Genomic DNA, 110,766 nt, shown 5'->3' with positions numbered 1-110,766 from the left:
CATGGGACTGGATGGGGTTACCAAAGGTAGTAGTAGAGGAGAGGAGAGGAGAGGGGAAGGAGCCAATAAAGAAGACAGAAAGAAAAGAGGACAGCAGGGGATCACAGAGTCAAGAGAGAAAACATTTCAAGAGGAGGAAATAATCAGCTTTTCCTGAAAGGTCAAAGAAATTAAGAACAAAGAAGTGGCCTCTGGATTTAGCAACATGGAGGTCATTGGTGACTTTGACAGTAGGAGTCTCTGTGGATAGTAGGGACCGAAGCCCAATTTGAGTGCATTGAGGAGGGGACATGGAGACAACAAATCTCATGTAAAGTTGAAGGAAAGTAGAGAAATTAGTTAGTAGCTGAAAGGAGACATAGGGGTTAAGGGAGATGCTAATAGTATGTACACAGCGATGACCCAGTAGAGAAGTATTGACTATGCGGGTGTGGGGGTGAAGACTGCAGGAACAACCCTGAGGAGAGAGGGGCCAGGACCCAGAGCACAGGTGGAGAGACTGCATTTTGAGAGGGACAGAGGTTCTGGGTTTACAGAAACCAGAAGGAAGGCAGCAGGTACAAGGAGGTATGTGGAGTTGGTGGAAAGAAGATGCAGGATTTTCCCTTTGTGTGACTGTGGTTGAGTCACTTATATTGCCGAGATACGTTGGAGAAACTAAACAGGTCTGCTCCAACCATGATGAATGTGCTTCTTTGAACACAGTCAGTCCGCTAATCACACCTGCCTTAACATCTGCTTTATTCAGTAAGGGTCCTAGTGGGGGAGGTGCAGCGTTCAACCTAGAACTAATTATAATAATAGCTCCTAACTATTCAACACTATACATCAGGTCCTATATGGAGGCTTTCCAGAAATTCACCCTCACTGTCCCCACACCCTGCGATGCAGGCTTTAGTAACATTCACATGAGAGAGATTAAGAAACCGAGGTGGGGGGCGCCGGGGTGCCTCAGTCAGTTAAGCATCTGCCTTCAGCTCAGGTCTTGATCTCAGGGTTGTGGGATGGAGCCCCAGGTAGGCTCCCTGCTCAGCGGGGAGTCTGCTTCTCCCTCTGCCCCTCCCCTGCTTGTGCTCTCTCTCTCTCTCTCTGTCAAATAAATAAATAAAATCTTAAAAAAAAAAAAAATGAAACCGAGGGGAAGGAGGTGGTCAAGCAACTTTTCTAAAATGATGCAGTGAGAATTTAACCCCTGAAGTGTGACCCTGAACCCCTACTTTTGACCATTGTGTTGTTCTATTGCCCCTGCATAGGAAGGGGTGAAAGGGCTCAGCTAGGATGGTCGGGGGTTGCTCAGGTTAAATACCTTCTAGCCTTCTCCTCAGAGAGAGATGACAGTAATTGCTCACTTATTCCTAAAAACTGCTGAGGGAAGCAGGAGAGCTGAGTTTTCTGTAGCAGGCTCCGAGATTAATGTTCCAGACTCCTTGACAAAGGCCACGTGGAGGCAGAGGGATTGAACACACTCATTTAAATCCATAATCCAACACTATCATCTGTGCGCCTGGGACATCTGCTGCCAGTTACCAGTGTATTAGATAAATCCTCAAATGATCGTGGTCTTAGGTTTCTTCAGATGTTTGCTGGGAAACAATCTTTGCCCGGTTTTGCAATCCTCTATAAAATAAGGTCAGTTTCGTATGAATACACACTGGGCAGCAGGGCCTCATCCGTACCTTCCAGCTTGCATAAAATTCAGGATTTTTCCATGCAGAGCAGTACGATTTCTGTTTTCTTTTTCTTAATTTTCTAAAATAATAAGTAAGTTGGTGGAAAGAGCCCAGGTCCAAGAGTAGGGAGACAGGCCCCTATCATCTGTCTCACTTCATAGCTGGGTGACCTTGGAGAGTTTCCCAAGTTGTCAGTGAGGGCTTTGGCTATCAGGGGGTTACAGTATAGAATGGGTGGAACTCCGTGGAAAATTGATACACTTGTATTTCAGTATAATCGAATTCCTTTGTGGTCTTGTGTCTTTTATTGTATGGGTTCATGGACATTTTTGCCAAACTGTTAAAGGGATCCACGGCACAAAAAGGTAGGAACTAGCCAGAGGATCTCCGGGGTTCCTGTTTAATTTGACCTTAAGTTCCATTAACATACCTTCCCGAAACTAATTTTCTTTTAACAAAGTCCAACAGCGTGGAAGAGTAAAGAGCAGTTCCTCAATGCTGGTCAGAGGGGTCAATAAATAGGAGGTGATAGAGCCTCCCATTTGGGCTGGGGGCCCGACCTGCAGACAGAGAAACCCAGGCTCTTGGCTCTCACATGCTGTCATCATCCGAGTAGAGAGGGGCGGCACCAGTCACATGCCCAGATGTGCATCTGGGGACCACCCTGAGAGGCAGGAGCGGCCTGCAGACTGAGGTGTCTCGGGAACCAGGTGCTGCCTCGAGAGAGAAAGGAGAGAGGGAAGAATGGCAGCAGGAGAAGAAACATGACCTGACCAGGCCTTCTACCTCCCGTGCTCTTTCCACTCCTATAACACAGTTTCTCATAATAAAGTGTGATGCTAGAATAGATCCTGGGTAAAAGAGGCATCGCTGACTAATAAGCCACCTATTAGATATTGGCCACTTACTATGCTGGGCGCTCTGCATACATTATCTCCTTTAAGCCAAGAGCAACCACGTAAGGTAGATATAATTATAGCCACGTCACGGAGAAGAGAACAGACTCCCAGAAATTAAACATCTTGCCCAATATGGTGCAGCGAGTGGCTGAACTGGGATTCACACCCATTTCCACATTCACCTTCCAGTGAATGGGAGCTCTTAGTCAGCTCTTGGCTCAAGGTAGTCCCTTTCCCTCTCAGACTGGGATACGCCCCAGTTTGAAGAATAGGACTTCTGTGTCTTCTTCCAAGCCTCCAAGAAGATGGCCAAGCTGGATTTATTGATTTACTATTTACTTTGTCAAAAGCAGTGTTGTACTGTGTCTGGAGTTTTGTGTTTGATCAAAAGCCTTCTTTTGAGTTTTCAGAAACTAATATTTACCAGTAGGTCCTTACCAGAGCCATGAGAAGAGTATTACTGGATTTGAGAACCACGGCACTGTCCTTTAAGAATGGCAAATGGTTTTTCATGGGCTCTATCTCCTGGAGGGGGCTGTACAGCGAGTCTGTTACAGACTCGGGGACATATCCGTGCGTCCCTTGACCTTGTGTGCTTTGCATCGGGTCTAAGAACCAGTGTCTTAAAAGTATTGGCAGAGTGAGCTGTTAGATTATAGTACACTCTGGGCTTTTCTTTTCCAAAGGTCTTGTGTTAGTGACTCTTCCTTAACCCACTGGTCCCTAACCCCGAGGTATACCTGGGGTGCTTTTGACAAGACTGATTCCTGGGCGTCCCCTCCAAAGAGTCACACTTAAATCTGTGTGAGGGTCTGGGCATCAGTAATTGTTAAAAGCCCTGCCAGTGATTTCAGTGTACAACAAAGGTAAGAACCACTGAGCCATGGTCTTATTGGCCTTGAGCCATCCTGTTGGTGCTCCCTACCTAGAAAGCCTGGCCAACATGTGCTTATCTTCCAGGAAGTCTTCTCTGAAACCCGGCGGGGCTCTGTGGCCCTCCTCTGTGCTCCCAGGACTGCTTGCACCAGCTCGCTGTCACACCTCTCATGGCATCCCAGTCTTCAGTTTGCCTACCTTCCATACAAGGCTGTAGGTGGGAGAGATGGGGCTTCATGTCTTCGGAGCCCCAGCTTCCAGCACAGTGCCTGGCACAAGGTGGAAGCTTGACACATGCTTGTTGAATAAATGAAGGGACGAACACGTTTGTGGGGGGAAAGAATAAAAAATGTGGTTAGACTCGGGTCTAGTTCTCCAAGGGCCTGGAAGACGTCCCAGGGGAGCTCAGTATGAGTGTGTTTGGGGAGGTCTGAGGCTGAATATGCACCTGACGGTCGGAAATAATTGTGTTCTTTTGAAGAAGGTGTCCTGCATGTTGTCGTAACGTAGACCACAGTGAGTACCACAATCCCAGGGGTTGCAGTCCCAGCTACCTACTGTGCCCCCATCACTCGGCCCAGCCGTCTGCTCAGCTCATGAGTCAGGCTGCCTCTTTGTCCCTCCCAGAGACGTTGGTTCTGTCTCAGAGGAACAAAGGGAACATTCTGGCTGTGAGACAATGACTTTCAGGGTTTTCCTGGTGCAGCTCTGGAGAGAAGACACTTACTTCTATCTGCTCTGCGGGGACCAGGAGAGGCAGGGTCATATCCATGGCCTTCAGTCATGAGATTCAGATTCAGATTCAGACAGCAGCCTCCTTGGGGTGGGTACTCTGAGGTTTCCAGGTGGGAGAGTCCTACCGTTAGTGGAAACGGAGAGGGACGAGGAGGAGGAGGAAAGCGGCTTCTCTTAGGAACCTACCCGATGGTTCTAGGACACCATTGTGGGGACTCTGCGTTAACTCTACTCCTTGCAGCAACCCGTGAAGTAGGTACCATCTTTGAACCACTCTTCTTCAACACCCACATATCTTCAGGCACCTCATTCTCTCCAGCCAGCCTCCTAAACTTATGTCTCATTCCTTCTCTCCCCAGTGGCAATGCCTTAGCGCAGGCCACCATCTAATTTGCCATGAGAAGGCGCAGGTGTCCCTAAGCTCACACCTTACGTCCAAACCTTAGGGAGAGCTGTGTTTGGAGCTGGGTCTTGATTAAAGGGATTTCTCTGTTGAGTCAGTAATTCTGAGACTCAAGTGGCCCATCTAAAGAAAGACTCCGGGCCTGAAGGAGGTTCCCACCTCACAACCCTAAGTGATGAACACATACACTTTGCCTTTTTCTCTATAATTTAGCCGGAGATGATCTCCTGTTGTCATAGTAACTACTCCAGGTTGAGAATTTCACTTCCTGGAGACTCACCCTAACACTCAAAAGAACCCCACTGATGGCCTAAAGATTTAAGCACCACCCTAACTCACCCCTCGCCCCTTTTTTCCCCCACTAACCAGGGCCCGGAGCTGTGGAATTTTCCAGAGGCTGGTGCCTCCATTTGAGGGAAAGCGACTGGATTTCCTGGGACCCTCCCACTTCAGGAGGATCATTGGAAAAGATGTCATGGCCTGCTTAGGGAAGAATTACCATTTCTGGGGCAAGGATGTGCTTGGGTAAGGCTGACTTCAACTGAGGTCCTGAGGAACGGGGTTTGAAACCGGGCAGAAGGAAAAGTAAAAAAAAAACCAAAAAAAACAACCAAAAAACAAAAAACCAAACAATGGTACAAAGGAAGCACTGTCCCCATGAGCAGATGGAGTGGCGGGGTCAGCCCAGCCCAGGTCGCTGTACCAGGCCTCCCACGGCATCCGTTTGGGCTGGGAGGAAGCACATCTCTGGTCCAGGAGATAAACGGCTACGTTAAGACATCCTGTGGAACAGAGGGATACACACAAGACTTTAGACTTGAAAACCAGATATGTGGAGGGTACTTTTCACTTCTACATTAGGAATCCTGCAGTGTAGACTGCCAAATAGAATAATTCAAGTGGCAAAGTGAACATTCCAACTTGAAATATATGGCTTCACTGCCACCCAATCTGATTAACTAACCAGATAACCAGATCACTACCAAATCTTCAGACTTCAGCAGGATCTATGGACAAAGTGTGGGTTTGAATATCAGGAGGCTGCCTTTGGACCTGCAGCTGCTTCTCACGGGTGTGGTCTTATGTGCACCTGAACAGTTTAAGGACCCTTCTTTGCCCCAGGGACCTGGAGCTAAATGGGGTTAGGGATGAATCATGCTGCAGATGGTCACCAGGTGGACAGAAGAGGGAAGGGAAAATTCATGTGACTGAATATGGCCACTGTGTTACTAGACCCTACTCTTGGGCTTGAGGGAGTTTGTAGACTTCTTTCAATGATGCTATATACAACTAAGGTTTATTCTAGTTTGTCTTATTTCCATTTTGGTATCTTGACCAGCCATTATTATTTATACCCAGGGACTGAACCTGTGAGAATCTCCATAACAGCTCAGTTACAGAATCCTCTTTTTTTAAAGTTTTAATTTTAATTCTAATTAGTTAACATACAGTGTTATATTAGTTTCAGGTGTACTATATAGTGATTCAACAATTCCATACATCACTCGGTGCTCATCACAAGTGTCCTCCTTAATCCCCATCACCTAGTTCACCCATCCCACCCACCCCCTCCCCTCTGGTAACCCGAATCAGTTTGTTCTCTATAGTTAAGCGTCTGTTTCTTGGTTTTCCCCCCTCTCTTTTTCCCCTTTGCTTGTTTGTTTCTTTTTTTATTTTTAAAAATATTTTATTTATTAGAGAGAGAGCATGAGCTGCGGGGAGGGGCAGAGGGAGAGGGACAAGTGGACTCCCTGCTGAGTGTGGAGCATGATGAGTGCTCGATCCCGAGACCCCAGATCATGACCTGAGCTGAAGTGAGATGTAACCAACTGATGGGGCGCCTGGGTGGCTCAGATGGTTAAGCGTCTGCCTTCAGTTCAGATGTTTAACCAACTGAGCCATCCAGGAACCCCTCTTTTTTTTTTTTTTTTAAGATTTTTATTTATTTATTTGAGAAAGAGAGAAAGAGAGAGAGAGCATAACCAGGACGGGCAGAGGAAGAGGAAGAGAATCTCAAGCAGACTCCACACTGAGTGCAGAGCCCCACATGGGACTCCATCTCACGACCCTGAGATCATGACCTGAGCTGGAACCCAGAGTCAGTCACTTAACCAACTGTGCCACCCAGGCACCCCTGTTTTGTTTCTTAAATTCCACATAGAAGTGAAATCACAGTATTTGTCTTTCTCTGACTGACTTATTTGGCTCAGCATTAAATTCTCTAGCTCCATCCACGTCGTTGCAAATGGCAAGATTTCATTCTTTTTTATGGCTGAATAATATTCCATTGTATATATATACCATATCTCCTTTATCCACTCATCAGTTGATGGATACTTGGGCTGCTTCTGTGTCTTGGCTAATAACACTGCTATAAACATAGGCGTGCATGTATCCCTTTGAATTAGTGTTTTTGTATCCTTTGGGTAAAAATCCAGTAGTGTGATTGTTGGATCTTAAGGTAGTTCTAGTTTTAACTTTTTGAGGAACCTCCATACTATTTTCCATAGTGAATGCACCAGTTTGCGTTCCCACCAATAGTGCAAGAGGTTCCTTTTGCTCCACATCCTTGCCAACACCTGTTGTTTCTTGTGTAAAGAATCCTTTTCATGTTAGGGCTTCTAGAAAGAGCACAGGTCTGTGAATCAAGATAGGAGGGTTCTAAGCCCAGCTTTGTCATGAACTTGCAGCTGACCTTGGCAAGGCACTTTTTATACCTAGATCAAGGGTTTCATCCTCTTGCTTGTTACTTTAACATTCTATGACTGTGATTTGGTCATGGGAAGAAGACAGGACCCCCGGTAGGTTAGGGAAATCAGAAAGTGAAGTTAGGGAGGGTCATATTAGCTTGGGAACCATTAAAAATCCTTGGATCCCTACATAACCTGCCTGCATCTCTAAATTTTGAAGTCCACTGGCTGCTTCCTACCCCCCAAACCATCAGCTCTCAACAGGGCCCGTGGGGCCCCTTGGAAGCACCAAGAATCACTGGGTCCCCATTTCTTTTCTATATGCAGTCACCATGGGGGAGAAAAGCCAGAGAGACAGGCTAGGGGGTGAGGAAGGAGGGCATTTGGAGAGAACAGGACGATGCTTCTATTTTGAAATCGTTTGCTGCAGACCCTCCAGCCCCAACAACAGGATAGGATCAGAGTCATGGGTAAATAGGATCTGCTCTTCTTTTCAGATGAAATTGTTTATCTGAAGAGGAAATGCAAAACACTGGTTCTGTTTTTCTGCACTATGTTATTCTGATGGGAGCAATACCAGCTGTGCAACCCAGAGTGTGATTATTAAACCTATCTTATGGCCACAAAGGAACTCTGTAAGGAAGCCAGGAGGCACAGACTCCCCAAGGCAGGATTTGGAGATTTTACAGATTCCAAACAGTTTTCCTGATGAACTGTAGTAACCCACCACAAGACAGAAGATGGAGTCAAACTCCAAGTGCATCTTGTCTTCATAGAGTTTGTTTTGACAACAGAAGAATTTCATCTCTGTGTCATTCTCATGGTCTTACCCCCATGAGCTTGTTCAGCACTCAATCTAGTGGACATCTGGTGAATATTAAATTCTGTCTCTCCAGCACAAAATAACTGGTCAAGAATGGATGGGAACATTCCATGATTCCATAGGTTAGTTTATTTGCAGGATCCAAGTTGTCTGGTTGGTTCTTCTCCCAAATTGCAGAACTGATTATTTGAGAGGAAGGATTTATTAGAGACACATGATTAAGGGTTGTGGCTGAGGGCTTGGGCCCTTGGACTCCTGGAGAAAGGCAGCTTTTTAATGGTGAGCCTCTAGCAGTCAGATCAGAACCAGCCTGGGAATTTTAGTGAGAGCCCTGAGCCAATCTAAGAAGGTAGAGAGAAGTGCCTGGATGATTTTCGCCAAGCTTTTTATTGGGTGGTGGGGGGAAAGGTCATTCTCTCGTCTACTGCAAACCAAACCTGGAATTCAGGCACATACATACAATGGTTCCACGATTTTCCCCTTACACGAGGGCTGGACCTTCCCTGTCCACATGCTTCTCAGGCAGCAAGGGTCCCTTTCCTGACTCTCCCTCTGTCTCTGCCCCTTGTGCCCTTCCCAAGGTGCTCATTTTCAACTTTTGCCTGGAGACAAATGATGGAAGAGGGCAGTGAGCTTAGCCCCACACTAGTCTTCACCCCTGAGGAGGACCTTCAACCTTGTTCAACCGAAGCAGCTGCACTCAATGATAAAATCAGGAAGAAACCTGAGAAAAGAGAAGCAGAGAAAGACCAGGACTGTAACTTGGGAAACAGAAGTGCCTCTTATTGGTTCACCTCCACCAAGAATTAGGGCAGGAGGAAATGTATAAAACTTAGCTCTCCAAGGTCTAGAATGATCTTAATCTTCCGTATCCACTTTACTGAGGCCACCTCTAGTACTTTGTTTAGGGAGATTTGGGTAAAGAAACTTTGATCTACTGTCATGGATTTTAACCAGCCATGAAAATAGGGCGGAATTATAAAGCTTGGTCCTCAAATATGCCCCAAATATTCATTTCTGTTTTTATTCTTTTACTTTGTACTGCTTATTAGATCCAGGACACAGTGACAATTGCATTTTTCATGCCCTCATATCTTGACATCTTTAATTCTTAGCCATGCAGATACCACACATAATAAATAGGAAGTTAACTCCTTTTGTTTTAATTTCTTGTTGCATTTTTTGCACACAAATAGAGCGTATAAAGCATAAAGATCAAAGAAAATCCAATTCAGGTTGATAACCAACAACATTTGGCAGATGATGAACTTCCCCAGGGTGCTATGCCTAGAGGAAGTACAGGTACCATATTGTTGATATACAATAGGTATCCCACCCATGATATTGTATAACTTACAAGTAGCATCTACCTCAAGTTGCTCATGTTGAGTTGTAAGATGCTGCTACATATATATATGTATAAATATATGCAAATATAATAATTTTTTTTAAGTAAGCTCCATGCCCAGCATAGAGCCCAACGTGGGGCTTGAACTCATGACCCTGAGATCAAGACCTGAGCTGAGATCAAGAGTCAGACGCTTAACCAACTGAGCTACCCAGGCGCCCCAAGATACTGTTAATATTTATTTTAAAAACATACAAAAAATAGTTCTCTTTTTCATTGCCCCACGCACCCTTAGTTAGAGTACTTTAAAGCAATTTTGTAACTATTTTTCATGTGTGTGATTAGAGGAGTAATTCATGTTCAGTGCAAGACATGTGGAAAACACCACAAAGAAGAAAAGCATGTAGAGGAGCGAGTAATCCCAGCAGTCAGACAAAACCCTGGTTAACACTCAGTCTCTCTGACATACAGAAATAGAGTCACAGAGGTAGAGAGGCAGACATCTCTCTCTCTCTCTTTTATTTATTTATTTATTTATTTGAGAGAGAGAGAATGAGAGAGAGCACATGAGAGGGGGAGGGTCAGAGGGAGAAGCAGACTCCCCAATGAGCAGGGAGCCCGATGCAGGACTCGATCCCGGGACTCCAGGATCATGACCTGAGCCGAAGGCAGTCGCTCAACCAACTGAGCCACCCAGGCGCCCCGAGAGGCAGACATCTCTTAAAACAAAGCTTAGATCTCATGGAGGAGTAGGGAGACAAAAGCCGAGAGAGGCGGTGGCATCAGAATTCATGCAAGACCTTCTTGAGAGGAGTGGAATGCTTGAGCTAGCTAAACCCCCCCAGGGGGCTGGCCTTCCCGATTCCCTCAGGGTGCAGCCTGGCTCTAACTGACGGCGCTGTTCGTGGGGTACCTGTGCCTGTCCGTGGCACGCAGCCCGGCAAGGCCCCTGGAGGACCTACCCTGCTGTGTCACACCCCACACAGACCTTGAGGAAGGCTGTGAAGAAAATGCTTCTAACTTTTCCTCTCTCTTCGCTTCCCCCTTAGCCAGGATTCTTGGCTTGCAGGAGCCAGGCTTCTTTGTAATTGACTTACTACTTATGATATTTGCCCTGCTGTCACGACAATGGTTTTATATTTTGTTCCCCTTGGATACGTTGTGAGAGAAGGAAATACGCTTTTCCCTCTATTCCACTTTATGCTCCTTTATGCTAAATGTATAAAATGGCTCCCCATGCATTTCCCACACCCTGCAGCATAGAAAAGTCTTCATTTGGTTGTGTCTTCTAATGACTCCACACAGGTTTCTTCGACTTTGGGCCAGATCCATTCACTATTCATCACACAAATTTTTTTTTTTTTAAGATTTTATTTATTTATTTGAGAGAGAGAGAATGAGAGAGAGCACATGAGAGGGGGGAGGGTTGGGAGGGAGAAGCAGGCCCACCCGCTGAGCAGGGAGCCCGATGCGGGGCTCGATCCCAGCTCCCTGGGATCATGACCTGAGCCAAAGGCAGTCGCTCAACCAACTGAGCCACCCAGGCGCCCTCATCACACAAATTTTATTAAGCATGTACCCAGGCCAGGCGCCCCTCCAGGCGTTGGGAATATAGCAATGAATGGAACACAAAAATCCCATCCTTCATGGGGCTCTCATTCTGGTGAGACCAGGTGGCCAAACGCCTCTTGCTGTCATGCAAGTTCATTCACTCAGGCAATACATAGTGGATGCTGACTTAGCATTGTGTCCACTTGGCTGGGCTGAATCACATTTCCTCTCCTGGTATGATTTTGGTTAGGGTAGAGCACAAGAGGGATTCTTACGTGAGATTTGGAGGGTGAAAATGAAGCAGCGGCCATTTTGTAGCTCACACACACCTTGTCGTTTATCTAGTGGCCTGCCTCATTGGCATGAAGCCGTGACGGGGCACGCAAGCGCCCACCCTCCCCTGGATCCTCCCTCAGCTTCTCTGTTTCCTGGGCCAGCTATGGACAGTTTCCTCCAGGATGACAGCCACCTTTATATGACTCATCAGCCCTATCATCTCCTTTGCACTCTGCTCCGTTCTCCAAAGATGGCGTTGCTTACCCTCTGCTCTGCTGCGCCCTGCCTTTCACTTTTAATTAGCTAAGGAAACCATGCGATATCACTTATTGTAAACTTTCTTTCTTTCCTTCCTCCCTCCCTCCTTCCCTTCTTTCCTTTCTTCCTCCCTCCCTCCCTTCTTTCCTTTCTTCCTTCCTCCATCCAACAAATATTTTAATGAGATTCTCTCTTCTAGTTGCTGGTGCTATAGTGAAGAGCAGAACAGAGGTGGTCTCTGCTTCCATAAAGCTTTACAGCCCAACAGGGGAGGACAGACCAAAAAATCAAATAAACAAATGAAACTGGGGGAAAAAAATGAGTGGGCTGTGTAAATAGAAAAAAATGGGCCAATCAGGCTCCCTGCTCGGCGGGGAGCCTGCTTCTCCCTCTCCCACTCCCCCCTGCTTGTGTTCCCTCTCTCGCTGTGTCTTTCTCTGTCAAATAAATAAATAAAATCTTAAAAAAAAAAAAAAAGGGCCAGGGTGGACAAGAGAGTAGGACCTATTCCAGACAAAACAGATGGGAAAGGCCTTTATATCCAAATGCGTTTTTAAATATTAGAAAGTCAAAAGGACATGGACCTATTGAGAAAGCAGTTTTTGTTAGAAGTTCTCATGCATTTGAAAAATACTCCATAGAGGTTAAATTTCTTAAGAGGAAAGAGGAGTAGAGATGGAAAGCTAGCAGCCTGAGAGACCCCTGTTCAAGAGGAAAGACACAATCATAAAAGATTCCGTGGGAGCACGGGAGTTGTTGAGTTTTATCTTTTTCTTTCCTTTTGTTCTGATGTTGAAAGGGGGGAAGGCAAGTCTTTCATTCTAACAGACACTATTGAGAATGATTTATTGAGATTGAGCCCGAGTTGTGCCATCAAAAACCTTACTTAAGATAGGAGTCAGGTGAAGGGTTGGGATAAAGGTGGACCCTGAGAGCAGGCAGGACGTGCTTGGGACAAACCACTGGTGGGGGTGTGTGCGCGCACCCTTCTCCCTACAGAGAACACCTGCCAAGTGAAGTGCTGTGCGCCCAGCAGGAGGACGGGTACTCATGGATGGCTTTACGCAAAAGCTTTCCACCTGTTCAAAGGCAGCTTTTAAAGCTTGGGTCCTGAAGTGTGGACTCAGAACACAGAGGCCCCAGCAGGGAACCGGTGGGTCTTCTTCTAATGCTTCTCAGGATGGTTCCAGGTCTAGTTACTGGTTTGGGATCCAGAGGAACCATGTTCCTTCTGTTTGGAATTCTACAGATTAGATGAAGAGCTCCAGCTAAAACCTAGGAGACAAGCCAATGTGGTGAGGAGCAGAGTAAAGCCTCTTTCTTGTCAAACAAGGATATTGCTGTCAAAACAAGGATGAACACTGTGTTTTGGAAATTCCAAGTTCTTCTTACTGTATTGCTCTCAGGGCAATTTCAGTAAATAAAATCCCATTGTTATTCATCGGCTTCTCCAGGTTTGTTTTAAACTGCTTTAGCTTGGTGCTGGCATGCTGATAGGTTATGAAGGAAATGCAAGAAGAGAAATCCAAAGTAAAATTTTTATTTGGAAGTTAGTAACTTACCCTGGAATCTGACATTCTCTTCACGGTCAGAATGTCCAGAGATTCTGCGTCTCATCTACCCCTCAGGAGACTAAGCACCAAACATTTTATAGATTCACAAAGACAAAGGTTTTTACAAACATGGACCCATGCAAAGCTCACTTGTCACTGTTAAAAACAATAGAGTTCCTCAGGCTTATAGTCTGGCCCTAATTAACAAAGACATAAATATCATGGTCTCCAGTGTGACCTTGTCACAATTCACTCACCTTGACTACTAATGGCCTTCATCTGACATAAAGCAAATTACCTGTCATGGAACAGGTGAACAAAATCATAAAAATTCAAGCAAAAGGGGGGGGGAATGATGCACATATAAAGGTTTAACCCAAGGTCACCCCATCTAAAGCACCAAGCCAGAAAAAATGTCAGGATCTTTCTGCCCATGAGGCACTACTGGGTGGAAAACACACTAAGCATTGTCAGTCAAGTCTGCCCAACTGTTGCCTTCCCACAGTGCCCACAGAGAAAGGACAGCCTGAGATCCTACCTCCCACACGAGGAGCGCCATGCCCTGGCTTCCAACTCGGCCTCAGAGGCCAGGGCCTAGAACAGCCTAGATTCACTATTCTAGACAGTAGCAAGAGCTCAAAGAAGTTCAGGTCAAAACTCAGTGTTTATTGCACAAAGCACTTTGTTATCAAAAGCCTTTGCCTGGAGCCTTGGAGAGGATTGCAAAGGAATGCTTTCTTCTCTCAGCTTATTTCTTAGGAAATTACCTCCAGACCTGCCAAAGTCACAAAGAACCGCAGGATTTCACTGGTGCCTTCATACATGGAACTTTTGGACATCCCTCATGATTTTTTGCACTCTTATTTCCTGGGGAGAAAACAGAAAATCTGGGAGAGAGGAACTGCCTGCCTCTGGTCTCTTGGCAGCCCTGATAGAAAGACTCCAAGGGGCAGCTGCAGGAACAAGGCTCAGACTGTGAGCAGATCCATAACTTAGTGCTTACATCTTACTTCACAGTGGATGGCCCCTCTGTCAGGTGCTTTGCCTTCATCCTTGTTTTGTTACCACATTTCCTTCTTTTCTGCCTTCCTTCCATTTATCCATCCATAAATCCATTCACCATCCACCCATCCATCTACTTATCCATCCATCCATCCATCCATCCATCCTTCTACCCATTCATCCAAAACTGATAACTTACATACCAGGCTCTGTGTTAGAAACGGATTCTAAAGATGAGCAAGAAGAGTTCCTGCCCCCAACCTTGTGGGAGAGGCAGACACACACGTAAATAACTCTAACACGGTGCAGAGGTTGAGTTGTGCATAAAACCAAGGGACTGTGTTCAAAGGAGAAGCATCCCCTCCAGCTGTTACCTCCTGTGGTGGACCTTCTCTTAAAATGGCCCCTATGATCCCGCCTCCTGGTGTTCACATCCTTGTGTGATCCCCTCCTGAGCATGGGTGGGACCTGTGACTTGCTTCTAATCAGTAGAAAATGGCAAAGGAGATAGGATGTGGGTGATTCCATGTATGTGATCACATTACTATGTTACATAAAATTGTAGCGTCCATCTTGCTAGAGTCTCCATCTCCCTGACTGGCTTTGAGGAAGCAAGTGGCCATGTTGGGGAACCACATATGGCAAGGAACTGCAGGTGGGCTCCAGGTGCTGAGGGTAGCCCCTAGCCAACAGCCAGCAGGAAACTGAAGCCCTCAGTCACACAGCCACAGGAACTGAACTCTGCTAACAATCGGGGAGCTTAGAAGCAGCCCTTTCCCCAGGAAAGCCACCTTGAGCCACTCAGATTGCAGCTTTGTGAGCCCCTAAACAGAAGACCCAGTTAGGCTGTGCCTGGACGCCTGACCCACAGAAACTGTGAGATAAGACAGGTGTGTTGTTTCAAACCCCTAAGTTTGTGCTAATTTGTTATCAACCTTAGAGGACTATTACAGCCCCTGAGGAGCAGCCATCAGAAACATAAAGTTCTGGGAAGGGGCCGTATGCCTCCAACCCCCATGCTCATTCATTCATTCACTCATTCATTCAACAAATATTTATTGAGCGCTTAATAGTCACATAGCACTGTTCTAGATACATCAGTAAACAAAAGAAAATTCCTGCTCTCATGAAGCTTATATTCTTAGTCAAGGAATATAGACATGAAATTAGTAAGTTAATTATATAGTATGTTCCTCAATAATGAGTACTATAGAAAAAGATAGATGAGGGGGCTGTGAATGTCAGGAAGGTAGGTTGAAATGTTTCAGGGCAGACCTCACTGATCAAGTAACACTTGAGTAAAGGTTGAAAGAGGTGAGGAAATACCGCACAAGAAACTCTGGGCATCCTCCCTGTGAACAGCTTCAAGCATGGAGTCTAGGTCTGACCCTGCTCTGGGAGATGATGGGGGGGGGGGGTCATAGCTGCTCTTTTCTTTTCTTTTTTTTTTTTTTTAAAGATTTTATTTAGTTATTTGACAGAGAGAGACACAGTGAGAGAGGGAACACAAGCAGGGGGAGTGGGAGAGGGAGAAGCAGGCTTCCTGCTGAGCAGGGAGCCCGATGTGGGACTCGATCCCGGGACCTGGGATCATGACCTGAGCCGAAGGCAGACGCTTAACGACTGAGCCACCCAGGCGCCCCCATAGCTGCTCTTTTCAACCTCATTCCCCACTTCTACCTCTCCACTGTTTGAGTCCGCCTGCATCATCACCTCTCGACCCTCTATGTTCCCCAAACCCACTTCCCATCTCAATGGTCACCCCCCCTAGGCTCCCCCCACCCCGCAGAATGTCAGCCTCTCTTCTGCCTTCCGTCTGGCTTTATGATTTTATCGTGAGCTTTCCACTTCCCGCAGGTATTACAGCTTTGTTGCCTCTGTCTCTTGCAGACTGTGGGCTCCTAGAACACAGGGACCTTCACCGATTATCACTGAATTTCCAGACTGGCATGCTCTAGATGGTATCTGTTGAAAAAAGATTTAGTTAGGTGTCACTCCTCTGTGTGTTGTTTTTTCCTCTCTTTTTCCATCTATCCCTTACCTGACTCCCTTACTATCTGTTTTTCTCTGCACATCTCTCTCTGCATCTCTAGGTGCTTTTTTCTGTTTCTTAGTCTGTTTCTGTTTCTCACACACACAGACACATGTGCACAGAAACTTGCACAATCATATATAGCAGTTTCTTTTGAGCATCTTGTCTTCCGTGACAAGAGGGGGGACAGGTGCAAGGAAATGAGGGAGGGGGTGGGGTGGGCTTGGGGTAGGGGAGGAACCTTTACTTTAAAGGACAAATCTAAAGTGTACAGCTGGCTCTTCTTAAACATTAGATTAAAATAACCACATTATTACCACACATCCATCAATGGAGAACACTTACGCCTCTACTGTCATATAGCCCAGGGTTTCTCAATGGGGTCATTACTGGTATTTTGGATCCGATAACTCTATTGTGGGAGAATGTCTTGTGTATTGTAGGAGGTTTAGCAGCATCTCTGGCCTCTAACCACCAATAGTAGCCCCCCATCGTGACAATCAAAAGATCTCTAGACATTGCCAAATGTCCGTCAGGGGCAAAATCTCCACTGCCTTCACTGAGAACTGCTAATATAACCCTTTTGTCCCAGGATCTGAAGGTACTCATGCGCAATTTCTCAGGCAGCCTCCTAAGCATATAATTTCTACAGGGTGGAACAAAGAATACAGTGTCTGGGTTCAAGACGACCTCAGCCCGTTCTCATCCTTCCCTAAGTCTTTGGTCAGCCCTATTGGATCTAACGCGGGTCTTGCGGGGTCTCTGGTAGCTTACGGGGCACCTTTGTGCTACCTCTTCCAGGAAGTCCTAGCTCTAAGTTAGGACACACAGCTTGGATTTTGGACCTTTGGATTCACCAGCTCTACTGGGCCTTCATGTGCGGTGTGCAAACAGCACAATTGTACACTGTGGTCCCGGACACAACCCTCCCTTCTGCTACCAGACAATGGGGCAGCTGCCAGTGAGCTGTCCTTCTTCTTCTTTTTTTTTTTTTTCCAAAGACTTCATTTATTCATTTGAGAGAGAGAGAGAGCATGAGAGAGGGGAGGTCAGAGGGAGAAGCAGACTCCCCGCCGAGCAGGGAGCCCGATGCGGGACTCGATCCCGGGACTCCGGGATCATGACCTGAGCCAAAGGCAGTCGCCCAACCGACTGAGCCACCCAGGTGCCCAAGCTGTTCTTCTTCTTCTTCTTCTTTTTTTTTTTTTAAGATTTTATTTATTTATTTGAGACAGAGAGAATGAGAGAGAGAGAGCACATGAGAGGGGGGAGGGTCAGAGGGAGAAGCAGGCTCCCTGCTGAGCAGGGAGCCTGATGCGGGACTCGATCCAGGGACTCCAGAATCATGACCTGAGCCGAAAGCAGTCGCTTAACCAACTGAGCCACCCAGGTGCCCGAGCTGTTCTTCTAAAACCATGACAACCCCATTTTCCTCTGACATATCCATAGCTGAGGTGATGAGCATCAGCGGGGGTGAGGCGTGGAGGGGAACATGTTTTGCTTCTAGAAGCATCAGACTGTCCCTTGCTAAATGTCATTCATCTAGTAGCAAAATCTGGTCACCTGTGCAGATCAGGCCCGACTAGAAGGAGACTATAGCGTGAAGATCCCGCTAGAACTCAGGACACCCCCAGAATGGAAATGCAGTTGACCCAGAGAAACAGATGACCCACACTTGCAAAAACAGTTTCTGGCACTGTGCCACTAGAGTCCAGGGACTCGCAAAGGGAAATCTGACTACACACCTGACCTTAGAAGAATCCACCCCTAGAGGATTCGTGGAGCTCGATCCTGATCCTGCCAAACTGGGCCAGTCGGCCTGTAGCGCTGGGAACACAGGCATCTTAGTATGAAACCCAAAATGTTGTTTAGAAATGGTAACGTAGTTAAAGGAAGTTTATATCATTTTGTATTTGGTTTGTTACTCGGAGAGGATTTGTTTCGAGCCAGCTTCTTGTATGGCATAGGCCAGACTCTGCTCACAGAATCGCTCACATGTTCAAGACTCCGCCTGGGGATCTAAAACAGCAAATTCATGCAGCCGCATCCATCTTTCCCTGAGAGGGGAAGACAGAGTGGTGACTTTTAAGCGTTACTAGTAAGCAGCAAATACCAGGAGAAAGGAATGGTTTCCCTTCTTGAGTCCAGAGCCCCAGTATGGTGATTAAAACGTCTTGCTGTTGAATTACTTATACAATTAAACAGAAAACACAATGGTAGCAAAAGTCTTGCTGATGGAAGCTTTGGTCTGAAATGTAGGCACCTGCATGTTTATAATACCGCTCACTGTGTAAGCCAATGACTGGAGGAAATAATTAGTTAGCCTCTGATTACATCTGATTGTCAGCTGTGATGACAATAAACAAGGCAGAAAGACCACATGATACTTGTGGGAAGCTCTGAAAAGGGCTTGGGAAACATTTTCAATTGAGCATACACCAGAAGGGGGAAAAAAATCAGCTGAGAGTCCCACAGATAAAAGGCACACTTACTTAAACCAGTCATCAAAGCAATACAAATTAAAATAACAAAGAGGTATCTCTTTACACCTATTAGATTGGCAGATGTTACAAAGCTGACTAACTGCCAAGTGTGGTGGGGACTATGGGTCATAGGAAAACTCCTGAACTGTTGGGGGCTGGGGGTACTCAGGTAGCCATTCTAGAGAGGAGCAAGATTGAGTAGCTACCTATGAGGATTAAATGGAATAATATATGTACAACATTTAGCATAGCACCTGGCATGTAGCCAGTGATTAATAGAGATTAATACTTCTATTATCAGTATTCTATTAATACTTCCATTATTATTATTCTCAGAAATGGCTGGTCCAGATTGTTCCCTTTAGTGGTATAAGGGAAGGTTGGGGGAGATGCCCCTAGTAGGAGGGGGGGGTCTTTTTGTCCCCCCCAGGCAAATGCCAAATGACAGGCACATCTGTCACTGCCCTCCTCAAAGCATCTCTCCATTCCCTCAGTAGAGTGGCCTGATCAATCTGAGAACTAAGGAAGAACAGAGAGACATGCAGGGGAGCCCCTTGCCTCTGAAATGGGGACCCTGATACTGGCAGGTGGGATGATACTCATGTCCTTCCTACTGGTGGGGAAGAGAAACTCACTGCCCGTGACAATATTCTCTTTGAAAGGTACATGGCAAGGGGCGCCTGGGCGGCTCAGTCTGCCTTCAGCTCAGGTCATGATCCCAGGGCCCTGAGATTGAGCCCCGACTGGGGCTCCCTGCTCAGTGGGGAGCCTGCTTCTCCCTCTGCTGTTCCCCCTGCTTGTGCTCTCTCTCTCTCTCTCTCATTCAAATAAATAAATAAAATCTTTTTTTAAAAAAGGTACATGGCAAAAGATAAAGATTTCTGAGAAGGGGAAAAATGATTAAGTTAGTACTTGTCACAGGCCACCCACAGAGAGACGCAGGTCCTATTTCGAGCACGAAAGGGGTAGAATCAGGAGAGAGACGTACATTTTTCTCCCAGCAACTGCACCAAGTCTAATAAGTATCCTTTATAGGCTTAATTGCCATAAAACCTTCAACTTGATAAATGTGTTTTAAAAATAATAACTGGCCAGACTGAGAGTTTTGAAAAGGAGCACCAAACAGGTTGTAACTCTATGTCAAATGGTTCAAGGAGACTGAAGTTGGCCTGAGAAAAGGATCCTGTTCTCAGGGAAGACAGTTGTAAGGAGACAGGGTTTGGTTATCATGCTGATACAATGTATGTGGTCACTTATCTGAGTTAACCACTTAACCATCAATGTTCCTCTCATCTTAACAGATCTTAACAGAAAAAAAAAAAAAAAAAGAAAAATTCAATCAATTTTAACAGAAAGCAGAAGAAAGGAAGAAAAAAGGCACCCTAGATTCTCTCCCTTCCAAATTCAACTCCTTTTCTGGGTTTCCCAAATATAGTCTTACTCAGTTGAGCTTACAGCATATAGATATATTTTTAGTTTTTGCTTACTTAGCACTGATTAATGTTCTCTATTGGGAGGTGTTATATTGAATAATGTTTAAATTTAGTAATGTAAGAGTAGAAATACTTCAGGAATTAAAGTACAGACAGCAATTTCTTTCCAAGTCCTTTTGCCCTTGCCCATAAGAAGCTGGGGTCGCCAAGGTCAACTTTTTAACACCTTTTTTCCAGGTGTAGTCCAGGGATAGGGGCCATTGGGGGGTTATGCTGATTCTGCTGTAGAACTGAGTTTGAGAGGTGAAGCCTGCTGAGGCCTTCTCGGGAACTGCCGAGCGGGTGTGATGAACAGATGAATGAATGAGTGCTAAAGGGGCCTGAGGAAGCAGGTTTGCGGGCGTTGGGGTGGAGGGTGGAGGAGAGAGAAAGACAGGAAAAGACAAAGACCAGTGTGGTCAGGCCCAGCCTGGTCTGGCTTCAGAGTCTGAACCTCTGATGTGCTGGCAACTGGGAGGGAACCCCAAACACATTGGCACCTCGACAGTGTTGCCACTTTGGGAGTACAGGGAGGACGCTGGCTGATGGGGCTTCGCACGCGGTTTTGCTGGCAGGCGCGTGAATAGTGGCTGGAGAAAAGTCTGGGAGGGAGAGGACGCTGAGCGTGTCTAAGCTAGCTGGGGGACTCCCAGAAATAAGTGGGGTGGTGGAGGGAGACGCTGGGTGCGGTGGGCTGAGGTCCTGAGTCAGGTGGCTATGGGGTGACGGAACATTAAAATGTGACTTTTATGATAATATTCTTTGTGGCCACAGGCTGGGGTTTGGGGACACCTTGGCAATAGAAGGAATCTTCCTTTTTATCCACTAGCAAGAAAAAGATATAAAAAACCTCGGGAATATTTGTCTCATTCCCTCATATTTTAAAGAAGATCTTCAAGGTCAAGAGGAGTGGATATAGGAGCCTGTTCTCAGGGCTTAGCTTCCTTCCTTCCTTTCTGGCACAAACCAGCTTCTCAAGGGTAGTGAAATACATTGAGGAAGGCACTCTCTGGGGAAAAAATTGTTGGTTCTTGAGAGAGAAACAGAGAAGAAATATGATCACAACATATGCTCTTGGAAGACACGGAGCACTGCTTGTGTAAAGTCCTTTCTCCAGGAGTTAATTAATAAAAAAAAAATTAAACAGATGCCTTTAAATGGTTATTGTGTTTCAAAATGTTGACTTGTTCTATCTGAGGGTCCTCCCTACGTTCCAGAAAAACAATTTCTCCCAAGAGAAGTAGCTGAGGCTTAATTCAAGTCAGTGGTGAAGTGAAGAAGTTGGTTGGATTTGCTGAGTACTCATGGAAACCCCTTTGTAGGCCTAGCGTCTGGTTTTGTGGGGGGAAATCGGTCTCGATGAATCGCCATGGTCCCCGTCGCCAAGAAGCTCATACTCGAGCTGCAGAGAGAGCCAGTGCTCAGCTGGGTGAGTAAATTCAGCATTTCCATTAGACACTTGGGTTCTGCCATTACCTGGGTCTGCGCTGTATGCACAGCAGCCCCTGAGGATGCCTGGTTTGGACAGCTGCTGAAGGAAGACCTCCAGTCATGTAAGAGTTGGACGGCAAATGGCACTATTCCTTGCAACGGGAGGAGGAGGGCTGACAGCGTATTATATTTATGGGCCTGCCAGGCTACCTTGGGCTTTATGTGGCACCATCTCCTATCTGTTTTCCAGCTGAAGACACAAATAGCTGCGCTTCCCTTCAGGCACATGGAGCCCTACGGTGTGTAACCAGCTCTGGCTAAGCTCGGCCATTTTGTCTGGATGAAGAAAAGCTTGGAGGGTGGGTGTGGGTCGAACAGTTCAGGATGGTGATGTGGGGACATCCTGAACTCACCTCCTCCCATGGACACAGTGAATTTACAGCTACATATGGAACAATTTCCTCTTAAAAAAACCCCAAAGGCTGGCTGAGTGGTCACTATACATCGGCAAATGAGGCTTGGCAGGTCACCAGCCCCAGGGCAGTACACACTGAAGTAGGTAGGAAGGCTGGAACACAATCTCACCATAAACCCCACTGCTGGCACCTGACTCACAGTCGGGAGGGAACTCAAAACCCAGAGCTTCTCCACGAGCAGCAGAGGGATTGAACCCCATATCAGGTACCCTAAATTTTAAGACCTGCACCTGAGAGATGGGATCTAATTTTGAAAAGCAGCCGGGCTCAGGTCCTGACACCCACAAGACCGTATCCCTCTGAGAAATGGGTCCCGAAGGGCTCGCACCCTCGGACTCACCCACCGCAGGCCCAGCTCAGAGGCAGTAGATCGATGGTGCCCAGACTTAAGGTAAAGATGCCTACCTGCTTATATGAAAGAATCGGCCTGAGAGGCGAGCATCTCAGAGCCTGCTTGGACACTCTCCAGGGCCAGCGATGGGTGGGCGCCATCCTTGTGTTCTTCCTCCACCACACACCAAAGCACCAATATCTCCTGGAAGGGACATTTTCTTTTCTTTTCTTTTTTTTTTTTTTTACATGTGTCTGGTGTCCCGATTTTTACAGCTGCTGCCCAGGGGACACCTCTTGATTGTCTGGCCCTCTAAGCTAAGGGAGCTTACATTCCTGGTCTCATGAGACTATAACATTCAGAGTCACCAAAAAGGGAGATTATACCCTTGTCTTATGCTCTGATTTTTGTAGTTGCTGGCAGGAGACACCTCTGCATGGCCTGGGTCTCATGGCCAGTGGGGCTTAGTTAACGGGTGCTACATGACTCTATATATCTACATAGTTTTAAAAGCCGGTTTTTATATTTCCTGATTTTTAGGTTTGCTTCCCCCATTTTTATGGATGCTGCCCAGGGGATGGCCCTTGATTTCCTGGCTCTGGTGGCCAGGGGACTTCCATTCCTGGGTTGCATAGGACTGTAACAATCAGAGAGACAGTTGGTAGGCTACCATCCCCAGGACCCTGCACACACCCAGTCTTTCTGTGAAAGAGCCTCTTTGCCTGACCTGGAGCTTTGGCCTGAGGGATAGGCTTCAGATTTGATACATATTTTTTTTTTTTAATATTTTTATTTATTTATTTGACAGAGAAAGAGATAGCGAGAGAGGGAACACAAGCAGGGGGAGTGGGAGAGGGAGAAGCAGGCTTCCCGCGGAGCAGGAAGCCCGATGCGGGACTCGATCCCAGGACCCCGGGATCATGACCTGAGCCGAAGGCAGACGCTTAACCGACTGAGCCACCCAGGCGCCCCTGGGTTTGATACATATTTAGTGGCCTACAGAGCTGCTCTCAAGGAATACGGGCTGTAGATGCCAGCTTGGTACTCTCCCTCAGCCTTGCTGCAGCTCGCTGCCATCTCCCAGACAAGAGCTTAAACACTTGCCTGGAGCCCCGATCTTTGTGACTGCCTTCCGGTGGATGCTCCCAGATTACCTGGCTCTGGTGGCAGCAGGGCTTCTGCTTGTGGTCCCCCAGGACTCTGTATGTTTGCACACTTTCAAGAGTTGCTGCCTGAGGGTCTAGTTTCAATCAGCTTGAAGCTAGGTGCTGAGATCCTCCCCTTTGGGACACTGACCGGTCTTGGCAGATACTTAACTACGGGAGCTATTTAAAAACATAATAGGGTGCTGAGATGAGCACACAGGTTTGAGAGACAACCAAGAGCTAGGGCAGGTTTAAGCTACAAGATTCATCTCCTACACGAACTGGTTTACATAAATTGGTCTGAACTGACTGATTACTAGCAATGAAATTGAATCAGTAATAAAAAAAAAAAAATCTCCCAACAAACAAAAGTTCAGGACCAGATAGCTTCACTGGTGAATTCTACCAAACATTCGAAGAATTAATACTAATCCTTCTCAAATTCTTCTAGAAAATATAAGAGGAGGGAACTCTGCCAAACTCATCTTATGAGGCCAACATTACCCGTATTACAAACCAGACAAGGATGCCAATATCCCTGATGAACATTTATGCAAAAATCATCAAAATATTAGCAATCCAAATTCAACAATATATTAAAAGGATCATATACCATGATCAAGTGGGATTTATTCCAGGAATGTAAGGCAGGTTCAAATCAAATCAATCAATGTGATACACCACATTAACAAAATGAAGGATAAAAATCATATGATCATCTCAATAGATGCAGAAAAAGCATTTGACAAAATTCATCCCTTTATCATAAAAATTCTCAACAAAATGGGTATAGAGGGAGTGTATCTCAAAATAATAAGGGCCATATATGACAAGCCCACAGCTAACATCATACTCAACAGTGAAAAACTAAAAGTTTTTGCTCTAAGATCAGGAACAAGACAAGGATGCCACTTTTATTCAACATATTACTGAAAGTCCTACCAGAAAAATAAATGAAAGGTATCTAAATTGGAAAGGAAGAAATAAAATTCTCACTATTTGCAGATGACATGATATTATGTATAGAAGACCCTAAAGATTCGACCAAAAAAACTTAGAATAAATTAATTCAGTAATGTTGCAGGATATAAAATCAATATGTAAAAATCTATTGCATTTCTATATATTAACAATGAACTATCAGAAAGAAAACAACTCCATTTACAATTGCATCAAGAAGAGTAAAGTACGTAGGAATAAATTTAACCAAAAAGGTGAAAGACCCGTACTCTGAAAACTATAAGACATAAGGAAAGAAATTAAAGAAGACACAAATAAATGGGAAGATATTCCATGCTCATGGATTGAAAGGATTAATATTGATAAAATGTCCACACTACCCAAAGCAATCTACAGATTTAGGGCAATCCCTATTGAATTCCAGTAGCACTTTGTCACAGATATAGAACAAACAATCCTAAAATTTTTATAGAACCACAAAGACCCTGAACAGCCAGAGCAATCTTGAGAAAGAAGAACAAAGCTGGAAACATCACAACTCCCTGATTTCAAGCTCTTTTACAAAGTTACTATAATACAGTATGGTACTGGCATAAAAACAGACACATAAAACAGTGTAACAGAATAGAGAGCCCAGAAATAACCCCTTGTATATATACACAGTCAATTAATTATGACCAAGGAGCTAAGAATATACAATTTGGAAAGGACAGTCTCTTCAATAAATGATGTTGGGAAAACTGGACTGCTACATGCCAAAGAATGAAACTGGTCCACTATACACAAAAATTAACTTAAAAAGAATGAAAGACTTAAACATAAGACCCAAAGCCACAAAACTCCTAGTAGAAAACACAAGCAGTAAGCTCTTTGACATAAGAGTTGGTGATGATTTTTTAAAAATCTGACACCAAAAACACCAAAAGCAAAAATAAACAATGGGACTATATCAAACTAAAGAGCATCTGCACAGCAAAGGAAACCATTAACAAAATGAAAAGGCAACTTACTGAGCGGGAGAAAATAGGCAAATCATATAACCAATAAAGGGTTAATGTCCAAAATATATAAAGAACTCATACAACTCAGTAGTAAACAAACAAACAAAAAGCAATTGATTAAAAACTGGGCAGAGGATCTGAAGAGACATCCCCCTCCCAAGGTAGAGTATTTTAGTTATTAGCAGTTACCAAATAAGCTGAAGGTGAATTTCTTCCAAGGAGCTGCTCATAATTTGCTTTGTTGAGGGCGCCTGGGTGGTTCAGTCAGTTAAGCATCTGCCTTCAGCTCAGGTCATGATCCCAGGGTCCTGGGACTGAGTCCTGCATCGGGCTCCCTGCTCAGTGGGGAGTCTCCTTCTCCCTCTCCCTTTGCCGCTCCCCCTGCTCGTGCTCTCTCTCTCTAATAAATAAATAATCTTTAAAAAATCTGCTTTGTTGAGAGGAGGCGAGGAGCTGTTTTACTGTTCCTCTATAAGATATTGCATGTGTTTTTATCCTTGAAAGGGGTTTCTGAGGTTGCTATCCCTATCAGCAAGGGGTCGCTCCTGGGGTGCTCCTCCCAGTAGGACACCTGTGAAACCTTTACTCTCTCAGTGGAAGCTCTTCCATTCTCAAATGCTGCACACTTGTCCTTGCCTGGATGATGCTGGTGGTGCTTGCTGTTTTGCTCCACATCTTCAGTTACTATTTTTACCTGAAACCAGTAAGACTTCCTGTGGCCCACTGTTTTCAGGTTGTAAGTGGTGGAATGAATCTGGAGCTTTCCACCGCTCTCCAGATCCCAGGCCAGAGGGGCTGACCTCCTGAGTCTGGGTGCAGTCAGGGCTTCATGATTGTCAAAATCACTCCGCAGCTGGTTCTAATGTCTGAAGAGACATTTTTCAAAGAAGACATCCAGATGGCCAACAGACACATGAAAAGATGCTCAAGATCACGAATCATCAGGGAAATCAAATCAAAACCACAGTGAGATATCACCTCAGGCCTGTCAGAATGGCTGAAATCAAAACCACAAGAAACAACAAGTGTTGGCGAGGATGTGGAGAAAGGGGAACCCTCTTACACTGTTGGTGGGAATACAAGCTGGTGCAGCCACTCTGGAAAACAGTATGGAGGTTCCTCAAAAAATTACAAATAGAACTACCCCATGATCCAGCAATTCCATTTCTGGGTATTTATCCAAAGAACACAAAAACACTAAAGTCTGGAAAATATATGTACCCCATGTCCTTTGTAGTGTTACTTACAATAACCAAGGTATGGAAACAACCTAAGTTTCCACTGATGGATACATGGATAAAGAAATTGTGGTATATGTATATTCAATGGACTATTATTCAGCCATAAAAAAGAGTGAAATCTTGCCACTTGAGACAACACAGATGGGTCTCAAGAGCATTATGCTAAGTTAAATAACTCAGAGAAAGACAAATACTGTATGATCTGTCTTATATGTGGACTCTAAAAAAGTAAATCAAGCTCACAGATACAGAGAACAGTTTGGTGGTTGTCAGAGGTGGGGGACTAGAGGGGTGTGAAAATGGGTGAAGGGGAGTCACAAAGAAAAAAAAGTTAAAAAAATAATAAAAATAGAAAATAGAAGGTATAATTGAGTCACATTCTTTGAATCTATGGTTACATATAGATGTAAATATTCGAAAAATATCCTATACAGATAACAACCCAGGCTCATATCTGGGTGTTACATATGGAATTAATTAAACTACATTAACTACATTTAGGTTACTTTTTTTTTTTTTTTTAGATTTTATTTATTTGACAGAGAGAGATACAGCGAGAGAGGGAACACAAGCAGCGGGAGTGGGAGAGGGAGAAGCAGGCTTCCCGCCGAGCAGGGAGCCCGATGCGGGGCTGGATCCCAGGACCCTGGGATCATGACCCGAGCCGAAGGCAGACGCTTAATGACTGAGCCACCCAGGCGCCCCATACTTTTTAAATTAAAAAATAGACATTCCATTATGGAAAACGTTTACTATTATTGACACACCGATGCGTATCCATCACAGATATCCATTATTAAGCAATATCCATGATGGATACACATTTTTTCTGAAGGTGGTGATATGCATCTTGGCTTTGGGGATACATTTTTAATATGCTTTAAAAAATACAAGAATCAGCTAGAATACTATTGTCCTTGTTTTAAGTAAAGAAAAGTTCATTATTCCTTCAGGATGTATACTTTGACCATGAAATTGAAGTCTAAAATCAAGTCAAAGGGCAATGTTGAGTTAGAAAAAAAGTCCTGAAAATAAAACAATCCATGTGTTGAAAGAAAGAAAGAGAGAAAGAACTTGGGTTGATGGAGGCAAGCGGTTGATCTGTTCACCCTCTGCAGACCAAGCCAGGGCGCTCATGGATGTGGGTTGGTTTGGCTCTGCCCCAGTGACTCAGGGGCTGCTTGTGGGGCTTAGCGGTGATGCTTGCTTCTGTTTGTTTTTTAGCTTTGAGTCCTTGCCTGGTTTGGAACTTTCCAGCCCCGGCAGTTTTCTCCTCAGCACCGTGTCTTTTGCTGAGGACGGTAAGTCGCTCTCCTGTGAGAAGGGGCGGCCAGGCCTCGGGAAGGAGCCAGCCGGGGGTCTAGCTCCATCTCTTCGTTAATTCAGCAAGGCATGTCATCTCCTGAAAGCTCAGTGTTTCCATCTGTATGCAGAGTAAGCCCTCTGGCTTCCAGCTGAAAATGGGTCGTGACCAGAAAACTAAGGACTGTCGTCGAATGGCCTTTGGGAAGCTACCGCTGTCACGCAGAAAACCGGGCCTCCGGGAAAACCCTTGGAAGAGGAGAGCACGAGGAGAGGGAATCACAGGCGAGCCCGGCTAGGGGCCTTCCCGTGAGCCCGGGCCCAGCGTGGCTCGTACAGGATGCCCGAGCCTCCCTTTCAGGGTGTCCGGAGCCGCAGAGAGTAACAGGCCCGCTGACACCGGCCGTGGACACCTGTGTGTGCCCGGCACCCTACAGTTTGCACACATTAGCTGCTGTGCTCTGCAGACTGCCCCGGCCTTTGTTGCTCCCGGGAGTCTCATCTCTTGCAGAAAGTTTTTCTCCCCGATCTGATGAGTCCCGGCCCTGCCCCTGGGCAGTCCCTCGGATCCCCACAGAGCACAGCCGGCCCTGCCCCTGGGCAGTCCCTCGGATCCCCACAGAGCACAGCATTCTCTCCACAAGGGAACGGACTGGACGAGGGGAAAGACTGGGCAGATGGGCCAACCCCAGAGCTTGCTGGATCTCCGAGGAGGGCCTTCCCACCTGGGGCGAGGGCCTGCCGCCACCGGCCGCACCTCGGCCCAGGGCTAGTCGGCCCGCCTCCCAGAGAGAGCAGTTTAAGCCGGAGCCGGAGCTAGTCCATGCCCGGCGCCCCGTCTGATGTTGGGGAAGAGTGACCTCTAGTGGTAGTTCTTGGACGAGACGCCGCGGCTTCCCGCCGCCTGGGTGAGCCCCCCATCGGTCGGGGGAGTCAGGGGCGGAGCTTGAGTGCGGCTGAGAGAGGCGGGGAGGGCGGGCACTGTGGACTCCTGAGCTCCAGGAAGCTGGATCCTGCACAGCTGGTTTGTCCGGCCTGCTCTTGGGCATGAGCACATCTATCTCTGCTTCTCTTGTAACACCCAAGACTCTGGGTGTGGAGCAGCCCACAGAGGCAACAAGCTCCCCAGCCTCTGTGACTAAAGAAGGGGAAGGTGGGAAGGGCATCAGGTAGTGTGTCTGGGTATGAACGAGGGCACCTGGTTGTCTGTTGAGAGCACCAACCCGCAAGTGGTCTCCATCTGTGCCTCCGTGGACCCGCAATGCCCAGTCCTGTCTTCAGCAGGGGTGAGTGGAGAGGGGGCAGCTTCTCAATGTGTGAGCAGGCCAATGTTGGGGGGGCAAGCTCTGCAACACAGCAGGACTGCCTGGTGACTTTGGCTTTTCCATCCCACCATCTCCGTCAACACCACCCCATTCTTTGAGATGGACAGTTTTTTCCAATCTTCAGCAAAGAGCTACACAGTTCAGATTAAAGCCTCCCTTCCCTTCTAAACAGATTGCCTTGCCTAAGCCCCCTCTTCTAAGGACCTTAGGAGCTACCACCTGCCACAGGACATATTTCCATGTGCCTAGGAGGCAGAGGCTTCAGGAAATGACTTGGTATAAGCATGCTTGAAGGGAGAAGCTTCTCAGCACTACACCCTCCCCCTCCTCAGTCTGAAATACATTCAGAGCCTTTTTTTTCCTTGCTGTTGTTTCCTATGAATGATAATCTGTCTTCACACTGTGACTTTACTGAGTTTAATGAGACCCAAAACTCCTGCAACTACAAGGTCAAATTGAGTGCTCTCTGTGTATAATTTTTACCCATTCTATTTCTAATCATAAGTAGGGTAACCACGTCTCCCAGTTTGCCTGGGACTGTCCTGGTTTTCATCTGCCTCCCTGGCGTAATCATTAACATTGTTCCCTTTTACTCTGGAAAGGGTCCCATTGAGATGGTAAATTACACTGTCACCCTAATCACAGGTCATCTCTGTAAGAAAACATGAAGGCATGAGGATACAGAGGATGTGAGAGATAAGGTTACCCTGAATTTGAGATTTAAATTGGTTATTACAATCTTGGCATAATTAGCTCTCAGCTTCTTGGCAGCTGGAAAAAAAGAAAAACATAAAGGGCTGTGAAGTTGATTCTATCTTGTAAAACGATGCGTATTGTGTCTTCTGAAGGGACATGTTTATCAGGCACTAAACTTGAGGAGGAATTTTAAACATAAATTATTATACAAGGGACACTGAGTAACATAAGGGACCATGTCTTCCGTGGTAGTTTTCATGAAGTTTCTATGTGGCTATGTTTTATATGGGTCCTCAAAGTGACTGTGGCTTTCCAATTCTCTTTGTGAAAAAGGGGAGGGAATAAAAATGATTTCACAGGGATTAACGAAGATACTATGTGTGCCTGTGCCAGGGAGACTATAAAAATCAAAACTTTTATCATTTGCACTCTTACTGTCTTGTCCACAATCCTTTTATTGACGGGGAAGCCAAGGCCCAGAGAGGGAGGAAGAGACGTAGCTAGTTAGTGGCAACACTGGGGTTAAGACTCCTGTTTAACTCTAAATGCTACCAAAACTTCCAAACTTCTGTTTGCCAAGATGTTATTGAGATTCTGTCAGGCCACCTGCGGGGGGCGCTATGGGGGGTGGTGGAGGAGAATCAGAAAGGCATTCCAGGCCTTGGACCATGGAGGTAGTGGCCCAAAACCAGAGGCTAGAAATGGTGTTTTAAGTCACCACCATAAAAAGATGTTACTGGCGCCCGGGTGGCTCAGTCGGTTAAGCATCTGCCTTCTGCTCAGGTCATGATCTCAGGGTCCTGGGATCGAGTCCCGCATCGGGCTCCCTGCTCAGTGCAGAGCCTGCTTCTCCTTCTCCCTCTGCCATTCCCTCTGCTTGTGCTCTTCTATCTCTCTGTCAAATAAATAAATAAAATCTTAAAAAAAAAAAAAAAGATGTTACGAACATGATTTTCTTTTAGTATCTGGTGGTGTTCGTCTGAACTACTTCTGCCTAAAAAGAACCAGACATCTGTTTTTTGTCGGTTAAGAAGAGCCTGTTCTCTTTCTGGCCTCCGGTGACACAGCCCTTGGGGGAGGGGGAGCTGGTGTCAGTGGTGGAGTTTTCCAGCATTAGAGTGCAACCTTCTTTTCAGCTTCCCTTCTCCAGGTCAGTGGGTCTCAAAGCGTGGTCTCAGACCAGCAGCCTCAGCGTCACCCAGAGATGTGTTAGGAATGCAGATCCTCAGGCCCTGCCCCAGACCCGCCAAATCAGGAAAGGGCTGATTCTGGTGCACGTGAAGGTGTGAGGACCATTGCTCCAGACTGTTCTTAAGGCCCCGGTGGCCTCAAAGAGCCAAGAGAAGCAGACCCACAGCGGGCCCTCCCCCTTATCCTTCCTCCCACCCCCTCGGTGGGCTGTCCTTTCCAAACTCCCAACAACCATTGCCTTTTCAGGCGTGACCATCGCTGGGGGACTTACTCAAAAGGGAAGAAGTAGCATGGCCTTTGCGTGCTGGCTTACCTAGCCAGTACCACCCCCGGACAGTAAAATCTACCTTTTCCAGCACTTCATGTACACCCGATTCAAGAGCCCTACAATCCAATGGCCCAAATGAGTTCTGTTTTCAAGAAAAAAACCATTTATCTCTTCAGCCTCTGAAGTCTATGGCTCATTTTCAGTTGAAATAAACTAAAAAGGATCCCATCAATTTTTTTTAAGGTAATCAGTTCTCCAAGAAGTAAAAGCCATAGCAATCCCAGAATGCAGAACTCTGTAGAAACTGCTATTCCTTTCTACAAAGAGCTTTCACATTTCCAAATGGGTCTCCATAGAAATAGTTTATCTAAATAATGCAATATATGTTAAGAAAAAAAAAAAAGAAGAAGAAGAAGAAGGTAGTGGGAGGGGAAGAATGAAGCGGGGGAAATAGGAGGGGTAGACGAACCATGAGAGACGATGGACTCTGAAAAACAAACAGGGTTTTAGAGGGGAGGGGGGTGGGAGGATGGGTTAGCCTGGTGGTGGGTATTGAGGAGGGCACATTCTGCATGGAGCACTGGGTGTTGTGCACAAACAATGAATCATGGAACACTTCATCTAAAACTAATGTTGTAATGTATGGGGATTCACATAAGAATAAAAAAAAAAAAAAGAAATAGTTTATCTGCACCTGAAAGAAGACTGATACGCTTTTCAAAGCACAATAAGCCTAACGGTTTCAGCTGCTCAGCCGGCCCTTGCCCCAGACCAGTGTTGTGGGTGCAGGCTTATCAGTGGGGAAAGAGCCCTCAACCCTCCCTGCTGAGGGCTTTTCTTGACCGAGATGTAAACTAAGAAGGAAATGAGAATTTTGCCTGCATGGTCCTCAAATTGCCCTTTTCTGTCTTTCTTTCCAGTGAAACTTTCTGGACTATGCAAGGCACTCTCCCCCAAGCATTATTTTGTAGGCAACGTGCTGGCAGGAGGGTGGGAATTTATTCTACTCAGCATGGCAAAGGGGAAGCTGGGGTTTAGGAGGCCTGGGCTGAATTCCTATACAGGTGGGTAGGAAAGCAGGCCCTGAGAGCTGGCTTCCACTCCCGGACGTGACCCGTCAGCACAACCCACCTGAGCTCTGGAGCAAGCTGCCCTGGCCAATTACGAGGGGGGAAAGACTTAAAAATGAGGAGAAAAGTAATAGCTGGAGACAAAGAGAATCAAGAACAGAAGTATCTTTCCTCTAACATAGGGTTCTTAGCCTTGAGCTGCGCGTTTGAATTTGGGGAGCATCTATTTATTTTTTGTTGTGGTTTGTTTAAGTTTTTTTTTGTTGTCATTTTGTTTTTTGTTTTTTTAAGTAGGTGCCACAGCGTGGAGCCCAACACAGGGCTTAAACTCACTACCCTGAGATCAAGACCTGAGCTGAGGTCAACCAACTGAGCCACCCAGGCGCCCCTCACCTGAGGGGCTTTTAAAATGTCTAAGGACCAGGACTTCTGCTAGACCAATTAAATCAGAATCTCTGGGAGTGGTACCCGACATCAGCGTTTTTTTTTTTTTAAAGCTCCCTGGGCCTTTCCAGGGTGCAGCCAGGATTGAGAACCATCTTTCCAGCATTCACTTGCTCCAGCAACTGTCATTTTCCTGCCTTCTTTCAACAGTGCCATGCACCATTTCAAGGCATGGCCCCTTCTCATTCGTCTTAGCTTATATTTTCTTTGTTCTTCTGGCCTTGAGGACCATGACGTAGAATCAGGAACACCTTACACTAAGTGAAAATTTAATCTGAACTTCTTTTGCTCAAGATCCCCGATTTCCCTTTGGATCTTGTATCTTTATCAAACACTGAGTTGGAGTCCCAGAAGAAATAATTGGTTTTATTATTCAAAAATGAGATACAAAGCCAGACCTATCATTTGACTTTGAACTTCCTGGTCACTTCTGGTTGAGTATGATGAACAAATGAGCCTCTCCATAAGGAGACTGCTTCCTGACAGTAGTCAAAGAAAAGTGGAGTCTCAAGAATAGGATAGAGTCAATGTTTTACTGGACAAATGTGGTGACCCCTTTCAAAAGTATGCCATCAGGCCCTCTTCCAAACAGTCATTTTAAAGTTTGCCAACTTAAGACCCCAAGATCTTTCTTTCCCCTGCAGGGCATGGTGAGTTCTTGTCTCCTTTACAAGGCCCCTCCTCTCCTACTGAATACAAAGCCATTCTTGGGAGAGGTCTTGGGTTCCACAGATGTACAGCCAAGCCTGTGATTTTGAAGTCTCAAGGAACTTGGGTGTGATGGTCACCAGCTTTTGCCTAATGAGCACTCCCCTCCTGCTTTCTTGCCATGCAGTTCTTCCAACCACTAAAGCCTCTTTAAAATTCTGAAACAGGTTCCCCTACTCCCTCCTCACTCCCCAGTTCATCATACTCTTGGCAGGATCTGGGGCATCAATGGCCATGACAACAACAGAAATACACAATAGGTTGTGAACCAAGCCAGCCTATGGGACAGTCTGGCCCTTCTTCACTCCCCTCTGCTGCCTGGGCGTGCCTCAGCTAAGCATTATGCCCAACTTGTTTTCAGTGAAAAAAAAAAAAAAATGCTGTGTCATTTCAGGGACGGACTATATTTTGAACCTGCTAAATGTCTATTTAGGCTTTATGTTACCCTTCCTAACCTTTTACCTGTTTCCATAAAGGCTGGGTATTCCCTTTTCAGCCCTAGGCTAGAAGGACTTACTCTGGGTACTCCCCAGTCCAAAGGCCGGGAAGAAAGCCTCTCTTCTCAGAGCAGGTCAAATCAAGATCCCTGCCTTAGCCCAGTTTCCCCTGAAAATGGAGCCTGAGGCAAAGTTTTCAGGGGGAGGGTGGAGAGATGGGTTTCGGGAAAGTAAGAGTGAGGGGAAAAAGCAAGGAGGGAGATAAAGGGAATACCAGGCAGCTCATTACCAAACTGGCCATGGCGTCGTCAACAAGGCTGGTTGCTCAGGCAACAGGTACTTGATCCTGGGGCTGTGAGAGAAGTCTGGCTAAGCAAGAGCTGACTTGGGGGTACCTTCTCAGGATGATGGATTTCAGACCCTGGCAAGGACCCCAGGGGTTGAGGCAAACTCTTGGGTGGTCCCTAGAAGCCTGGAGAAAGCAACAGCCAGTGCCGAGTGCTGAAGTGGAAAGGCCTGGGTTTGCCTTGGCAGATGGCTATGAAGGGGTAAGAAGGCTGAGGAAGTGGGGTACGCTGGAATCAATCTATAGTCGGAGGCCAGAAGATCCACCAGGGGGGTAGGTTCCCCGGGGGTCCCGTTGGAGCAAGAGGGTGGAGAGAAATATACTTTTGATCTTATTTGACTAGTAATCTTTACTTTCTAAATTTTCTAGAAGCTCTCAGTAGTGAAGCAAGCAAGTCATCAAGAGTTCTCATTTGGTGAGTTTTCATGGAGGCATATTGCAGATTCTGCCAGGGGGTGGACCAAGTTCAGGGAGGTGAGTGTTCCAAATCCAAAGGAATGAAGGCCAGGGACAGTCAACTCTTTGCAAAGGAGGTGTGATATGGCCCGGGGGAGGGGACAGCCACCGTCTGAGCAGCATTCCCTGTGTGTCAGGCACTGTGCCAGGCATCGGGGGATACAGAAACGAATCCAGTCTGGTTCCTGAGGTCCAGAAGCTCCCAGACCAATAATCAAGAACTAGCCATGGAGGACCTCATGACTGGGTAGAGATCATCAACTTGGGCCTCTCTCTGAATTGTAGATGTTGATATTTACTCACTGCTGGGAAGGGTTGACTTTGAGTTGTTTTTCTACTAAACGAAAAATCCTCTGATCTACTGCCCACATTGGTGAGCCTAGGCCAGGTCAGGGCCAGAGCTCCCGCCTGAGCCTGAGGGGCCCTGGGCCAGCTGTGTGGGAACCAGCAGTTAGAGGGGCCAATGACCCACTGTGCTCACTGGCAGCCCGCTAGGGAAATCCATGAAGGAAACACTTCAGTGGGTATTTTCTCCTGGGTTTCCTGCCATCTTGGAAATGAAGAAGGAGAAATAACTGGCTGCAAATGGCTGAACAGAATTCCACTAGACTGAAAAGGAGACTCTCGGACTCGTGATTGTGTCACCCCGTGCCTAGCGCACTGCCCACACCTGGTAGGTTCTCAGTCGCTGTCCCTGATTGAGACTAGGCTGTTATTGGATGCACCTGAAAAGTTCTAGTCAATGCTTTTTTGGTTATTGTTTTAATTATGAAAGTATTGACTGCTATGACAACAAATTCAGACAGAGGTGTAAAGTAAAAACTGCCCCTATCAATCCGTGCTCTTACTTACCAGAGGTAATAACTTCATAGTTTCTTGTAATTCCTTCTAGAAAGATTTTTAGCAAATATAAGGAGAATACACACACACACACACACACGCACGCACGCACACAGTTGGTCATACTACACATCAGATCCCTAATTTGCTTTTCTCACTTAAAAATAGATAGTGAAGCTCTTTTCACACCAGCCTATCCTATTCAGTGGCTGCAAAATACATTTCAGTGCATGAATATACCATAATTTAGTTACCCATTTACCATGTGGTTGATATATTGTTTGCAGCTTTGTGATTTTATAGTGTTATAGTGAACATAATAATGCGCACACCACTGGACACTTCTACACGTAAGTCCAGATGACACATTTCTAGAACTGGAACTGCCGGGTTGAATTCTGGAAGATACTACCAAATTGCTCTCTCCTCGCCCCAGATTTATTTGTAACAACTAGTGTATGAACCTGCCTATTTCCCTTCATTTACTACCTCCCTGGGATGAGGGCCAGGGGGGTTCCTGCCATGGGTCTAAGCTGTAGGAAGTTCTATTTTGGCTCTCTTCTGGCTGTGCCCTTCCTATAGGGCATGTGTCCTATGAGGTCAAGGAGATATGCCCACCTAGAGCCTGCACCCCTACCCATATTAACCATGTTCTGTGTTTCTGAGACCCCAGAATTTCCTTCTTGAAGAGCCCTAAGCCCTTCTAGGGTCTGCATAGGCTCTTTCCAGATCCATCTTCCAGATTGTGTACTGCTGGTCCACTCATCCCAGACGCTAAGGTGGCCAAGGGGTAACCATATATGGAGTGTAGAGGGGCTTGGATGTGTGGGCTGGGGGGTACACATATAGGTCTAAGGCCTCATGTGGAGGATGGGGCTGGGGTGGGAAAAGGAGGGGCAGGTGATAGACTAGGGGCTGAGAGCTGTATCTGGGGCAGAAGCCTAAGTCTGAGGAGTATGACAACTCTAAACTTGAACCTGGCCTTTCAGATTGTGATTGAGATATATTTATTAAGGGAAGAGAAAGGAATGTATTTTATTAAAGAGTTTGCTTGGTTTATAATCTTAAGTATTTATGTGATATGTGGGTGTGCATTTTTTTTTATGTGCATTTTTTTAATTCTTATGTTAATCCCCATACATTACATCATTAGTTCTAGATGAAGTGTTCCATGATTCATTGTTTGTGCACAACACCCAGTGCTCCATGCAGAACATGACCTCCTCAATACCCATCACCAGGCTAACCCATCCTCCCACCCCCTTCCCCTCTAGAACCCTCAGTTTGTTTTTCAGAGTCCATCGTCTCTCATGGTTCGTCTACCCCTCCGATTTCCCCCCCTTCATTTTTCCCCTCCTGCTACCTTCTTCTTCTTCTTCTTTTTTTTTTCTTTTCTTAACATATATTGCATTATTTGTTTCAGAGGTACAAATTTGAGATTCAACAGTCTTGCACAATTCACAGTGCTTACCAGAGCACATACCCTCCCCAGTGTCTATCACCCAGTCACCCCATCCCTCCCACCCCCCCCACTCCAGCAACCCTCAGTTTGTTTCCTGCGATTAAGAATTCCTCATCAGTGAGGTCATATGATACATGTCTTTCTCTGATTGACTTATTTTGCTCAGCATGATACCCTCCAGTTCCATCTACGTCGTTGCAAATGGCAAGATCTCATTCCTTTGGATGGCTGCATAATATTCCATTGTGTATATATACCACATCTTCTTTATCCATTCATCTGTTGATGGACATCTTGGCTCTTTCCACAGTTTGGCTATTGTGGACATTGCTGCTATAAACATCGGGGTGCATGTACCCTTTCGGATCCCTACTTTTGTATCTTTGGGGTAAATAGTGGATGTGCATTTGTATTGTGCCTTTAACCCTGCAAACATTGATGGTGGGTCATTACCAAGTTTTTAATCTCTGACAATCTGTTGGCAAAAAACGATACATGGGACTGGGCATGTCTTTAACATTAGTTGAACACATTTACAAGTTTCTTAACTATTTACTTATTTGCTGTGCACTACTTTTTTATATCCTTTGTTCCTTTGCTTCTTTCTTTACTTCTTTCTTCCTTTCTTCCTGTCTATCTTTCTTAATTTTATTATTTGTAAATATTCTCTTGTGTAGTAAGCTAATTAGCCCCTTGCTGTATGTGCTGCATGTGTGTTCTCCCTTCTTTTTGTCATTTTCATCTTTTTAAAAGATTTTATTTATTTATTTGACAGAGAGAGGGAACAAGCAAGGGGAGTGGCAGGCAGAGGTGAGGGAGAAGCAGGCTCCCCACTGAGCAGGGAGCCCGATTCGGGGCTTGATCCCAGGATCCTGGGATCGTGACCTCAGCCGAAGGCAGACGCTTAACCGACTGAGCCACCCAGGTGCCCCTTTGTCATTCATCTTTTGATTTTGTTTAGTTTGGTTTTTTTTTTTTGCCAGTGTGTAAACATTTTCTTCTTTCATATTTATCTATCATTTTCCTTCTTTTTTAAGTTTTCTTTTCTCCCTCTTTTTAATGGCTGTTGTTTACATGCTATTTATATGTTTTTCTTTTTTTTTATTTTATTTATATGTTTTTCTAAAAGCTGTCTTACTCTAAAACATTTTTTTGGGCCACAAAACACTTTAGTTACAAAGTGTACCTACTGACTACTATGGGGCAGGTCCTGTCACCATGGAAACCACTGCGGGGAGGGTTAGAGAAAAGTGGTGCCCACCCAAAGGGCCAAGCTCCCCCTCCTAGCCACCCTTCCACCCCAGGACAAAGTTCCCATTAGCGCCTGAGACTGCGAGTTAGGCTTAGAGCCCACGAAGGAGGGCAGGCCTCGTGGGGACCGAGGTGCTGGTGGGGGCCGGCTGCGCTGCAGGCACCCAGGAAATGGGCAATGCTGGGAATGGGCAGGAGGAGGGAGACCCAGTACCCAGCAGGGAGAGCTGGGGGAGTACAAGCCAGAGAGGGGGCAGCAGAGGGTCAGGGCCCTGGGCACTCCAGGACTCTGCAGCTCTGAAGATCAGGGCAAAGGGGTCAGGTCATATCTTGACATCCTGCAATGGTGTCCACTGTGCTGGTAGCTGCTTTTGCCAGCCACGTTGCACCTTGGCGGGGTGGGGGGGTGGCTCTCCTACATCAGAGAGAAGCTCTTGCTCAGCCTCGTGTAGCTCCTCAGTAGCTGCGGCTATCCACGGGGAGTAGGTGGTGGTGAACCTGGTCCACCTGCTTTGGATTTTGGACATCCATTACCACAGCCACCACCATCCCGACCCAGGTGATGAGGAAGAAAGCCCCAACACATAATCTGCCGCAGAGTCACTATGGGCCAGGTGGGGGGGGGGGGCACTGGGCACCGTGGTGCTCCTCTTGACATTGGCAGCCGGAGGGCACCACGAAATGGTGCCGTGGGGGCCACCTCCACTGGGTTCCCTCCCGCTGCTGCAGCCCCAGCGGGAACACCCTTGGTTGGCTTCCAGGCCTGAGATTTTTTTTTTTTTTTTTTTTTTTTTTGGTACCTACCTATGCCTTTTTCCCCCAGAACATTTTGGACATATATTGCCTCCTCAGCCAGTGAAAGATCAGCTTCAGAGGCAGAACAGAAAAAAAAATATTTGAAGAAACAAGGGCCAACATTTTTCCAAATTTGATAAAGACTATAAACTCACAGACTCAAGAAGCTCAGTAAATCCCAAGCATAAGAAACATGAAGAAAACTACACTGAGGAACATTGTAATCCAGTTACTCAAAATCAATGATAAACAGAACACCTTAAAAGCAGCCAAAGGAATTATGTATAAAGAAGCAAAGATAAAGAGGACAGCAGATTTCCTATTGGAAAAAAAAATGCAGGCAAGAAAGCAGTGTGGAGGGGCGCCTGGGTGGCTCAGTCGTTAAGCGTCTGCCTTCGGCTCAGGTCATGGTCCTAGGGTCCTGGGATCAAGCCCCGCATCGGGCTCCCTGCTCAGCAGGAAGCCTGCTTCTCCCTCTGACCCTCCCCCTGCTTGTGTTCCCTCTTTCGCTGTGTCTCTCTCTGCCAAATAAATAAATGAAATCTTAAAAAAAAAAAAAAGAAAGAAAGAAAGCAGTATGGAGCATCTTTATAGTACTGCATGAAAACAAAGTCAAACCCACTAACTAGAATTCCGTAACTCGCACAAGTATCTGTCATAAATAAAGGTGAAATAAAGGCTTTTTTTTTCCAGACATACAAAAAAGGAAGGAATTCATCACCAGCAGACCTGCACTACAGCAAAAGTTAAAGAAGTCCCTTAGGCAGAAGGTCAGTGACACCAGATGAAAATATGGAACTACACAGAGAAGGAAGAGCAACTGTGTGGGTAAATACATAACACATTTTTTCTTATTATCTAAATCTCTATTCTTTTAAAGATGTATTTATTAGAGAGAGAGAAAGAGAGAGAGAGCACGCGCATGCACGTGAGAGAAAGGGAGGGAGAAACCCAAGCCGACTCCACACTGGGCGCAAAGCCTGACCCGGGGCTCGATCCCACGACCCAAGACCCTGACACGGAAACCACGACCTGAGCAGAAACCAAGAGTCCAACGCCCAACCAATTGTGCCACCTAGGCACCCCTATCTAAATCTCTTTAAAGGACAGTGGACTGAACAGAAATAGGAACAATGTAGTGTAGGCCTTATAGTGCATGTAAAAGTAAAATGTAAACCACAGCCACAGAAAAGTGAGGAGGAGAGAGATTAACCCGCGGTGTGGTCCCTCTTGTACGTGTGTTACGTCGTTGGCAGGTGAACGGTGCTAAGTCAAAGACACATACTTTAAACTTGCAGGCAGCCTCTTCTTGGCCTTTCAGGTTCTTTCTGGTAAACTAGGCACATTAGTTTAATGATAATCTATTTTTACTTGAACGAAAGGAAAGTCCTTTTGTAAACTGATAAACAAAATGTCGTGTTAGCCGTTTTCCCACCAACTTGCACTTCTTTGCAGTGACGGACAGCGTCCTGTGACAGGTGATTTGCACTGTAATGGAAAGCAGTGTTTACTCATTTTGTCTCAAGCTTCCTTCTTTTTCTCTCTTCATCTCTCTTGTTTTGTCTGTCTCCTTTTCCCACACAGGGGATTCCAGAATCCCAGCGCTTCCAGTAGGTGAAGTGTTGGTCCAGGGCTGGAAAGAATGTGGAGGCAAGAACAGCCCACAAGTGCTGGGTGAGGGAGGAAGGTCCCGGGGGCCAGACCAGGTGAGCTGCTGACCGTGGCTGAAGGCAGCCAGCCAGACACACCAGGCTGAAGGCTTCACGGTGGTTTGGTTTTCACTCTGCTGAGCTCCGGATCCACATGGCTCTATGCCTCCTGCTCTTGCAGAGATCACCACTGAGTTCCACGGGATGTTAAAAGCAGTGATCAGTTCTCAGTCCTCAGATTTGACCTATCAGCGGCCTTTGAAGTGCTTGGTCACTTCAACCTCTTTGACATACTTTGTTCACCTGGCTTCCAGGGGATCGCTCTTTCTGGGCTCTTCTCCTGCCTCCTGCCTGTTCCTTCTCTGTCTCATTTGCCAGTTCCCCCTTCCCTCCCTGACTCTTAAGTTGCAGAGGGCCTCAGGGTTCAAATCTAGGGCCACTTCTTTTCTCTACATATCACCTCCCTTCATGTCTAATCCAGGTTCTAGAAGTTATTAGGTCCAGCCCAGATCTCTTCCAGACTGGATTGCAGATTCCATCTCTCCCTCTGGGTGTGTAAGCATCTCAAAATTAACATGTTCAAAATCGAACTCTAACCTTCCACTTAAAATCTGCTCTCAAAACACCTCCCCCCACCCCTGGTCTCGATTAATGGAGCTACATGACAATCTCTCGGTCTCTCTCGCCCTTCCATCTGATCTGGTAGCAAATCCTGGGGACTTTATCTTCAAAGCATGTTCAGGATCAGCCACTTCTCACACCTCTGCTACTAGAGGTGCCAGTCTGAGCCACCATAATCTCTCTCCTAAATTATTCTAACTGGCTCCTAATTGATCTCTGCCTCCATCTTTGACCTACTTCAAAATATTGTCTATTCTCAAAATAGCACTCAGAGAAATTGTTTCAGAATCGAAGTCTATCATGTTACTCCTCAAAACCCTCCAGTGGGTTCCATCCCAACCAGTAAAGCCCAGATCCCGGTAATCTGGCCCCAGCTCCCTCAGACCACACTGCTCTTCTCTCATTGGCTCTGCTCCAGCTACCAGGGCCTCTTTGTGCATGCCTAGTCACTGCGCATGCTCATGCCTCCTTTCGCACCTGCCATTCTGGGTGGGTGCGTGGATGCTGGTCCCCGAGCAAGGCAGAGTTATTACTGTGCTAATGGAGCATAAGCTTCAGACCCTTCATTTACATGGGTCTTTCTAAGTTCTTACATCTAATTTTATATTGATAATTTTATATTCTTTTTTTTTAAAGAGGGTCTCCAAATGGTTTAAAGATCAGGTCCCACAAATCTTAGATCTGCTCCTGTTCTCCAGATATCTGCATGGTGCGCACTCCACCTCCTTCAAGTCTTTGTTAAAATATCACCTTCAGAGGTGCCTGACTGTCTCAGTCAGTAGAACATGCGACTCTTGATCTTGGGGTTGTGAGTTCAAGCCCCACCTTGGGTCCAGACCTTGCTTAAAAAATAAAAACTCTTCACAAAATATCACTTTTAGCATAAAACTATTTTATTTATTTTATTTTATATATTTCTTTGAGAGAGAGCATGAGCAGAGAGAGAGGCAGAGGGACAAGCAGAATCCCCACAGAGTGGGGAGCCAGAGGGGGCTCAATCCCAGGACCCTGAAACCATGACCTGAGCTGAAGTCAGACGCTTAACCAATTGAGCCCACCCAGGCACCCCCAGCATAAAACAATTTTAAATTGTACCACCATCCCTTTATTTCTGGCAACTTCCTATCTTCTTTTCCTACTTTATGTATATCTGAAGCACTTATCACCATTGGCAATACTAATATTTATCTTATTTTCTCCGTCCCTCACTAGATTTTAGCTCCACAAGAGCAGGGATTTTGATATCTTGTCTAGGTATAAGCAAATAGTAAGTGCTCAATAAATTTTTGTTGACTGGAGGAACTTCTACTTTTGCAGTGAAGGAGTGGAATAAGATAATTTGTATTTCTAGACTCCAAAAGAAAGGCAGCAGGACCCTGGGAGGAGGACAGAGATAGAAGGAATGGAAAAGACAGGTGGCTCTGTGTTCACCAAGGGCCCAACGCCTATGACACGCTGACAGCCCTCCTATGCTGGTGTTTGGTCTGGAAGTGCGGGGCCAATAAAATATGGATGTCCTGTATGGGGCAGATGACCAGAAGCAGGAACAGGGATGAGGGCCCACTTCTGCTCTATCATTTCTTTTTTTTTCTTTTTTTTAAAAAGATTTTATTTATTTATTTGACAGAGAGAGACATAGTGAGAGCAGGATCACAAGCAGGCGGAGAGGGAGAGGGAGAAACAGGCTTCCCGCAGAGCAGGGAGCCCGATGCGGGGCTTGATCCCAGGACCCTGGGATCATGACCTGAGCCGAAGGCAGACGCTTAACGACTGAGCCACCCAGGCGCCCCATCTGCTCTATCATTTCTAAGGCACCTCCCTGTGGAAGGATGCTTCAGTTCTGAGCAGTATGCTTGAAGTCCTCCTTCTGCTTCAGAGACTTCTTCCATGAAAAGAAACCCTGTTCCCAGTAATGCTCGAGGAACCTTTCTAGCCCTAGGGGGCCACTGAACACCTAAAAAGAATGGAGGTAGAATGGAAGCAAAGTTAAGAGATAGAGGGTCAGCATTGGATTTTTTTTTTTAAAGATTTTATTTATTTATTTGAGAGAGAGAGAGAATGAGAGAGAGCACATGAGAGGGGGGAGGGTCAGAGGGAGAAGCAGACTCCCTGCTGAGCAGGGAGCCCGATGCGGGACTCGATCCCGGGACTCCAGGATCATGACCTGAGCCGAAGGCAGTCGCTTAACCAACTGAGCCACCCAGGCACCCAAGGGTCAGCATTGGATTTAAAGGGTAGGTAAGATTCCCTTCCAACAGGGCAGTCCAGGACAGGTCAGAGTAAACTTGGAGATGGTCAAGATTCATGATTCTGGACAAATGCCACGCACATGCAGGAGTTCTCCAGGCTCAGCAGTAAGTGGTACAAGCTGTGTGGTTCAGGGGCCAGGAGGCTTGGTGGTAGCAGGAAGCACAGGTGCGTCTTGCAGACGGAGCTCCTAAGGCCTAAATCTCCTGCCAGTTGTGCCTGCCACCAAGGACCTATTATCAGCCGACTTTGATCTTTGACAGGGTCACTGCCTTTCCAGGGCTATCATTTGGCCTGGATCTAAGACTTGTGTCCAGCTGGGAGTATCCAAAGGACTTGAGAGAGAGAGCAGTAGTCAGGAAAGCAAGTTTCTAAACACCCTCTAAGGACTGAGTTTGCTACTGATTGAAATGCCACTGAGCATTTGGGAGCAAAATGATGCATTTTTTTATATGGTTGTTTTATTAAGGAAATAAATCTCTACAACTTTGTGGTTGTGAACAAATTTCTTCAGCCCTAGATTTGAGAGGCATCTTCCAAAGCCTTATTTTAATTAATTTAAGCCCATTAGATTGAATTTCTGAGTGTTTCTGGCCTAAACTATGTTGTCACACTCAGATTAATTTCTCCTAGATGAGAAGCAAGGCAATTATGATTGTACACATGTGAGTCACTCATCACTGGCAAAGGCTATTGATATTTGAAAGAGTATTATTTACCTAACACGGTCAGTGATACACTGCTGAATGATAATATTTAATTAGACCATTAACTCAACATACAGCCTAATTCTTTCTCAACTAAATGGAGAGCTCCGCCTCTAGGCAGTTTGGTTCATTGCAGTTTCTCACAAGTGCTGGTACCTATGTTGGTGAGGGGTGCTGGGCTCTTTTCTGGCTCTCCACCATGTCTTCTGCTTGTATGCCTTGGATCACAAAGGCAGTGAAGTTCATGGAGGAGTCAGGAAGGCATCATACTGGATAAAAATAATGGAACATCAGGACTCTAAGCAATCCTCAGTATTACCCAAGCCTGCCTTGTCATTCTATGTACACAGAGATGGATGTTCAGACAGGGGAGTTTTTTTGGGGTTTTTGTTGTTGTTCGTTTGAGAGAGACAGAGAGACATAGCACACATACAGGGGGGAGGATCAGAGGGAGAGGGAGAAGCAGACTCCCTGTTGAGCAGGCTGCCCGTGGGATCATGACGTGCGTGAGCTGAAGGCAGGAGCTTAACCAACCGACTGAGCCACCCAGGTGCCCCAGGCAAGGTTTTTTTTTTAAGTTTTAAATTTTAATTCCAGTATAGTTAACATACAGTGTTATATTAGTTTCAGGTGTACAATAGAGTGATTCAACAATTCTATACATTACTCAGTGCTCATCATGATAAGTGTACTCTTTAACCCCTATCACCTGTTTTACCCATCCCCCACCCACTTCCCCTCTGGTAACCATCAGTTCGCTCTCTGTAAAGAGTCTGTTTCTTGTTTTCTCTCTCTCTCTTTCCTTTGTTCATTTGTTTTGTTTCTTAAATTCCACATATGAGTGAAATCATATGGTATTTGTCTTTCTCTGACTTATTTTACTTAGCATTATACCCTCTAAGTCCATCCATCTCATTGCAAATGGCAAGATTTCATTGTTTTTATGGCTGAGAATATTTCATTCATATATATATATATATACCACATCTTCTTTATCCATTCATCTACTGATGAACACTTGGGCTGCTTCCATAATTTGGCTATTGTAAATAATGCTGCAATAAACATAGAGGTGCACATAGCTCTCTCAATTAGTGTTTTTTTTTGTGTGTGGGGGGGTAAATACCCAATGATACAATTACTGGATAGTAGGGTAATTCTACTTTTAACCTTTTGAGGAAACTCCAAACTTTTCTAGAGTGGCTGCACCAGTTCGCATTCCCACCAATGGTGCACGAGGGTTCATTTTTCTCCACATCCTCACCAACACTTGTTGTTTCTTGACTTTGTTTTTAGCCATTCTGACAGGTGTGAGGTAATATCTCACTGTGGTTTTGATTTGCATATCCCTGATGATGAGTGATGATGAGCATCTTTTCATGTGTCTGTTGGCCATCTGGATGTCTTCTTTGGAGAAATGTCTGTTCATGTCTTCTGCCCATTTATTAATTGGATTATTTGGTTTTTGGGTGTTGAGTTGTATCTGTTCTTTATGTATTTTGGATACTAACTATTGGATATGTCATTTGCAAATATCTTCTCCCATTCTGTAGGTTGCCTTTTAGTTGTTTTTTTTTTTAATTGTTTCCTTTGCTGTGCAGAAGATTTTTAGGTTGTTGTAGTCCTAATAGTTTATTTTTGCTTTTATTTCCTTTGCCTCAGGAGACATATCTAGAAAAAATGTTGCTACAGCCGATATCAGAGAAATTACTGCCTATGCTCTCTTCTAGGATTTTTATGGTTTCAGGTCTCACATTTAGGTCTTTAATCCATTTAAAAAAAAGATTTTATTTATTTATTTGAGAAAGAGAGAAAAAGAGGGAAAGAAGGAGAGTGCGAGCAGGGGGAGGAGCAGAGCCAGAGGAATAAGCAGACTCCATGCTAAGCATGGAGCCAAACACGGGCCTCCATCTCAAGACCCTGAGATCATGACCTGAGCCAAAATCAAGAGTCGGACGCTTAACTGACTGAGCCACCCAGGCGCCCCTTTAATCCATTTTGAGTTTATTTTTGTGTATGGTGTATGATATGTATGGTGTAAGAAAGTGGTCCAGTTTCATTCCTTTGCATGTAGCTGTCCAGTTTTCCTAACACCATTTGTTGAAGAGACCGTCTTTTTCCTACTGCATATTCTTGCCTCTTTTGTCAAAGATCAATTAACCATATAATTATGGGTTTGTATCTGGGCTTTCTCTCCTGTTCCATTGATCTATGTGTCTATTTTTTTTTCCTGTATCATACTGTTTTGATTACTACAGCTTTGTAATATAACTTAAAATCTGGGATTGTTATACTTCTAGTTTCGTTTTTGTTTTTTTTCAAGATTGCTTTGTCTGTTTGGGGTCTTTTGTGGTTCCATACAAATTCTAGGATTATTTGTTCTAGTTCTGTGAAAAATGCTGTTGATATTTTGCTAGGGATTGCATTAAATCTGTAGATTGCTTTGGGTAGTATGGACATTTTAACAGTATTTGTTCTTCCAATCCATGAGCTTGGAATATCTTTCCATTGGTTTGTGTTGTCTTTGATTTCTTTAATCAGTGTTTTATAGTTTTCAGAGTACTGGTCTTTTGCGTCCTTGGTTAAGTTATTCCTAGGTATTTTATTATTTTTGGTGTAATTGTAAATGGGATCACTTTATTAATTTCTTTCTGTTGCTTCCTTATTAGTGTATAGAAATGCAATGGATTTCTGTACATTGATTTTGTATGTCACAACCTTACTGAATTCATTTATCAGTTCTAGTAGTTTGTGTGTGTGTGTGTGTGTGTAGTCTTTAGGATTTTCTGTATATAGCATTATATCATCTGTACGCAGTGAAAGTTTTACTTCCTTCTTCCCAATTTGAATGCCTTTTATTCCTTTTTCTTATCTGATTGCTGTGGCTAGGACTTCCAGTACTATGTTGAATAAAAGTGGTGAGGTGAACATCCTTGTCTTGTTCCCAGGGAGGAGAGGTTTTAAGGTCACAAGGCAAGATAGTGGCAGAAACTGGATGCTGGTTTTTTGATTCTTGAGAAGTATTCAGAACGCTGAACTGCTAATTTATAATTAGACTCTAGAAAAAGAGTTCTTTCTAGCTTTGTCATTTTGATGCAGGCTGCTCTTAAAAATCCTGTCTCTCAGAGCACTTTAAGAACACGGAAAACCAGAACAGGAGTGGGCACCGCCATTTTTCAGGACTTCCCTTTGGCACTCTCCCCTCAGGACAAAGGTGAAGTGGTAAATAAAAGCAAAACGCTTGTGTTTTGTTCCGCCAAACCTTAGGAAACAAACACTAGAGAGAACTCAGAAGATGAAGTAAATATGGACACAGATGTGAGTGGCTGTCCCACACTGTTATCACAGGGTTCCTGGGTGACTCCATTGCTATCACAGGAATCAGGTTGCCTGATATCTCATGAGAGAAGTTCCTTTCACTTTGTTCTCTGCCTCTGGCTAAGACTGTGTAAATATTGGAACCGGTTTCAGGACAACTCTGCCCTCTTGGCCCCCAGTGGAATTAGGGGAAAAGTCTGTACTCCTGCCTGGGTGGAAAGGGAAAGGGGAGTAGCCTTGGGCATACCTACGAAGGGAACCCTGGAGGCAGGAGCCGGGGCTGTGGGCAGCAGCTGCACTCCAGAGTGTTGGGGTTCTCCCTTTGATTACCTTGGAAAGTCTTACTGGAGGTTTTAATGCTGAAGCAAGCAAGGGTGAATGTGCCTACTTAATGTTGTTATTCCTTCATTTATTTATTTAATAAATATCTATAGAGTGCCTTTTATGTGTCCAGAACTGCTTATAATATCCCCTCATATTCCTTCCAATTGGCTTAGCCCCTTCAACTAAGTCCAGCTTGCCTGTTCCAGCATATGATAAGCATCCCCATGTACTGCAGTGTGCCGCCGTGTGCATTGACCACATCTCTAGGGTTGCTTCTCTCTCTCCCTTTCTCCTACTTCCCCTTCCTCCTTTGGGGACCGTGCCTTGCCCATGCTCCACCTCCACTTTTGGTTCCATATCTTAGTTCCTTGGATCCTGGAGGCTTTCATCTGTTGTTTGTTTTTTAACCTACTGTACATCAGTATTAGTCTAGAAGGTATGTTCCATAAGGGTAGGAATTTGCTGTATCCAGTGACTACATCAGGGGCTAGCATTCCACATAGTAGGGGCTCAATAAATATTTATAGAATAAATCAATGAATATTGGGCAATTTTAAAAAGTGCATAGGGCAGCACCACTGCTCTCAGACATCTTCTTAATTTAAAATTAATACACCAGGATTAGGAGCTTCATTTCCTCCCCTTGAGCATGAGCTAGACTTAGTGACTTATCTCCAAAGAATGAATATGGAAATGGAAAAATAGGAACTTTACTGGGTAGGAATCTGGCAGACATTTCCTTAGCCAAGTGTCAAGGTTAATGTCATCTGTGTTATGTTGATAATATATATCCTTGATATGATATGATGAGGAAGGCACTTCAACTCTGTGGTATTCTCCCCCCAAGACCAAATCCCGGTAACCATGAGAAAAACATCAAACAATTGAGAAGTAGTCGACAGAATACCTGACGCACTCTTTCAAACTATCAAGATCCTGAAAAAATCAAAGCAAGACTGAGAAGCTATCATAAATTAAAAGAAAGTAGGAGACATGACATCTAAATGTGATGTGGTATTTTAGATTAGATCCCAGGATGGAAAAAGGACATTAGTGAAAAAAACTAGTGAAATCCAAATAAAGCCTGGAGTTCAGTTAATAGTGATGTGTCAATATTAGTTTCTCAGTTTTGACAAATATATTATGTTTATATAAAATGTTCACATTAGGGGAAATCAGGTGAAGAGTATATGGGATTTTTTCTGTACATCTAAAATTATTCAAAATAAAAAGTTTATTAAGGAATAAAAGAAGCAGTATATTCTCTCTCTTTTTTTTAGATTTTATTTATTTATTTGACAGAGAGAAACAGCGAGAGAGGGAACACAAGCAGGGGGAGTAGGAGAGGGAGAAGCAGGCTTCCTGCTGAGCAGGGAGCCCAATGCGGGGCTCGATCCCAGGACCCTGAGACCATGACCTGAGCCGAAGGCAGACACTTAATGACTGAGCCACCCAGGCGCCCCTATTCTTTTTTTTTTTTTTTTAAGATTTTATTTATTTGTTTGTCAGAGAGAGAGCAAGAGCACAAGCAGGGGGAGCAGCAGGGAGAGGGAGAAGCAGGCTCCCTGCTGAGCAAGGAGCCCAATGCAGGACTCGATCCCAGGACTCCAGGATCATGACCTGAGCCAAAGGCAGACGCCCAACTGACTGAGCCACCCAGGTGTCCCCAAACTCCATGATTATTCTAATAGCTATGATGTTAACTATCCTGAATAGTCTGGATTAGTAATTATAGGGCCTGCAGTAAGAGCAGTTTTGACTCCTTTTATTTATACTTCATTTCCTTTTCTTGCTTTCCAGCCTTGCCATTGAGTGTCTGGGTGTAGTGTGTCTCTTTGGCACTCCTTAGGGGCATGACACTAGGCCTCTGACTTCCTGCTGCAAGTCCTTCAACCATGGGTGAAGTTCTATTACTACTGTGTGCGTGAGTGGGACCCATCCCTTGAACCAGCTTCTACTTATCAGAACACTCTCCCTGCAAGCATGGCTCTCATCCTTCTCTCTTGTGGCTGCCGCAGCCTCACATCATGCAAGAAAATGAGCAGCCATTTGAGGAAACACCTCTAAGGATGACCTGCTGTGCCCTGAATGCCAGCAAACATCTCACTTCCCTGCACACTGCCAGTTCTGCCTTTGCTTCCAGCTCGCTCGGGACTGGAAGACTGGGCTGCTCAGTCTGGTGGTCTTTTGCGTCCAGCTTACCCCGTTGCCCTTTGTGCTTCTCTTCATGTCCCATGCTCTTTGACTCCACTCTCATTGACCCACTAGGATGCCAACTTGTGTTTCCATCCTCTGCCTCCCCATACCCGAGCCAGTGATGGGAGAGAGGAATGAGAATACTGGGCAGTTGCACTGGAGGCCGGCTGCAGAACCTGGTGAAATGGGAGGGATGAAGAAGTAAGGAGAGGTTCCAGAAACTCTTGGTCTGCCTGAAGTAGTTTTCCACTATGAGGAAACATTGTGCTAGAATAACCCAGAGATACCCCGGCTGGCCAGGATCCCCTAAAAAAGGACAGGTTGCTGGTGGTTGTATAACCTTGAGAACACACCTATTATCACCCACTGAATCTGCCAGGAGTCAAGGGGACACTGCAAACACCATGGAATTCAAACTCCCCAGCTCCCCACCCCAACCCCACCTGAGCCCAGCTACTCCTCAGCCTCATCTCTTTAGACTCTCTTCATTTCTATCAGCTCTTCCTTCCAGTCTGGCCACTGGTTTGGCCCACAACTAATCTGGATTCATCAAACTGTCAATATCATGAAAGACCCTGTCCCCAAAAAGAAAAGGCAGGGGACTGTTCTAGATTAAGAGAAACTAAAGAGACATGATAAGTAAACACAAGTCATTATCCTCAGTTGGAATCTTGACCGAAAGAAAAGAAAACTACAAAACTACAAAAGGACATTATTGGGACCACTGAAAAAAATTTGAGTATAGATGAACCGGATCCTACTACTGTTAACAGTGTTAAATTTCTTGAATGTGACAATATAGTATCATGGTTGTATAGGAGAATTGCCTTATTGCCTTGTTCCTTTGAAATAGATTCTGAAATATCTGGGAGTGGTGTGTCGTAATGTCTATCTGCAACAGACTTTCAAATGACTCAGCAAAGTGTCTAAGTGTAAGTGTATGTATGTGTGTTTAGGGAAGGCAAACATGACCAACTGTTAACAATTGGGACTTTAGATTATGGCTGTATGGGTGTTCATTATACTCTTCATCTTTTCTGTAAGTTTAAACTTTTTCAAGATAAAAATTTGGAGGAAAAATATTCTATCGATCTTTGAATCTGCAATCCAAGGCAGTCGCCTCCTCTGTGAAGCCTGCTGCTTGGCCCCAATCTGGAGGAACAGCTTCCTCTTCCATCCTCCTGGAGCCCATGGTTTTGCCTGTTACATCATCGAGCCCAAGCTGCCCTGGAGTGCCACAGTCCCTCTCCTTGGGCTGTGAGCCCCTGAAGGGCAGTGACGGCAGGGACCTGGGGAGAAGAAGAGGGTGAAAAGCAAGGCTTGCCACAGCCTAGCTTGGCCTGAAGAGCAACCCTCCTGCCTCTGACCTGTGACCTGAATGCCAGCCAACATCTCACTTCCCTGCACACTGCCAGTTCTGCCTTTGCAGTAACGGCCCTCCCTGCGCCTTTGGGGTCCTGGCCTCCCAGACAGAAAGAGGGACCGATTCCAGAGTAGAGGGATCTATTTCAATGTTGTCTCAGGGTCCAATTAGGGAAGCAGACCACTCTGAGTGGGTGTATTAAGGTTAGGGTTCTGCTGAGGAACAGAATCAACAGGATGTATATAAATGAAGAGAGGGGTGGGAAGAGCAAGGGTTTGGGGGAGAGAGAGGGAAAGAGAGAAAGATTTTAAGGAATTGGCTTACATGATTATAGAGGCTTGGCAAGTTCAAAATCATCAGCATAGGCCAGCAGGGTAGAGACCCAGGGAAGAGCTCCAGAGAAGAGTCCAAAGGTGGCCTGCCAGCAGAATTCCCTCTCCCGAAGAGGTCAGTCTTCCTATTAAGGCCTTCATTTGGTTGGATGAGGCCATCCACGCTATGAAGGATAATCTGCTTTACTCAAAGTCCACTGATTTAAATATTAATTTCACCTAACAACATATTCACAAAAACATTCAGAATAATGTTTGACCAAATACATGGGCACTGTGGACTAGCCAAGTTGACATACAAGATTCAACATCAACAGCCATTCCATGTCAACATGGCATCCATACATATCTCCTTAAACCGCACTTACTCTCCAAATAAAGACAATAATAAGGTAATAATTCCACCTAACTTGATATGACTATTTTGTATATAATTGAAAATGCACTAACCCTTTCCCTAGAAGAGGATGCAAAGTCCTTGGGTGATGTTTATTCTTCTCCTTGATATCCCATAACTGAAATACTATGCTGTAAAGTTAACAATACTATGATATAAAGTCAGAACATCTTATGTTACATAAGGGGATAATAGAGGAGAGAAAACAAAGATATTAAACACACACACACACACACACACACACCACAAAATAAGGAAGAAATCCTCATGACAATTACAGTCCTTGTTTTCTGTAACTGGGAAAGCGGTTGTAGCTGATATTTATAATTACCTTTTCCTACTTTCATTCCATATTCCCTTTGTCCTTGGCTGATGTATTTCTTTACCTGGTAGGATGCCCCGAACCATCATTCATGGAGGATCAAGGTCATTAGTAATCTTGCCTGAATTTGATTGTTGTAATTTTCCACTGACTTTAATGACAGGGCATGGTAATACTAAGAGACACCCTTAAGGGATCTCCTATACCCCAGACATACTCTTCCTTACCTCCATCGTGATGTTCAAGGGGTATGTTTTGGCTCCACCTTGTCACAACTGACTCTGTCTAAAGCTACTTGGCCATCTTGAAGTCTTTCTCAGGTCCTGATTCTGGGTCATGCTCAGGGCATTCTCTGGATATTTCCTTCTGTTCAGGCCATTTCCTATGTTCATTTATGTCTACATATACCTGGTAGGGGGAGCTTAAGATGAAGTCGGTTGGAGCTGCCTTTTGGCATAATTTTTTCTTAATTATCCCTAATCAGTGGCATTTACTCTTGACCCTCTGCTTGTCAGAGGGCCAAACCTACAGACATTTTAAGCTTAAAACAAACATTTACAAAGCTGAACTTTGCCTATTTAGTGACAAACACATAAACATCCAGAACTCTAAATACTGTATTTTATCATTAGTTCGTTTTATGAAATGAGTGTGAGAATTTCCCTTCCCTGCTAGAGGCAAGCATTGAAATAATACACATACATTTTGGAAGAGATTTCCAGGGGTGTGTATTATACACTATTAACCGAGCATTAAGAGGACTCCAGGTGTATCTGCCTTGTAACTTATCTGGAGAGTACCCTGCCTGCTGATAGTGCTGAGGGGGCACTTGTTGAGGGGATTGTTACCCCACCACCAGCTAAGGTGAGTGAACACTGAATGTGAGAAATATCAACAGAAGGAAAGCCTTCAAGTCTTGGGAAGAGTCTGGTCGGGGGGAGGGAGTTGGGGAGGACCAGATATGCCTTGGGAAAATAGAGAGGCAGCAGCCTGGCAATTTGATTTCCCTTTTGAAATAGTAGGCTCTGTCCTTGGTAGCAAGAAGCAGAAAATATTAAAAAAAAATATATATTCATTTGAAAAAAAATTGAAAAGCTATGAATAAAAATAAGCATATGGTTTGGTATCCTTATTTTTAAGAGTTTACTGTAACAAATATTCTTTGAAAAAACAGAATTTGAAGGTCAGAAAATTAAATCAGATTTAAGGGTTGAGAATCTTGTCCCATATTTTTCTCTTTCAAAGTTTATATGGTCAATTAGAACCTATAATTACTTTTCCTAGTTGAGGGCATCAGATCTTGGCATCTGTATTGTATTTGTTGAAAGAAATTTCCATATAATAAGGCGTTTGAGCTTCTGTTAGATCATGCACAGAAACAATGCCCAACAGGTTATAAAAAATTCTCTACTCCAAATACCCTTATAAACTGGAATTTTCATTCTTTTTTTAAGCAAGAACCTTAGGACAATTGGTGGTAGGCTTAAAGAAAGTCTTTGGAGGGCGCCTGGGTGGCTCAGTTCATTGAGCGTTCAACTTGATTTCGGCTCAGGTCATGATCTCAGGGTCGTGAGATCGAGCCCCACGTCAGGCTCTGCGCAAAGCATGGAGCCTGCTTGAGATTCTCTCTCTCCCTATCCTGCCCCCTTGCCCCTGGCTTGTGTACATTCTCTCTCTCTAAGAAAAGAAAGATAGAAAGTCTTTGGAATAGGATGGGCTCACATGGCATCTGTCTCTGTCACTTGCTAGTTGTGTTGCTGTGGGCAGTTATCTGACCTCTCTAGGCCTCAACTTCCTTAGATGCAAAATGGGGATGATCTCAGGTCACCTTTAAGATTGTTACAGAGATTAAGTGACATAATGCACACAAAGCTCTTGGCATAGTGTCTGGTACATAGCAATTAACTGCTAAGTTGTGCTGTTGAAGAGAGGGACTTGGTTATCACTACATTCTGAGAACAAAGCACAATGCCTGTGATATATAATAAGGCTCAGATGTAAACTGAAAGAAGGAAGGAAGGAGACTTATGGGTTGCTCTAGCTTGGGGTGAATGGGCAGAGGCACTGTTTTTTACCTTCTCATACTTTCCCTCTTCAAAGATCCCAATTATCTCAAAGAAACTTTGCTTAAATTTCCAAACTACTGGGGCACCTGCCTAGCTCACTTGGTAGAGCATGTGACTCTTGATCTCAGGGTCCTGAGTTCAGGCCCCATGTTGGGCACAGAGCCCACTTAAAAAGAAAAAAAATTTAAAAACTACTCCTCATACCAAACTGTGGTTTAAAAAACCCCAAAATTTTAATTAAATACATCGGAGTCAAGAGACAGAAAGGGGGTGCGGATGCGGGTGCCTGATACTGCCCCTCTTTTTCCAGAAAGGTCCAAGCTCTTGTCTTACTTGCTCATTCACTGCAGGGAAAAGGCTGGGCCTCCATTTCTCAGTCATGAGCAGAATTCAGTATTATAGTAACGTCAGGATCAAGGGCTCTTTTCAGCGCATTAGATTCTGAGCACCACTGCTTTTAGAATAATCCATTGGGCTTTTTCTTCGTTTCACTGTAAATTCTAGAAAAAAGCTGCTTGATACTTCCAAATTCTGCAGAATTAAGGGCATGATATTTAGCCCCCCCACCCCCATTTTTTTTTTTTAAAGAAAATTCAATTGTATCAAAACAAACAGAAGCCCTGTAGGGTTTGGAATAGTAAATGGTGTTATTGTTCTCTCTTTCCCAGCAATGCTCAGCACAGAGGGCTGCACAGGTGGGCTCCCAGAGGGCGGGCTTCGAGGTGGCTGGCCAAGGGCAGGATTTAACCTGTGTCAATTGACATTCAACACTTAACACTGAGGCCAGAGAAGACCAAGGGCATTCAGAGGTGGGACAGGGCCAGGTCTAGAGGGGGAGGGCTGGGGCCTCGGAAGATGAGGGAATGATTAGCTTGACTGGGATTCAGGAAGCGTGTGAGCCAGGAGGCTGTTAGGAACTAATATGGACGGGAGCCAACACTGTGGCTCTCGGGGCAGTGGGATCTCTTCAGGGGGCTCCTTTCAGGATGCTACCTCTTCTACAAAGCCCATCCTGAAGCCTTGCCAGGAACTCCCACTACACGTACATGTCCCTCTTTTAGAAGACTTATAGGACTTCTAATGATTCATTAATTTATGTACAGGTCTCATTTCCCTCCTTGAAGGCAGAGGCGAAGGGCCGCTTCCCTCCCAGACTAGCTGCGTAATTTGCAACAGCACCGTTGGTGTTGAAATGAGATGAAACGTGCTATGTGCTGCACATCCTGGCCTGAGACCTTGTATCTGGGTGGAGGAACAGCTGTTACAAGGGGGTGAAGGGAAGAGGAGGGCAGAAAGGAGACAGAATCTTGGCACACGCTGTACTGGGAGTGAATTGGGTCCCACATCAGCTCCACTTCCATGTTCAAACCCAGAGCTGAGAGTTTCTCTAGTTTCAAAGTCAGCAGCCAGGACCTCGGAAACAGGGGAGAAATTTAAGGGGTTCTGAGAATGACTTTGTCAGACTCATTTAGACCCAGGCCTTCAGCTGGCCCTATCTCTTGGGAGTCCCCATGCGTCCTGCCTGTCTCTGAGAGCTTACTGGTGATGCCCTAGAGGGCAGGGCAACTGGGAGATAAAAGGAGCAAAAGCTCAGGCTGAACAAATTGATTCCTTGTTAGCAGACTTGGGAAAGGTCTGCTGAGAATGACCCTGAAAGGTGGGCAGAGATGCCTCTTTTGGTTTAATGACTGGCTTAGTCTGGGTTCCCGGGAAAAACACTCTGAGCAAGAATTTCGGTACAGGTAGTTTATTTTGGGAACAAATCCCAAGGAACAGGAGTGGAGGGGTGGGAAGATCAGGCAAGCAAGGAAGAACAGAGAAAAGCAAGCCAAGGGTGCAGTACTGAACTGATAAAGTTGGGCATCACCGTGGGCAACTGGGGCTCTATCCTCTTAGTTACACAGAATGCTCCTCAGAACTGCCCACCGGAAGAATGGAAGAGGGGAGTATTTCTCCACCAGCTCAAAGCTTGTCCCAAGAAGCGTTAGTTCTTTTGCATTTGCAGGTGTCAGACTGGGGAGGGATTGTCCCTGGCTGCTGTGACAGTGAAGACCAGAGGCAAGAAGACAACAGGTGCAGCCAAGGCAAGGTGCTCTCAGGTAACACCTGTATGCAGTCGTTTGCCACAGCAAAGCTGGAATAAAAAGATGGGCTGGGAAGCTGTGAGGCCAGCCACAGGTGCAGTCTGATATAACTTCAGGTGCAATGTCCTTTCCCTGCCTTCCATAAATAGAACTACGTTTCCATTTAATTCTCAGTCCAAAGTCAGGATCTCTGGTTTTGCTAGGTGGAAACAGGAATTCTTCCTTTAATTAAATGCTTTTCTAGCAATGCATAACCCTCAAAGTGTAACCAGCAACCCTATGTAACGATTTATGTTATGGCTGTGGCATGGCGTACAGAGTGAGTATTCTGAAACAAAACACCGAAGAAAGTACGAGGCTTGAGTTTGTAAAATGGGTACGGAGAATCAAGTGCATCCTGCCTTTTGATCCTCCCATTCTTCAAGACTCTATGTGTCAGGAGCTGGGGATAAAGAAGAAACAGTAACTCTCAAGAAGCTCGTGGAACGGAGCTGACAGGTTTCTTTTAAAGCCCTACCAGGCAAGCACTTCCCTCCCGTTTTCATCTGCATAGCATAGCCCCTTTCCAATCAGCGCTTCTGTAATTTGACGGAAACATAGCTCCTGTCACTAATTTGTGGATAGTTTCCTTCTCTGCTCAGGCGGTTTTTCATCGCAGAAAGTTGGCTTGGTCATCCTGATCTGTGGCCAATTGGCCCCTGACGTTCTATTTTTAAAACTCTGGGAGCTGTGCCATTCTTAAATTACTTTTTTAAAAGATTCATAGGAGTAATTCTTTAAATGCATTCCATCCGATCTAAAGACAAATATAAAAACCACCCAACCAACTCCGATGAGTTCTAACGTCAGCAAACACGCACAGAAGCTGGAAGGAGCCTCATTCCACACCAGGTTCCCTCAGTGCCTGGTGCGGCACCTGCTGCTTCCAGCCCGAGAGCCCCAGCCTCTCCAGAACGCGCCTGGCGGTGGAGATCAGCGCCCGGCAAGGGGTTAATCTCGGGCTGGGAGCTAGATTGGGGGTACCCTCTGCGGGACGAGGGCCAGGAGAGACGCGGGAGGAGGAAGGAGAAAGCGCAGGAGCACTCCCCGCCCCTGCGACACCCTTGGTCCGCCCCGCCCCGCCCCGCGCCGCCAGACAGCATGCACCCACCTTGTCTAGGCTCGGCCGCATCCGGTAGCCGAAGGAGGAAGCCGCCCTAGTGGGAGCGTGTAGAGGGGCTTCGAGAAGGAAACGGCTGCAGCGCCCCCCTCGGTCGTCCAAGCCCGGAGCGCGGGTATCGGCGAAGCGTCGGTCTCAGGGGAACGCACCAGCTGGGCCCTCCGCAGCCGGAGCCCCTCCACCCATTTGGTTTGGGGTAAGAGGAGGGGTCCGTATCTCGGCAGCTCAGGAGGGATGCGCCGACGCCCCCTGCTCAGTTTGGTTTGGCCTTGCGCGACCCCTTGGCCGAGTCTCCAGGATGCGGATGGGGCACAGATTCCTATAGGTCTGGCCCTGCAGCTGCGGTCGGGGTAAGGGTGGGAAGATGGACGGATCCTGTCCAGATCTGTGTCGGTCCCAGGTGGCCCTCACCCACCGCCTTCCTGGGCCTTCTGTCCGCGCTCTGGGAGCCCGCCTGGCGTTTATTAGGCATAATGTGCTCAGCAGGAGGAGGCCCAGGTTGAACACGCAGCCCCGAGGCGCCCAGGGGAAACCCACGGCACTCATCCTTCCCTGCCTGCGCATTTTACAAAAGACCACCCCGGCCCCCAGTAGGGAAGGAAGCGGCCCAAGGTCATTTCATAGTCGGAAGCCGAACCAGTACCGAAGCCGGTCGTTCCAGCCCCAGGCTCGACCCGCCCCTTCACCGCATCTCCCTCCTCCTGCCCCACATTGCGTCCTTCACGAAGCCCTGTTCTCAGGACTTGGGGAATGCTCCTCCCCGCCCGCGGCGCCCTGGGCAGGATGGTAGACAGTGGTTAGGCTGCCGGTTCGGCCGCCTGGAGCACGAGCTGAGCCTGCGGCTGCCGGAGGACCGGACAGGCAGCCGGACGGGGACGGGGGGTGCGGGGTGGGGGGTGGGAGCACGGTGGAGGCGCCGCGGGGGCAGCGTGGGGATGCTGAGGCGGTGTTACGCCCGGGCACGCGCGGCTTTGTCTGGGCGGTTCCGTCCCAGCCAATGGGAGCGCGGCTCGAGCCGAGCCCCTTGGCTCCCGCCTCCCGTCGGCCGGAAGGAACTGCGGCCCTGCGGCCCTGCCATTGGCTGCGCGGCCTTCCGCGCGGTGTGGAGCGAGGTGGCGCGAGCGCCTCTCCGGCCGCCCCCGTTCCGCTCGAGTCCCTGAGCGGGCGAGAGAAGGTGTCTTCTTGGCTGTCCGCCCGCAGCCGCTTTGGGGAGGGTTTGGCGCTGCTCGCGTCCTTGAGCTCTGCTGGCGTTCTTGAGCTCTGCTCGCGTCCTTGAACCCTGCGGGGTTTTTTTCCAGCCAGTCGGCCAAAATCGGCCTCGAGTCAGCTGATGCGGCGTCATGGGCTAGCCCTGCTTGGGGGTAGTATGCAGAGGCACGTGTTTCATTGCGGAGGGCTGCCCGCAGGCCTCCTGCCGCCGGGATCCTTCAGGACGCAGCATTTGTCCTAATTTCTACCTGAGCTTTGGAGCCCGGCCGTGCACGGGTTTATATGCACCCCTGGCCAGCGTGGAAGCTGACCTTTGGAATGGGTGTAGCTTTCGTACTCTCTCCATACACATGCGTATAGTGTCTGTTTCCTGTCGGACACCAGTGTAGATATTTTGGAGGAGGCGGAAGTCAGTGATATAACATGTGGATCCTATCTGTGCGGAGCGCACAGACCAGGTGGGAATTGGTGGATAGGGGCTGTGAATGCTACCTCTATCTAGTATTGCTTGCTTAGGTAAGTGCTGTTCTAAGTGCTGTTACAGAGGCACAGAAGGAAGGGATGGAATGGAAGTGTCGGCGAGAGATTGATTTTTTTTTTAAAGTTGGGGCATCAGGAAAGGCATCTTGGAGGAGTGTTCTTTGAATCAGGACTTGGTCATATGAACAAGTCACATGTGGGATGGGATGAGCAAGACATGGAAATTGGAGAGTACAGGGCTCGTTGAGCGATGGGGTAGTAAGTGGTAATGAGTAGATGAGAAAAGTGTAGTGATTTGGAGGGGCCAAGTGAGGCCCGGCTTGTATACCCCGATTTGAAATGTGGTAAGCACTTATGAGTAGAATGGCTCTTTAATTTGTCAGTTGTGCTGATATTATTATTATTATTTTTTACATCTGCACCCAAAATCTTGGAAGTATCTTTGATTTTTCATTCTTGCACATTCTCCATTAAATTTGTCAGTTAAATCATATGGGGCTCTACCTTCAAAAGAGCCATATGGGGCTCTACCTTCAAAAGGTAACCACTTCTAGTTACCTTCATAGTTTCCACCAGGTCTGGCAGCCCTTCTGTATATCTCCAGAGAGTACCTTTTCACATTTCACTGGAGTTGTGCACTTCATGGCTATAAATTGTTTCCCTGGGTTACTGCCCCAGCATATAAATGGTCTCCCTGCTTCTGCTTTTGTTCATCCTCAATTTATCCTTAAGCCAGTGAGACTTATTGTATTAAATATAAGTCTGATTGGGGTGCCTGGGTGGCCCAGTTGGTTAAGCCACTGCCTTTGGCTCAGGTCATGACCCTGGAGTCCCAGGATCGAGTCCTGTATCGGGCTACCTGCTCAGCAAGGAGTCTGCTTCTCCCTCTGACGCTCCCCCCTCTCATGCTCTCTCTCTCTCAAATAAATTAACTCTTTAAAAATAAATCAATAAATAAAAAGTCTGATCATAGTATTCCTCTGCTGAAAACCCCCTTAAGTAATTCACATATTATGTGCCTACTAGGTAGAAGGCACTGTTAAGTATTGGGGGTATGACAGTGACCAAAGCAGACAAAACCCCCTGCTCTCAGAGTTTACATTCTAATGGGACTGAAAGATAACAAATAAGAGAAATAAGTACAATGTGTATAATGATATAATGTAGTAAGTCAAGGAGGGGGGAAAATGGAAGCAGGGAAGGGGGAATAGAAAATGCCAGGGTGGGGGTGGGATTGATGGGGTAGCCAGGGAAAGTCTTAGTGAGGAAACATTTGAGTAAAAGACTGAAGTGAGAGAAGGAGCCCTGTGGATAGTGAGGGGGAAGAATGTTCTAAGCAGAGGGAAAAGTAAGGGCAAAGTTTCTGAAGCAGGTGCTTACTTGTCATATTCTAAGTATAGCAAGAAGGCTATTGTAACCAAGGTGCAGTGAAGGTGGGGGAGGGATGAGGACCCAGATCGTGGAGGGTCTGGGGGGCAATCTGTAGTGATTTTGGCTTTTACTGTAAGCAAGAGTTTGGTGCAGGAGTGAGATGATCTGAGTTATATTTCACAGGATCATGCAAGCCCGTGTTGAGCAGTGTCTGAAGGGGGCAAGGGTAGAAGCAGGGAGCCAAGTTGGGTGGCGATTGCAATAATTCCAGGCAAGAAGTGAAGATGGCTTAGACAAAAATGGTATCAGAGGGCTCTAGATATATTGCTTATTGTTAACCCTCCAATTCACTCACCCCATCACTAATATCAGTTCCTCAGCTAGAATGTAATCACAGTCCCTACTCCTTTTCAGGAGAGATCCCCTATCTCTCTTCGTTTTTTGTTTTGTTTTGTTTTGTTTTTAAGATTTTATTTATTTATTTGAAAGAGAGAATGAGATAGAGCACGAGAGTGGGGAGGGTCAGAGGGAGAAGCAGACTCTCTGCTGAGCAGGGAGCCTGATGCGGGACTCCATCCAGGGACTCCAGGATCATGACCTGAGCCGAAGGCAGTCGCTTAACCAACTGAGCCACCCAGGCACCCCTACAATGCCTTTTAAAACACTAGGCTGGCCAAACAGAAGCAGCCAGGTAGAACACATTGGAGGCAGGCTACCAATTCTCAGAACTTCGAATCTCACACAGAAGCTCACTGGTCTTAAGCTCCTCAGTGTGGGGTCCCTACACAGGAACATTTCCTGCCTAAACCCATCCTGCCCTCAGTCGGATAGGTCCTTCCTTTCCCACGTGGTAGTGCCCAGGCTCATCCAGACTTTGTGGCTAGAAACACATACTTTCTCTTTCCTGCCTAAGGCCTGCCTCCTGTGTTCCTGTTGCCTGCTGGTGGCCTTGCTTTTTACAAGGATTTCAGTATGGGGAATGTCTGTCCCTTGCAAGAGAGACCCTGATCCTAACCCACAGGAATGCAACCAGCTACGTCCTCTGCGAGATAGTCCTGTCAGCATGCCACAAGGGAGCCCAACACTGGGGCGAGGATGCACACACTGTTTTTTTGGAAAGAAGGTACATTCCACAGGTTATGCGTGGGTGACACATTCAAAATGGAAAGAGGCGTCCTCGAGAATAGGCCCAGGTGTTCTTAATGTTAGAAAAGTTTCTCCCTTGGGGCACCTGGTGGCTCAGTCAGTTAAGCATCTGCCTTCAGCTCAGGTCATGATCCTGGGGTCCTGGGATCGAGCCCCGTGTCTGGCTCTCTGCTCAGCGGGGAGCCTGCTTCTCCCTCTCCCTCTGCTGCTCCCCCTGCTTGTGCTCTCTCTCTCAAATAAAAAAAAAAAATCTTTAAAAAGAAAAGAAAAGAGCGGAAAAGAAAAGTTCCTCCCAGATTCCAGATTGGCATGTGAGCATCTTGATTTCGTGACAGTATCTTACAAATTTGGTCCCTGGATGTCAAGTCCTCTGTGCCAAGTTACCGTGGGGCAGCTGACTGAGTTCAAGGCCCAGGAGACTGCCCCCCCCACCAAAGATGCTCCGCCTTCTTGCAGCGTCCACCTCTCACAGCCATCTCCGTTTCCAAACCAAAAGGCAAGTGAGGGCTTTTCAAGTTTGAGAACTTCATATTTACAGAGAAGAAAGCCCAGCACTAGGCATTAAGATGGCAAACAGTGCAGCGCTGGGCGTATGGTGGCGAGCATAGCTGCCTTCTAAGATGGCAAACATCCCCGAAGACTGCATGGGAATCCCACGGCCTATAGCACTGTGTTTGCAGTGGCAAAAGCAACATGTTTTAGAAACTTAAAAAGGAAGAAGAGATCTAAAATCCTCCCATTCTGTGTGTAAGAGATGACATCACAAATAGTGCGTTGTTCAAAGGGCCGAGTTTTCATGTACTTTAAGCTATTTTTACTCCAGCGCTTTCCGATATTGCTGACTTGAGGGAAAATAAAATTGAAAGCAGCCCTCTGTGTGGAGATAACATTGACGTGGTCTCTGCCACAGACACTGAGCAGAAGGGAGGAAGGGCTTTAATTATAGACTACTGGATTAGGAGTCGGCCAGTGGCAGTGACCTCAGACTCTAGTCCCGACAGGAGAGGCAGAGAGGCGTGTGTTCTGCCAGCTCAGCAGCTAGGTTGGGGGCTGGGGGCGGGTGGGCACCCCCCATGAAGACTCTGAGCCACGTGGGCTTGTGCTTTCTCTGAAGGGCCAGTGTGGGCTCCATTCTGCTGTTGCCTGCCAAGGGCTTGCTATGGCAACTTCAGTGTTGGCCGCAGGCTGACTTTCTACACGCAGCTCATCCCCACTCACAGAGACTCACTGAACGCCTCCTTTGTGTCAGGCTTCTTCTAGGCATGAGGGATTCAGTGGTGAACAAGACGGACAAGGCTCCTGGCCCCACTGAGCTTGTGATCCAAAAGGGGAGGATAAAGTAAAGAAACACCGTGGTTTTGGATTGAAGAGTGATCTTACAGAGAGCAACCTCTGTGTGTTGCATGGGGGATCTGGACAGCCCCCTTGAAGTCCAAAGAGTCAGAAGGACTCAGCCACCTAGAGTGAGGGAAGAGCAAAGGCTGGGGGGTGGGGGGAGGGGGCACAGAAGCAGGAAAGAGCTTGGCACACACACAAGAAGCTTTTAGAAGGTTAATGTGGCCATAGAGCAGTGAGCAGAGGGGAGGGTGGTACCAGACAAGGTTGGGAAGGGAGGCAGAGGCCCACACCCAACAGGCATGGAGAGGAGCCTTTTAGGCAAAGGAGTCACATAACTTGACTGGTGTTTTTTTTTTAAAGATTTTATTTATTAGAGAGAGAGCATGAGCAGGGGGAGGGACAAGCAGACTCCCCGCTGAGCAGGGAGCCCAATGCGAGGCTCAATTCCAGGACCCTGAGATCATGACCTGAGCTGACATTTAACTGACTGAGCCACCCATGTGCCCCACTTGACTGGTATTATAAAGATCTTTCTGGCTACAGTGCTGGGAATAGTGTGGTGAGTAGGGACAGGAGGGGAAGCAAGAGCCTGCTGCGCGTAGTCAGGGAAAGATCACACAAGCCAAGGGATCCCTATTTGTTTTCCTTTCTTGAGGATTAAACAGATTAAATACCTCCACTTGCTGCCCACAGTGAACCATGCAGTGGTTGGCTAGATAATGAATTGATTCCAGACCTAGTGGCCCGGGTGGCTGGTCATCAGTTAGGTTTGGGTGGCAGCACAAGGGCAGGAAAGAGCTGCCTCCCAGGCACAACCTCATTCCTGATAACAATGGTATAACAAAGCACAGGCAGGTGTGCAAACGAGAGGCTAGGATGGTTCACCAGGAAAAGAGCAACAGCTCGTCAGGCTGTGGTTGCCTTGCTCAGCTCCTCCTAGCCTCCCCTTCCTGCCCCTGGGCCAAAACTAATGCACACAGCAATCAACAGTCAGTCATACACAACTAGTCCTGATGCTGAGTAGCCTTAAGGTGACACCACGTGGTACATGGCCTTGTTGCAATAAGATTGATTTGACTTCAAAAGAGGGGGGTAGGGAGTGGGAGAGACTCTGTGTGTGTGTTTATATGTGTTTTAATTTAGGCTGATGAACATGTGGCTCACCTTCTAGCTCCAGTCTCCATGCACCAGAGCTACTGATGAGTTGAGCCTCTGAGCCAGACCCTGTGTGTGGTGGGGTGTGGGAGAGAGGTGGAAGGTTGAGCCCAGTGATTTGCCATGGGTTGGAAGAGCTGCCTTGGAGGCATGTGGCCAAACAGCATGCAGGCTGATGCCCTGGGTCACCACAGATTGATGATCTGCTGGTTATGGGGAATACAGACAAGAGAATGGAGCCCCATGAGTTGGAATCCCTGAGGGGATGCGTCCCCAACTGCCCCCTGTGGTTGCTACTTCACTTGGTTGTAGGATCACCAGTCTGGTCCCACCTTCTCATGTTACAGATGGGTGACAGCACGCCACGGTTGCCCAAGGAGTTGGTGGCACAGCCAGAACTAGAACACAGCTCCCAACTCTTTCCATCAGATGAGGCTGCAGCTTGATAAGGGAGGTGTAGGAAGACCCTGCCTGGTACCATGACCAGACCTGGGCCAGACAGACAGAGCCCAGTTGGACTCTTACAACCTGGAGCGAAAATGGCCACTCCTGCCTCAGCCCCTGAAGGGTACACCCATGGAGGCAACAAGGCAACACTGAGGGTGCATTTTGTGTTTCAGAACCCACCAGGAGGAGGCCCACCATTCTACCTCTTGTGGCCGCCATGCTGACCGCCCGCCTCTTCAGACCCCTGTCACAGCTCCCAGGGAGAACCCTGAGTTGCTACGATAGAGAAAATGGAACAAGGTAAGAAATGAAAGGGTGGGAGGAGGAAAAGATGGCGGAGGAGTAGAGGACCCTATTCCGACCAGTCCCCAGAACTGAGCTGGATATCTACCAGACCACTCGGAACACCCACAAAATCAGCCTGAGATGTAAGAAGATGGATCTGGATCTCTACAAACAGAATATTGCAGGTGGTTGGTTTCGAGGTACGAAGTGGGGAGCTCTGATTCCGCAGGCACATATGGGAAGATAAACAACAGGGGGAGGGAGCTGTGGTGATCCTACACCACTGGTGAGTGATAGCCTCCCCTACTGGGGACAGGGCACAGACTCACAGACTGGTAGTGGCCGGGAAAGGACTTTAGGGCAGCCCCCCCGGACTGAAACGCAGAGCGGCTGGGCCGCATGTGCAAACTGGGGGCGGCTGGTGGTTTTAGAAGCACAAAGGGCAGAGATGTGCCCCGACCTGGAGGTGAGGACTGGGAGCGCTGCTGAGGGGCACACAACCCAGAATGCTGCAGTTTATAGCACCACAGACAGAAACAGAGATAGTGTGGCCTGGAGAGCTCACTGAAGAACAGACTGCGATCTCTCCGCTCTTAGGCAGGTGGTTGGAAATGATCTCCTCTGCTCTAACTCTCGGAAGAGACATGGAAAGCCGCCAGGAAGAGCTGCCAGAGAACAAAAGCCCCCAAAATCCTGTTTTCACTGAGCCCATCCCCCACCACAGGGGGCAGGGCAACTCTGTCCAAACAGGGTTGCCTGAGTAACAGTGTGGTAGGCCTCTCCCCCAGAAGACAGGCTGGGAAAACAAGAGGCCAACAACCCTAAGGTCCCTATAAAACAGGTGCATCTTGCTTGGGTTGTGGTCAATAATTTGGACTCTGTACACTCCCTCAACCATCCCTCAACAGAATGTCTAGGACGAGGAACCCCCAAAATAGGAAAGACTTAGAGACTGTGACTTCTGCCACAGATTTACAAATGGATACAGATATAACCAAGATGTCGGAAATGGAATTCAGGGTAGCAGTTGTGAAGACAATAGCTAGAATGGAGAAATCGATTAATGGCAACATAGAGTCTCTAAGGAGAGAAATGAAAGCTGAACTGGCAGAATTTAAAAATGCTATCAATGAGATCCAATCTAATCTAGATAATCTAACAGCTAGGGTAAGCGAGGCAGAAGAATGAATTAGTGATCTAGAAGACCAATTGATAGAAAAGAAGGAAAAAGAGAAGGCCAGGAAAAACAAATCAAAATCCATGAAAATAGAATCAGAGAAATAAGTGACACCATGAAACGTTCCAAAGGCAGAATTATTGGGATCCCTGAGGGGGTGGAGAGAGAGAGAGGACTAGAAGATATATTTGAGTAAATCATAGCTGAGAACTTCCCTAATCTGGGGAATGAAACAAACATTCCTGTCCTAGAGGCAGAGAGGACCCCTCCCAAGATCAAGGAAAACAGGCCAGTGCCCTGGCATGTAATAGTAAAACTTGCAAATCTTAGAACCAAGGAAACCATCTTAAGGGCAGTTAGGGGGAAGAGATTCCTTACATACAGAGGGAGGAACATCAGAATAACGTCAGACCTATCCACAGAGACCTGGCAAGCCAGAAAGGGCTGGAAAGACATATTCAGGGTACTAAACGAGAAGAACATGTGGCCAAGAATACTTTATCTGGCAAGGCTGTCATTTAGAATGGATGGAGAGATGCAGAGCTTCCAAGACCGGCAGAAACTGAATGAATATGTGACCACTAAGCCAGCCCTGCAAGAAATATTAAGGGGGGTTCTATAAAAGGAGAAAGACCCCAAGAATGATATACAACAGAAATTTACAGACAATCTATAGAAACAAGGTCTTCACAGGCAACATGATGACAATAAATTCATATCTTTCAATAATCACTCTCCACGTGAACGGCCTAAATGCTCCCATAAAACGGCACAGGGTTGCAGATTGGATAAAAAGATAGGACCCATCCATATGCTGTCTACAAGACACTCATTTTGAACCTAAAGATACATCCAGACTTAAAGTGAAGGGATGGAGATCCATCTTCCCATGCCAACGGACCTCAGAAGAAAGCTGGGGTAGCAATTCTTATATCAGACAAATTAGATTTTAAGCTAAAGACTGTAGTTAGAGACACAGAAGGACACTATATCATTCTTAAAGGGTTTATCCAACAAGAAGATCTAACAATTGTAAATATCTATGCCCCCAACATGGGAGCAGCCATCTACATAAGCCAACTGTTAACCAAAATAAAGAGCCATATTGATAACAATACGTTAATTGTAGGAGACCTCAATACTCCACTCTCAGCAATAGACAGATCATCTAAGCAGAAAATCAACAAAGAAACAAGAGCTTTGAATGACACACTGGACCAGATGGACCTCATAGATATATACAGAACATTCTACCGTAAAACAACAGAATACTCATTCTTCTCGAGTGCACACGGAATTTTCTCCAGAATTGACCACATAGTAGGTCACAAATCAGGTCTCAACTGATACCAAAAGATTGAGATTATTCCCTGCATATTCTCAGACCATAATGCTTTAAAACTGGACCTCAATCACAACAGAAAATTTGGGAGAAATTCAAACACTTGGAAGCTAAAGACTACTCTGCTCAATAATGTTTGGGTCAACCAAGAAATCAAAGAAGAAATTAAACAATTCATGGAAACCAATGAGAATGAAAATACATTGGTCCAAAACCTATGGGATACTGCAAAGGCAGTCCTAAGGGGGTAATACATAGCCATCCAAGCCTTACTCAAAAAATAGAAAAATCCCAAATTCACCAACTAACTTTACACCTTAAAGAACTAGAGAAAAAGCAACAAAATGATGCCCAAGCCACGCATTAGAAGAGAAATAATTAAGATTAGAGCAGAGATCAATGAATTAGAAACCAGAAACACAGTAGATCAGATCAACGAAACTAGAAGCTGGTTCTTTGAAAGAATTAATAAGATTGATAACCACTGGCCAGACTTATCCAAAAGAAAAGAGAAAGGACCCAAATTAATAAAATTATGAATGAAAGGGGAGAGATCACCACTAACACCAAGGAAATAGAAACGATTATTAGAAATTATTATCAACAACTATATGCTGATAAATTAAGCAACCTGGAAGAATGGATGCCTTCCTGGAAACCTGTAAACTGCCAAGACTGAAACAGGAAGAAATTGACAACCTGAATAAGCCAATAATCAGTAACGAGATTGAAGCAGTGATCACAAACCTCCCAAAAAACAAAGAGTCCAGGGCCTGATGGATTCCCTGGGGAATTCTACCAAACATTCAAAGAAGAAATAATATCTATTCTCCTGAAGCTGTTTCAAAATATAGAAAGAGAAGGAAAGCTTCCAGACTCATTCTATGAGGCCAGAATTACCTTAATCCCCAAACCAGGCAAAGACCCCATCAAAAAGGAGAATTTTAGACCAATATCCCTGATGAATATGGATTCCAAAATTCTCAACAAAATGCTAGCTAATAGGATCCAACAATACATCAAAAGGATCATCCACCACGACCAAGTGGGATTTATCCCTGGGATGCAGGGGTGGTTCGACATTTGCAAATCAATCAGTGTGATAGAACACATTAATAAGGGGAGAGAGAAGAACCATATGGTCCTCTCAGTTGATGCAGAAAAAGCATTTGACAAAATATAGCATCCTTTCCTAATTAAAACTCTTCAGAGTATAGGGATAGAGGGAACATTCCTCAAGTTTATAAAATCCATCTATGAAAAACCCACAGCGAATATCATCCTCAATGGGGAAAAAAATGAGAGCCTTTCTCTTAAGATCAGGAACACGTCAAGGATGCCCACTCTTGCCACTATTGTTCAACATAGTACTAGAAGTCCTGGCAATAGCAATCAGACAACAAAAAGAAAGAAAAGGTATTCAAATTGGCAAAGAAGAAGTCAAACTCTCTCTCTTCGCAGATGACATGATACTTTATGTGGAAAATCCAAAAGACTCCACCCCCAAATTACTAGAACTCATACAGCAATTCAGTAATGTGGCAGGATACAAAATCAATGCACAGAAATCAGTTGCTTTCTTATATACTAACATTGCAACTGTAGAAAAATTAGAGAAATGATTCCATTTACAATAGCACCAAAAACCATAAGATACCTCGGAATAAACCTAACCAAAGAGGTAAAGGATCTATACTCTAGGAACTACATAACACTCATGAAAGAAATTGAAGAAGACACAAAAAGATGGAAAAACATTCCATGCTCATGGATCAGAAGAATAAACATTGTTAAAATGTCTATGCTACTCAGAGCAATCTATACCTTCAATGCCACCCCAATCAAAGTTCCAATGACATTTTTCAAAGTGCTGGAACAAACAATCCTAAAATTTGTATGGAATCAGAAAAGACCCCAAATTGCCAAGGAAATGTTGAAAAAGAAAAACAAAGCTGGGGGCATCATGTTGCCTGATTTCAAGCTATATTACAAAGCAGTGATCACCAAGACAGCATGGTACTGGCACAAAAACAGACATATAGACCAACGGAACAGAATAGAGTGCCCAGATATGGACCCTCAACTCTATGGTCAAATAATCTTCAACAAAGCAGGAAAAAAGATGGAATGGAATAAAAACAGTCTCTTCAATAAATGGTGCTGGGAAAATTGGACAGCTATATACAGAAGAATGAAACTCAACCATTCTTTAACACCATACACAAAGATAAACTCAAAATGGATGAAAGACCTCAATGTGAGACAGGAATCCATCAAAATCTTAGAGGAGAACATAAGCAGTAACCTCTTCGACATCAGCCACAGCAACTTCTTTCAAGATACATCTCCAAAGGCTAGTGAAACAAAAGCAAAAATGAACTTTTGGGACTTCAAGATAAAAAGCTTCTGCACAGCAAAGGAAACAGTCAACAAAACAAAGAGGCAACCCACATAATGGGAGAAGATATCTGCAAATGACACTACAGACAAAGCACTGATTTCCAAGACCTATAAAGAACTTATCAAACTCAACACCCAAAAAACAAATAATCAAGTCAGAAAATGGGCAGAAGACATGAACAGACACTTCTCAAAAGAAGACATAAAAATGGCTAACAGACACATGAAAAAATGTTCATCATCATTAGCCATCAGGGAAATTCAAATCAAAATCACATTGAGATACCACCTTACTGCAGTTAGAATGGCAAAAATTGACAAGGCAAGAAACAACAAATGTTGGAGAGGGTATGGAGAAAGGGGAACCCTCTTACACTGTTGGTGGGAACGCAAGTTGGTACAGCCACTTTGGGAAACAGTGTGGAGGTTTCTCAAAAAATTAAAAATGGATTTACCCTATGACCCAGCAATTGCAGTCTTGGGTATTTACCCCAAAGACACAGATGTAGTGAAAAGAAGGGCCATATGCACCCCAATGTTCATAGCAGCAATGTCTGCAATAGCCAAACTGTGGAAAGCGTCTCGATGCCTTCCAACAGATGAATGGATAAAGAAGATGTGGTCCATATATGCAATGGAATATTATTCAGCCATCAGAAAGGATGAATACCCAACTTTTACATCAACATGGATGGGACTGGAAGAGATGCTAAGTGAAATAAGCAGAGAAAGTCAATTATCATATGGTTTCACTTATTTGTGGAACATAAGCAATAGCATGGAGGACCTTAGGAGAAGGAAGGGAAAAAGGAAGGGGGGGAATCGGAGGGGGAGATGAACCATGAGAGACTATGGACTCTGAGAAAGAAACTGAGGGTTTGAGAGGGGAGCGATGGGTTAGCCCGGTGATGGGTATTAAGGAGGGCACGTACTGCATGGAGCACTGGGTGTTATACAAAAACAATGAATCGTGGATCACTACATCAAAAACTAATGATGTATTGTATGGTGAGTAACATAACATAATAAAATTAAATTAAATTAAAAAAAAAAAGAAAAGAAAATCCCAGAAAGAAGATATGGCTCCTAAGTCATCATCAATATGGAAGCAAAACTTGAATCCCCATATGAAATGAAAGCACAGGGCATATATTCTAAGCAGAAAAATGTATAAACAGTTAAAGATTAATGCACCTTAGTGAGGCTCCGGCCAGATTTAAAAAGAAAAATCTTGCTAGACCAATGTTTTTGCATTCCTGGGGCAGAACTATACAATGAGGGATGGAAGGGAGGCAGCTGGTCAAACACACACATTAAAAAAAAAAGAAGAAGAAAAGAAACAAAAGGGTGGAGGTGCCCTCGAGGGTCACACTTTGTGGACAAAACAGAGCTCCTCACACATGGATGCTGCAGGAGGTGAGAAGGCCTGACTCTCAAAGATGTCTGTCAGTACCTGCTGTCCACCAACAGCGGAAACTCAAAGGTGTCCTCAAAAGAAAAGACCTTCACAGGGCGCAGAAGAAGATCTTTCATCCCTGCTTTGTGTTTTTCAACTTTTTATTTTGAAATAACTACCCTTATGTGAAAGTTGCAAAAATAGTACAGAGAGTTCCTGTCTCTCCTTCACCTCACTTCCCTGCATGTTAACATCTTACAAACCGTAGCGAAATCATCAAACCCAGGAAATTACTGCTGTGGTAATATGGTGAACTAATCTACAGACCTGATTCAGATTTCACCAAATGGCCTACTAAGAGACCTTTTCCAGGTCCCACATACAAACCAGGCTCCCACAGTGCATTTAGTTGTCATGTCTCCTCAGTCTCGTCCTACTGGGGACGGTTCTCCAGTCTTGGTTGTTCATAACCTTGACACTTTGGAAGAATGCCTGTCAGTTTGGGTTTGTGTGGTGTTTCGTTGTGTGTACATTCAGATGTGTATGTTTGGAAGGATCCCCCCCTAAGTGAGGTGATGCCCCTCTTGGAACACTGCATCAGGAGGCATAGAATGTTTTGCTTTGTTTTAAAATTTTATTTATTTGACAGAGAGAGAGAGAGAGAACAAGCAGGGGGAGCGGCAGGCAGAGGGAGAGGGAGAAGCAGGCTCCCCGCTGAGCTGAGAGCCCAACAACAAGGGGCTCAATCCCAGGACTTCGGGATCATGACCTGAGCCAAAGGTAGATGCTTAACCGACTGAGCCACCCAGGCGCCCCAGGAGGCATAGAATGTTGATGTGTCTCAATCCTTTGCTCACCTGGATAACTGCTCTTTCTAAATCTTACACATGAAAGCAGTTAATTAAAATGTCCTGAGGCTTTCCTGAATGGTTTGCGTGATTAAGCACAAATTAAAGCATTAAGTACAAATTAAACAAGAGCTCTTCTTTGAGAACTTCTGGAATTGCTTTTTTCAAGGGGATTCAGAGTGCTCTGTTACCTCATTTTCTTCTTTTGCAGCCAGAGTGAGGAAAAAATAATACACTTTCCGTTCTTTTATATTTGAGAGGAGTGAAATTAAGGGTCAGGTTAAATGCAAAGTCTCAGCAGCTAGAAAATCGATGGTCATTTTCAATGCCAATAAATAAGCCTGTCTAGGAGAGCATGCATTTAGGCTTTTAGGACCATTTGCTTAAAAGCATTTCCATGGGCTACAGAAGCTTGGTTGGAAACGGGCTTCAACTAGTAGAGGACATCATAGAAAAAGAGTAAGAAATGGCCCTTCCCACAGAGGCCACATCCCATGGAAGGGGGAATGGAGGCTGGCTCTCCTGAAGGACTCTGACCTGGCAAGCCACCCTGCTTACTGGCTCTGCACAGCCCTTGGATTTTGAGTTTCTGGCTTTGGTAGAAGGCCCTGGCCCTGCCCTAGGAGAGGTGACTTACTGATGCATTCCCCACCTCCTGGATCCTGGATGCACATACCAGCTGGCTTAAGGCCAGTGCTCAGCTCCACCTGCCTGGGCATGATGTGTAATACTCCAGGATAGCCTGATCTGGGCAGAGTGGAGGAGGCTCCTTTATCCCTTCCAGCCCTGGCTCACACAGATTCTGTTGGCAGTCACATCACTTGTGATTCATGGTTGACCAGACTACGTTGTTTTCGTATATGCTGCCATGTGAGACCATATTTCTCCCAGGCTGCACTGTGTCAATAACATTTGTCCCTCCTAGACCCCATCTTGTTATAGTCAGCTTGTCAAATTACTTAATCATGACTCCTTGCCGCAGAAAGCTGGGTTACTGGTTTTTGTTGCCGATTCATGATGGACGGGACACAGACTGGTAAGATGGAAAAGAAGCCAGAATTAATGCTGGGCCAGCATGGGGTGGCATCTCAAATGTGGCCGACTGAGCCACCCAGGTGCCCCTGGATAACACATTTTTATGAATATTTTAAAAACTTTATGTTTTGAATAGGTAATATATTCACATAGTACAAAATTCAAATGGTACAAAATAGTACACGGTAAACAAGTTTATCTCCTACCTCCTCTCCCCTGTTACCAGCTGCTCAGGTGCCCCTACCACCTCCATTTATTGTTTGTGGTTTAATATTTATTTAAAAATTAACAGTACTTTGGAGCACCTGGATGGCTAAGGCGGTTAAGCGTCTGCCTTCGGCTCAGGTCATGATCTCAGGTCTTGGGATCGAGCCCCATGTTGGGCTCCCTGCTCAGCTGGGGGTCTGCTTCTCCCTCTGCCTCTACCCCTACCCCCTTTTGCTCCCTCTCTCTCTCCTCTCAAATAAATAAATAAAATTAAAAAAAAAAAAAAGATTTAAAAAAACCTCACAATACTTCTCCTTCTGGAAAGATGGAGTAGATGTACTTTTCTCTATTCCTCCCATCGGATACAACTAAAACCCCCAGGTTATATAAAACAAGCATAACAAGGCTCTAGAAGATGGAGAGAAGAAGATGGATCAGCTAGGGACCTCAGGGTCCAAGAAACAACACAGTGATGAGTTCTTGAGGTTTACTTTGCCCTTCATCTCTCCCACACCTGGAGCTGAAGAGGCTAGCAACCCAGAAATGCCAGTGAGCTCAGGACAAAAAGCCCCAGCAGAAGCCTGCTCTCTCTAGCCCAAAGGCCAGCCTAGCAAGACAGAAAACTTGGGACAGTAATTGCTGTACTCCAGCCAAACACCACAGGAAAAACTGTGGCCCCACCCCTACCTGCACCTGCAAAAGCCGGTGCTGAGCCTCGACTTCCACGATCACCAGGCTGTAGGGGGTACCCCAGTCCCTCCAGCAGAGGTAGTGCCCGAGAAAGCTTTTGTTCTCACCCAGCAGTAATCAGACACCCTGCCTGCTCGGGTGGGAGTCTGGGAGAGTCAGGACTTGACCAGCCTCTCAGCAGTAATGAGACCACATGCTCCCATGCACGTGGGGAGCAGTAGTGAGGCACTCCAACCCCTCGCAGCCAGGGAGTAGGAGTGGAGACCTAGTAAAGGCCGAAACTCCCATCCCTACCCCGCACTAACACTTCCCAGTTTAGTTTATGAAGGTAGTATTACCCTGATTCCCAAGCCAGACAAAGACGGTACAAAAAAAAGAGAACCTTACACCAATATTCCTCATGAATATAAATGCAAAAATTCTTAAAATTTTAGCAAATAGAATTCAGAATACATAAAAATAGAAACCATGAAAAAATAGGTTTCTCCAGGAATCGAGATAACACACAAAAATCAGTTTACTTTTATATTCTAGCAATGAACTTGAGGATATCAAAATTTAAAACAATACCATTTAAAATGCTCAAAAAATGAGATACCAGAGGTATAAATACAATAAACATGTACAGGATTTGGGGCGCCTGGGTGGCTCAGTCGTTAAGCATCTGCCTTTGGCTCAGGTCATGATCCCAGAGTCCTGGGATGGAGTCCCTCATCGGGCTCCCTGCTCAGCAGGAAGCCTGCTTCTCACTCTGCCCCACTTGTGTTCCCTCTCTCACTTGTCTCTCTCTGTCAAATAAGTAGGTAAAATCTTAAAAAAAAAAATGTACAGAATTTGTATGCAGAAAACTATACAGTACCGATGAAAGAAAATCAATGATCTAAATAAATGGAGATCCATACTAAGTTCGGGGGGATTGAAGAACTCGAAAAAGTAAAAATGTCAGTTTCCTCCAAATTGATATAGGAGTTTAGCACAATTTCTATCAAAATCACAGTCAGATTTTTGTAGATAAGGACAAGATTGTTCTAAAATTTATATGAATAGGCAAGGAAGATAGGATAGCAAAAACAATTTTGAAAAAGAAAAATAAGATGGGAGCACATAGCTCAATGAAACATAAGAGAGAATCCAGAAATAGACCCACACATATATGCCCGACTAATGTTTGACAAAGGTGCAAAAGCAATTCAAGGCAGAAAAGAGAACATTTCCAAAAAAAAAGGTCCTGGAGCAATTGGACATTCATAAGCAAATAAATAAACTTTGACCTAAGTCTCACATTGTATGCAAAACTCAAAATAGATTGTGGACTTAAAATGTGAAACATAACACTATCAAATTTTTAGGAAAAAACACAAGAGAAAATCTTCGGGTTCTGGGATAGGCAAAGAGTTCTAAAACTTGACACCAAAAGCGTGACCCATAAAAGGAAACACTGATAAATCAGACTTCATCCAAATGAAACAATTACCCTCTGCAAAAGACCTTGTGAAGAGGAAGAAAAGACAACTTGTAGAATAGGAGAAAATAGTTGCATCCTGCATACGTAACAGAGGACTAGCATCCAAAGCCTGTAAAGAACTCTCAGAACTCAATAGTGAAAGAACAAACAATACAATTAGGATATGGACAAAAGAGGGGCACCTGGTGGGCTCAGACAGGACAGCCTGTGACCCTTGATCTCAGGTTTTTAAGATCGAGCCCCAGACTGGGTGTGGAGATTACTTGAAGATAAAAAAAAAATTTTTTTTAAAGAAGAATATGGACAAAAGACACGGAGAGACATTTTACCAAAGAGGATATACAGATGGCAAATAAGCACATGCAAAGATGTTCAACATCGTTAGCCATTTGAGAAATATACTTTGAAACCACCATAATCAGAATGGCTAAAATTAAAAAAAATGTGACATCACCAAATGCTGGTGAGGATCTGGAGAGACTGGATCACTCATCCATTGCTGCTGGGAATGTAGAATGCTGCAGCCACTCTGGAAAGCAGTTTGAGAGTTTCTTAAAAACTAAATATGCATCTACCGTATGACCCAGCAATTGCTCCCCTGGGCGCTTACTCAAGAGGACAGATGTGTACAAAAACTTTCACAGGAATGTTGATAGCAGCTGTATTTGTAATAACTCCAAACAGGAAACAGCACAGATGCCCTTGACTAGTTGAATGGTTAGGGGTGCCTGACGGGCTTAGCCGGGAGAGCACGCGACTCTTGAGCTCAGGGTTGAGTTCGAGCCCCACATTGGGCATGGAGCCTCCTTAAAAACAAAAACAAGCAAACAAAAATAGTTGAATGGTTAAACAAACTGTGGTATATCTGTGCCGTGGAATATAATTTAGCAATTAAAAAAAGAACAAATTACCGATACGTGCAACAATCTGATTGAATCTCCAGAGAATTATGTTGAGTGAAAAAAGCAATCCTGCAAGGTTATATACTGTGTGACTCCATTTATATAACATTCTTGAAAGGACGAAATTATAGAGATGGAGAGCAGATTAGTGGTTAACGAGGATGTGGGGTGGGACAGAAGTGGGTGTGGCTATGAAAGGGTAACATGAGGGATCCTTGTGGTGATGGAAATGTTCTGTATTTTCACTGCATCTGTGTCAATATCCTGCTTGTGATATGGTGCTATAGTTTTGCAAAGTATTACCATTGGGGGAAATTGGGTAAAAGGTTACAGGACATCTCTGTGTTATTTCTTAACTGCATTTGAATCCATAATTATTTCAAGATAAAAGTTTAACTGAAAAAAAACTATCAGGGGGCGCCTGGGTGGCTCAGTGGGTTAAGCGTCTGCCTTCAGCTCAGGTCATGATCCCAGGGTCCTGGGATCGAGCTCCGCATTGGGCTCCCTGGTCAGTGGGGAGTCTGCTTCTCCCTCTCAGTCTGCCCCTCCCCCTATTCATGCTTTTTTTTCTCTCTCTCAAATAAATAAATAAATAAAATCTTTAAAAAAAAGGAAAGAAAAAAAGTATCAGGAAGCAGCGTAAAACCTCAGGGTGAAGGCATTGAATTTGCAGAAGGCTTTGTTAACAAAGCTGTATCCCCGGAGGGCGATTCCTACACAGAGGCAAAAATGGCCACTGCACCTGCGAGCTGACTTTGTCCCAGCTCAGCAAGCCTGGAGGAAAGAGGCTGTCTTCCTCAGCAGTACCAGCAGATTGTCCTCAGGGGCTTGGGGTGGGGAGCAGTCGGGGGGCACACTGGTGGCTGAGGGTCCTCTGAGTTGTTTGCCCCAGGAACGAGGTCCAGGCAGGAGCACAGCGTTTGCTCACGGCTTCCTTTTCTCCTGCAGGCGCATGCTGATGTTTTACTCCGCCTCTTTGGTCCCTATCAGCCGTGCTTATTCCGATCAGGTGAAGCCGGTGAGTGGCAGCCCAGGTACGGTGGTCACAGCCCTTCCCTAGGGGCCCCCAGCCCTGGGCCACCCTCAGAGGGGACTTTAGTGCCTCTGGGATGCTCAGAGCCACTTTCTCACTCTCTCAACCACCCCACTTCCACCATCAAATGAAGTTGGGGGTTAAGAGTTTAGACTCCGGTTCTCTCAGTCCTGGTTTCAGTTCCAGCTCTACCACGGACTGACTACCTTGGGCATTTCGGAAATATCTGTTTCCTCACTTGTAATGTGGCGTAATGATCATACTTAACTGTGTGGAGTAACTGTGGGCATTAAATAAGAAAAATGTGTGCACAGTGCCTTGCATATGGTAAGAAATGATAAATACCTTGATGATGGGTGTCGTGATGATGAGGGTTGTAGATGAGGAACCTGAGGTCCAGAAGGGAGAAGTGACTTCCCCAGGTAACATTGTCATTTGGTGGCAGAATTTGGGTTAGAACCTCATCTCCTGATTCTGAGTCCCAAGCACTTTCCACTCTACTATGGTGCTTCTCTAATAGCTAGAGGCAGGTGGGGAGGGCCAGGACTGGCCCCTTCAGGAAACACTAATTGTTACTGCCCAGAGGAGGCTTGCTCACCATGCTCTTAGGATCCTGGGTTCCTAATGTGGGGTCTGACCTTCTAAAACAGGTTGGCAGCAAAGCCGTCCTGGTCACAGGCTGTGACTCGGGATTTGGGTTCTCCTTGGCCAAGCATCTGCATTCAAAAGGCTTCCTTGTGTTTGCCGGCTGCTTGATGAAGGTAAGAGATGGATCATCTTTGTCACCATTGTCCTTTACACATAGTTTCTGTTTTGTAGAGTTTTAAAAATTGTAGTAAAATACACATAACATAAAATTTACCTTAACCACTTTTTTTTTTTAAGAGAGAGGGAGAGGGAGTGTGGGGTGGGGAGGGACAGAGGGAGAGAGAGAGAATCTTGAGAAAGCTCTACACTCAGCGCAAGCCCGATGGCAGGCTCGATCTCATGACCCTGAGATCATGACCTGAGCCAAAATCAAGAGTCAGACGCTTAACCACCTGAGCCACCCAGGCACCCCTACCATCTTAACCATTTTTAAGTGTAACGTTCACACTGTTATACAACCATTACTCCCATCCATCCCCGTAACACTTTTCATCTTGGAAAACTGAAACTCTATACCCAATAACTGTCCATTTTCCCCTCTGTCCACCCAGTGGCAACCACCATTACAATTTCTGTCTTTATGAATTTGTCTATTCTAAGTACCTCATATAAGTAGAATTTTATAGTATTTGTCTTTTTGTGACTGGCTTATTTCACTTGGCATAATGTCCTCAAAGTTTGTCCCTATTGTAGCATATTACAGAATGTTTCCTTTTTAAGGCTGAATAATATTCCATTACATGTATATATCACATTTTGCTTACCCATTCATCTGTCGTTGGACACTTGGGTTGCTTCCAGGTTTTAGCTATTGTGAATAAGGATGCTACGAATATGGATGTACAAATATCTTTTTGAGACCCTGCTTTCAATTCTTCTCGGTATATACTCAGAAGTGGAATTGCTAGATCACATGATAATTCTTTTTTTAATTGAGGAACTGCCATAGTGTTTTCCACAGTGGCTGCACCATTTTACATTCTCACCAACAGTGCACAAGGGTTCCAATTTTTCCACATCCTCACCAATACTTTTTTTTTTAACAGTGGCCATCTTAATGCTGTCAGGTAGTATCTCCTTGTAGTTTTGATTTGCATTTCCCTAATGATTAGTGATACTGAGCATCTTTTCACGTGCTTATTGGCCATTCATATATCTTCTTTGGAGAAATGTCTATTCAAGTTCTTTGCTCAGTTTTAAACTGGATTGTTTGTTGTTATTGTTGTTGCTGAATTTTAGGGCTTATATATTCTGGGTATTAATTCCTTATCAAATATAAGATTTGCAGATATCTTCTCCCATTCTACAGGTTACTTTTTTATTCCATGGGTAGTGTCTCTTGATGCACCAAATTTTAAAATTTTTATAAGGTCCAATTTGCCAATTTCTTCTTTTGTTCCCTGTGTCTTTGATGTCATATCCAAGAAATCATGGCCAAATGCAAAGCTGTGACGCTTTTGTCCTGTTTTCTTCTAAGCATGTTACTTTTGGGGGTCCTACACTTAGGCCCTTGATCCATTTGGAATTAATTTTTGTCTATGGTATTAGGTAAGGGTCCAACTTTTTTCTTTTGCATGTGGACACCCAGTTTTCCCAGCACCATTTGTTGAAAATACTGTCCTTTCCTCCCCATTGAATAGTCTTGGCACTCTTGTCAAAAATCATTTGACCATATATGTGAAGGTTTATTTCTGGGCTCGCTCTTCTATTCCATTGTTCCATATGTCTGTCTTTATGCCAGTACTAGATTATTTTGATTAGTGTAGCTTTGTGGAAAGTTTTAAATCAGTAAATCTATATCATCCAGATTTGTTCTTCTTTTTCAAGATTGTTTTGGCTCTTTGGGGTCTCGAGATTTCCTATGAATTTTAGGATATGTTTTTCTGCAGAAAACATCATTAAGATTTTGACAGGTATGGGATTCAATCTGTAGATTGCTTTCAGTCGTATCTATGTTTTAACAATATTAAGTCTTCTGATCCATGAATGTGGGATGTGTTTCCATTTATTTCTGCCTTCTTTAATTTCTTTCAGAAATGTTTCATAGTTTCATTGTACAAATCTTTTACTTCCTTGGTTAAGTTGATTCCTAAGTATTTTATTCTTTTTGATGGAATAAAATAGAATTATTTTTGTAATTTTATAATTTCCTTTTCAGGTTGTGCGTTGTTTGTGTACAAAAATGCAACTGATTTTTGTGTGTTGACTTGATATCCTGCTACTTTGCTGAATTCATTTATTAGTTCCAATAAGTTCTTGGGGGAATCTTTCGGGTTTTCTACATATAAGATCCTATCTTCTGAAAACATAATTTTCCTTCTTCCTTTCCAATTTGGATGCCTTTCATCTCTTCAACAGACTCCAGAGTTCCAAAATAGTGCACTTGTCTAGGTGGGGAAAGTGATTCCTGCTGCTTCCTATTCCACCATCTTCCCAGAATCCTACTTCAAGCTGAGTATTTAATCCCAGGACTACCCTGGACTTGGGCCAGCATTTGTAGTTGTTTTTTAATTGCTTTCCAAACAGCTGGTTCATCTGTTGCTTAAAACAGTCCATACCTTTTCTCTTCACTTCAGTCTCACTTGTTCTTCATAGCTTTGTTCATTCATTCATTCACTCATTCATTTGCCAAATGCTTATGATGTGCCTGCCACTTTGATAGGTACTGTAGAAGAATATTACCTGGTCCCTGCATCTAGGGAGCTCACTGTCCAGTGGTGAAGGACAGTCATGCACAGATCCACCTGGAAGAGTTAGAGTGAAGAGGGTTCTCAGAATTGTGTGGAGTGTTTAATGAGAGTGCGTAGAAGGAAGGGAATGATCCTGGCGTGACAGAGTTGACATTCGTTCTGGGTCATGGAGAATGAGTAATGCTGTCCCAGGTAGAGACTGAGGATCCTTTGTGATTCATCAAGTGGAATTTAGGGTGTCTGAGGGGAAGCACTGGGACATGAGGCTGCAAAAGGAATAGGGGATGGTTCTTCCAGTCTGGAGAGTTGTGTAACCTCACCACAGTGCATCACTCAGAAATTTCCCTCCCTGGGGAAGCTGGGAAATATAGTTCTATTCTGAGACGTTATGTACTCTGCTTAAAATCAGGGGTTCTACTGCTATAGAAGAAGGGAAGAATGGGCGTTTAGGACAATTTGCTGCCTCTGCTCTGTAGATGAGATATTTTTCTTTATTTTGAAGGCAGTAAGAATCCAGAGAAGGAATTACTTTTATACTAGATTTAATATCTGTAAAAATAATACCTGTTCAGTGTAAAAGTTTCAATAATATGAACAAACAAAAATAATAAAGTAATTTGCATTGCCACGGTTTGAACATATGTTCAGATCAGAGAGGGTTTATTTGTCCTTTTAATTTTTCTTCTTTTGAATCATGAAAGTAATACATATTTATAATAGCTTCAAATCAGACAGAAGTGGATGATGTAAAAAAAGTAAAGTCTTTTTACTGCAGTCTCTTGCCCCAGAGCAACTAAAATGTATGTGTGTACATTATTTATGACTTTTGCTAAAATAATCAAAGCCACAGTGAATATTCTTACACATATCTTTGCTGGTTTTCATTAGTAATTCTTAGGAAAATTTTCTAGCTTTGAAAATACTGGCTAGAAAGGTGTGCAGATTTTAGGTTTTATTCAAGTCTGTCAAACGGCTGCTCCCAAAAGTTATACCAGTGCCCACTCCCTCTGACATGCATGCAAAAACTTGTTCCAAAACGGATTTGGAGGTGATGGGTGAGGTATGCTTGGAGTCGCGTTCTCTGCATCATGTGGACCTGCCTCAACAAGTCCTCGCAGGAGCTGTGATGCCACAGAACATTTCATGCCTTTGAAGTTCCTTCTCCATGTTTCCAGCGCGTGTGCCATCCTGCTGGATTGTCCAGGGATGCAGGGACTATGTCCCGACTCCGTGGTGCAGAGCTGTGCGGAGGAGCCTTTGAGAGAGAGAGTCAGGGCCGTGGATTCTAGTCCCGTATCGGCCACTAGCCCAGGGACTAGGCAGACACCTCCCCTCCCTGAGCCCCTTTCTTATAATAAGGGCGTTGGACTGGGTGCTCTGACGTCCTCCCACGCCCACAGCCATGATCCTGACTTAGTGGCTGGTGTTCTCTTTAAAATACCAGACCAGGTGACTGCCGGATTGTGTCTGTTGGTGTTACTTGCTGCCTGTTTTGGTGTCATGTGTAGACGTCTTTGCTGGTCAAAAGCTAGAGGAGGCAGAAGTCACTAGAGGTTTGAGTTAATGATGCCAATCAGAAAGCAGTCAGAGCCACTGGCGACCTCAGATTAAGTCCTCCAGCCTGCTTCTGAGACGTTAAGCCACGCGGTGGATTCTGGCTACATCTGTACCCCAGATATACTGGTCTTGCTTAGACTTACCCCTCCTCTTGTGCCTCAGGTCTCAGTGCGTTGGGCCAGCGCAAGGGCTTGGCTCCAGCAGATGTCTGTAATCTCCTGCATCATTAACTCCTTACTCTCTGCTGGATCATTTTGGCGTGCGCGCACGCACACACACACACACACACACACGCTGACAACCTCCCATCCTGTGTGCACTACTAGCTCATTTCTCTGCACCCCCAGAGGGTTGTTTGTACTAGATAGTTTCACCTATTTACTTCCCATTTTCCTTTCAACCCACATGGATTGGGCTTTGGGCCCCTCCCCTCTGTTTATTTGTTCTTTCATCCAACAAATATCTCTTGAGTACCTACAAGAGCCAACAATATTCTGCTTTGGAGATATAGCATATACTAATTCAATGAAAGGTTCTTGCCCTTGTGGAGCTTACATGGGGGAGGGGGGAGACACACAAGGAGATAGATAAATAAGTAGATTGCTTTCCTATGGGATGTTGAAGCTATGGAGAAAAATAAAGCAGGAAAAGGAGATGGAGGGTGAATGTGGTAGAGGGGGTGTTGGGTTTTAAAGAGGAAAGAAAGACCTTACCGAGAAAGTGATATTGGAAGGAGGTAAGGGGTTAGGGAGCAAGTCTTGCAGATAGAAGGGGTAAGAAGAGTCAGCCAAGCCAGAGCCCCAAGCAGGGCATGTACCTTTGTGTCAGAGAACAGCAGGAGGCCTCTGTGGCTGCAGTGAGGGAGGGAGGGGGGAGAATGGAGTTGGGGGGCAGATCTTGCATCATAGAAGGGACAGATTGCCTCTCTCTGGGTGCAAGGGAAGGCTTGATAGGCCAAGGTGGCATCTCATTGCCATCTGGAAGGACAAACGGGAGTTCCTTGTGGTGGGTGGTGATGGCATATTTAGTCTGAGGAAGCTGAAGCCCAGAGCCCTCATGGAGTAAGAGCAGACCAGCTGGGAAAGGAAGGCAGGGCCGGACCAGGGGGACACAGGGTGCCTCTGACATGGCTTTTATCGAGGACGTCAGCAGCCCCCATGTTGCCAGATCGATTGGCCACTTCTCAGACCATATCGTACTGAACCTATCACAGCTTTAACGAACAAACCACTCTTGCATGTTACCCTTTGTTTCGTGACTTTTGGACACCCCTCTCTTGGTTTTTCTTCCCCTTCCTTGCTAGCTGCTCTCACTGCTCATCCTGTGACTATTACAAGACCCCAGGTCTATTCCTCTTCACTGTTTCTTGTGTGTGTGAGAGATGCTCCCATTTCACATGCTGAGTGTCCTCATCCTGCCTTGAGGTGCCGGACCATCTAGCAGGACAGGCTGAGAGTCTATAAAACCTTGCTGCCAGGTTCAGTCTGTCACCTGCCTCAGTGTGGTAAGAAATGGAGGTGGAGAAGGTTGAGTTACTTAACACTGGATGTTAACTAATTGGAATTAAAAAAAAAAACTTTTTTAAAAAAAAACAACTATTAGAGAGCTTACCATTTATGCCCTGGAGTCTGAGGCCACAGAACGGTGTGTTAATATTTACCGAAAGATATCTAGAGGCCCAAGAATGGGGCTGGAGTGGCTCATCTGGAAGCAGAACAGAGAGAGCTGTACCAGGAAAGGGCTGTCCTTCTGCCCGGGCCAGACACTCTTGCCTGGACCTGATGTGGACGAGGGGGAGAGCTCCTGGGGTCATTGTAAGGGTGCCCATCCAGTGACACTCCTAGGAACACCCATGTGTTCCCAGCCAGAGGGGTGCCTCCCTGAAGCCCGGGCTGAGGGAGAAAAGGCTAAGCTGGAGGTGTCCAGTGGAGGGATCTCTGCGGAACCCACAAAAGCAGCACAAGAAGGGAGGGCCAGCTCTCATGCACCTGCCATACCAGGTCACCAACAGCAGACAACAGGACCAGCCTCAGAAGACTACAGTGTTACCCCCTAATTTGCCAGCCCCTGGATCCAACCCTGGAAGGGTCAGAGATTAAGGAACAGGTGAGAAGGAGCTAGAAAATAGGGAGAAAGGCAGTCTTCACCCCTATCTGGCGTCCTATGGGCTTCCTTACACTCCCCTAGGTCTGGGTCAGGGCAGGCTTTAAATTGCATACAAGGTGGAAGGCTTGGGTTTTCAAACCAGGCTGGGCTTGAGTCAGTTGATTAGTAGACTGAACTGGACTCTTTAAGTCAAACAAAGAGGTTCTCTATTATCTGAGAATGTGTGGAAACACTATAAGAAGTGCTTAAAATTTCATCCAGGGGTAGAAAAGAGAGCTCACAGATGAAATGTAAAGGGGTAAGGAAAGAAATGGGTTTATCAGTAAACCAGTTCCATAGGCACTGACACAGCAGGACTGAAAGCTTGTCCCCGAGCAGCAAGACAGATGAAGATGAGGACAGAAACCCTGGAGCCTGGGAGGCGGTGTGGCCTTGGACTGAGGACAAGTGGATCTGGAAGGGGACCGGCTGCTGTGTTCTGCAGCCCCTGGGCTGAGGGTGGTCAGGAAAGGTTTTCTCTGAACAGCTGAAGGCAAACTGACAGTCTCTGTCCCCACTGACGTGGCCGTCAGGAGCAGGATGTGGAGGCTGCTCAGAGTAATGAGGACTCCTGGGGAGATCTGTCGGGAAGGGAGGAGGTGGGTTTCTCTCCTGAGATCCTGAATGCTGAGTCTGAAGCTGTGAGCCATGGGACGAACCCCTGGTTTCCTCTGAGGAAGGGTTCTTAGCTGCCACGTTGCCAAACTGAATTCACGTGGGCCCCCTGAGCTGGATGAAGAGCCTCCCCTGGGGATTTTGGGGGCATGGGCTCCATGCTGGCTAGAGGCTCAAGGAGAGGTCTGGTGTGGAGTCCGAGAGTTGCTGAAAGGTGGTGGCAGGGTTCACAAAGGCCAGGAAGAGGACAGGATGCTCAGGTGCCTGTCCTCTTGGAAGTAGACATCAGCACCCGCTCAGGGAGCCAGACCACCTGGGCTCTGCTCTGAGGGGCACTTGAGGGGGCACGACGTGAAGACTGCATTCAAACAAGATAACGTGATTTCTTGGTGTCTGTGGGCACCGGCCCTTCCCTCCTCTGGACTGGAAGCTGTCGTCCCTGGGAGTTCTTTGCTGGCAGACCCTCTCGGGGAACTGTAGCAGGAGCTCTAGGCCTGTAGATAGAACACCTGCCTATTTTCCGGGAAGGTTGGCACCTCCAGGGATTTCAGAGCCAAGCCTTGGACTAACCGAGTCTTAAACCTGGCAGCTGTGCAGAGGGGACCCCGGGCGTAGCTGGCGTGCCTGGTGTCAGGCGGGGCAGAGACTCAGAGGGCCACACGTGTTGCTTCTCTTCAGGACCACTGCGGAGGCTCCCTGTAGAGGATGACTGTTTAGGAGTGGAAGAGATCTTGGGGGGCTGGGGATTGGCCTGACCTCCTGTCTGATGCCTGGGTTTTCTCCACACCATGTCCCCCACCCTGCCCCAACCCCGACCTCCACCCTCACCGTCTGAACTCTTCCCGGGCAGTCTCGCCATCTCCGGACGATGAAAGGCACTCCTCATCTTGGGCTGAATTTGACTTCTTGGCCCTGCTTCTGTTTTGTGGGTGGCATGGGACCAGTCTGCTCCCTCGCTCTCATGTTCTCCCCAAGTCTCTCTCCAGAGTGATTACCTCCAGCACCTCGGGCCCCATTTGACACAGGCCCATCACCATTCTCTCCTGTGTCTCTCTGACATGGCATGATGCAAACATCTCATCCTGGGGTCCTCCTGGTTCAGACCACTTAAACCAGGCTCAGCCTAATTCGCAGAGAACTTTTCACTGTGGACATATGCGGACATCCTTGTGCTTCCTACTCTTGGCCTTGCCGGAGAGGTTAGCTTCAGTACCACCTGTATCTTGGCTGAGAGTAGGCATTTCCCTCTCACTTCAGCCCCTGGCAGCCCCTGCCGTCCTCCTGCTAGATGCCTTCCTGTTTCCTGCACCACTGAGAAAGTCACTTCCAATTACATTATAACTGATGGTGTTTGATTTTCACATCCATTGTACTCATCCCTAAGGTGGAAAAGATATGGGTCATAGAATGGATGAAATATGGTAATAGAACCTGTCTCATGGTGTGCAGACTAATGAGAAATGCATGTCAAGTGCTTAGCACAGTGGGAAGCATCGTCAACACTCAGTAAATGATGCTCGTTTTTATTCACGCCCTCTAGCAGCTCACCACTGCGTCCCAAGAAGACCCCCGCCCACCTCCCCAGCCTCCTGTGCAACTGCTTCCTTATGCCCCTGCTCTGCCTGCAGAGGCCTTACCTCTGCCTGAAATTTCCCATCCCCAGGGCCCTTCTGGTCCATGACCTTGGCTGTCACTGCTCCTGAAAGGCCTGCCCTGGCCGTGTCCCCTCCTGCAAGCTTTCATGCTGCAAATACTGCCCATATTGTTCACTTATGCATCCTCCCCCTTCCCAAAAACGTGCCTCCTTGAGAACGGGGGATGAGTTATTTATTTTTGTGTCTCCAAGTTCTTAGCTCATAATGGAACATAATGGAGGCCCAAGAAATGCTTGCTGAGTGAGTGACACTTTCTCGTGTTTAATAATACCTGGATTTACATAGCACTGTATAGTTTAACAGGTTTTTAATAAAGATGACTCCGTCATTCTATTAACCTGAGCAGGTCAGGACAGGTGGCGATGTCCTTATTTCTAAGCTGGAAAAACTGGGCACCTGTTAAGGGTTGCACCTGAGGGCACAAAGCCTGGGTAGTGGCGGGACTGGAATGAGAGCCTGCTCTGGCTTCTGACCACCTTGGTGGTGACAGGCCCGTGGCTTAGACCAGAGGTGACAAACTGGCAGCCCCCTAGTCACGTGTGGCCTGTGGATGCGCTTTGGCCTACACCGTGTTTCTTTTTTAAATGTGAGTAAGTTGCTAACACTTAAAAAATTGGGAACTCCTAATTACTAGCTTAAACATCTGAGTATCTGGCGAGCCTGGGTTACACGTGTAGCCACATGGACGGCAGCTAGCGGGGGGGAGAGGAAGCCTCGTGCTTCATTCCCCGCCCCGGTGTCAGACACCTGCATGCCTAGCCCTGATAGGTACTGACTTCGCAACCTTTGCTTAGAGAAAGCCTCCTGCCGATGAGGCCTTGGGGAATTGTGTGTGTGGCACTTGGGTTGGCTTGATCTGTCATCAGTCCTGGGGTCGAATAGAACCACCTGCCGCTTGAGCAGCCCCAGGGGGTCTCCAGAGACCCCGTCCTGCAGTTGTTAGTTGTTAGTAAGCCCCAGGCTTTGGCAAGGCCTTGGCCCTGGTCCTCCGACTGGAGGCAGGGTGGGAAGGAGGTGGTTGACCAGCAACTCTCTCCTCCCCAGGACAAAGGAGACGCTGGAGTCAAGGAGCTGGACAGCTTGAAGAGTGATCGACTGAGAACTGTCCAGCTCAATGTCTGCAAAAGTGAGGAGGTGGAGAAAGTGGTGGAGACTGTCCGCTCGAGCCTGGAGGACCCTGAGAAAGGTAGGGGGCCCGTTGGGGCAGCAGGGTTAGTGCACCAGCCGTTCCGAGGGCACCTTTCCTAAACACTAACCCCCATTTGCCGGTATCCTGTCAAAAGGCCGCTTTCCCTGTTGTTGAAGCTCTTCTTGCACAGCGGGAGGAAGTGGGTTAAATTAAACACATGCATGCAAGAAGGCAATGTGAAATAAAGCCAAAGGTGCTTTCAAAATCTCTAGGGGTGGTGAATAGATGAGCATGGGGGCAGGTCAGTTCAGACAATGCTCATTGAATGCCCACTCCGGGCCAATTGTTGGGGACACAGAGATGGCCAAGACACAGTCCTTATTCCCAGAGACCTCATGGTTCACTGTGGGGCTAACCCAGATGATCTCCACACCCCCTCTCAGGAAGCAGCACGTGACAGAGGGACACAGCCCAGCCCTGGGTGGGGTGGGGAGCCCGTTAGTGAGAGCAGATCATGGCAGGGTGCAGGAAGGCCATTCCAGGAGTGGGGGAGAGAAGGAACAATGGTGGGAAGCACACAGGGTATGCTGGGGGACAAGTCCGTGGTCAACTCTGGTGGAGGTGGTGGGGGTTGAGGGGTTGAGGAGGGAGGTCAGGCAGAGCCTGGGGTCTATGGCCACTCTCCTGAGGGAACCAGGAGCCACGGTAGATTTCCCAAGGGGAATGACCTGTCAGTCTGGGGACTGGGGCAGCAGTGTGGAAGGTGGATTTAGAGGGAGAGCATGAGTGCAGGAGTACCCCTGAACAAGGGCAGCAGGTGTTGGGGATGAGGAGAGATCAGATACGGGAAGACACGGCTGGCTGGACTTGGTGATGCATGCATGCGGGGGATGAGGGAGGGGCATGAGGCCTCTCCTGACACATGGTGCCCCCCCACTGGAGGAGCAGGGTGAGGGATGCGGAGTGCCCATGGGATGCCCTGCGGGAATGTCTTAGTGGAGACCAGACGTCCAGGGCTGGAGGTGAGGCTAGAGTGGGGAAGATGCAAGGTGGGCCTCCTGGGAACGTGAGCAATCAGGGGCTGGAGAAGGGGAGAGGCAGTTGGCAGAGAGGTTGGGTACTGTGCCCCCAGAAGCCAAAGGAACAGAAAGTTTGAGGGCCAGTAGCCCACAGGGTCACATGCTGCAGAAAGTTCCGGTAACATAAGGACTTGGGTGTTCTCCCAGTTCAGCCCATGGAGGGACCTTGGTGGGAGGGGCTCTGTTCAACAGAGGGGAGGAGACCCCATTCAGGGAGCACACAGCCATGGTGCATTCTGGGCTACTTGCTTCCTCTCAGACGTTTACCTTTGAGCTTCCTGGCAGACCAGGCGAGAGGGTTGTCTCCTCCCCACAGATGGACGGGGCAGCTCTCCTGAGTGGTGACTTCAGGCACTATAGGGAGGGGGCAGGAGAGGGCACCACGTGCCGGTGCTGGGCTCTGTTGAGCATTTAGGAGCCAGGCAGAGAGGCTGCCATCTCCCAGCGGCTGCCTCAGAGCTCCTGTGCTGCCAGCCTGTCACTGACGTCCCCTTGTCAGCCCAGGGCTGCCCCCACCTCCAAAGCCGGCCATTCCCAGGCTGCTCTGCTCTCAGAGGAGAGGCCTGTGGGTTCCCTCACTCACTGGACATCTGTTTCGCAGGGCCAGGGCTCCCGTCCCATTATGGAAAGGCACGATGGGTCCCCTGGGGTGCTTCGCAGCTCAGGAGGTACAGCCTGCCTCGGCCCTCCCGCCCGCCTTCGTCAACCAGGAGGCAGGCAAACAGCCGCAGTCGGTGCCATAAAGCCCCCTCGTGGCAGCCTGAGGGTCTGTGGTGATTTAAAATGCCCACGGAAGGAAACCGCCGCTGTAGACCCGAGCACAGAGTGGGGCTGCACCAGAGCTGGGGGCTGCTCGGGACCCTGGTCCCGGTCCCCTGCCGCCAGGACAGAACCACCTCCATTCCCTGTATTGGTCCGGCCAGTTCGCTTGAGTGGAACCACAAGGGGGAGGCGCTCACCCCCCTGCCCTGGGACTGAGCTCAAACCCTACTCCCACCCCGATGCATAACCTTTTTCCTGCTGCCTTTTTCCACATGACACATTCCAGTGAGGGTTGATAAACCACAGCATGACCTCATTTACCCAATGCTGCATTTTCTGGAAAAAGATTTGAAGATTTTTTTTAGGTCTGAAAAAGATGAGAAATTTGTCAGACATGTGGTTGTCCAGGTCTCTCTCTCCCCACTTCCCCCTCCACCTCTCTTTCTTCCCTGTGGCCCGCACCCCTGCCCCACCAAGGGCTGTCATTTTCCCCGTAGAGCGGCTGCCATTCTCCCTTTCTCCGGCAATGCTGTCTTTGAACTCCAGGTGGCGCCCTTCTAGGGCTTTCCGACCAGCTTGGGGTCCCTAAGGGGGTGGCCACTTCTGGCTCACTCTACCCAGGCAGGATCCTTCCAGGAGACAAGTGGAGTGCGTGTTTTGATGGCGAGTTTGGTGCCTTTCATCCTGGCTCCGTGGAACAGGGGAGCCAGCCTCGGGGGGTGAGATGAAGGGGATTGTCTGATTAGAGCCGGTGAGCCGTCTGCCACCAGCCCCTGCACTCACTCGCCAGCAGAGCTCCGAGGGACTGGCTGGACATCTGGACACTGCCTACCCGCACCCCAGCGAAGGGCTGAGTGAGCCAAGCGGCAGGCCTGATATTGAAACTACCACTTAACCTCACAGTCCGGAGATACTTATTGAGTACCTGCTGTATGCCTGGGAGTGTGCTGAACACCAGTGAAGGTATGACCTGGCAGGAGGAGTTTGTGGTTGGACACCAGCCAGATGTAAGTCGGTGGCTTCATGGCAGGGCCTCTTCAGAACGGTTACAGCACTGGGGACATTGTGCCATGGAGAAGGAAGACTCTGCCTTACATCTGGGACACCCTCAGTCTGCGAGTGAGAAGACTGCACTTACTGTGGGCTTCACCCTCTTACTAGAAGCCTGACCTTGGGCTTGTACCTTCCCCTGTGTGGGCCTCAGCTTGCCTATCTGTGAAGTGGGAAAAGTGCCCTGCTCACACATCCGGTGCTCACACCTAGATCTGACCGCTGCAGGAACATGGGCAGAATATCAGCAAAAGCTGTCCTCAGGCTGAGGGATGGGAGCTGAGCAAAGCCGGGAGAAGCCACGAGGCAGAGGAGTGGCCGGTTGTTCAGGCTTCCAGAGGGCAGAACAAGAAGCATGGCAAAGGAGGCCTCACGTACCCCTGCGGAGGGAATTGCCGGAGCAGGAAGTGACCGACAGAGGAGGAGAGTCTGGCTGAGGGGCCGGCCAGGATGGAGGTGGAGGACAGAGGCTGTGACAGGGAGACCTGGGAGAAGTTCTCCAGCGATACAGGATGGAGATGACAAGGACCCCCCCTAATGCTGTGGCAAGAGGAAAGAAGACACGGATTTTATGACACGGCAGAGGAAGCCAGCAACAGCACAGGGCCAAGCATGATGGCTGTGTCTTCACACAGACCTGGGTCCAAATTCCATCCTGTCCCCCTATTAGCTGAGTGACATTGAGCAAGGTGCTTAACCTCCTGGAGCCTCAGCTGTGCCCTCCAGACCTGGGACAACTTAGCATCTGAATGAATGCACGCAGAATGCTGAGCCCAGGGCCTGGCCGCTGTCCTTTTGATCTTGACCAGTAGTATTAACAGTTCTCATCAGATGGGGGAGAAGCGAGAGTGTCCAGGGGTCTGTTAGCGAAGAGGAAAGTGAGGCGTGGGCTGGAGCTGCTGAAACGCGCCGTGCTGGTATGTGGGAGGGCGACCTTGGGGCACTGAGGTGAAAGTGACCGTCAGGAGGAGACTGCAGTCGGGAGAGAGCCGTGAGTCCGCGGGGTACACGGGAACCCTTGACGTCTGGCTGCGCCGGGGCTGTTGCAGGAAAACAGCCGTCCCTCAGACCAGCAGGAATGTTCACTGTGAGTTTATTTGGCTGAGGACTCCAGAGAGCAACTAGGTCCACAAACTATTACTCCTTATCAAGTCAGCAGACCTATAATCCAGGAACAGTGTGCTTTCACAGGTCAAGTTCAGTTACACTCTTTTGGATATCAGTGTCAGATGTAATTAGTTTTTAGCTGGAAAAAAAACACAACTGTGTATTTGAAGGTGTGATACGGTCTCGTGTGAATCAAACACAAAGCAGCTGGAAATTTCCATGAACATAAAGAAGACAAGCCTGCCTAGGCATTGAGTGTAATTTGGGAGAAGGTGGTCTAGGATAGGACATTGGCGGATGCCTGTATTTAGGGGGCAGGCAGAAGAAGGGGGGGGATGGAAGAGATGCTTGGGTATCATTAATGCCAAGGAAGGAATGAGTGTCAAGAACCATGAGTAGTGCTCATACCGGGGAGGAGTGAAGATGGGAGGGAGGGATGATGGGGCATCTTTAGGATGTCGCACTCCAGACACTGTGGGACAGCAACAGGGCTGGAACCCAGAATGGCAGGGAAATGGGGTCTGGAGGGTGTGGCTTGTGTTCTCAGAAGCCTGGTGGTGGAGGGAAGGAGAACAGACGGTGGTGGGAGGATGTAACATGGTAAAGAGGAGGTTCTTTAGGATCTTGAGACATGGTATTTGTAGACATTCATCTGACAAACATTTATTGAGCATCTAATGTGTACAATGTTGGAGGGAGGGAGCCAGGGGTAAGAAAAGGGTTGAAGTTGCATAAAAAAGGAACAAGGAGTGATGGCTTATGGTTTGGAAGGCGGAGGGTGAAGTGTCAGCCTTGGCAGGAGCCTTGGGAGGCCTCCTGCTCTTCCTGGGAAGAAGAGAGGGGTGAGGACCCCCGGGGAGGTCTGCAGGGCGGTGGCTGTGGTGGCCACGTCACCGCGAGGTCACTGGTGAGACCCGAGGGCCTGCGGCTTCAGCTCAGCCGCTGTGGGGAGTGAGAGTGAGAGCTTCATGAGCACTTTGTTAACCAGCAATTTCCTTCCCTAATAAATGTCCTTAATTCTCCATAATTGAAGGAGAAGGCACCAGAGGTCAGTTGAAGCTTTAATTTGGGTAACATGGAAGGAAAGCAGCTAGAGACCAATTACTCTGTCATTTACACAAACTCATTTCCATGATTAACTTGGAAAGCGAAGCGGGGCCAGGGTTCCCACAGGCAGGAGGACAGCTGTGCCCTGAGGCTGCAGCCCATGCAGTCCTCACACCCCACAGATGGAACTCAGAGGTCCTGCAAAGCAAGGTGGCCTCCTCGGGGCCTCCTTCCCTCATTCAGCTCTGCCTCTGACCTGCTGGGCATGCTGAAACCATCCTCCTCCTCAGGGCCTCTACTTCCCTGGCTGTAAAAGTAGTCGTGAGAGCTCCGAGGATCCTTCTAGCACCAGTGTTCCCTGAGTCTACAGGTACAGAAGCCAGCTGTCCCCTAGCTGGTCTTACAGGAAATAGTCCACCCAAGTGTACTCAGTGTACGCTTGCTCCAACTCTGTACCCCACCCGGGACCACACAAGGCTGAGGGGTGTTCTCGACCTGCAGAGACCAGGTGTATACACATGGGCCGTGGGGGCTCACCAGTGATAACCGCAAACAGTGCATGCTTCAGAGAGGGGAAGATCCGAGAATGGAGTCATGGTCAGGAGGGTCTCAGGATGGATCAGGACTGGGGCTCGACCTGAGGTCAAGTCTTAGCTGAGCCTCTAACTGCTGTGAGACCTTGGACACTGGGTCCCCTCCCTGGTCCTCCAGAGAAGACTTGGCCTGGAAGACTCCTGAGGTTCTCCTGGCTTCTGGCTGGAGGTCAAAGGCAAGCGAAGGTGCAGAGGCAGAAATGAATACACAGTGCAGGGTGAGGGGAGGTGACTGCACGGAGCCAGGGGGACTGAGTGAGCCGAGGTGGGACTCCAGGCTGCGGACACCTGGCAGGGCTGGGTCATGGTGGGCCCAGAGAGTCCATGCAGGGAGAAGCGAGATAGTAATTGGACGTTTTAGACTTACGGGAGGGTCACAGCCAGCACCGTAGGCCTCTCTGTCTCCTGTTATTTTTGGTGATTCTAGAAAGTGTCCCGAGAGCCTTGGACAAGAAGTAGCAAGTTTTGGGGAGAAGGGACAAAGCGAAGAGGGGCATGGGCTGCAGGCTGATGGTGTCTGAGGCCAAGCGTGCGTGGTGACCATGGTTCTGTCCCATCCTGTCCAGGCCTGTGGGGCCTCGTTAACAATGCGGGCATCTCAACTTTCGGAGAAGTAGAGTTCACCAGCATGGAGACCTACAAGGAAGTGGCGGAAGTGAACCTTTGGGGCACAGTGAGGATGACAAAATCCTTTCTCCCCCTCATCCGAAGGGCCAAAGGTGAGTTGGAAAGGGATTTCCTCCTGCCCCACCTTTTCGTCTTTGCTTAGAATGGAAAGAGGTCTCAGCAGAGCCAACCTCCATACCCCAGGTAGGCTGAGCACAGGACTCTCGGGGGCTGTGCAGGTCTTGTGGATGGTGGCAAGTGGAAGTGCCTTGGCCAGCCAGATGGGAAGGGATGTGTGGTTTTCAGAAAGGAGGGCAGCTGAGAGGTCAGCTGTCTCAAAGGCTAAAAGATTACAGCAGTCATCCCACTCTGGGGACCTAATCTAGAGAAATAACCACCCTGTGCACAGAGCTGTGTGTATATACATCAACTATCGAGAGAGGCATGGTTAAGTCAGTTTTGGTATATCCATTCTATGGGTTACTATGCCACAGTTAAAAAATAAGACAGTTGTGGTAAAGTGTAAAATATAGAAATAATAATAATCAAGATTAGAAATTTAGAGAACAGACAAAACTCTCAAACCATGTTAGGTAGCCAAAGAAGTCACTGATTTAGATGTTCTCCCTAGATAGCAAACAATGATGGCAAAAGGAGATGATCCACACGATCTATCCCAAAGTTTCAGCAATGATAGAATGAACCCAGAGAGCAGCTGTAGGATTTTAGAAGAAAACCCCAACCCTTCAGTGACTTCCAACTTAGAGGTTTCTGAAAGGTGTCTCCCTGTGGCGCCCAGGATGGGGCCGTGCCTTCACTTCCTGAGGGCACTCCCAGGGCAAGCAGGTCCCAGGTCCGCTTGGGCTTACTTGGAAGGGCTCCACCTCCATCCCACTACCTGAGGCCGGACCTGTGGAAAGCCTCTTGAGGTCACCACTCTCTTCCAGTGCCGGAGACTGTCCACATGTTCTAGCCCTAAAATCAGGTTCAGAACCCTGGTTCGGCCGGCTTGCAGCGAGAGCCCTAGTGGGTCCTAGCAGTTTGCCCATTATGCTGTGCCCGCCTGGTATGCAGGTCTGCTCATTTCTCTTCCCCTGTCCTGCCTGGCACAGTCAGGGAAAATCTGGCCATGTGGGCCTGAGCCGGCCTCGATTATGAATTAGAAGGCGCCCTGACCCTGGCTAGTTCAGGTTCGGGGTGTCGGGGCTAGGAGGCCAGGTTCCAGCTGGGCCTCTGGAAGCCTGCCAGGCCCCAGGCCCTCTGCCTGACCAGTCAGTGCCTTCTGAGCAGGGGTTTGCTGTCTTCCTTTGTAGGCCGTGTCGTCAACATCAGCAGCATGCTGGGCCGCATGGCCAACCCGGCCCGCTCCCCATACTGCATCACCAAGTTCGGGGTGGAGGCCTTCTCTGACTGCCTGCGCTACGAGATGCACCCGCTGGGCGTCAAGGTCAGCGTGGTGGAACCTGGCAACTTCATCGCCGCCACCAGCCTCTACAGCCCTGAGCGCATCCAGGCCATCGCCGATAAGATGTGGCATGAGCTGCCTGAGGTCGTGCGCCAGGACTACGGCAGGAAGTACTTCGACGAGAAGATCGCCAAGATGGAGACCTACTGTAACAGTGGCTCCACGGACACATCCCCGGTCATCAGTGCTGTCACCCACGCTCTGACCTCTGCCAGCCCCTACACGCGCTACCACCCCATGGACTATTACTGGTGGCTTCGGATGCAGGTCATGACCCACTTGCCCGCAGCAGTGTCCGACAGGATCTACATACACTGAAGACGGTCCCACTGGCCTCTGTTGGGGAGCCCTGGGGGGAGGGAAGAGAGAGGGGTGCAGGGAGGGAGGGTCTTGTGTGGTCGCCGCTTGAGTACCACCTTGTGCATTACCCACAGTCCCAGGAGAACCTACCACCAGTTGCAGGATTAACTAGAGGGGATAGCCCAGCCCTACTTGGGTGCACGGCGAGTGGTTTGGGCCTTCTCGGTCGGCAAACAGAGTGGTGGGCAGGCTCCCTACACCTCAGGGCAAACGTGATACATCCATCTTTCTCAAGTTGATTTCATACAAAGAGTTTGGGAAGACACATTTATATCAAACACAGATGTATTATGAAATACAATATGAATCCTTTACGTTTTATTTATTTATTTATTTATTTATTTATTTTATTTTTTTAAAGATTTTTATTTATTTGACAGAGAGATAGACAGAAGAGCACAAGCAGAGGGAGTGGCAGAGGGAGAGGGAGAAGCAGGCTCTGCACTGAGCAGGGAACCTGATGTGGGACTCGATCCCAGGACCCTGAGATCATGACCTGAGCCGAAGGCAGACGCTTAACCATCTGAGCCACCCAGGCGCCCCAATCCTTTACGTTTTAAAGCCAAACAACTGTTCAGAAATTTATCTCATTTGATCCTTAAACCAGCCTCATGCGTGACAAGGACAGATATTTTTTTTTCTTTTGTATATGAAGAATGTGTGGCCCAAAGAGGATACACGAGTAACCGTTTGTTGTTGATACATGGTCCAAGTTATGTGTTTCTGCCACCACTGTAGAAATGCTTCACGGTGTGTGTTCCAGGGCTGCTCTGGATCCAGTTATCTGAGGATCCTGTGATGAGCTCTGTACCCTCACCTGAGCCAGACACACCGTGTGCCCACTGTGCACCCCTCTGCATTTCCATGGTGCCTGTGTGTGTGGCCCAGAGCCAGCAATACCAAGGGGTGGGGACATTCTGGAAATTTCCATTTGCGATTTCTGCAACCTCTCTTAGGACTTGTGTAGAGGTGCTTGTTGGCTAAGAGGTTGATTTGCTTCTGGTATGAGTCTGCTTAGTTTTGCCTGGGGTGGGACCATGTTGATGCTGCGTCCTTGGCAGGAGCCATGGCACAGCCTGCAGCTGGGGTAGGTCCAGGTTGCCTGCCTGTCTCATGTGGTGTACACACACACACACACACACACACACACACACACTCAGGGGGGCCTTTACTGTATGCTTGCTTGCCTGCTGTGGCCTTATTTTTAATTAAGAAGCCAGGTCACTGGTAGGTAGAGTCTGTGTTATCCCTTCTTGGGTTTGGGTTTGAATGCTGCTCTCCCTGCAATTGTCCAGAGCCTGGCTGTTTGGACCCAAACCAGACCCCACTCCCGCCCCCAGGTGGCTGCAGGCGGTCCGGCGCGCCAGCCCCGCAAACCAAACTGGCGGAAGGGGCAGGCCTGCCGCTAGAGGGCGCTCTGCCTCTGCTGCGGCCCGAGCGGCCTCTGCTCCCGACCCGGTTGCTTCCACCCAAGCCTGAGGTCTCAGAGGGTTCCTGATCCCCACCTTCCAGTCCGGGCACAAAGAGCAAGACCCCTTTAGAAACAGAATCCCTGCTCTGCAAGTAGCTGCCTGGCATAAACGTGGAGCCTGGCTCCCGGAGACGGCAGAAGAAGAGCTGGGCAGCCAGGCCTGGCCTCCGGCCTCAGGCCTTGCCAAGGAACAGGGGGCCTCACAAGGAGGAAATTCAGCCTGCCTTACGGGCTTTGGTCCCCTTTGTCTTCAATCAGGGGCGCCCTGCCCGGCCACCTGTCTGCAAGGTGAGGCCAGGAGGGCCTGTGGGGATGAGGGGATGGGCCGGCAGGGCTGAAGCCCTCCAGAGCCTAGAGCTGGACACCCGATGGCCATCGTGTTCACATTACAGCCACATCCTTTTGAATCACAGAGCTGACCTTTCAGAGTCGCATTTCCACAGCTTGGGAGATTTTGTTTCCATGCTCGATTTTTTGAGAGAGGGACGGATGCAACACTTGGAGTTACACGTGTGTGTGGACATCCGGGAACTAGAGGGAAGGGGGGGCAAGCTCCTGAGCACTGAACAAGCCACATCTTCCTCTGCGGGGGTCTCCGGGAGTAGGACAGGACTGCTAGGCTGGCCCGCAGGCCGCCCTGAGTTTTATTTTTACCCCAGTGACTGCAAAGCCCAGAGCACCTCCTTTCCAGATAATCTCGATGCTAATTAAATGACCAAATTCACTCTGGTGGCCTAGAGACTACATGGGTGCAGGTCTAGTTCTGATCCTTCCAAGGGACGTGGAAGTAGGCAGAACAGAGGTGGTTGTTCCCATTTTACAGATGACATAACTCAGACCCAAAGAGGGAAAGTGACTCACCCAGTGTCACAGTGGATCTGTGACAAAAGTCTGAGCGGTGCTGTTCACCATCACCTCACCCCAACAGCCCTGGGAACTAACCTGGCACCCAGACCCTCCCTGCTTGCCTGTCAGCAGAGAGCTGCCCCTTCTTGGGGTGGGGTGGGGGGGTGAGGGGAGAGAGAGGGCTCCCGTTCTGCGGGGTACAAATGGCGTCCACAGCTGCCACCTTGGGTTGGAGCATGATCTCTAGGGTACTGTCCTTGGTGGCTGGAGGCTGGGTGAGAGCTCTCTGCAAGATGCTTCTGACAGGGGGCGCTTACCATGCCACCTGGGGCCAAGAGGCTTGCAAGCAGGTGCGAGGCCAGCCTGGCCCTGCCTGCCCCAGGCTCCTGGGGCCGTGTGTCGGCTACCCGTGGCAGGGGGTCTGCCAGACTCCCCACTTGTGAGGCCTCTTCGCTTCCTGTATCTCACACAGGGCCTGGCTCTACAAAGCTCTGCGCAGCTCATCTGCTGCAGGGGCAGACATGAGCAGGCAGAGGCTCCCTCCGCTTGGGTGGCACCAGGCTCAGCCTGCCAGATGACAGGAGGCACATCTGTGCGGTGCTGGCTGCCTTACACAGCCAGTTCGCTGCCTCTCCCCGGCGTCCCGCAGCGGCCCTGGGAGGGAGGCGGGGTGGGGGAGGGTTACTATCTCCTTTTACACATAAGGAAACCGACTACCCCAAGTCTCTTGCCAAGGGAGGGATAGAACTGGGTGGCCAAGCCAGCTCTAACCTCCAGCCTGGAGCTAGCGATGCATGAAAAGCAGGGCAGATGGCACCAGGATCTAAAATAAGGAGGGGAAAAAATACCTCAATTATGTAACAGTGAGAAAAATCTGTAAGCATATACACAGTAACAAGCACAGAGTGAGCCATCCATCCCCTCCCTCCCAGCCCCCTGTGGGAGAGGGGGTGCCGGGGGAGCCCGTTCGTGTCCCAACGGGAGGAAATGTGCCTTCCCGGGGCCAACACTGCCCGCCATCAGGGGCCTTTCTGAGGGCAGGCTCTAGGAACACCGAGACCCAACCTCGGGCAGAGACAGAGTATAACTGCTCCCGAAGTGCTTGAGGGCTATAGGAGCACAAGGCTGGAGGGTCCTCAGATAAGGCTGTGGAACAAGGAGAGCTGTGGGGCCTGGTGCTCTGCTGGAGACCAAACAGGCAAGCCCAGAGCATCATAAAGCCCTCCTGGTATGTGCGTGCGCTAAGGCAGCTGGTCTGTGAGTGGCCCTTCAGACGTACTGGGTGAGCCCTTGCCGGGCTAGGGACCAGTGACCAGGGCTTGGACTAAGACCGGGAGAGGCTGCTAGGAGCCCCAGAACCTCAGAGAGGGAAAGGGGATCCAACCACCGCCAAGCCTGACTCCCAGAGAGCAGCGTGGAGGGGAGGCTGGGCCTTGCGTCTCCCTGGAGCTGTGGCTGTTGTGTCTGTGGGCTCGGCCAGTGGCCTGGGCCCTGGGAGAAGTCCTGAGGGTTGGAGACAGCAGGGCCAGGCGGCGTTCCCGGGACCATGGTGAGGACCGTCCTGCCTCAGCATCGAGGGACATGTGTTAGAGGAGAGAGAGAGTGAATGGGGTCCCACCTCGGGGCATCTTGGGGCCCAGAAACACCTTGTTCTGCTCTCTCAGACTTAATTACTCCGTAAAACGTGAGGCTGCTCCCACTTATCAAGTTACAGATGAGCTTAATTCCAGCACACTGAGTAACCACACCGGGCTCCTTCGGAAATAGCAGTGGGTGGGCCGCCCCTCTCAGCGTCCGCCGCAGCCACCCCGGTTTCCGGAGGAGCTGCTCGTTCTCAGGGCCTCAGTGTGGCTCAACTCTGCTCCCTGACAACGGCAGTGGGCTTGGCGGACAGCTCTGGGCACCCTTCTCTGTGGGCCATCCAGCCTCCCAGTCCATTATTGGGTTGTTTACACTGCTGGGGCCTCTCTCCCTCCGACTTCTGTTGTGTTCTGGCCAGAGGTTTTGGTTCATCATATGTGACCAAAGGTCTACCAAGTGGCATGGGATTTGCCATGAGAAACGAAGAAAGAGCGTGGCGCTGGATGGATGAGAATGCATGCGCTCTGTGAGGCTCTGCAGGCACCTTCGAGGAAATAGGGTGAAGGGCAGCAGGCCACGCCCGGGACACTAGTGATGTAATGAAGGGCAGCGAAAACTTCCCTGCTGCTGGCAGGATCGACGGACTGGTTCCAATAAAAGGAACTGGCGGAAGGCACGATGTGATTCCAGGGGACTTTGGGGGGAATGGGGGAGCAATTGCTGGTTATCACCCAAATGCCCCTCGTGTTCCCATATTCAGAGGATCGGCCCCATGGTCAGTGCCCCCTGTAATAATTGAGCCTCTTCTTTGTGCCAGGCCCTGTACTGGGCACACATTGTCCAATGGCAGGCAGCCCCCTGCCCTCCCAGAGCTCCCAGGCTAGCCCACGAAGCCTGAAACTGTAACCCAGGGTGACAGGTGCCATGATTTGGAGGAGGAACTGCAATGCTTTATTCTACCAGAAATGAATAAAAGTATGGCCATTTTCAATCCACACACAACCTAATTTGGCTTCTTCCTTGCATGACTCTGGAGCCCCAGGCAACAGCAGATGGGGGGTGGGCATGAAAGGACAGGGATCCTTCCCTACCTGGGGAGTCCCTAACTTTCTCAAAGGAAACATAAAAGTGAATGTCCCTGGAAGAGCATGGCTGGGCCTTGTCCAAATGCCAAAGACATAAGGTAGCCAAGCCAACAGTGCTGGAACCACTTGGAGAATGGCCAGGCAGGGGGCTCGGACCCACAGGGCTGGGCACATGATCTGGAGGCTGAAGACCGAACCGGATCAGATGCTCAGGCTGAGCACAGACATGGAAGAGGGGACACCACCTGGAGGAATGTGACAAATTGGAGTTTTCAGCTTTGAGTGTTTATCTTCTGTGAAGCTAAGTGTACAACAAATACCATAGGACACTAGAGAGATGCTCCTGGGAAAGCAAAGAGAGAAGGGGTAAATCTGGCGGTCCTGGAGCTGACAACCCCTGGGGAAGGGAGCCTGCTGGTTGTGTCCCATTGGAGAATCCTGTTCTGCAACCATTCAATTGTACAATAGGGTCAAGTAATCTAGCCTCTCCCAGCTTCGGGCTCTTTCTGTCTTACATGGGGTGATAGTGGGTCTCCTGCAGGGCTGTTACATAGATGGGGTGAGTGTGGAACCTCCGCAGCCCAGCGCCTGGCACCGGGGGAGAGACTCTGGAGGCACGCCAGTTAGCGTGGCCGGGGCCTAAATAACCTTCTCCCATCCCCACCCACCCCACCTTGGCCTTTCTGAGAAATGCATAGGCCTTCATCCATGGGTGTTTCAGGGCCAGAGACAGAAATCGGGAAACACTCAAGGCTGAACCACAGCGACTAGAGCCCACCTTCCTGCTCACCCTGCTCCTTCCAGGGGCCTGGGGCAAAGGAGGAAACTTCCTCCTCCCAATACCTCCTTCTGATCGCTAAACACAGAACAAACTCAACAGCCCTATATCACCTCCTTGCCAGAAATCCCTGAAGGGGATGCTAGGTGGATTAAGGAATTATTGGCCAGAAGGGCTTCTGCCCGAAAGTCCAGGCAACAAGTGCATCCCAGGCAGAGAAGGGGGTATTTTCTGAAGCACCAACTCTTGCAACTGCCTGGGGGGGATCATCCCAATCTTTCGGTTTAGGGGAGGAGGACGGTCCAGTTCCTCCTGCCCCCAGCTGCCTGGGTTTGGGCTCTTCCTGTTGCCTCTCAGTTACGCCTTAGCCAGGCCTGGCTTCCTTCCCGTCTTTTCTTTCTTGGCATCCAAGTTCTGAGGGTTAAGTGCTATCTAGAATCAGGCCGCAAGGGATCTGTGGTAAGATTTCATTCCTAGCCTGGAGGTGCTCCCAGCTGTTGGGGGGCAGGTAGGCTGTGCACCAATCTAGGGAAGCTGACCATCACTCAGGACAGCCCGTGCTACACTGGGTGTTCAACCACATGTGGGAGCCCAGGAAAGGGACAGGGGACTTCTGACAGGGCAGGTTACAGGTGCTTCCTGAAAGAGGTTGTGTGAAGAGGATTTTGGCAGGATCAGGAGGCAGGGCACTTGGCTGGGCATTCACATCTAGGGGAGACACGTGGGACAGGCCCACCTGCTTGCTATGCCACTTTGCCCCTCAGAACCTCGGCTTTGCTCAGTGTCCCCCCCTTAGCCAGGAGGGGGCAGTCAGCTGCCTCTCCTGGAGCCTTCCTGCCTTTCCAGTTGAGGCCAGGGAGGGTGTGGGAAGTCATTAAACAGGACAGGACTTTCTCTGACCCGTGGCAGGAGGGCTAAGTTCCAGTTCCAGGTTCTCAGGGGCAGACTGAGCCATGGGGAGTGGCTGAGGAAAAGCGGCACGCTCCCATTCCTGCGTTTTAGTGCTTAGGAACCTGGCTCCCAGCGGCCTAGCTGGCCTGGACAAACCGAGAGGCTTGGAGCAGAGACTGTGATAAGTCTCTGATATCCATTCTCCCCTTCTATAGGAATATATCCATCAATGTTTAGCTGGGCACATGGCTGCCCATAATAAAGACTTCATTTCCTGAAGGGAGGGAAATCGGAGGGGGAGACGAACCATGAGAGACTATGGACTCTGAGAAACAAACTGAGGGTTTCAGAGGGGAGGGGGTGGGGGCATGGGTTAGCCTGGTGATGGGTATTGAGGAGGGCACGTACTGAATGGAGCACTGCGTGTTATACGCAAACAATGAATCATGGAACACTACATCAAAAGCTAATGATGTAATGTATGGTGACTAACATAACATAATAAAATTAAATTAAAAAAATAAAGACTTCATTTTCCAGCTTCCTTTGCAGTTAGAAGTGGTCATGTGACTATGTTCTGGCCAATGGCAGTACAACAGCTTTCAGGAACCTTCCTTAAGAGATTGACTAATAGGCACTCTTTGGCTCCTTTATCCCTTCACTTGACTGTCTGGTGGGAACCTGGATGCTGCCATCTTGAATCATGAGGTCAAGGCCATGTGTGGTATTACCAGGTAGTGTCTCAATCCCAGACACTGGGGAACCACTTTCCTCCCTTAGCCACCCATTTAGATTTTATGAGAGAAGAAATAAACTTCTATCTTTTCTGCATTACCACTATTTTGGGATTATTTCTTTGCAGGCAAACCAAATCTTAACTAATGTAGGTCCTTGATGGACAGAAGATAGGGAAGCTATTGTGACTCATGGGGGCAGGAAGCCACATTTGGTAATAGTGATGAGCACTTATTGAACACTTCCTAACTGCCAGGCCCTGGGTTAAGCACTTTATATGCATTATCCCATTTGATCCTCCCAGTGATACTATGAGGCAAGATTTATAATCCCAATTTTATAGATGATTAAACTGAAGCTTAGGTTTAAATACCTTGCCCAGTCAGTCAGAAAGTGACAGGATTCAGAACCAGACTCCCTTTAACTGCTCGGTGCAAGCACTGACTATTCCTCAGGCAATGATGAGGGTCCCTGCCAAGCTGATGGCAGCCTCCCTGACCTCCCCTGGGCCACTGGAGCCTGTGGCTCAACTTAGATTGAGAGAGAGATTCATAAAGTTGTGACTGCGTTGAACTTGACCATAAATCATGCTGAGATCTTGGGCAGCCCAACTTCGGTGCTTAAGTCATGAGAGTGGAGGTCTCAGGAATGAGATTCATGCCTTATGAAAGAGGCTCTGGAGAGATCCCTAACCCCCTTCCAGCATGGAAGGACCCAGTAGTGAGAGGTGCCAGTTATGAACCAGGAAGAGGGCCCTTATTGGACTATGCTGGTGATTTGATCTTGGACTTGCAGCCTCCAGAACCATGAGAATTACATTTCTGTTTTTTATCAGCTACCCAGTCTGTGCTCTCTTGTTATAACAGCCCAAGCTGATGAAGACACCATCTCCTGTGGAATGGCTGAGCTAAGAGGGCTCAAGACCTCTCTTCCTCCACCTCTTCCTACTCTCCCCACCTTCCTTTCCCTCTCCTTCCTCCTCTCTTCTCTCTCCTTCTCTCCAAACTCCCTCCCCCAGCTCCATTTCCTGAGGTTCATGGAGGTTGTACCAGAGGGCCCTTATACAGCATGGTCTCTTCCAGGTGGGCTTTTGTTTATCTGCTAGTATTTCCAGGGAGCATCAACCACAAAATGCCTAAGACATAAAGGACTCATCTAGACAGGAAACCTCGATACTACCCCCCACTCTACTACCAAGTTCCTTTGTCACCTGGGCAAGTCCCTCTCCTCTCTGGGCCTCTCTCCTCATCTTAAAATAATAGTAATGATAGCAAAAACGACAATCTTAACGATAACAAAAACAATCTTACCACTTTTTTTTTTTACTGTGACTCAGGCACAACATGTTCTAAGTGCATTTACATGCATTAATTCACTTAATCCACATAACAGCCCCACGAAGGAGGCATATTACTATTCTCATGTTACAGGTGAAGAACCTGGGACACAGAGGGTTTCCAGTTGCCCAAGGTCAGCACAACAAAGTGAAAATGTGAACAATCGACTTGAAAGAGGAACTCAGTAACAGTCTCTGGTTTAAATGACATCTCACGCAGTCAAGAAGAAAGTGGGGGTCTTGGGTAGAATGGGGGCGGGGCTAAACTCTCACCCCTTGGCCTCCCCTGCGCTCTAGAACAGTGTGAAAGCCACCAAACTCTCTAAGGGCTCTCCAGTTGGAACATCCTGAGAGTCTCTGGTGACGGGGGATCTCTGGGGTTTGGAAGGCCCTGAACAGAGCACGTGGGGCCCTGCCATCCCTGCTCGGCCTGGGACTAAGGGCTTGATCGGAACTTGCCTGGGAGTCCGCCTGCACGATGATGAACCCCCCCGCCCCCCACCAAATGGCCTATTTTCCGGGTGAGAACTGGGGGCCCCGGGCTTCTTGCTTGACCTCGGCTCCTTGCAGAAAGCAACTCCGCTTCAAACTACTCGCAGCACCTCCTCCCGGGAGCGGCGGAACGCAGGCAGCGACGTCCTTCGGACAGACCCTCGGCAGCCGCTCGTCCCGGGCAGGCGCCGCTGTCCCCGCCCTCTCCCCGGCGTCGCGCCGGCCCCGGGGCGCATTCCTGCCACCCGAGGCGCCGCTCCCCCGCCGCGTCCTCAGCGCCACTCCCGGCACTCGGGCCTCGGGACTCGCCGGGCGCCCGGCCGGGCTCCACGCGTGCCCCCCTGAAGCTTCGCAGTCGCGATCCTCCCCAGCTCCTGGCTGAGCAGCTGGGCCGCTGGGAGTCAGACAAATCGGAGGCCGCGCCCTGCCCCCGCTCGGTTCATGACGGTGGGACCTGGGTCAAGGCTCGCCAACCTCTTAGCGACAGAGCCGTGAGCCTGGCCTTCAGTCCTTGTCGGCCCTTCCCTCCCCTGTGTGGAGTGCACCTCCCTTCAAGCCCCTTTGCCATATTAACACGGTGGGGTGATTTGCGCGTCTGACTCTGCTCACTCCCCACCCCCAGGCTGTCAGCTCCCCTTGGCAGGAAGCCAACCGCAAAGGCCCACCAAAAAGTCACTCTCCGGCTCATGGCTCATGCAAGTGCCCTGTGGACCCTTGGTAGGAGACACCAGGGGCCTTTCTGCAGGTGGGTCAGTCTCAGGCTGGCCACTGGCAACGCCTGGCTGCCAGTGCTCCAGGGAACCATGGAGAAGGCCGAGCCAGGGCAGCTGGAAGGAATTTCCATTTGTCCATTCTCGCCAGGCCTGCTTCTGCTTTATTTCAGCAAGGGGCTCAGGGCCTCAGAAACGTCCTGCCAAACATTCTTGTTTTCAAAGGAGATGGTGAGTCCCTTGCTTCCCAGCCAGATTTGTTTATTATCGCCGTGTCAATACATCCCCTCCTCCGTTTACAAGCCATACCCCCTTTATGAGCCTCTCCTCAGGCTGTGTAAATGGCCTTGGGATGAAGGAAACTTTCTGTTTCTCTTTGATGCCACACTGAGCTGGAGACATCTGCGCTGCGGGTTAGAGACCTGAGCTGAAGGTGGTTTTGAGACAGTTAGGGACCATGGGACCAAGCCCCAAATGAAAAACATTGTGCACCTAGGGCACTTTCTGTTGGCTGTTATCTTTTTTTTTTTTTTTTAAATAAGTAGGCTCCATACCCCTTGTGGAGCTGGCCACTTAGTCAACTGAGCCACCCAGGTGCCTTTGGCTGTTATCTTTAAACATTTAAACCACTAGTCTTAACAGAGCAGAACCAGGATGCGGCCAGGATATCGCCCGTATACAAGCCAGACTTAAACCAGAGGACCCCGGCTCCAAAAAACACCAATGAGCTGCGAGAGTTGCCTCTGATCTCGACCAATCAGGACGCGGCCCTTCGAACCAATCAGGATGAGGCATTTTTTTCCTCCCTTTCCCTCATTAGTATATTGGACCCAAATGGGAACCTGAGCTGGAACTTCCTCTATATAAGCAGGGTCTCCCCGCTGTCCCGGTAGGGTAATGTAATTGCTGTTTGTCGGTGTTGTATCTACCCGTAGCTTGAACTGTAAACTAAGTAAACCCTTCCTTGTACCTTTGACTTTTGGGTCCAGCCTCGTTATCTATTGTGAGCTCAAGAACCCGACTCCCGCACCAGTTTTTTAGGTTGGTTTGTTTTCCCCACTAGTTTGTTGTGTGCCGAGAGCTTCATTTTCCACATCTGCGCAATAAATCAGTGGTGCTTCCTCGAGTCTCAGCGATTCTTCAGAAGTAGCTGATGAGGGGTTTGCTTTAAGATCTTGTGAAGAAAGTATTCTGCTTTAAAAAGGGGGGGGGGGGGGTTGAAAACTACCGACGTAGATGACCTCATACCTGCGTCAAGGAATTGTCTGCTTGGGTTTCTGACTGGAGACCTTTCTTAGCCTTAATCACTGTGAGGTCCCTGGGTCTGGCATGTGATAGTGAATGCTTTGTGCTTGATAGTCATGCGATAGAAAGTTCTTATTGGGGAATGAGGCACAAAAATGCCAAGTGAACTGGACGGGTGGTCATGTCTGTGTACTAAGTTGGACTGGCTCGTCAAACGCAGCTATGCCAGTTTTCATGACCTGGGGCTGCTAGATGGGGCTTCTTAGGATGTAAAGTATTACTAATGTGAAGACGCACTTTGAGGATCAGGTAATGATTGTGATAATTTGGTTAAATGCACTATAAATATTGAGAAGAGAAAAATGAAGGGATGAAGAGCATCATACAACAAAGGACTTGCTGGGTAGCCCCAAAGAGAGACAGGTATTCAGTCCTTCTGCAGAGCTCTCCTGCTTCCTGGAGTTGCAGGTCATTTCTGTGCCCACCTCCTCTCCCTCCCTTTCCAGGCCTCTGTCTTTTCCTACAAGGTAACGACAATGAAGCCTTCCCACACTCTGCTCTCATTTGACCCAGCAAACCTATAACGGAGGGAGGGACAGGAATTAGTTCCCCCATTTTACAGATGAGAAAACAGGGTCAAAGAGGAGGGGGTTGAGCAAGGTGAAAAAGCAAATTTTGAGCAGAATGGTGTCAGAATGCTGGCGTTCTGATTACTTCAGGTGAGCCAGGACTCCTGCCGGCTGGGGAAATGGCTCTGAGAAGTGTGATGTGGCAAGATGGAAAGATACGGTCTGAGCGAATCCACCCTCTTGAACCTGCTCTAACAGGCTGTGGCCCGAAAGGGTGGGGTGTGACTTCTCTTGGTCCCCCGGGGTCCTCCGAACACTTCCTAGGGCTCCTGAGCCAGGACACTTTGAGAGATGGACAAAGTTTCCGGCAGAACCAGACCAGAGATAGGAAGACCCTGATCTGGTGATCCCCACCCCCACACATGCACCTGGCGGTGAGAGGGGTCCTCACCCATGGCAGGTTCCCTGACACAGGAGTGCTGTGTGAGCAGAAGGGACCTCCTTGCCAGCCAGCCCACAAGGCTCTGAGAATCTTCCCTTGGGCATTGCTGGCAGCTTCTTAGCTTCCTCTGCTGTTTCTAAGATGAGCACAGCACGTCCTCAAGGGACCCTGAGTGGAAATCAGGATTCTAGTCACATCTCCAGAGTCTGTAATCCCTCCTGCTTGGGCAGCACGTGGGAGCTTACAAAGCGCATTCACACCAGAGGCCAGGGAGGCAGGCAGGGTGGACAGCAGAGAGCACATTTATCCCCATTTTATGAACTGGACAAAACAGAGACTCAGGAGGGGAGTGACTTACCTAAGCTCACGCATAGCATTGGAAGACCCAGAACTAGAACCTGGGCTGCTGCTGTGTCAGGCTGACGGCCTTGCTGTGGCAATTCCTGGTTTTGCCTGTGGGGCTTCCTACTCGGCGAAGACCACCGTAGCCTCTCTGGCAGAGACTAGAGCAGATCGATCTTTATCTCCAGCACTTGCCCATGACAAGCTGCACCTCTTACAGTCAGAAAAGGGAGGGCCTTGTTAGGGGTCAAAAATCTTGTAACTGGCTTTGGACATAGGCACTTTCCATGCCCTGTCCTAGTCCCCACCAGCCTAGGGGAGTGGGAGTCGGGAGGCCTGGGTGTGGGGTCTGGCTCAACAGCTGACTCTCTGGGGGCCTTGGTCAGGAGGGCTTTTCTTTTTCAGTCTCAGTTTTTTTCCCCTGTAAGATGGGATGAAAGACTGGAATCACTATTCTCAAACAATTCATATTAGGATCACCTGGGAAAGTTTGTCCAAAACCCAGATCTTGGGGTTTTACCCTAGACCTAGGAATGGAGAAATCTGTGGGAATCCACAGTGTTAACTAGTTCCCTGGATGATTGTGAGGCCCACTGATGTCTGAGACCACAAGACTAGATGGTCCGTATTATAGGAGGTCTCTGACATCCTATTATTTGAGGCATCAGGAAGTGTGGTAAGTGCACTTTGACTCTCTGCTTATTTCCTTCCATGTTTTATTCTTTATAGTGGACTCAGGGTCCTAGAAGTGGAAAATATCTTGAACAGATTACCAGAGTACAGCCTCTTCAGGAAAAATACAACAAATACGAGAAGGCCCAGGAGAGGCAGGACTTTGCATTCCCATGAGGCCCTGAGCCAGCTGTGGGTTCTTTGGACCTCCACCTATCAGGTGTTTCCCAGGCCACCAGCCTGGGATGTATTAGATGACCTACCCCATGGGCATATCCCAACAACAGGATGAGTTCTGTGATGTGGCCTTTACCCACAGATTTACGGGAATTCTGATTCCATCCAAGGGCTCTGTCTGGCGCAAAATGGCCACCTTCCCTCCCTGTTCCTGAGGAGCCTCTCACTTCCAGCCCGCCCACTGCTGGAGTGCCTGCATGCTTGGCATCTGCATGCATGGTTTCATGGAGAGGCTAGATGTCATTGCCCTGCTGGCCCCAGACTATACCAGTTATGGTTCTTGGCTGAAAACAACAGAAACCAATCCCAGCTGACTTAAGCTGAGAGGGAATTTATTTAAGGATAGTGGGAAGCACTGGGACTCACCAGCAAGGCTAGAGAGCCAGACTTGGAAAACAGGTAGAAACAAATCTGACTGCCTCCCATAAAGACTCATCCTGTGGGGATTCCCCAAAACCAAAGAGGGGATTTAGATGCTGTGCACCCCACAAAATGACAAGTTCTCTACTCACCTGTAGACGGAGCAGCCGGAAAGACTCTACAGCCAAAGAAACGTTGGTGATTTTTGCTGTGGCTGGTGCCAATAATTGCATTTCCTATTCTTCTAGTGAAGTTTCAGAGTCCCATGTGCATCCCATCTGAGAAGGGTCCTACCAGGAATCCTCTCCTTCACTCTACCCTATTTATTCATTATGATGCTATTGTCATGTTTTCCACACTCAACTATTGGAGCTGCTAGCTTCTGGCCTCTCATTCCAGATCAACCCTTGTCCACCTGCCCAAACACTCATGCACAAACACCCTATCCCATGTCTCCTTGGTCTGCCCCACTGTCCCAGAGGAAGGGCATCTGATCTCCAAAACCATC

At 47.5% G+C, this 110,766-nt stretch overlaps 1 protein-coding gene, 1 long non-coding RNA gene and 1 pseudogene across 4 annotated transcripts; 1 reads left to right on the top strand and 2 right to left on the bottom strand.

Annotated features, from left to right (window-relative positions):
- Nucleotides 1-25,884: 25,884 nt before the first annotated feature.
- Nucleotides 25,885-26,090, bottom strand: LOC123834549 (guanine nucleotide-binding protein G(I)/G(S)/G(O) subunit gamma-12-like; annotated as a pseudogene).
- Nucleotides 26,091-49,391: 23,301 nt separating this feature from the next.
- On the bottom strand, nucleotides 49,392-58,149 carry LOC135362535 (uncharacterized). Its single transcript, XR_010407358.1, has 3 exons — nucleotides 58,024-58,149; nucleotides 51,997-52,168; nucleotides 49,392-50,485 (listed from the first exon to the last, which is right to left on the bottom strand). It is a non-coding gene; the product is annotated as an uncharacterized LOC135362535 (long non-coding RNA).
- BDH1 (3-hydroxybutyrate dehydrogenase 1) lies at nucleotides 58,001-96,787 on the top strand. Of its 3 annotated transcripts, none has more exons than XM_045903120.3 (7): nucleotides 58,001-58,228; nucleotides 65,352-65,478; nucleotides 77,874-77,943; nucleotides 78,609-78,719; nucleotides 88,313-88,454; nucleotides 94,602-94,754; nucleotides 95,955-96,787. In XM_045903120.3, the coding sequence occupies exons 2-7, from the start codon at nucleotides 65,396-65,398 to the stop codon at nucleotides 96,422-96,424; spliced, it is 1,029 nt and encodes a 342-aa protein (XP_045759076.2). In that variant the 5' UTR covers nucleotides 58,001-58,228; nucleotides 65,352-65,395; the 3' UTR covers nucleotides 96,425-96,787. The 3 variants fall into 3 exon arrangements, with proteins under 3 accessions (XP_045759076.2, XP_045759077.2, XP_045759075.2); XM_045903121.3 differs by lacking the exon at nucleotides 58,001-58,228 and adding an exon at nucleotides 59,427-59,699; XM_045903119.3 differs by lacking the exon at nucleotides 58,001-58,228 and adding an exon at nucleotides 59,739-59,757.
- The last annotated feature ends 13,979 nt before the right edge of the window (nucleotides 96,788-110,766 follow it).

The sequence above is a fragment of the Mirounga angustirostris genome, unplaced genomic scaffold (assembly GCF_029215605.1).
Source record: "Mirounga angustirostris isolate CCGP_5_RB_7025 unplaced genomic scaffold, mMirAng1.0.hap1 SCAF_1, whole genome shotgun sequence".
Classification (NCBI taxonomy): domain Eukaryota; kingdom Metazoa; phylum Chordata; class Mammalia; order Carnivora; family Phocidae; genus Mirounga; species Mirounga angustirostris.
Note: the sequence above shows the minus strand (reverse complement) of the source record. Positions and strands in the feature narration are given on the sequence as shown.

Excerpts from the sequence above, each read along its gene's own strand:
- BDH1 (XM_045903120.3), top strand. The coding sequence starts at position 65,396 with ATGCTGACCGCCCGCCTCTTCAGACCCCTGTCACAGCTCCCAGGGAGA. Across the intron at positions 78,720-88,312 it reads TTGCCGGCTGCTTGATGAAG|GACAAAGGAGACGCTGGAGT; the intron begins GTAAGAGATGGA and ends TCTCCTCCCCAG. Across the intron at positions 94,755-95,954 it reads CCTCATCCGAAGGGCCAAAG|GCCGTGTCGTCAACATCAGC; the intron begins GTGAGTTGGAAA and ends CTTCCTTTGTAG.